General features: G+C 37.7%; 3 protein-coding genes and 1 long non-coding RNA gene across 6 annotated transcripts; 3 read left to right on the forward strand and 1 right to left on the reverse strand.

Annotated features, from left to right (window-relative positions):
* Positions 1-5681: 5681 nt before the first annotated feature.
* Positions 5682-7459, reverse strand: cldn35 (claudin 35). Its single transcript, XM_028818916.2, has one exon. The coding sequence runs from the start codon at positions 6604-6606 to the stop codon at positions 5932-5934; it is 675 nt and encodes a 224-aa protein (XP_028674749.1). The 5' UTR covers positions 6607-7459; the 3' UTR covers positions 5682-5931.
* Positions 7460-25546: 18087 nt separating this feature from the next.
* dhdds (dehydrodolichyl diphosphate synthase) lies at positions 25547-93099 on the forward strand. Of its 3 annotated transcripts, none has more exons than XM_028819058.2 (9): positions 25547-25620; positions 32280-32400; positions 40697-40813; positions 49011-49153; positions 77327-77443; positions 86303-86404; positions 89198-89312; positions 89623-89730; positions 92642-93099. In XM_028819058.2, the coding sequence occupies exons 2-9, from the start codon at positions 32338-32340 to the stop codon at positions 92891-92893; spliced, it is 1017 nt and encodes a 338-aa protein (XP_028674891.1). In that variant the 5' UTR covers positions 25547-25620; positions 32280-32337; the 3' UTR covers positions 92894-93099. The 3 variants fall into 3 exon arrangements, with proteins under 3 accessions (XP_028674891.1, XP_028674890.1, XP_051775059.1); XM_028819057.2 differs by having other exon boundaries at positions 25564-25688; XM_051919099.1 differs by lacking the exon at positions 25547-25620 and having other exon boundaries at positions 40697-40829.
* Positions 93100-95846: 2747 nt separating this feature from the next.
* On the forward strand, positions 95847-101319 carry hmgn2 (high mobility group nucleosomal binding domain 2). The gene is made up of 6 exons (XM_028819059.2): positions 95847-96033; positions 98559-98597; positions 98993-99022; positions 99203-99250; positions 99826-99903; positions 100441-101319. Exons 1-6 carry the CDS (start codon positions 96019-96021, stop codon positions 100474-100476), a joined length of 246 nt encoding a protein of 81 aa, XP_028674892.1. The 5' UTR covers positions 95847-96018; the 3' UTR covers positions 100477-101319.
* Positions 101320-112808: 11489 nt separating this feature from the next.
* LOC114664788 (uncharacterized) lies at positions 112809-119149 on the forward strand. The gene is made up of 3 exons (XR_003718302.2): positions 112809-112952; positions 114389-114533; positions 117361-119149. It is a non-coding gene; the product is annotated as an uncharacterized LOC114664788 (long non-coding RNA).
* Positions 119150-127299: the final 8150 nt, after the last annotated feature.

Raw genomic sequence — 127299 nt, forward strand, 5'->3', positions numbered from 1 at the left:
CTGGTAATGAAGCCGAAATTCCCTTTGCGCAGCAGTCACACTTACACCATTCTTACAAAGGGCTTTCACACCGAACACTCCTTGTGCACCACTTCACTGCTCCATTATAACAAATTGCAAGGAATTCTAAACAAGGTCGCATTGGTCCCAAGCAACTGACGACGCCCCAGGGTCTCCAACACCTAGTTCCAAAATTTCCCGTTTCCCTGCGTCACCTTGTAGGCCTACATATCACCTAAAAATTGATTGTATGGTTAAGAGAAAGTCTGCAATGTGAAATAATAGACAATTATTAAACATGTCATAATTAATTACATATCAAATGCAAAAATAATCATTTTAAGATGCCTCCAAATTACACGTGCAAACACTTTAAAATGTGCCTGCATATAATTAAGTAACTGCAAACATACTTATTAATGTGTAAAATTGAATATATAGTTTATGATGAATACAGTTTCTTTTTTTAAGATTTTTCATGTCCTAAGACATTCTATTAATTTGACTGAAAAACTTATTCAGTTTGGTGGGAGTAAGTCTGGCCTATTATGGTCGGGCCTTCTGCCTACACTATGAATAGTCTGTGCCTTGTACTATTTAGAGACATAATAATTTACACTTCTTACGTAACCCTGACCAGGAAATCAGATTTAAGAAAAATAATAGATAGATGGCCTGGTTTTACTGTATGTGTAAAAATTAATATTTTGTAAATATATTAGCATTATTTTAGAATTGCATACATATTTAGTGGCACTGTTGTTTTACAGCTTCAGGGACCTGAGTTAACTTCTTTAACCAGTCACTGGTTGTGTGGGGTGTAAAGTCCTCCCACTGTTTATGTGTATTTCTTCCAGGTGCTTCAGTATACTCCCACAGTTCAAAGAAGTGTGAGTGTGCATAATTTGTCCTAGATTGTGATGACATCCCATGATTTGTGGAATAACCTGGTAAGAAAGATAGAAGTTTTCAGTGATGGTATCATGTAAAAAACAGGTTGAGAAAAATGAATGAATTGACTTGATCCCTTTGGCCATATAAAAAAATCTAACCCACTGTCAGAGACTCTCCAAGCCAGCCATACTTTCTAAAACAATCTAGCACCATTGAAGAATTATATTAAATATGATACCTCAGTCATCTAAAATACTTTTAACAGTGTTATCTGTCAGTGCAGCTTTGATAGTGGGGAGCTTCTCAACCAGCAGAATAAGCTTGGCTATAGAAGTGGACCCTGCTCTACCAAATGCATCCTGCACTGCCTCCTCTGTAAAGCAAAAGTCTGCCTGGTCCAGGAGTTTTCTAAAACCTTCTTTTGATAATATTCCCAATCATGCTCAAGATGTCTCCAGTTTCCTGAGAACAGTTTGGTGGATTTATCACCTACCACATGTTATTAAATGTGGGAGGAAATTAATTTTTTCAGCTGCTCCACATTCTGTCTGGACACTCTATAACCAAATAGTTTTCGTTATGGCTAGTGTATACTAACCAATCGCAAGTTTACTTCCAGGACAGATACCAGCTACTTTCTGGCTCTCGTCTTTCCAGACACCTCCATCACTTAGATTTTAATCCACAAATAATTAACTTCAAACCATGAGTTGAGACCACCCTAAATAAAGATATCTGGTTCCAAAGCATGCAATATGGAAAGAGTTGAGCCCAGTTGAGTCTGGATAGTATTTTTCAACCTTAGGAAAGAGGTTCTGTTCCTTCCATGGTGGCAAAGTGACATTCTACCTTACATTACCAATTTTCTTCTTATTAAGCAAAATTAGTCTTTGTGCAATAAAGCACAATAAAGCACAATTGAATATAAAGGATGTCACAGCAGATTGTTTTATTGCACAATACTGTCACATCTGTTATTACTCCAAATACTGCTGTTAAATTATTTGTATTTTAGATCCAAAGCTGTTCAAGAGATATGCAAAAACTTTTGCACAAAGTGGCTTGAGTGTGGGCGGCACGGTGGCGCAGTGGGTAGCGCTGCTGCCTCGCAGTTGGGAGACCTGGGGATCTGGGTTCGCTTCCCGGGTCCTCCCTGCGTGGAGTTTGCATGTTCTCCCCGTGTCTGTGTGGGTTTCCTCCGGGCGTTCCGGTTTCCTCCTACAGTCCAAAGACATGCAGGTTAGGTGGATTGGCGATTCTAAATTGGCCCTAGTGTGTGCTTGGTGTGTGGGTGTGTTTGTGTGTGTCCTGTGGTGGGTTGGCACCCTGCCCGGGATTGCTTCCTGCCCTGTGTTGGCTGGGATTGGCTCCAGCAGACCCCCGTGACCCTGTGTTTGGATTCAGCGGGTTGGATAATGGAAGGATGGATGGGTTTGAGTGTAGAGTATTGTCAAAGCATGTGACCCGGCTATGGAGGTGCTTCAAGACACTGTTTATAGATTAGACCTTGTCTAGATACAATATGTGCAATTTTAGATGAGATATCTATAAATGATGAATAATTTGTTGTTCAATTACAGCATGCTTGACACAACTATAATGTATTTTGCAAATGGTTAAATTCCATTACTTATGTGATATGTTAATTGAAATATTCCTTTCCCATTATTCTCTGGGATAATCAAAGCATCAGTTTTTTAAACATTTTGTTGATATGCTCTGTAGATACAGTCTGCTTTTCATCTAGACCAGTCAGTATTGCCTAAGGGATAGATATAAATGAGACAGATGAAGGTAGGGCTGGTTGCATGACGGTTCAAATTTTAAAATAGGAAAAAAAAAGATTTTTACAGGAAGATTATATTTGGAGCCTAATACTTAAAGTATGTAAATGCATTATCAATATAGAGATCCGTAAATTTCATGGTGCATCTTTCTATTTTATTGTTACATTTCTAATGATTTAATTCTTTCTCATTGAAGTGTTAGTCCATCCATCCATCCATTTTCCAACCCGCTGAATCCGAACACAGGGTCACGGGGGTCTGCTGGAGCCAATCCCAGCCAACACAGGGCACAAGGCAGGAACCAATCCTGGGCAGGGTGCCAACCCACCGCAGGACGCACACAAACACACCCACACACCAAGCACACACTAGGGCCAATTTAGAATCGCCAATTCACCTAACCAGCATGTCTTTGGACTGTGGGAGGAAACCGGAGCGCCCGGAGGAAACCCACGCAGACACGGGGAGAACATGCAAACTCCACGCAGGGAGGACCCGGGAAGCGAACCCAGGTCCCCAGATCTCCCAACTGCGAGGCAGCAGCGCTACCCACTGCGCCACCGTGCCGCCTTGAAGTGTTAGTATTTCCCTTAAATAAGCAGCTTAATGAATATGTCTCAGAAAATTATTTGCAGCTTTGTTTCCTCAAACCTTAAAACACAGAAAATAATACACTTATAATATTTCTATAGTTATCTTGATTTTGGAAAAATATTGTCGCTATAGAAAACACCTGATTGATTTTTAAAAACAACAATACATATGTCCTTGTATTGGAAAAATGATGAATTTAAACGATTATAATAATAATAATCCATTGTATTAAAAAAGTTTTTCACTGTGTCCGCGTTATTCAGCCTTGACCCCTCCCCTCCACACCACTCGCCCAAGCATTACTCCTACTGCGCACATCCTCTCTCCGTACCACCTCGTGACACTCTCAGTGGTGCTAACTTGCCTTTCAGCACAGTTGGTTATAATGGCAAGGCGAAAAAGCAAATTATCTATTCAAGAATGCTGAATTTTAGATTGCGAAAGAAAAACAGCGGAAAGAGCTGATTATGAACGTTGAAAAACAGAAAATGAACAAAAAAGAGCTGCATATAATAAAAATCAAGAACAAAGAGAATCATCCAATAAATGAAAAAGAGAAAAAAATATCCTGAACAATATGTGCACAGAAATGCAAAAATGCAACGTTTATAGAATATAAGTTAGAGGATAAAGTAATTTATAATATTGTTTTTGATGAGGTGTTAATGTAATTTAATTTTTTATTTGCTTTTTATTATGTTTTACTTTTTTACTTCTACTTTTTAACTTTTCACTACATTTTTTATGCACTGGTATTTAAAACAGATAGTTGTAGTGAAATACTCAAGTAACTGATTTTTTATCTACAATAACTAAGGACCAAACCATCTTCCTCCCGCACCCCGGATACTCTTCTATATACTGTACCACCTCTTTAAATGCAATCTTTTTCTCTAATGGAGGGGCACCCTGATGCCCTTCAAGTGGCTCAGCTGTGAGATAGCAGGTGGAGCCCAATAGTTAATCTCTTAAACATTGAAATTGTAATATTTAAAAATAAAAATCAGGTTTATAGAAATAAAGAATAATGCTATTATAATTTACTAAAGCTTTAAAAAATGCATTATTTATTTTTAATTAATTTTGTACTATAATACGAACAAGCAGGCACGGAACAACACTAGATCACCCATGCCACTTTGAAACCACCCGTGAAGTTACTAATTCAAATGTATTTCTTCTTTATTCTTTAAATATTATAAACAAACTGTTAAATTTGAAATACTCATAAATAATCTCAGAGGTATTCTTCTATAATTTTTTTCTTTTAAAAATCCACCATTCCTATTTCCAACTAAAAAACGTCTTTCTCCCACAGACAGAACAGTTAAAGCTTTCTGCGACAGAGATTACTTGCCCTTCATGAGGTTCTTTCCAAATATGATTGTACATACTTTCTGTATTTAGGTTACAACAGATATTTAATCCTTATGATAGCTTGCACCCATGAGCAGGATTAAACTGGTTCAATAATGGATTGATGGATTTTGCCTCACAGGTAATATACCACACATAAATATAAAACTAATTCATTCACATTAACATTTACAGAATCACAGGACATACTGCATATGACAGGTGAATCATCATAAATGATGAGTATCTCATACACTGACAATATATAAAAAGTACTGTATTACACTAGATAAACTGATATAGATCACAGATTTTGAAATCTGTAAAAACCACACCTGTAATGTAATGAGGGTCACTTGTGACTTGAATATCAGTGACTTGTTAAACAACTGCATGTGTGTAGATCACTTCGACTCATAAAAAGAAACGGTTTTACTTTCTATTGCTCTGTCTGCAACAGGAGATGGGCAAAAGGTCATCTACATAATTGAGAAGGCAGTACCTGATGTGTCAGATTTCAGGACCATTTCTACAAGGAAACATGCTGCCTCTGATTAAGCTGTAAATCTGATTTTGAAACACATTTTTCAAGGATCTAAGCTAAGTGAGAATAGCAGACAAATATGTAATCAGTTGAGTTCAATTCAGTTAAATTCAATTTATTTTTATAAAGCATACTTCTTCTATGTCCAGTTTGCAATACACTCTTACCAATGCAACATAGGTTAGTTAAAACACAGAATTACATGCAGCAAGAACACAAAATTCATGACTGTCTTGCTATTTACCATTAAACGAGCTTAATTAAAAAAAATGTGCTCAGAAATATACATATAAATGCATATACTGTATTTATATCAATATATTTACTTTTTTTATTTAACAGTTTCTTTAAGAATGAAGTGTTAAGCTTGATATCTGCTGGTTATTACATTTTAAATTACACCCAAGCTCCTAATAAAATGGGAAATGAAACTACAAGACAACTAAAAGCATTGCAAAAATTGAGTAATATCTGCAAAATTGAGGCATGTTGTAATTACGTTTTTTTTATTTCCAGAATGTGAATAAAAATATTTATATATGAAAACCACAGAATATGTTAAATAACACTGAAATATATCAAATTAATAAGCAGAAATTCTTACTTTCAGAGATAAGAAATGTTGCATATAAAAAATCAATGTATTTTTATAAAATAACCATCTACATGTTACCTTTAAATCTCTCCCGCTTTCTATTGTTTTCTTGATTACATTTTATAGTGAGCACATCTTATTTCCCACAAGAATTCTGCCTGTTAGACATACTCTTTCAAAGGGATACCTCCCCCAGAAGGTGACTTGGGGGGTGCTGAAGCTCTGCTGTGCATTAGGTTACTAGCATAACCTCTTCTATAGTCACGAGGTGCCTGAGGACAGGTGCTACAAAGGAGGGCACCTCCCAAAATTAGCAAAACAGCTGCTGCCCAGCCTAGATAGATGGCCTGTCCAAGTTCCCTCTTTAAAGCCGGTGGTGTATTCTTATTATAAAAGTCAATGATGATGTTGTGAGCTGTCCAAGAGATTGGAATAAGGATGAGGACTCCAGTGCTAATGAAGAGCATTCCCCCAGTAAGTGCAAAACCAGCTTTTGCCTGCTTGTCATCCACAGCACAGGTTGTGCACTTCATGCCACAACAGGTGAACATGATTGAAAGAAAACCAAGAAAGATAGCTAAGCACATTAAGGCTCGGGAAGCCTGTGTGTTTGGTGGGAGGGCCAGCAAAGAATCAAAAATTTTGCACTGCATCTGGCCCGTGGTTCGGTATACACACGTCATCCATATGCCTTCCCACATAATCTCTGAAGTCAGGATGGGACCATTGATGAATGCTGTTACACTCCACTGAGGTAAAGCAGTGACCGCTATAGCCATTATCCATCCTGTCACTGCACCAGTAAAGCCAATTAGCTGAAGGCCAGTGTTTGCCATGGATGTTTTTTTGTTAGTTTTTATTTTATAAATATTTTCTTTCTTCTGCAATCCTTCCTTTTCTTGAGAAGCTGATTCTGCCAGGTCCTAGATTTCTTTCTCGTTGTTTGGAGGTATAATGTATATTCTTAGGTTTGAATGCATTCTCTTCAGCCAGCTACAGGTGCTTCTGCTTCTGTGCTGTCCTCTAATGGCTGCTCTCACTGAATTCTTCAGACACACTACACCAACCAAAGAGAATTGCAGCTTTTCATCCAAAGACAGGGTCCTGTATCCCAGCGATCAATGACAGTAAATTATTAAAGAATGAACAGCAGACTAATTTTAGCAGGTTTTAATGATGTTAGGAGAGATGTGTATCACAGAAAGAAAACTTTAGTGTTTTGTGAAAAGCCTGAAAGCTGGAATCTGCATAAACACTAAAAACAGAACACTTCAAATAACCACCCCTTCAGATAATAATTATTTGTCGACTTTAATAATACTTCAGATAATACATTGCTTGATCTAAAAAAGGGTTGTGTTACTGAAAGAGCAGTTTGCTCTAGGAAACCATGAATTTAAAACTGAACTATTTAAAAGGTTTTTATTTGTATACAAGGAAACCAAAGCAATTCAAAAAGATGAAAGAAAAGACAAAAGAATAATTTCCAAACAATAGGAAGGCCACTCTCTTAAAAATGATAAATTTCTTTAAGTGTATTTGATTAATTTCTTTAACATACTGTATCTGATCATTTCTTACTCAGGTGTGCTGCCTCTAAAGGGAAAAAAATTTGGATGCTGCAAAAAATATCACTTGATATCATATCACAAGAATCAAACCCATGAAAGCATCTTCAGCCCAGGAGATACCTTATGTATGTATTTAAGCTGTGTTCTTTTACATTCAGCACTCTTCATCATACTTTACAGTGAATTATTTGTGCAAGGCCATAAAGGGAGAAGGATTTGAGGAAAATAGATGATTACAAGTTCCAACTGCAGCTATGGATGATGAGTTTAACTGTTTGAGAGCTTCCATGTAATGAAAGACTGATTGATCCTTATCAAATTTAGAAACAATGAGGAAAGGCCAAGCAATGAAGTGAAATATTAGAGGATCAGTACAGTACAAAATACTGTTCTTTCAGTATATTCGCTAATTGTACACTGTAAATTAATAGTTTGTATAGGAGTGTTACAAAGAAACAATTGTTAGCTCCAGTAACCTAGGTTCAACACACAGCTTCACTGCCATTGATATGGAACTTAAATATTCACATAACTTTTTCCCTCACATGCCAGAGATGTGAATGGCATGTTAACTGACTACTTCAGATTGATTCAGCATGTGTGAGCTTACATCCTTACAATCATTTAAAGGCAAAAGAAGATGTAGAAAAAGGCTTTATAAGTGGACATTTTCCTAACATATTGTAGTACATATACAGACACTGTACATGATTACAAGACTGAAGTGAGTTAGGAAATATAATGTAATTTATAATTTGTGGGCCTTTTAGTAGTCCTGCTTTATACAAACTGGGGAGTTCAAGTTAAATTAAATATTTACTACACTTTATTCCTGATACAAATTACATGCTGTATTTAGAGGTAAATATTTAGTGCAGAAGTTTATGTTTAGGGATTAAAAAATACTCATTGCTTAGCTTTAACTTAACTAAACATGCTGGGCTAGACATATATGCATTTAGAGATACTGTATTTATTTACAGAACAAATGCATACTAAATATATGAAAAGAACACTCACATTACATTATATTCTCAAACCTGCTTTATCCACTTTAGTACTATGGGGGGTCATAGCCTATCATAGCTGCATTAGGAACAAGTCAGGAACTAGTGCTATATGGAGTGCTAGTTCATTGTAGGGCTCATTCACACGCTGAAGAACATGTTTTATAGAAAAAAGCACATTAGGTTGATATATGTTTGGCTTATAGGTTTAAAGTTGCCGATCCCTTAAAACTGCTCTTTATACCCTAAACATCTCAAATGACAGCCATTAAAAGCCTGCAAAGAAGAGGTCCTGTGATTTGGTATTTCATCGTAATACCTTAGGCTGGCATAGTGACATAGTGGTTAATACTGATGTGTTTCAAATCCAATATCCTGGGTTAAATTTCACACTATGTCTTTTCCGCATGGAATCTGCATGTCCTTCCTGTATTTGAATTAGTATGTTAGGTTTGTCACACATTCCCAAAGATAGGAGTGCTAAATGGGCCCCTGTGTTTGTGTGTGTGTGTGTGTGTGTGAATATGTATGTGTGTGAGAGAGAGGGGGAAACCTGCAACAGGCTGATGCTCCAAGTAAGGGCTGGCTCTTGACTTACACCCAATTCTTCTGGGATTAGATTAAATAGGCCCATGAATGTTATGATACTACATGCAGTATGTTATAATTTTTTCATCTTACCACTGATATTAACTAACCCGGCCACACAGGATGCACAAACCAGTGTGTTTCTTCGTGCCGGACCCAAGCCCGGATAAATGGGGAGGGTTACATTGGGAAGGGCATCCGGTGTAAAATTTTGCCAAATCAATATGCGGACAACAATACAAATTTCCATACCAGATCGGTCGATCCCCGGGTTAACAACGACTGCCACCAGTATTGTTAGCCAACAGGATGCTGGCGGAAATTGGAGGGGGAGACGTGTCCAGAGGCAGGAGGAGAGGAGGAAAGTAAAGAGAGTGGAACTGAGGATAGGAACTTTGAATGTTGGCAGTATGACTGGTAAGGGAAGAGAGTTAGCAGATATGATGTCGAGAAGGAAGGTTGATATATTGTGCGTGCAAGAGACTAAATGGAAGGGGAGTAAGGCCAGGTGGATTGGAGGTGGATTCAGATTGTTCTATCTTGGTGTGGATGGGAGGAGAAATGGGGTAGGAGTTATTCTGAATGAACAGTATGTCAAGAGTGTTTTGGAGGTGAAAAGAGTGTCAGGCAGAGTAATGATTATGAAGCTGGAAATTGGAGGTGTGATGATGAATGTTCTTAGTGCATATGCACCGCAAGTTGGGTGTGCAATGAGTGAGAAAGAAGATTTTTGGAGTGAGTTGGATGAAGTGATGAACAGCGGATTTCAATGGGCATGTTGGTGAAGGGAACAGTGGAGATGAGGAGGTGATGGGTAGGTATGGTGTCAAGGAGAGGAATGAAGAAGGTCAGAGAATAGTGGATTTTGCCAAAAGGATGGACATGGCTGTGGTGAATATGTATTTTAAGAAGAGGGAGGAACATAGGGTTACGTACAAGAGTGGAGGAAGATGCACACAGGTAGATTACATCCTATACAGAAGAGTTGATCTGAAGGAGATTGAAGACTGCAAAGTGGTGGCAGGGGAAAATGTAGTTAAGCAGCATAGGATGCTGGTCTGTAGGATGACGTTGGAGATCAAGAAGAGGAAGAGAGTGAGGGCAGAGCCAAGGATCAAATGGTGGAAGTTGAAAAAGGAGGACTGCAAGGTTGAGTTTAGGGAGGAGATGAGACAGGCACTGGGTGGCAGTGAAGAGTTACCAGACAGCTGGGAAACTACAGCAGATGTAGTAAGGGTGACAGCAAGAAGGGTGCTTGGCATCACATCTGGAAAGAGGAAGGAGTAAAAGGAAACCTGGTGGTGGAATGAGGAAATATAGGACAGTATACAGAGGAAGAGGATGGCAAAGAAGAAGTGGGATAGTCAGAGACATGCAGAAAGTAGACAAGAGTACAAGGCGCAAGGTGAAGAGAGAGGTGGCGAAGGCTAGAGAAAAGGCGTATGATGAATTGTATGAGAGGTTGGACACTAAGGAGAGAGAAAAGGACCTCTACCGATTGGCTAGACAGAGGGACTGAGCTGGGAAAGATGTGCAGCAGGTTAGGGTGATAAAGGATAAAGATGGAAACATACTCACAAGCTAGGAGAGTGTGTTGAGCAGATAGAAAGAGTATTTTGAGAGGCTGATGAATGAAGAGAATGAGAGGGAGAAGAGGTTGGATGATGTGGAGATAGTGAATCAGGAAATGCAACTGATTAGCAGGGAGGAAGTAAGGACAGCTATGAAGAGGATGAAAAATGGAAAGGCCGTTGGTCCAGATGACATACCTATGGAAGCATGGAGGTGTTTAGGAAAGATGGCAGTGGAGTTTTTAACCAGATTGTTTAATGGAATCTTGGAAAGTGAGAGGATGCCTGAGGAGTGGAGAAGAAGTATACTGGTGCCGATATTTAAGAATAAGGGGGATGTGCAGGACTGCAGTAACTGTGGATAGCGCTTTGAGTACTGAGAAAGGCGCTATATAATTATTATTATTATTATTATTATTATTACAGGGGAATAAAATTGATGAGCCACAGCATGAAGTTATGGGAAAGAGTAGTGGAAGCTAGGTTAAGCAGTGAGGTGATGATTAGTGAGCAGCAGTATGGTTTCATGCCAAGAAAGAGCACCACAGATGCAATGTTTGCTCTGAGGATGTTGATGGAGAAGTTTAGAGAAGGCCAGAAGGAGTTGCACTGTGTCTTTGTGGACCTGGAGAAAGCATAAGACAGGGTGCCTCGAGAGGAGCTGTGGTATTGTATGAGGAAGTCGGGAGTGGCAGAGAAGTACGTAAGAGTTGTACAGGATCGGCTCTGAGCCCTTTCTTATTTACAATGGTGATGGTCAGGTTGATAGACGAGATTAGACAGGAGTCCCCGTGGACTATGACATTTGCTGATGATATTGTGATCTGTAGCGATAGTAGGGAGCAGGTTTAAGGAGACCCTGGAAAGGTGGAGATATGCTCTAGAGAGGAGAGGAATGAAGCTCAGTAGGAACAAGACAGAATACATGTGTGTAAATGAGAGGGAGGTCAGTGGAATGGTGAGGATGCAGGGAGTAGAGTTGGCGAAGGTGGATGAGTTTAAATATTTGGGATCAAAAGTACAGAGTAATGGGGATTGTGGAAGAGAGGTGAAAAAGAGAGTGCAGGCAGGATGGAATGGGTGGAGAAGAGTGTCAGGAGTAATTTGTGACAGACTGACATCAGCAAGAGTGAAAGGGAAGGTCTACAGGACAGTAGTGAGACCAGCTATGTTATATGGGTTGGAGACGGTGACACTGACCAGAAAGCAGGAGACACAGCTGGAGGTAGCAGAGTTAAAGATGCTAAGATTTGCACTAGGTGTGACGAGGATGGATAGGATTAGAAATGAGTACATTAGAGGGTCAACTCAAGTTGGACAGTTGGGAGACAAAGTCAGAGAGGCGAGATTGCGTTGGTTTGGACATGTGCAGAGAAGAGATGCTGGGTATATTGGGAGAAGGATGCTAAGAATAGAGCTGCCAGGCAAGAGAAAAAGAGGAAGGCCTAAGCGAAAGTTTATGGATGTGGTGAGAGAGGACATGCAGGTGATGGGTGTAACAGAACAAGATGCAGAGGACAGAAAGATATGGAAGAAGATGATCTGCTGTGGCAATCCCTAACAAAAGCAGCCAAAAGAAGAAGAAGACCATTGATATTGACTATACTCTGCTACCTCATTATAAGATTTTTAGTGTGAAATATATAGAGAGCAGGACTATATAGCATGCCATCAGTACCTTGGATTTATGCACCTAAGATATACAATTTTTGTAAATCAATAATATCATTTTTTTATGTTTGCTGATATGTACTGACTGATGTGGTGGTCTTTGGAAGTCAGTTCAGAACCATAAGCCGCATAAAGATGTGGAGAGATATTTTACAGTAAAATAGTTGTAGCCCTACTATATTTAAGAGCTTGATTCTATCCATCTCTAAGAGTAATTCATTGAGTTAGTGTTTATTTTAAAAATGTGTAAATACAGTTACTTAATATGACACTCTTTCCACATACTGCACCATCACAACCTGTCTATATGTTTAGATACATTGCACTGCATTAATTATATGTAACATGTGTGATAATACAACCACACTTCAGTTGAAGCATTTTGGTTGACAGAATAAAACAATATTGGAAAGCATCTAAACAATTTAACAACAAACGTGATGAAAAAACACTTTTATTTAAATACTGTGAGATTTACATATACAGTATACTTATGTATATAGTGATACTTAGCTTTATGTTAAAAACAGCACTTATTTAAAGGAAGAATGCATACTTTGCCATTAGAGGAGCTTCAGAAGGACCTGCTATGGTTTCATGAATTAAATATAATAGGCCAGTAGAGTCTGATAGAAGTGTACTTCCTCATTTAAACTGTAGGTTGCTTAGCAACAGTCAACAAACAAAGGCAACAGATATTGTTTCAAGAAGGGAAAATCAAGTGTAATGTAGTTTTAGGTTTCACAAGACAAAACAACAGTAAACATGCATTGCTACCATTGTTTCAAATCAATCTCCTTCTCATTGATTTTTTAATACGTTAATTGCATCCGGCTAAAGCTAACATAATTGCACACTTTGTCAGAGCATTTGAATAAACGTCAAGTGCTAAACACCCCGGCTTTCTTAATTTCACCCTGTCTGTTATTCAAATAACTGAATTCACTCCAAATGTTAAATATTGGTACAGAAAGATCTAAGGTAGATTTTATGTTTTTGCTGTTAAGCTACATTTGTATTCCATATAGTGGTCTACAATAAAGAGCATTTGGACAACACCAAGAAATAAAGAACACTTGAAAAGCACAAAATCCACCCCTGACCCTACACTTTTGACTAAGACTCAAGATCAAAATGATGAAAATAACTCCGGTATGCATTCAACAGAATATGGATAAGAATAGTGAACTGGAATGTGAACACTCAAAGGCAAATATTTGCTTTCTTTTGTTTACATTCCAATTCACTATTCTTATCCATATTCTGTTGAATGAATACTGGTGTCATTTCCATGATTACTTATTTTAACTCGCTGTCCATTTACTGATAATTAACCTTCCCAACTCCATATTATCTTGAGCAAAGAAGCACATAAATGCATTTTCCATCCATTATCCAACTTATATATCCTAACTACAGGATCACGGGGGTCTGCTGGAGCCAATCCCAGCCAACACAGGGCACGAAACAAACCCCGGGCTGGGCGCCAGCCCACTGCAGGATGGGCATACACACACACTAGGGACAATTTAGAATCGCCAATGCACCTAACCTGCATGTCTTTGGACTGTGGGAGGAAACCAGAGTACCCGGAGGAAACCCACTCAGACACGGTGAGAACATGCAAACTCCATGCAGAGAGGACCCGGGAAGCGAACCTGGGTCTCCTAACTGCGAGGCAGCAGCGCTACCCACTGCACCACCGTGCCGGCCTGCATTTTCCAGTTAAGTTAATAAATGTTATATAAAGGCAGAAGGCATTTCCAAAACTAAACAATCTGTATTATATACTGAAAAAGTAAACAAACAATTTAACAATTTTCAAAACCAAATTATCTACATTGGTAAAATGTACCTTAGGTAGCTTATTCAACAGTGCGTTCTCTGTGAGCTTGGTTGCTGGTCAAAGTCTTACTGCCATATTACTCTGTTTCTGATAGACACTTGTATATAAAAAAGACTATGACTGACTTGAGCACTATTCCAACATTGTGTTTCATAAAATACAGTTATCCATGTGTTTTAGATATTAACTTTGTTTAATAATCTTGATCTAATCTTGTAATAAGTTCTGGTTTACCTGCCAATGTATCAAACCTTATCATTCTTAGTAAGGTTTTAGGCTTCTGCATAAGACTCTTTAGTGAAACAGACAGCATTAGTCCAAAAACACATAATCCTGATATCACTCTTAACACTGAAATCAACATGTAAATTATTTGTATAGTTAAATGATGACTGTTTATTGGTGTTTGGATAAATTAACTGTCTAAAGCATTTCATGTACAGTAGCATAAAAAAGTATTTGCCATTTCCTATTTTCTTCTGTTATTGCACATTTTTGATACTGAATGTTTTTGGGTCCTCAACAAAAGTCTAATATAAGACAAAGGGCATCTGAGTAAACAAATAACATATTTTTAAATTATTTAATTAGCCTAATGAACAAAGTTATCCAACACAAATTACTAGTATGTGATAAAGCAATTGCCCCCTAGTTAAATCAATAAAATTATGCAGATAATAAAGATCAGCTCTCTGAACAAAACTAGTTTAGTCTAGATTACAGCCAGACTTTCTAAATATGTACCACAGTTTCTTTACTCTTGCAATTAGAGTCAACAAGCATTTAATGTTAGAGCCAAAGGAAATTCCTGCAAATATCAAGAAAAAGGGACTCTCATCAACCCACAGTGAAAGCATAATCCTAAAATGAAAAACACTTGAATGTAGTAAATCTAGTGAATTTTGACTAGCCTTCCACAATTATTTTGTAAGTCACAAGGTATTTCAAAATAACACCCAAATAAATTTTCTTGTTTTATCAAAGGTTCATAACTCCATAATCAGAAAGACAAAAATGGGTTTCAATGGAGAGTACTAAGACAAAAGACATTACTAACCTAAAAGAACACAAATGCCTGTCTCTATTTTGCCAAGAAGCACCTAGATGATTCCCAAATCTTTTTGGAGAATGTTCTATAGACAGACGAGATAAAGGAAGAAACTTTGGCTGACATTGGTCTCATTATGTCCAGTGTAAAGCAAACATACCATTCCATAGTAACACTATAATTCTAACAGTATAATACTGTATGCAGTAGTAGTAGTAGTAGTAATGCAATGATGTGGGACAGTAAAAATGCTTTGCAGCCTCATGACCTAGACAACTTGCTATAATTGAAGGAACAATGATTCTGCTCTATGTGAGATCATTCTTAAGGAAACACTCTGGTCATTTACCCATTAGCTGAAGTTGAGGAGTATTTGAAATACTGAAAAACAGTGATACAAAACAACAACAACAAAATTCCAAGTCAGAATGGCTTTAAAAAGCGTTGGAATGGTTTGGTCAAACCTTGGACTCAAAACTAATACAGAAGCTGTGACAGAGTCTGAAATGAGCAAATGATGTTCAAAAACCTGACAAGGTTTTTGAATTAAAACAGTTGTTTAAGGAATAGTGGGCTAAAATTCCTCAAAAGCAATGTGAAATAGATACCCAATTAAAGAAGTGTTTGGCTGCAATCATTTCAGCTATAATTGTCACAGTTATTAAATGTTGTATAACTTTGTCCATTCAATAAGTGATATAAGGAAAAATATGATATCTATTTACTCCCATGTCATTTACCTAATATTACATATTGGCTGAACACCAGAAAACATTGAGTGTTACAAATTTGTAGTATTAGAGCAAAGCAGGAAGGACTAAATATTTTTTATGGCTCTGTATGTTTGTTCCCAACTGTTGAACCACTGCATAAAATACCACTAAATGCTGGGATAAAGCAAAGTTATTGTGGAGGAAGTCAAAGACGTTCCTCAAGGCCAATTACAGGAAAGGTTTCCTAGAAGAATGTTCAGTTATTGTTTTTATTCCTTTGTTGAACTATTAAATATCACAGTGTTAAAATACAGCATTACGTAAATAATATTACATATGCTATTTTCCTTTATTTCACTTAGTCCGTCTTTTGTCTTTCCTTTCTCCTCCATTTAAACAGTGTATTGAGACCAATTGCTGGGCTAGCAACATGGGTACCAAGCCCAGATAAATGGAGATCAACAGCCGGACAACAATACAGATTTCCATACCAGATTGGTTGAGGCCCGGGTTAACAACAGCCGCCACCAGTACCGTTAGCCAACAGGGTACTGGTGGAAATTGGGCTACTGTTGGCCAAAGAAGGAGAAGAAGAGGGTGAAGGCGCATCCGAAGGCAGAAGGAGAAGAGGAAGTTGAAGACAATGGAAATGAGGGTAGGAACTTTGAATGTTGGCAGTGTGACTGGTAAGGGGAGAGAGTTAGCTGTGTGACAATATAGAGGCACTGTCTGCCCCTTGAACCCTCAGACCAAATGTCAGACACCAGATAAAAGTCCAAATATAATATTTATTAGGACAATAATGTGCACAAAGCACCCTCCACTCCACTATACTTATAAACAATAACAAATTAACAATCCTTCAATCTCCCAGACGCTTAGCCACCCTGCCTCCCAACTCAGCTCATCCGTCTGGGATTTCCCACAGTCCTTTATAGTCCTCGACCCGGAAGTGCTTCTAAGCCCTCAGTCCATGTGATTAATCAGCACTTCCGGGTCAGGTAAAAACTTCTCTTTTTTTCTTCTGCCCGGAAGTATATCATTTCTTCCGTTTCCGTGACTTGGAAATACTTCCGGGCTATACGGAAAATATAAATCCCTGGGCCTCCCTGCAGTGACTCCTGGCAGCCCCCATGGTATCCAGCAGGGCTATGCATTAAAACTCCACTGTCCATGAGGCCCTGCTGGAATTCGGGGCACCTCCATGTTGCAGGGAGGGCTCCATCTGGCGGCCTGGGGGTATTGGCCGGGATGAACGGCCGGCCATATCCCACAGCTGATATGATGGAAAGAAGGAAGGTTGATATATTGTGTGTGCAAGAGACCAGATGGAATGGGAGTAAGGCCAATTGTATTGGAGGCAGGTTCAAATTGTTTTACCATGGTGTGGATGGGAAGAAAAATGGGGTAGGGGTTATCCTTCAGGAACTGTTTGTCAAGAGCATTTTGGAGGTGAAAAGGGGGTTGGACAGAGTGATAACTATGAAGCTAGAAATTGAAGGTGTGATGATAAATGTTATTAGTGCATATGCCCCGCAAGTTGGGTGTGTGATGGATGAAAAAGAAGATTTCTGGAGTGAGTTGGATGAAGTGGTAGAGAGTGTACCCCAGGGAGAGAGAGTAGTAATTGGAGCAGATTTCAATGGACATGTTGGTGAGGGGAACAGAGGGGATGAGGAGGTGATGGGTAAGTATGGTGTCAAGGCAAGGAAAGCAGAAGGTCAGATGGTAGTAGATTTTGTGAAAAGGATGGACATGGCAGTGGCGAATACATATTTTAAGAAGAGACAGGAACACAGGGTGACGTACAAGAGTGGAGGAAGATGCACACAGGTAGATTATATCCTTTTCAGGAGGACCAGTCTGAAGGAGATTGGAGACTGCAAAGTGGTGGGAGGGGAAAGCGTAGTTAGGCAGCATAGGATGGTGGATGACATAAGATATGAAGAAGAGGAGAGTGGGACGAGAGCCAAGGATTAAATGATGGAAGTCGAAAAAAGGAAGACTGTAAGGTTGAGTTCGGGGAGAATGTAAGACAGGCACTGGGTGGCAATGAAGAGTTACCAGATAGCTGGGCAACTACAGCTGAAGTAGTAAGGGTGACAGCTAGAAGGCTGCTTGGTGTGACATCTGGACAGTGGAAAAAGGATAAGGAAACCTGGTGGTGGAATGGGGAAGTACAGGAGATTATACAGAGGAAGAGGTTGTTGAAGAAGAAGTGGGATAGTCGGAGAGATGTATAACGTAGACAGGAGTACAAGGAGATAAGGCATAAGGTGAAGAGAGAGGTGGTGAAAGTTAAAGAAAGGTGTATGCATGAGTTGTATGAGAGTTTGTACACTAAGGAGGGAGAAAAGGACATGTACTGATTAGCTGGACAAAAGGACCAAACTGGGAAAGATGTGTAGCAGGTTAGAGTGACAAAGGATAAAGATGGAAACATACTCAAAGGTGAGGAGAGTGTATTGAGCAGATGGAAAGAGTACTTTGAGAGGCTGATGAATGAAGAGAGAGAGAAAGTTGGATGATGGGGAGATAGTGAATCAGGAATTGCAACAGATTAGCAAGGAGGAAGTAAGGACAGCTATGAAAAGTATGAAGAATGGAAAGGCTGTTGGTCCAGATGGCATACCTGTGGAAGCATGGAGGTGTTTAGGAAAAATGGCAGTGGAGTTTTTAACCAGATTGTTTAATGCAATCTTGGAAAGTGAGAGGATTCCTGAGGAGTGGAGAAGAAGTGTACTGGTAATGATTTTTAAGCATAAGGGAGATGTGAAGAGCTGTAGTAACTACAGAGGTACAAAAATTGATGAGCCACAGCATGAAGTTATGGGAAAGATTAGTCAAAGCTAGGTTAAGAAGGGAGGTGATGATTAGTGAGGAGCAGTATGGTTTCATGCCATGAAAGAGCACTACAAATTTTTTCTACCTTTTTCTATTTCACTGTTACCTGCATTGTTATCACTCTTTATCAGTATGCTGCTGCTGGAGTACGTGAATTTCCCCTTGGGATTAATAAAGTATCTATCTATCTATCTACAAATGTGGTGTTTGCTCTGAGGGTATTGATGGAAAAGTATAGAGAAGGACAGAAGGAGTTGCATTGTGTCTTTGTGGACTTAGAGAAAGATATGACAGGGTGCCTAGAGAGGAGTTGTGGTACCGTATGAGGAAGTCAGGATTGGCAGAGAATTATGTAAGAATAGTACAGGATATGTATGAAGGAAGTGTGACAGTGGTGAGGTCTGCGGTAGGAGTGACAGATGCATTCAAGCTAGAGGTGGGATTACATCAGTAATCAGCTCTGAGCCCTTTCTTATTTGCAATGGTGAGGGACAGGTTGATAGACAGGAGTCCCCATAGACTATGATGTTTGCAGATGACATTGTGACCTGTTGTGAGAGTAGGGAGCAGGTCGAGGAGACCCTGGAGAAGTGGAGATATGGAATGAAGGTCATTAGCGAAAAGACAGAATAAATATGTGGGAATGAGAGAAGGGTCGGAGTAATGGTGACGATGCAGGAAGTAGAGTTGGCAAAGGTGGAGGAGTTTAAATGCTTGGGTTCAACAGTACAGAGTAACAGGGATTGTGGAAGAGAGGTGAAAAAGAGAGTGCAGGCAGGGTGGAGCGGGTGAAGAAGACTGTCATGAGTGATTGTGACAGATGGGTATCACCAAGAGTGAAAGGGAAGGTCTATAAAACAGTAGTGAGACTAACTATGTTTTACATGGGTTGGAGACAGTGGTACAGTAATCCCTCGCTACTTCACGGTTCACTTTTCGCGGATTCACGACTTCACGGATTTTATATGTAAGCATATCTAAATATATAACGCGGATTTTTCGCTGCTTCGCGGGTTTCTGCGGACAATGGGTCTTTTTACTTCTGGTACTTGCTTCCTCAGTTGGTTTGCCCAGTTGATTTCATACAAGAGATGCTATTGGCGGATGGCTGAGAAGCTACCCAATCAGAGCACGCAGTTAAGTTCCTGTGTGCTGCTGATTGGCTCAGCGACGGAGTGCTGCATTAACCAGGAAGTCTCATCTCACTCATTCAGCATTAACGTGCTACTGATTCAGGGGCCGTGTCCAAGCGCCAACAGAAGATGCAAATGATTGCAGAAAAGGTAAAAGTTTTGGATATGTTGAAGGAAGGGAACAGCTACACCGCTGCAGTATACCATTACAGCATCAATGAGTCCACGATTCTTTTTATTTAAAAAGGAGGAAAAGCATATAAGATCTACGGCCGCAGTGTCCTTTAACCAGGGCGCAAAACGAGTTGCAAGTGGACGTGATAAGGCAGTAGTCTGGATGGAATCTGCTTTAGGAATCTTTGCAACAAGGTCGACAACGTCATGACCGCCTACAAGCTGCTACGTGTACTTCGCTATACAGTAAGTGTAAACTTATCTACCGATTTCATATTGCTAAGCAGTTGTCCCTGTTATTAATAGAGTAAAGGGTGGGTTGTAAACAATACAGGGAGGGTTTAAAAACGTCCAAATACACGTTAAATAATTAAATATATATGGTGTCCCTACTTCGCGGAAATTCAGTTATCGTGGTCGGCCTTGGAACCTATCTCCCGCGATAAGTGAGGGATTACTGTACTGACCAAAAAAACAGGAGACACAGCTGGAGGTGGCAGAGTTAAAGATGTTAAGATTTGTATTGGGTATGACAAGGAATGGACAGGATTAGAAATGAGTGCACTAGAGGGTCAGCTCAGGTTGGACGTTTGGGAGAGGCAAGATTGTGTTGGTTTGGATGTGTGTAGAGGAGAGATGCTGACTATATTGGGAGAAGGGTGTTAAGGATGGAGCTGCCAGGGAAGAGGAAAAGAGGAAGGCCTAAGAAAACGTTCATGGATGTGGTGAAAGAAGACATGAAGTTGATGGGTGTAATGGAGCAAGATGCAGAGGACATGAAGATATGGAAACAGATGATTTGCTGTGGAGACCCCCAATGGGAAGAAGAAGAAGAACACAGTTGACAGTTTACAGCTACTACGAGTACTGGGTAGAGTCAACAAGTGACAGTATTCCCACTATGAAATTTCAGTAGACATATGCACAACAATATATATGCTAAGGTTGAGTTACCACAGCTATGCTGATGACACACAGCTGTATTTATCAATAGCACCTGATGACCCCGATTCTCTTGATTCACTAACACAATATCTGACTTGTATTTCTGAATGGATGAATAGTAACTTTCTCAAGCTAAATAAAGAGAAAACTGAAATCTTAGTGATTGGCAATAATGAATACAATGAGGCTATTAGAAATAAACTGGATATATTAGGATTAAAAGTCAAGATGGAGGTAAAAAGCTTAGGGGTAACTGTTGACTGTAATCTGAATTTTAAATTGCATATTAATCAGATCACTAGGACAGCGTTTTTTCACTTAAGAAACATAGCAAAAGTTAGACCTCTTATATCATTGAAAGATGCTGAGAAATTAGTTCACGTGTTTGTTTTCAGTCGACTAGATTACTGTAACGCAATCCTCTCAGGAATACCCAAAAAAGACATAAATTGTTTGCAACTAGTGCAGAATGCAGCTGCTAGAATCCTGACCAGGAAAAGAAAATCCGAGCACATCTCTCCAGTTTTGATGTCACTACACTGGTTACCTGTGTCATTCAGGATTGACTTTAAAATTCTGCTTATGGTTTATAAAGCCTTAAATAATCTCGCCCCATCTTATATATCAGAATGTCTGACATCTTATATTCAAAATCATAACCTCAGATCCTCAAATGAGTGTCTCCTTAGAATTCCAAGAGCAAAACTTAAAAGAAGTGGTGAGGCGGCCTTCTGCTGTTATGCACCTAAAATCTGGAATAGCCTGCCAATAGGAATTCGCCAGGCTAATACAGTGGAGCTCTTTAAAACACTGCTGAAAACACATTATTTTAACATGGCCGTCTCATAACTTCACTGTAATTTAATCCTGATACTCTGTATATCCAATTCATTATAATAACTGTTCATGGTGGCTCTAAAATCTGTACATACCCCTACTCTCTCTTCTGTTTCCTTTTCCGGTGACCTTTTGGTGGTGGTTTGCGCCACCACCATCTACTCAAAGCACTGTGATGTTCCAACAGTGATGGATTAAAAGCCAGAAGTCTGCATGACCACCATCATCAAGTCCTTCCGTGAGAACCCTAAATACAAAGAGGACTATTTCATTTACGTTAGGTAGAATGCCCAGAGGGGACTGGGCGGTCTCGTGGCCTGGAACCCCTGCAGATTTTATTTTTTTCTCCAGCCGTCTGGAGTTTTTTTTTGTTTTTTCTGTCCCCCCCTGGCCATCGGACCTTACTCTTTTCTATGTTAACTAATATTGTCTTATTTTAATTTCTTATTTTGTCTTTTATTTTTCTTTTCTTCATTATGTAAAGCACTTTGAGCTACTTTTTTGTATGAAAATGTGCTATATAAATAAATGTTGTTGTTGTTGTAACAAAGCACACAATGTCCAACTACAATGACAGAGAGCAGGTAACATAGCAGTAAACTGAGTGAATAAACTGTAGTAATACCAGACATGTATTACCCTTCCTGTAAAGTGCTCACGCTGTAGTTTGTGTCTGGTGCCGATGACCTCCATAGATTTACCAATCACATCAGTTTGGCAACAGATATTAAAGGTGGCACATAATTTCTCAATGACCTATATGCATCTGCAATGAGAACTGGATGTTTTTACAGTCTTTGGTTTTAACCTAGAGCCACACTCCTATACATTACCTATCAGCAAAATCCATGTTAATACTTAATAACCGATTAATGACTTAAATTTGTTTGTTACTGTATATAGTCATTTTAATGTACTGTTGTTGTGAACTTTAAAGGCAATTTTATTTATTATAATCAGAGCTTTCTTGTTTTATTGAGGCAGACATGACAACTAAATTTGCTTCCCACATCTCAACTAGAGTACTGTATGTTATTACAGTAAAATAGACCTGCTTTCCATCATCTAAGTTACATGTTTATAGTCTTACATACTTGGCTCTGACAGGGAGACACTTTAAGGATAAACATAAAATAAAAAATAAATCACGTGGGGGTATTTTTTTAAAATAACAAGTAAAAACTAACTCTTCTATATTGTTATATTTTTGCATGTTTGATTTTCATAAAAATTCTTGCTTAAACAAATAACCTCAATACTCAGAAGTCTAAATTTCAACTTCATTATACTGAAGGTTGTTGATCAGACAAAGCTTTTACTATAATATACCACAACTAGGATCTTGTACTGTCTCACGTTAAGCATACTATACTCTACAGTAGAAATGATACATACATACTTTGTACAGTAGTGTTTTCTGCATTTATAAAATTGTATATACCCATAGAAGAATAGCTCTGCTTTGGTAAGATAAATCTAAAAAAAATGAAACCTCATATTAAGAAATGTGTGGAAATATAGAGATCAATGCCTGGATTGCAATTTTAAAACCTGAAGTCACAGTAGTCCATATATTTCTGATTTTTATTATTGTGCAATACAAGTTATGTAGAATTGCTAAAAAATAACAGAGTTGAATTTGTTGAACTTTAACATAACAAATAAAACATAAAATTGGTGTGCATGAACAGATATCTGATTAAATGTTTAGTAATAGAATAATGCAATTTTTGTACTTTATCGCCACTACTCTGAAGGAAGTATCATTATTTTACATTAAGTAAAATTTGGAAGTTTAACAGAAATAGAGTTAACAGAATACATGAACAGTTGACATTAGTGGAGAAGAAAATAAAAACCTATAATAAAAATGTTCCTGGAGAAACAGAATAAGAGAAATTAGAGTTATCTAGCTGGGTCACGAAAATCTTCGGATTGTTGGAGAAAATCAGAGTGAAACCAACCTCAAACAGAAAACTGAGAAATTCTGCAAATTCCTCACTGGTTGTAGTCAGGCTGCAAGCTGAAGCCATGTTATTGTAATGATAAGGCAGTAGTTTTATCCACTGAGCCATCCAACAGCAAAACTAAAACTTTTGCAATGATTAAGATTATATAGATTGATGTAACTTCAGTGCTGGCAAATAAAGTCAAGCACTATTTTGAAAACTTGACAATATAATAAATAATCTTTATTAAAACAATAAAGTGACTCTACATAATAATATATACAGACAATAAATTCAACAGGATGGGGCATCAAAGCAATAAGATTATTTGGGTCTTTAGTACAAAGTTGAATGTTGGGATTACAGTAAAACCCCAGCGAATGAACATCACAAAGGTTTACTTACTGTACCTCTTGACAGTGTAAAGTGAAAGCAGATTTACTTCCAAGAGCAATAAAAGAAAGATATACCATAAGTGAAGTAAAAGTATACATGAGCCATTCCTGCTTTGTAGACATTTAAAAAAGATATTTGAACTGAGACAAGACCTGATCATAGCTTAGAGCAATTTATATACAGTAAGACATATGAGCTGGATATTATCAGAATATTCACTTAAGTAGATTTTATTTTAAAACTAACGTAAGGTATTGAAAAACACACTTATTCAGAACAAAAGTCTCATCTCATCTCATAAACCACTTTTCCTTGCAAAGGTTGTAGCCATAAACAAAAGTGAGACCCCTCATGTCAGTAATACTAGGCCAAATATCCAACTAGGAAAAGATTTCCATGATCAGAATACAATCCCTCTTCGGTCCATTTCCTAATCCTGCTCATTCCAATTCAAGGAGCAAAGGTTTAAGCTGGCAGCACTAGGTAGAAAGTCACAACTAGAAGAAGCACCAATTCATCACAGGCAACAATATTGCCTATGCCCAAACTTATTATGTGGAGTTAAAACCTGACTATGGGTGAAAAAACTACATGCAAACCACACATATACAGTGACCATCTTGAGATTTAAACCCAGCTTGTTTGACCTTTGAGGTAATAAGGCTATCCTTCATGGCACCAAGCCACTTTGTCATCAGTTCAATACATATCATTTTATAGTTGAATATACCCTTTCCACTGCCTCACAAATCCATCATGCTACTTTTGAATCCCACATGTGATTCTCTTTTGTGTGGAAATCTGCATGTTCTCCCTGTGTATACTTGTATTTTCCTTCCATATCCTCAAAGACAAGCTAATTATGTCAGTTCATGATTCAAAACTGGCCTTGAACAAAAGTGCATGTATGTGATTGGGCCCTGTGGTGTACTGACACCCTTTCCAAGATTGTTTCCCTAGTGTGTAGTGCTCCTGGGATAGGATCTGGCTCCTTGGTGACCTTGAATTTTATTTAGCAGGCTTGAGAATATAAAGTTATGTGTTATCCTTTCCATTGACAAGCCTAACCAAATGCATACAATTGGACAGTAAAAGGAGTGGAGAGTAAACGACTAAATCCAGTTATGAGCCATTATCTCTGAACAATTTGTCATGAAACGGTGAAACACCCTGACAAAATGACATAGTTGGATTACAATGTATTTAATGCTAAAAGTTTTTTTTCTTATAAACTGAACATTTTTAAATTGATATGTATACCAACTTATAAATCTATGTTCAATAAGTGTTCTGACAAAGCTCTGTACCTCAATATGTCCTTTTGCACGGAATTTCCGTAGTGTCTATGAAAGAGTCGACAAATCGCTGAAAAACATGTTCGGCCCCTGTGCGCCCCCTGGTGACAAAAGTGAGTTGGTGTGCTAGTCCTGTCAACTCTTTGCCCTTACCATCATGTCTTCCTTCTGTTACCGAGTAGGTTTTACGACGGCGTCGGCGAAGCACTTGGTTTAGTGTATTACGCGTGACGCATGATCCGGAAGAGACGTCAGCACAGAGGTAAGCTTACGAGTTGGAATGAGCGTAACTGGGAGGTGTTATGCTGAGAATTACATACAGTTTTGAAGGTATGTTTAAGTAATTATTGTTGTGTGTTGCTAGTGAAGTAGATTAAAAAGTTGCAGGTAAATTAATTCCGCAACGAAATGACGTCGCGCAGATATTCTGAATGAATGAACTATAGATTTTTTAAAGGAAAATACCTGTTTCTGTAGTCAAAATTGTTTTAAATACTTGTTACGCAGTTACTTTTAAGTTAATTTATGCATTTTAAAAAATTTTCTTTGAAATCGAAGTAATAAAAATGGTTTACACCTTTAAGTTAAGTCACAAAACACTCCTGAATGATACCTGAAGAGACCCACCCCGATTATTACAGTATGTGTTACATTCCCGGGTGTCTCTGATCCTTCGTCTTTCCCTGGCGATGAAATTGGCTGTATCATCAAGGACTTCCAATACCAAGGCTATGTATGGTGGCATAGTCAGCCAAAGACTGATGTAATTCGCTGGTGTAAGACCCTAAGAAGACAGAAAAAAGTAAGCATATCTTTCAGGTTCAAAAACGATATCGGTAAGGCTAATGTTAAGTAGTACATTCATTTTTAATGTTTAATGTTTTGCTTATATAGTGCATTTTATAATGAGTGAAATAATCAGCCTTGACACACACAAAAAGGTTTGGGGCAGCCTTTTTATATTATCCCTGACCGTAAATAGGATATGAAAAGTCACACTGAAGTGAATTGTTTGGAGTCCACGGCCCCTCCCTCAGTCCAGACCCATATATATATATATATATATAATATACAGTGGATATAAAAACTCTACACACCCCTGCCTTGTCTTATCATCAGTCATGGAGGTTCGTCCTAATCTTGGTAGAGTCATTATTGAGCCATATTTTCTCCACTTGTTGATGACTGCCTTCACCATACTCCATGGGATGTTTAATGCTTTGGATAATTTTTTAGACTAATGTCCTGATTGATACCTTTCAGTGATGTTTTAAAAGGTCTTTGCAGACTATGTCTTTTGGAATATGTTGCAACCAAGAGGATATCAAAATAATCGTACAGGAACAGCCAAACTGTATCGGAGCTCAATCAGAGCCAGTTTACTTGATGTCTAGTGTATACTAACTACTGTTTGAGATGAGACTTGTTGTGATTGTTTGATTTTGAATGCAGCCACATTCTTAATTATTAAAAGGTGTGCACACTAGTGGAACCAGGTTTTTGTATGTTTTTTTTCCTTTTTCAAATAAACAGTTTCTGATTTTTTTCTTCTTTGTATAGATTGCAGTTTTGCAATAAAGGGAGAATATGTTGTGACAGGATTTCTCATGATTTCATTTATGTATTACACAAAATCTGTGATTTTGTCAGGGGAATGTAGACTTGTTATATCCACTGTACAGTAAAATGCAAAGTTGGCTCATTCACCCACTCCTCAACAAAACCACTATTTCCTCTTTAGTTAAAATGCTGAAACTTGGCAGGATGGTACATTTAGGCCAGTAGGTGGGTTAAAAACACCCCATAAAATAGAAAGCTAAATACCCCTACATGTCAAAAAGGCTTTGGCAAAATTAATTTAATTTTAGTGACATTGTAGAAAGTAAAATTACCACACTTTTTATTTGTCAAGATATTTATTATTTGATTATTTATTAATATTATAATACATATATGCTGTGCGTGTGTGCTGAGAACAGACATTATGTAAACAAATCATGCGGCAGAAGCAATTGACGAGCCACATGAATAGCACTGCTGGCCTACAAGGTGTACGGATAACTGAAAATGGGGTGGTGTGTTGGACAGGCAAAAAAGAGATGTGACCATGTTTTGAAATAAATACAATAAAAAAAATTTGTGAAGCTCATGGAAGATGCAAAGCTGTTTGGTTAGCAAGCACTTTTTTTTCTGTTCACTACTGGCCGTCATGGTTATCTCTGGTTATCTGATCCGTTCTGTCGACCTCTAGCCCCCTATCATGGTGCTGAAAACCAACTTCCCAGACCCTGCTCTTCGATCATGCTGCTGCACACTCCATAGGAGAAACGTTAGACTTGGATAGGGGCACTTGAATTTCTAATGAGGAAACGTTTGCTAAGGTATTTGCTAGGGTATTGGCACTTATTCATGTTCACTTCAATCACTGCTTTGCATATACATACGTATCTGCAGACTTTTAATGGGGGCAGTATACAACTGAAGAAAAAACTGAAAATAAATACTGTACTTGATTGAATGATGTAAACAAATGAAAATTGTAAACATGAAGTAATTATAATAGGTAAACCTGCACTGGTACATTGTAACTGCATTATACGATGCTATTATAGGATACAGGTCAGCAGTGTGGGACTGGTGGTGATATTTAGAGGGATGGCGGGTAAGTGTTACATTTGCAAATGTTGGCATCAAGAAACTTTGAGGGGTAGAAACTACAAAAAGGGGTAAGCAGTGTGGAGCAGGCTGTTGTGGGGAAGAAGGAAGCTGTGGAGAGTGGCCCATAAGAGGAAAATCATTGTGCAGCGAGATTCTCTGGTGGAACTTACTCCAGGAAGCAGGCATGCTCCGAAGCTGGAACATCAGAGCAGACTTAAGGAATTAATGTTATATTGCACAGGGTGCAGAGATATTTACACCATGCTCCAAGGCCGAATCATCACAGTGTCTAAGCTTCTAAGACCTTCCTCCGCCTAATGGAAGGTAACAACTTTATGTAAACAGTTCTCAGACATTACAGCTTTTCCAGTGTTTTGGTTTATAATACATGGCGTATCGGCTCAAATTCGAAAAAATCTTTACACTGTGTTCACTTGTTTTACCTAACAATGACAGTTCATTACAATATACAATCGTCCCTCTGTATCTGCAGGTTTTGGTTCCAGGACTGCCAATACTCAAGCCCCTTATATAAAGTAAAATAAACAGAGTAATATTTGCAAACAACCTACACAGGTCCACCCATGTACTTTTAAGTCATCTCCAGATTATTTCAAATACCTACTGCAATGTAAATACTATGTCAGTAGTTGTTATGACAAGAAAAAATCTATAAAATGGACAGATGCAACCATGGCCATGCCAAACTACATAGTACATGTTATCAGCAGTGTAACATTTTCTTTATTTCAATGCTTATAACTGTAAGGAAAACACATAGAATAAAACACAACTACAGTAATCCCTCCTCCATCGCGGGGGTTGCGTTCCAGAGCCACCTGCGAAATAAGAAAATCCGCGAAGTAGAAACCATTTGTTTATATGGTTATTTTTATATTGTCATGCTTGGGTCACAGATTTGCGCAGAAACACAGGAGGTTGTAGAGAGAAAGGAACGTTATTCAAACACTGCAAACAAACATTTGTCTCTTTTTCAAAAGTTTAAACTGTGCTCCATGACAAGACAGAGATGACAGTTCTGTCTCACAATTAAAAGAATGCAAACATATCTTCCTCTTCAACGGAGTGCGCGTCAGAGAGAGAAAAGCAAACAAATCAAATAGGGCTGTTTTAAGTATGCGAAGCACCGCCGGTACAAAGCTGTTGAAGGCGGCAGCTCACACCCCCTCTGTCAGGAGCAGGGAGAGAGAGAGAGCCAGAGTAAAACAAAGTCAAAAATCAATACGTGCCCTTTGAGCTTTTAAGTATGCGAAGCACCGTGCAGCATGTCCTTCAGGAAGCAGCTGCACACAGAAGGTAGCAACGTCCCTATCGTCTAGGTGTGCGAACAGCCCCCCTGCTCACACCCCCCTACGTCAGCGCAAGAGAGAGAGAGAGAGAGAAAGTAAGTTGGGTAGCTTCTCAGCCATCTGCCAATAGCGTCCCTTGTATGAAATCAACTGGGCAAACCAACGGAGGAAGCATGTACCAGAAATTAAAAGACCCATTGTCCGCAGAAACCCGCGAAGCAGCGAAAAATCCGCGATATATATTTAATTATGCTTACATATAAAATCCGCGATGGAGTGAAGCCGCGAAAGGCGAAGCGCGATATAGCGAGGGATCACTGTACATACAGAAAATGTAATTAGAAATAGATACAATATTAAATTATTCTCCTTATCTCACACATTCACTGTGTTAACTCGTCAACTGCAGACAGGGACACGTTGGTGGGTGCTTAGTAATACTATAACAACCTGGGTGAGACAGAGATACAGAGAAGTGGAATTAGGCCCTTTGCACTGATTGCTGGTGTGTGGCCCCAAAAAAGTCTGTTTGACTTCTTCAGACTTGCTTCTGCCATGTCAGTTAGATCTTCAGTGGTGCCAGATGCTCTCAGCTACTTTGTCCCTTTGTATCCTTACCATGTGAAAAATAGTACCTGGAATATGCAATAAAATGATTATTTCTAGGTCCTTTTTGTTGTCACAAACATGCATTGGAAACATGGAAGATGTGTACTTATTTCAAAACTTTTGCCGCTTCCTCTGTAAGTTTTTAGGATTTTACCTTCCGGTAATGTCCCATGACCCATACCTTCCACTGAAAAGTGCCAGAGCAGGCAAGATAATTTTTTTTAATATATAGAAAACTAGCCAACCCGCGGCATAGCATACGCCGCATAATCAGGCCGCTTTTTTAATGATTTTTAAGCACAGGGAAAAAATTAACATTTGAAGAATCCGTAATTTAATAAACCACCAAGAAAAGTAACATTGTAACAATGCACGGTACGAACCAACATAAAATTGTCCGTGACTGAAAACTGGGGGACCGCCATCATGCCTTGTCCTCCTGCTCGGGTGCAGAGGGTGGAACAGGAGGAGAGGGGAAGGACGCCCAATCCGCCCCCTCCGTCATGCTAGTCTCCTGATTTCTCATTCAGTATGCACTCCCTGCTCATGTGCCCACCCCCAACTCGTCACCTGAGTCGTTTTCGTCTTTGCACAGTCTACATGCACCTGTGAGTCACGTTGACTGTTCATTTTCCAAACAGCGCCTCATTCGCTTTTGTCTCTGGTACAGTCCAAATGCACCTCTGCGCCACGTAGACTTTTCATTGTTCTTTGCGGTTCTGGCTGCTTTTCTATATATAATCCACCAAGTCACCCGACCATGGTAGTAGCGAGGGGGGTGGGGGGGTGGGGAGGTGTACAAAGGGCAGGGACGTAATCAGTGCGAGCGCATGACCCGCACTTACTGGGAATTCCTCGTTCGTGGGGAACAAATGCAAGCCCCGGTTTCCAGCATGAATGGGGTTCAACGGCTCACCCATGCCTCTCTGCGCCGGGTAGACACACGATCCATTCAGTGTAGTGCGCGTGCAGTTACCTGATGCAGGAATCTGTATAACATTGAAAAAAGTGTTGTTTCCATGAAAAACATTTGAAGCGGTAGCCATGGAGGGCAAATGAAAAGTCAACGTGGCTCACAGCTGGATTTGGACCGCAGCACAGACCAAAGCGAGTGAGTATGTGTTTGATGAGCTGTTCGAGTTGGCGGGCAGTGCTCTGAGGTGCGTTCCCTATCATGTGGGAGGAGGGGTAGAGTTTCTGGGCGGGGCTTCGTTGTTTCTTTCCCATGGTTTTCGATGGTGGACGCGGTCGGGTGTCGTAACCGAAAAGAATAATGAAAAGTCAACGTGGCTCAGAGGTGCATGTGGACTCCTAGTACAGACGAAAGCGACTTACGGGGTGGTCGGTGAGTTGTAGTGTCCGGGCACATGAACAGGCAGTGTGAATGCCTAGAGAGCGAAGGTGGACGCGGGCCGGGGAATAAGGAGTGTTGGTGGGCGGGGAAACGTTTTCCGTGTTCCTGCAGGACCATCTAAGAAGACGCATGTTTGTCGTGGATGCGGTGGACGCGGGCCGGGGAATAAGGAGCGTTGGTGGGCGGGGAAACGTTTTCCGTGCTCCTGCAGGACCATCTAAGAAGACACATGTTTGTCGCGGATGCGAATTGCTGTATGTAGCGTGTAAAACAGTTTGCGATGGTGCACGCGGTCGTGCGTCTTAACCAAAAAGTCAAAGTGGCTCAGAGGTGCATGTGGACTGTACAACGAACATAAATGACGGCGTGTTTTCCGAGGCGTCGCGTCTGAGTTGGTGGGCGTGGCTCTGCGAGTTGTCGTCGTATCCAATGGTCTTAGAGTTGGTGGCCGTGGCTGTCTTGTGTGCTTTCCATGGGTGGCTACTTGTCGGCGGCTTAGTGAATTATATACGGTGGGCGTGGCTGTCTTGCGTGCTTTCCATGGGTGGCTACTTATTGGCGGTGCATGCTTTCCATGGGTGGCTACTTGTCGGTGGCTTAGTGAATTATATATATAGATGCTTAATTTTAGAACACGGTTTCACATAACAAATGCATACATACCATGTTTGTGAAGAAAACTTCGATTTGACAAATGCCAGAGTTACACTTTAACCACTGTGCCATCATGCTGTACTATTCTTTCATTATGTAATACTAATGTAATACCATTTTTGCAATGCATCTAACATTTACTAGATTGCTATTTTAGTTAATAGTGGCAGAAAAATAATAGATATATGGAAAATGTGTGGATTACTTTTACCTTCCTTCACTTACTTTTAAACTTATAAGTTTGCTTTTTTTTCTCCTTTGTAGAAATACATTGAGAGCTCTGCCTTATTTTCCAATTTATAATAGATGGATTTGATTTTTTCATTCCATTTACAGGATTTTATAAGTGCAAAAGCCTGTAAGCCTTTGAAATCATCTCTAACAAAAAAAGAAAATGTCTTGGATTCGGGAAAAGGAACTTAGTTTCATTGAGCGTCTCACCGCCAACATATTAAAGGTAATATTTTTTACCATGGTAGTAGACAATGGTTTTCTCATCACTATGATGACACTTTGAAAAAAATGTCTGAACATCCACTGCCATAGCTGTTTTGCGTATAAAATACTGAGATCTATTTGATACAAATAAACCTTGCGATGTTCATATTTTCTAGTGCAAAATAATTGAACCTAATAAAAGTACACCAAATATTGTGTAACTATTGTCCCAGATTGGAGAGGGATTTCTGTATTGTATCAGTGACCCTTTGCTTAGGCTGGATGCATTTTTTAGTTTTCAGCTTAAGCTTTGTAATATTATCATTGTATTCAGTTAAATAAATAGTTCAGATTTTTTTTCTCTTATGTAAAAAGTTAGTGTTAACCAGACATTGTTTTATATTCTGTAACAATGCATGAAAGTTAGTTCTTATTGTAAATAGTGTTTCTTTTAGATTTTAAGGAGTAGAATGCAGGAGATGTTGCAGGAAAACATTTGCCAGTCTTTCTTTAGTTTGGTGCACCATGCAGGAAATGTGCTATTTAAGGCATAGCGATGGAAAAATATAGGATACTGCAGATTTCCTGCTCATGCAAACCGCTGCAAAATTCACTTTAATGCAAAAATTTTTACTTTCCCTCATATCTATTGGATAATCTGATGAGAAGTGTTTTGTCCATTTGTGCCATGTAGAGTTTTAATTTGGAGATTAGTTTGTCAGTTGCTTGTTTGTGTACAGCAAAACAGCAAACTAAAACTTTTCAGTAATTTTAAAACTTAATTTCTTAATGTATTTATTTGCCTTTGATTAGCTCACTATTGTATCTGAGTAGAAAAATTACACAAAAGTAGTGATCCATAGTTAATATATGTAATCTATTGTAGCACAGCTCCACATCTATCTGAAACAATAGAATTTGATTCTGTAAGATAGTAAAGGTTGTCCTACACCAAGTTGTGCTCCAGCATACACTACAAGTTTTCAATCCAGACATCAAACTTGTAGAGCAAATAATTAAATAAATAGTAACAAATAATTCTAGTAGCTGCCATCTATTCATGTCATGTTTTCTGCTTTCATCTTTGGAAAACACCTCTTGTTTAAAAACAAACCACTAGAGTTTTGTAGGGCATGCCGGATTGTTCAAGTTTGGTTTTATTTGAGGTAAATGTATTTTGCTTTATGATTCAAAAGCATTTGATGTTGATTCATCCACCATGTGAATGTATGAAATGACTGTGTATTACTTGGTTGAAATTGAACTGTAACTTAAGAATTTTGATGTGTACTTTGTTGGACTAGGAAATAAAGAGTGGCACAGACATAAGACAGTATTTAATAAGGCCCTAGGAGAGAAATGGTAATTTGAACTGATAGAGATATCACATACAGTCATGCTAATGCAGGGCAAAGTATAGTGAATATTAAGCCCTATTACTTTACTTGATTCTGCAGACGCACCATAGACAAAATAACCGTAGAGAGTGAGATAAGTAATGACATATGTTTCTAAATGAAAGTTCAATAGAAGCCAATGGGAAAAGGAACAAATGAAATAGGAATTAGCATTAGACATTAAATATTAAAAAGGCTTACCATATGTATCTACAGTGGTGTGAAAAACTATTTGCCCCCTTCCTGATTTCTTATTCTTTTGCATGTTTGTCACACAAAATGTTTCTGATCATCAAACACATTTAACCATTAGTCAAATATAACACAAGTAAACACAAAATGCTATTTTTAAATGATGGTTTTTATTATTTAGGGAGAAAAAAAATCCAAACCTACATGGCCCTGTGTGAAAAAGTAATTGCCCCCTTGTTAAAAAATAACCTAACTGTGGTGTATCACACCTGAGTTCAATTTCCGTAGCCACCCCCAGGCCTGATTACTGCCACACCTGTTTCAATCAAGAAATCACTTAAATAGGAGCTGCCTGACACAGAGAAGTAGACCAAAAGCACCTCAAAAGCTAGACATCATGCCAAGATCCAAAGAAATTCAGGAACAAATGAGAACAGAAGTAATTGAGATCTATCAGTCTGGTAAAGGTTATAAAGCCATTTCTTAAGCTTTGGGACTCCAGCGAACCACAGTGAGAGCCATTATCCACAAATGGCAAAAACATGGAACAGTGGTGAACCTTCCCAGGAGTGGCCGGCCGACCAAAATTACCCCAAGAGCGCAGAGACGACTCTTCCGAGAGGTCACAAAAGACCCCAGGACAACGTCTAAAGAACTGCAGACCTCACTTGCCTCAATTAAGGTCAGTGTTCACGACTCCACCATAAGAGAGAGACTGGGCAAAAACGGCCTGCATGGCAGATTTCCAAGACGCAAACCACTGTTAAGCAAAAAGAACATTAGGGCTCGTCTCAATTTTGCTAAGAAACATCTCAATGATTGCCAAGACTTTTGGGAAAATACCTTGTGGACTGATGAGACAAAAGTTGAACTTTTTGGAAGGCAAATGTCCCGTTACATCTGGCGTAAAAGGAACACAGCATTTCAGAAAAAGAACATCATACCAACAGTAAAATATGGTGGTGGTAGTGTGATGGCCTGGGGTTGTTTTGCTGCTTCAGGACCTGGAAGGCTTGCTGTGATAGATGGAACCATGAATTCTACTGTCTACCAAAAAATCCTGAAGGAGAATGTCCGGCCATCTGTTCGTCAACTCAAGCTGAAGCGATCTTGGGTGCTGCAACAGGACAATGACCCAAAACACACCAGCAAATCCACCTCTGAATGGCTGAAGAAAAACAAAATGAAGACTTTGGAGTGGCCTAGTCAAAGTCCTGACCTGAATCCAATTGAGATGCTATGGCATGACCTTAAAAAGGCGGTTCATGCTAGAAAACCCTCAAATAAAGCTGAATTACAACAATTTTGCAAAGATGAGTGGGCCAAAATTCCTCCAGAGCGCTGTAAAAGACTCATTGCAAGTTATCGCAAACACTTGATTGCCGTTATTGCTGCTAAGGGTGGCCCAACCAGTTATTAGGTTCAGGGGGCAATTACTTTTTCACACAGGGCCATGTAGGTTTGGATTTTTTTTTTCTCCCTAAATAATAAAAACCACCATTTACAAACTGCATTTTGTGTTTACTTGTGTTATATTTGACTAATGGTTAAATGTGTTTGATGATCAGAAACATTTTGTGTGACAAACATGCAAAAGAATAAGAAATCAGGAAGGGGGCAAATAGTTTTTCACACCACTGTATGTATGTTTTCAACTTCAAAAATATTGATCCAGTTGAAGAAGTGTGTCCATATTTTATTGAAGAACAGCACTGTTAATTCTGAGGCCTGTAACATTTCTTTTGATGTGATACTAACTATAAAATAGATATTTTGTTTTTCTTGGTATTTATCAGACATATTTTGCAGAAAAGATTTGCACAAGTTTTCCAAAACAACTACACTTTTAGGCTTATAATATTTCAGTTTACCAAAATTTTGCGTAAAATTCTATGTTTGGTTTTGCACCTGTAAAACGTACACCATTAATGTTTTCATTCATGTATCATGAAAATTAATTGATACATGTGACTTCAGCTAGGAAGTAAATCTTAAATGTAGGAAATACAATTTTTGATTCCCTGGTTAATTGTATAATATTTCATTTATCTGTGTGAATATTATAATATGCTTCACTTATGATTTTTAAGAGTTTGAGCATATGTAGTTTTAATGACATCCAGATACTTTACACTAGTGGCTAAGGTGCAGGGTTGTAAATCACGAGTTTGCTGGATCAATTCCTGCTACTGTTTTATTGTGTGATGATGTAGAAAGATAGAAACAGCAATGCTGTACATTACAATTAATTGTTTGCTTTGGATAAATGCTTTAATTAAATAAATAACTTAAAAGTGATGTAAAGCAAGGTACTCATCTGCAGTTTCTGTGTTATAGTATATCTGTTATTCGGAAACAAGAAAGAAAATTGGAAGACGAGTGATATGTTTGCAGTTTATGGGACTTGCTCAAACAGTACTGGACACCATCCTTTTCCTCTACTTTAAATTAATTAATTGATGTTTTGTGGCTCAATTCATAAAATCTATAAATAATGTCTGTTGTGAAAATATATATCTTACTCAAACAGCATATTTGATTATTCAGTAAAATACACAGTATGACAAGCCAGAAATATGGATCTTACTTTTTTCACTCTCATCAAACACAATGGTTAATTGTAATTGGCTAGTATTTCATTAATTATATAAAATAAAATAATTAAAATTTAGAACATTTTGTCAAGGAAACAGCTTGATATCTCTGTATTATTTTATATTTACAAAGAAGGAAGTCATTGTACGTTTTGTAGAGACAGCTTATTCTGGTGCTGTGTTACAGTAACAATGAATTGGTTGGAGAATAGCACAAATGCACATGTAAAAACATACTTTACTCAGTGTGTTTACACTTTCAAACAAGAAACATTAGTGTTTTTTAAAAAGTGATGTATTTGCTGTGGGTGAGATTTACATTGTGTGCAATATCGTATACTAAACAACATAATGCACAATATTTTAAGGTTAGAATAGCTGAATATGGTATTGTTAATGTTTAATTTTTCAAGCTTTTTCAGATTACCATTGGAAAATAAAAAGGGTGTACTTCTTTCCATTGCTAAAGGCAAATTCAGGAATGTTAACAGCTTGATGCTGTATTCGATAAATTGGCTTCAAATAATGTATAACAGCATGTGTGCAGCAAAGTGAACTTAAGTAAGTTGTTCATTTTATCAAGCACTAACTTAACAAAGGTGCTTTGTATTAAGTCCTCGCTTTGCGGCTGAGCATTTGTCTATGAGTTGGACTATGCATGTAAAAATCTGACGTTTGCATTTTGCAATCATAGGACTAAGCTTAGTTTTCATTGTTTTATTTATTGTGTAAATAGTATATTTTTCAGTTGCTTTATTGATCTGAATCACCTGTTGTTTATTACACATGCAGAGAGAACAGTGTGTTGAAATCAGAATATGAATAGAAATTTGATCAGTCCCAAAAGTCATAATTAGTGTGCCTTTAGTATAAATCCTCCTTTGTATCTACTATCTCAAGCAGTGAAATGTAATCTAGTTATTCCATTTTTCTTTTTAAATATATATTGTAGCAGATGTGGCGTTGAGCCACCTCTTGAACCCTCAGGTACCACTCTGATGACCAGATGAAAGTATAATAATAATTCTTTTTATTATACAATAGTAGTGCACCAAGCACTCTCCTCCACACACTCATAAACACAATACTCTCTATAATAACACAATCCTCCAATCCCAGACACTTAGCCCACCTTCCTCCCAGCTCAGCTCAGTGTTCTGGGCTTCCCAGAGTCCTTTTATAGCTCCTGACCCGGAAGAGGTTCTAAGCACAACCCACAAGTCCATTTCCTTCCGGGTCAGGGCAAACAGTCCTCTTCTTTATCCCGGGAGCACGTCACTTCCTCCAGTCACGTGACTGATATGCACTCCCGGGTTATAGGGCATGCCAGAGCCCACTAGCTCCCCTACAGCGACTCCTGGCGGCCCCCAAGGTATCCAGCAGGGCTGTGTCACAACACTACAAAGTCCATGAGGCCCTGCTGGAACTCGGGGCACAAATATGCTGTCCGGAGGGCTCCTCCTAGCGGCCTGGGGGTGGCGACCGGAGTCCATAGCCGGTCGTCTGTCACAATATATATATATATATATATATATATATATATATATATAGGAATCGTTACATTTATTTTTGTCAGTTTTTATGCAGTATTTACATTGTCAAAATTGGTTAAAAGCTTAATTTTATTTTGATCTTAGTTGTGTCAAAACATTCTTTTCTGATGCTACTAAATAACCACTGCTACAACAGCATACAGTGTTTGTTGTGTAGACAGTAAACCAGTTTTGCCCAAATGTAAATTTCAGACTGAAGCTGATGCAAACAAAATCTATTTTTAAATGGCAAACCTGTTAAACCAGCATTGTTTATAGACTGTGTTACAGATTGTGTTTTCAAATTGAATTCTATTTAAAAATCATTGAAAAAAAATCATATAAAAATGTTATGCACAGTGTTTTAATATAGATGGCATTTTAGTGTAGTGGGTAGTGCTGCTGCCTCCCTGAAATCAGTAACTCATGCAACAGGAGGTTTTCCATGTTGTCTCCATATTTAGGCTGGTTTCATAATTAAATTTGGTCTTCACAGTGTTAAAGTGAAAGTATAGAATATCCAAGCATTGTAATACTAAAACTACAAAATAGCAGTTTTTCAGCATCAGCTGACAGGAGTGCATGAAGGATGAGTTATGCTGAATTTAGAATGCTCAAACTAATACAACCACTTGTGGATATTTCGCTCGGTCATGTCCAAACTCACTTAAGTTGATTAAATTAAGGAATGGAGGGACAGGGTGTTTGGGACAGGCCAGGTTTAGAACGTCACATAAAGGTATAGGCAGTAGTATAAAGACAAATATACAAGATAACTTTGAAAGTTCTAGTGTACTGTTTAAAAAACAAAACAAATTATGGCAAGTATCACATTCAAAATTGCTTGCCTTAATGTTAAATGTATTAAAAAAAAGATTAATGAGTTGGAATTGTATATACAGTAGCTGCACATAACTTTGACATACTAGGAATAACAGAACCTGGCTAAATAATAGAGATGGGTAGGAGTATAACATACACAAGTGCACATTATTTAGGAAGGACAAACAAAACTGAAAATGTGGGGGAGTCTGCATTTAGTAAAGTAGAATTTGAAAGCAATTTTTCAATTAGATAGATAGATACAGGAGGCCCAGTAGCATTTCTTGATGCACTTCTGCTGAATAATTTGTTGCCTGAATGTACTCAGCGCTCATGTGTCAGAGAGAGGCAGCACTGTAGCATTGTCGATAATGGCACTGTTTTCATTCTCTCCTTTGCTCCTACTTACAGGGTGTTGAGAGGGCATCCCATAACTGAGCCTGCCTTTGTAATTAGCTTGTTGATTTGGTGGGCCTCTCCTGAACTGATGTTACCTGCCCACAACGTTGAAAATTACACTGACTGTCACACAGTTGTAAAATACAGTATGTAAAGGTTGTCAGTACCCATATTAATGGAGTGCCATCACCTAAGAACAAAGAGTCTGATCTGCTTTTTTTATACAGTTTGCCTGTGTTAAGAGAACAGTCCAGCCAGTCATTGATGTAGACCCCCAAGTACGTATAACAATACCCCACCTTTACTTCCACTTCCTGAATAGTGACCAAGTATAAATCTCTTTGGTATGGTGATAGTCCTGTGGTTCAAATCACTGGCAATGTAAGTAATGAGTCGTTGATTGCAGATGATATCGTCCATCAGTGCAAGCATAATATATAGGGATATTATATTAACTAACTTGTATGAAATAAAGAGAATGAATTGTATCAAAATTAAATAACAGTACTTTTTATATGTATAGAAACTACAGAATTACTGTATTGCCATCCACATATAGAGATATGATCATATTGTAGGGTTCATGGCAATTCCCTGTAATAATTTTATATGGGCAAACAGTTTTACTGTTGTTAAAGCTGTTAGCTAAACAGTCATTTATATACGGTGGAAATGAGTGAAGTTTTCAGATTGGGAGACAGTTTAGGAAAAACAAGCAATCACAATTACCTAAGCAGTAAAGTCTTCTGGCACAGCCTTTAAAAGACAATCAAAGACTTAAAAAGACTGAATATGTAAGTTTTTGTTTTTTTTCTTGGAGTGAATGCTTATAGTCTACTTAACATGTTATTCTTCTAAATATTTTAATTCTAAGTTATTGTTTTGTTTTATTTTGTTCTTTCATATTTAAGCTTTATTTCATAGTCTTAGGTTTACAGAGTTGTCATAAATTCTGTTAAATTACTTGCTTACTCTAAAGTGAAAGAAAGATTCACATACGTAATGTCAAAGCAGAAAAGTTATGCAAGAAAATTCTTTTGATCTGGATAGAAATGTTTGTGTTTCCAAAGTGCTAAAAACTCTTTAATATTGTTAGTTAAAAAAGTTGCAACAAACTTTGCCACTTATATGAATCAATACCCATCTAAATTCATTTTTATGATTATATTGAATTTTGTTTTTGCAGCATTATCTTACCAAAACTGAGTCTGAAATGTGATTGATATAAGCGGACTTCATTAATGTTGAGTACTGTATGTTAACATATTCCTAATTTAGAAAATAAATACTATAATTTTCAAGAAAAGAATGCAAGGGTAGTAGTGCTAATTTCAGAACACTAAAAAAAATTGTCGTGTTCATATTGTCTATTTCTGCAGGCTGGCCCAATGCCCAAGCACATTGCCTTTATAATGGATGGAAACAGACGTTATGCCCGTAAACTGCATGTAGAAAGACAACAGGGACATATGCATGGGTTTGACAAGCTGGCAGAGGTATCCACAGTGTAATGTAATTCAGAACTACATTGAACTTTCTGTTAAAAAATATAAGATTACCTTAAGAAAATAATTATTACTTAGTATGTATAAACTATTGATGATTTCATTGAATTTCTTCATTTTCAGCATAAAATGTTATCAGGTTAATAGCAGTTTTATGTCAATTGAAAAACTGCTCAGCCTGATTTTAGGTCATAACCCAGTCATTTTTAGTACAGCCACCTTGCTACTTAATTTTTTTTATTCTCATTGTTATTAACCTGACTAAAGATTACATTTTTTTATTCTTATACTGCAGCTGAATATATCTGTATGCATTTATGTGGAAATGTAGTGAAATTTTTAAAATCTATTTATCCAACAATATTTTTTTCAAATCAACTTAATGCTTTTTCAGCATCACTGATGCGAGGCATGGATCAGCCCCTAAAAAGTAATCTTGCATCAGTGTAATTTTTCTTTTACTGTAAGTTTTTATATTATTGTATGAATGTTATGGTAACAGTTTAAGTTACACTATTGGCTATAGATAGATAGATAGATAGATAGATAGATAGATAGATATTTTTTAATTTAATTTTAAAAATAAACTTTATTTAGCACAATAACAAAAACATGAACACAGCAGTAAAATGCAGTTAATAAACATGTTGCATTACTCCACTACTATTGCCCCGTACACTCCTTCTACTCCACACCTAATATTACAGAATTTCCATAATACATAAGTAATTCATCATTTGTTCATTATACCACTACTCCCTGTATATGCCTCCTAATCCACACATAAATATAAATCATTGTCCCTAATAAGTACACATTTCATAATCAGTTTACTCCCCCTGTACTCGTCTCCTACTCCATACATCACACTCCATTATACACACAGTACTGTATTCCTCAGGACGTCTCCTGTTCTAGGCTTACAACCATCCAGTATTTAAATATTGTGAAGGACATTTGGAGAAGTCACCACCCAGTCACCAACTTGTCCCTCTCAACAGAACACAAAACACCCCTAAGCCCCCATAAATCACAGAAGGTCTGCATGTCTCCAATGAGGAGGTGGTATGTGAATTCCAACTTCAATCGGCGCTTCACCAGCACTTTAAACATCAGGAGCACATCGGTGGTCTTTGAGGTTTTCTCTTTGTTCCTCCTGGTTTTGAGGATTGAGAGTTTTGCTTGGCCCAGAAGATAATTGCCCAGCACACACTTGTTTCTCTGTCTCAGAGTACACTTAACACCAAAAATAAAGCAAACAGGTGACAATGACAGTCCTATTCTATCAAAGAGAATCTTGAGAAATGTAAAAAATGGTTCGAGCCTTTTGCAGTTAAAAAAAAGGTGAAAGACAGTTTCTCGCTGTTGACAAAACGGACAACAGTCTGATGTTTCCGGTGAAATAATCGATAAGAAGGAGTTGGTGGCGAGAGCCCCATGAAGAATCCTCCATTGTAGGTCGCCAATTCTTTTTTGCAGTGGGTGTTTGTAAAAAGTTCTCCACGCTGGAGTTTCATTCACTCCAACATGCAGTTCTTGTCTCCACCGTGTGTCTGGCAAGTCTCTAAGAAATCTGTAGAAAGTCACCTTAACACACACCTGGTAGAGCTCATTTTTTCCCATCATGTCATACTGCTTGTCTATTAAGTTGCCAAATCTCAGAATGGAGCCCGGTTGGTCGGTGCAGTCTGTGACGTTGGGCTTGACTTGAATGATGAGCTCCTTCACATCTGAGTTGAAGATCGTATTGTCTGAAGAGACGTTCTGGCACAGTGACCCTGCACCTAAGGTGACTAAGGCCTCCTTAAACTGGCACAGAAAATGGTGTATGAGCCGTTCAGACCTCACGCCCAGGACCGATGTGAGGTGTGCTGCAGTGTGCCATGTGCCAGTGTGGTTATTAACAAGATGGCCAATCTTCGTAAATCCACTTTTAATAAGGACTGAGGTGAAATGATATGAGCAGAGCAGAGGAGATTTCAGCACATTATTCCAAATCAGAGGTTCCTCCAAAAAACAATGAAGATTACCGAAAACAAAACAAGATCTCTTAAACTTACTATGCCAAGTAATCAACATGGACTGATAAAATTTTGGCAGAAATGATAAAGTTAGTTTAGAAACATCTAAGAGGAGTAGCTGTTTGTCAAATTTTAACTCGTTCACTTTGTGTAAAAGTACAAACGCCAAGTCTCTCCAAGGCAGGCCGTCTGGACCATAGAACAGCCTCTGCAGCGTCTGGAGCCTGAAGGCCTCGATTTTACTCCGGATGTCAATCAGGCCCTGCCCTCCTTCTGCCACTGGTAGGTGCAGCACACCTCTCTGGACCCAGTGCAGACTGTCCCAAAAAAAGTCAAGGATGATCGTCTGTACAGATTTGATCAGAGCTACTGGTGGATCAGCACACCTGAGCTTGTGCCAAAACATGGAGGCAATCAAGTTATTCAGAATTAATACCCTGCCTCTACATGAAATGTCCCTCAGAAGCCACTTCCAACGGTTCAGCCTTGCTTGGATCAGATCTGTCCACCCCACCCAATTGTCTACAGCGGTGCCATCCGTGCCTAAATACACTCCCAGGTACTTAAAGACATTCTTGTTCCATTGGAGGGTCTCAGGAAGAGCCGGAGGAGATGCGAGTCCCCAGTCACCCACCAAGAAAGCATTGCTCTTCAGCCAATTGACTTTTGCTGACGTCAGTCTTTGAAAAACATCTAAGCAGTTGACTAAAGTGTCTACGTCAGATGAAGAAGACACAAACACAGTCACATCGTCTGCGTAGGCAACGACCTTAAAACATGTAGTGGGACAAACTGGGATGCTGAGGCCAGAAAGACGACACCTGAGCTGCTGTAGGAGGGGCTCAATTGATAAAGAGTAGAGCATCCCTGAGAGGGGGCAGCCCTGGCGAATACCCCTGGTGACAGAGAAGGGGGCTTTCATGGCACCATTAATCTTCAGAACGCCAAAGACATTTGTGTAAAGCATCTCAATATATTTGGAGAAGGAGGACCCAAACCCAAAAGCTTGTAAAACTCTGAACAGATATTTGTGATCCACTCTGTCAAAAGCTTTTTCTTGATCCAAAGAGATCAGTCCTGCCTTTAAACCAAAAAGCTGTGAAGTCGTAATTAGGTCTCGCACCAGAAATATATTATCAAAGATGGAGCGGTTTGGCACACAGTAGGTCTGATCTGACCTGATGACGCTCCCCATTACCCTACGCAGGCGAGTAGCCAGAGCCCTGGACAGAATCTTGTAATCCGTACATAAAAGGCTAACAGGACGCCAGTTCTTGAGGCCAGACAGATCTCCTTTTTTTCGGAGCAGAGCGAGAACAGCCCTTCGACATGATAATGGCAGTTCATTGTTCATTATGCTCTCCCTGAAGACTGCTAATAAATCTGCACGTAATAAAGTCCAAAATGTTCTAAAAAATTCAACCGTCAGGCCGTCTATGCCAGGTGACTTTCCCGTATGTAGTCCGCTGAGGGCTGTAGTCAAGTCCTCCAAGCTGAGGGTTGTATCTAGAAGCTCTTTTTCTGTTTCGGGGATTTGTGGCAGGTTGTCTAGGAGACTCCTGGTCTCAGAAGAATCTTCTGTTGTTTCGGCACAGAACAGCTTTTTATAAAAATCCTGAGCTACAGCCCTGACGGCCTCAGGCTCCTCGATGATGCGGCCATCCTCATTTTTCACAGCGTGAATCACTTTACTTTGTGATCTTTTTTTCTCAAGTCCAAAAAAATATTGAGAAGGAGAATCCATTTCAGCCAACTCCTGAATTCCTGAGCGCACAAGAGCACCATGCACCCGTCTGTCCAGTAAGTCCATAAGATCTTGTTTCTTTGTCTTTAAATTCTCAAAGACACCATCACTGAATGAACTTTCCAAAGATGAAGAGAGTTCTAAGATGTCTTCCTCCAACTCTGCCATTGCCTTCCTCATATTCTGAGTTACATTTTGTGTGTATTGTTGACACAGCACTTTGATTTCAGTTTTTGAACAGTCCCACCACTGCCGCAGAGATGAAAAAGAAGATATTGTCAATCTCCACCTCTTCCAGAAGAATTCAAAAACTTAAATGAAGCGGACATCTTTCAGTAGACTGTTATTGAAGTGCCAGTATGACGGAAAAGAAGATTGAAATGGAAGAGAAACTTTGAGAAGGACAAGACTGTGATCAGAGAAGCCAGAAGGATGAATGGAGCAGTTCACTATAAGATTGCTGTGGTGATTCAAACAATACACCCTGTCTAGTCGTGCCATGGAGATCGAGCCCACCGAACCCTTCACCCACGTGTACTGGCGAATTCCTGGGTGTAATGCCCTCCAGACATCAAAAAGGTCGGCCTTACTGAGGACTGACTTCAAGTGAGCCGCGGAGCTGGGGTGAGGCTCCAGGCCATTTCTATCTAACATGGCATCATCGGTGCAGTTAAAATCCCCCCCCACAAAAACAAGATCTTCATCTTTGCACTGCAAAAGCAAGTCATGGAGCAATGAAAAAAACTGCAAACGCTCTCTGCCTTCATTGGGTGCATAAACATTTATAAAGACCCACGTTGTGCCCGCTAAGCTGGCTTCCACTTTCAGCAGTCTGCCTTTAACCACCTCTGTCACGCTAGTCGAGTCGGGTGAGAAAAAAGTAGAAAAGAGAATGGCGACCCCGGCACTAACACTTGACCCGTGACTCAAAAACACCTGCCCTTGCCACCCTCTGTGCCAGTCTGCTTGGTTAGCAGGGTCTGTGTGAGTTTCTTGCAAAAACACAACACCAAGCTGTTTATTAAGCAGATAATCAAACACGGCGACCCGCTTGTTGTCATGTCGACATCCATTGATGTTAAGAGTGCCAAAGTTACACAAAGGCATCAAAAAGCAAAAAAAGAAAAGCAGTCACCAAAAACAACTTTAAAAAAGACATGGAAGGACGTGTCCAGCAGCGCATCATACTGGCTTGGGATTTAAGGAGCGTTTCACTCTGCTCATAACATTTTTCAGCCGCAGCGCTTCAGTTCTTTTAAGGCCTAAAACTGTAGCCTGGCGTAGGACCCCCTTAGCTGAGCTCAAAAACAGTTGAAGATCAGGGAAATGGTGACTAACATTCACACCCCTCTTGCCCTCAATAAATTTCACGAAGCGGATTATGCTGTCGTTACTGTAGCCACCACGGAAGCTCAGCTGAGGTGACAGACTGGACTTCACTGATGTCCCTGAGCCACCGCCGTCATCCTGACTCGTTGTACCCGTGTCTGCAGGCGCCTCAGGCTCAACCTGAACATTCACAGAGTCGTCAGCTGCGGAGACTGAGCTCTCAGTTTTATTGTGCTTAACAGCAGCTCCGCTATATGCGGACACGTCTTTCCTTTTTCTTGTCACGGGCTTTACCCACTCTGTCTCATCCTCCATTTCTTGAACAGCACTCTCGCTGTTATCCGCTGGGGTGCTCATCTTATCGATCGCACCTTCAGCCCTAACATTCTCCTCAACCCCTCGTATCTGTTGTATGGATTCTGCGTCTATGATCTCAGCGCTGGGCAGAGCCCCGTTATCATGTACGGCAGCCACACTCACAGGCTGCTCAGCGCTGCCACTCGTGTGTGCAGAATTAACAGTAAAATCGATAGATAGATAGATAGATACTTTATTAATCCCAAGGGGGGAAATTCACATACTCCAGTAGCAGCAGCAGCATACCAATAAAAAACAATATTAAATTAAAGAGTGATAACAGTGCAGGTATACAGACAGACAATAACTGAATAATGTTAACGTTCCCCCACTCCCAAGGGGTGGAATTGAAGAGTTGCATAGTGTGGGGGAGGAACGATCTCCTCAGTCTGTCAGTGGAGCAGGAAAGTGACCGCAGTCTGTTGCTGAAGCTGCTCCTCTGTCTGGAGATGATACTGTTCAGTGGATGCAGTGGATTCATTATTGACAGGAGCCTGCTCAGTGCCCGTCGCTCTGCCACGGATGTCAAACTGGCCAGCTCCATGCCTACAATAGAACCTGCCTTCCTCACCAGTTTGTCCAGGCGTGAGGCGTCCTTCTTCTTTATGCTGCTTTACTTAATGTCATTTGGATTAACATTCCATCCATCCATCCATTATCCACCGCTTATCCGAGGTCGGGTCGCGGGGGCAGCAGCCTAAGCAGGGAAGCCCAGACCTCCCTCTTCCCGGCCACCTCCTCCAGCTCCTCTGGGAGGACCCCGAGGCATTCCACGGCCAGCCGGGAGATATAATCCCTCTAGCGTGTCCTGGGTCTGCCCCGTGGCCTTCTCCCAGTGGGGCATGCCTGGAACACCCCCCCAGGGAGGCGTCCAGGGGGCATCCTAACCAGATGCCCAAACCACCTCAACTGACACCTCTCAATGCGGAGGAGCAGCAACTCTACTCCGAGTCTCTCCCGGATAACTGAACTCCTCACCCTATCTCTAAGGGAAAGTCCAGCCACCCTGCGAAGAAAACTCATTTCGGCTGCTTGTATCCGCGATCTTGCTCTTTCGGTCACTACCCAAAGCTCATGGCCATAGGTGAGGGTAGGAACGTAGATCGACTGGTAAATTGACAGCCTCGCCTTTTGGCTCAGCTCTCTATTCACCATGACGGACCGTTGCAGAGCCCGCATTACTGCAGATGCCGCACCGATCCGTCTGTCAACCTCCCGCTCCATTCTTCCCTCACTCGTGAACAAGACCCCGAGATACTTGAACTCCTCCGCTTGAGGCAGTACTGTGTTCCCAACCCGGAGAGAGCATTCCACCCTTTTCCGGCTGAGAACCATGGCCTCGGGTTTAGAGGTGCTGACTCTCATCCCCGCTGCTTCGCACTCGGCTGCAAACCGCTCCAGTGAGAGCTGAAGGTCACTGTCCGATGAAGCCAACAGATGCATAATATTATCATTTAGAGTAACATAGAAACAATAGTAAGAAGCACATCAGATAAGTTGATTTGTTTTCCATTAATTAAAATAAAGATATATACTTCAATATATTTTGTTTATCATGGCCACAGGTAGTGGCAACTTGCTGCATGTTGGTTACACATGCAGGTAAGAGTTTCACGATACTTAATGTCCGTGACAGTATTAATACTACTATTACTGTAGTGGGACTTTATAAGGCCTATAATGCGAAGGAAAGAATATACAGGTAGACTTTGGGTTACAAATAATTTCTGTTCCTGCCAATATTATTAACTTAATTTTGTATTAAACTGGAATTTGCACTGAAAATTTCCATTAATGGAAATGTTGGAAAACATGCATGTTTCATTATTACTTGTTTTTTTAGAGTACTAGGGTGCTGTACCGTGTTAGCCATTATATTATCATTTAGAGTAACATAGAAACAATAGTAAGAAGCACATCAGATAAGTTGATTGTTTTTTTAGAGAAAAACATTTCAAAGTTATTAATTGGGGTGTTTCCCAATGTCCTGGCTAAATTACCCATCACAACCTTGTTCATTGTGGCAAGTAATTATCCCCTGTCCCTTATTGGCTTTCTCACCACTTCACCATAAAATAGCTAATGATTAGTGAGCATACTGGTGCAAGAACAGTTGCATCGCATTATCTAGATTGATGCTACACATTGGTGGTGGTTGAAGTGGTTATCCGCTCTCTGTGTAAAGTGCTTTGCGTAGGTTACAAAAGCACTATATAAATATAATTAATAATTATTATTATTATTATTTATTCATCTATGTCAAAACTAGTTTGGGTTGTTCATGAGCAAAAAGTGTATCTTTCTAAATGAAAATTACTTTGAAATTCACTTGAACGTTTGAGTTTTAAAGTGTTCTTTTGTATCACTTGAGACCCATTTGTACAGTACAATGATTTTAAGAGACTTAATCTTATTATTTTGCTATATCCTTAAAGTTATGAATGTAGCTTTACTTATAAAACCTGAAAGAGATCAAAAAGAAAATTGACCAAAACATTTATTTTTAAATTAAGATTATTTGGCATGTTATTTGGCAAGCTAATTAAATGTCAGAAAAATGTTAATATTACTAAGGAGCTTGAAATTCCAATACATCAACTAAAATGTGATTTACTGTCTCCTTTTTATTTTTTTCAGATGTCTTAGTGTTTAAATACTTAATACAAATATAGAAATCATCTTAAGTTACCTATAGAATTTTGTCAGCTAGCTTGTTTTAACTCCAATTGATTTCCAGACCCTACGTTGGTGCTTAAACCTTGATATCCGAGAGGTGACTGTTTATGCATTCAGCATTGAAAATTTTAAACGTGCCAAGGAAGAAGTTGATGGCCTTATGGAGCTTGCACGACAGAAATTTACCAGACTACTGGAGGAACAGTAAGTTTTACTTTAGGAGCTTTACACTTAATTATTGTAAATATGGTAATAACAACTTTTAGCCCATAAACTTCTATTTAAAAATTATAGCTGTAATGTTAATTGTGAACAGAAGCTTTTCATTGCTTCTGCAGATCAGTTTATTTAATTATCTGATGTTATACTCTAGAGCAGCTTAAAATCATATGGTAAATAATAAGACTACATATTTGTACAATTTGAGAACTGTCATGTTAACTGACATTTTCAGGCTTACATTGGCAAAAAGTTAACTTTTAGTAAGCATAACAACTGCTGTAGTATATTAGTCACCAGTTTTAGATTGTCTTAAACAATTTTCTGCAGTTTTGTAGGTGTCATAATCTTTTCCCAGAGATCAATTGCTTTGCTACAGAAATATCTGTAGAAAAAAATGGACTTCTGTCATAGACTCATGTCATCAAAACATGGTGTTAAGCATCGGATAACATAAAAATTTTGTTCAGTAACAAAGTCATAGATAATAAGACTCTTGCAAGTACCATCATGCAACTAAAATGACTTTGGTTATCCCAAAAGTGATGGGTATCATTGGCAGCTTTGTATTTTTTGTTGTTATTTTCTTTATTCATCTTGTCTGTCTTTCCTCATCCCATATCATTTATAGTATTACTAGAGGCTGTTTTGAATCCTGAAGACAACCCTAAAGTATCATCAATGAATAACTCTTGCAATTCCTGTGTATAATTCCTTACATAAACTTTGGTTGCTGTGTCAGTTCTTCTAAAACTGTGGTGAGGATGAAAGAGCCAGTGGTAATGCTATTTCCAGATAATAAAGCAACATGTTTAGCAACCATACTTGTTTCATAAGGACAAGTTTATCGTGACTTTCCTTGACCTAGAAAACGACTTGATTCGTTATCTTGGCTTTCTCAGTTGAATAGTTAGAAATACAGTATATAATTGCTTAACATTGTTTGACCTCCTTCAACTACATCTTTATATACAGACATGCAAGCACTTATTTATATCATGCATAATGCTGTGATTGCAATTATAGCTATCTGACTCCTCTCCATGGTCTATCCATATTTCGGATATTTTCCATATATATATATATATATATATATATATATATATATATATATATAGTGGAACCTCGGTTCATGACCATAATTCGTTCCAAAACTCTGGTCGTAACCCGATTTGGTCGTGAACTGAAGTAATTTCCCCATAGGATTGTATGTAAATACAATTATTTATTAATTTTTATTGTAATCATTCCATACAAATAGATCAATTTATAACCAAACAAAATTGAAGACAAATCAAACCCCACCCCTGAGAAGGAGAGCTAAGCCAAAGGAGAATTGCTTAGGGCTTTTTAATAAGGCAACAATAAATAAAAGAAAGGGAGAAATAAATATATAGGTAAATAAGAGATGGAGAAGGGAATTAAATGCGGTAATAGTTATTTCTCTTATTCTAAAATAATATTGATTAGATCCTGCCAGGTTTTGAAAATAATTTGTACAGATCCTCTAACTGAGAATTAGATTTTTTTCCAATTTCAAATAATATAAAACATCGGTTTCCCACTGACTTATCAGAGGAGAGTTAGGATTCTTCCAATTTAACAGAATAAGTCTGCGTGCCAAAAGTGTAGTGAATGCATTCACCGTTTGCTTGTCCTTCTCCACTTCCAAGTTCGTCTGGAAGAACACCAAACACAGCTGTTAATGGGTTAGGAGGAATTGTGATACCAAGGCTGTCTGAAAGGCACTTAAAAATTTTGGTCCAAAATGATGTTAGTTTGGTGCAGGCCCAGAACACGTGATCCAGTGAGGCAAGAGCTTGGTTGCAGCGTTCACAGGTTGGATCTTGCCCTTGGACAGTTTTAAGTGAGACAGATGGGCTCGATATATAATTTTTAGTTGAATAATTCTATGCTTTGCGCATATGGAGCTCGAGTGAATTCTCTGCTTTGGTACCTTCCACTCCTTTTCTGATATGTTGATTAAGAGATCTTCTTCCCAATGTCCTCTTGGATCTTTGAAAGGTAGGGCCTCTAATAGGATTTTATATAATGCGGAAATGGTGTTTAATTCCTCGAAATTGAGCAGTATTTTTTCCAGCATTGTGGAGGGTGCGAGGTGGGGGAAATCGGGCAATTTTTGTTTAACAAAATTTCTAATTTGAAGGTAGTGAAAGAAATGTGTAGCTGGGAGGTTGAATTTTGAACGTAATTGTTCAAAAGATGCAAATATGTTGTCTATATAAAGCTCTCTGAGCATTTTAATCCCAAAACGTTTCCAGGTATTAAAAACTGGATATGTTTGCGAGGGTTGAAAGAGGTGGTTCTCTTGCAGAGGTGCCACAGATAAAAGATTTTCCATCTTAAAATGCTTTCTAAGTTGGTTCCATATTCTGAGTGAGTAAAGCACAATTGGGTTATTAGTATATTTGTGATAACTTGCATTTATTGGAGAGCAGAGCAGGGAGTATAAAGAAGTACTACAGGATTTTACTTCTATTGCGGACCAAGCCTGTGTATGTTCATTTATTTGTGTCCAGGTTTTTATGGCTTGTATTTTTGCTGCCCAGTAGTAAAACTGATAATTAGGTAAAGCCATGCCAACTTCTGCCTGAGGTCTTTGTAGGGTAGCTCTTCGGATACGTGGGTGTTTTGAGTTCCAAATGAATAAGGTTATTGTTGAATCTAACTGTTTAAAAAACAATTTATTGATATATATTGGAATGTTTTGAAATAAAAAAAAGAAGTTTTGGAAGGATATTCATCTTAACAATGTTAATTCTTCCGGCTAGAGTGAGATGAAGGGTTGACCATCTATGCAAGTCTTGCTTCATTTTTTCCATATAGACGGCAAAATTTTGTTGATAAAGAGCTTTATGTTTACTTGTGATATTTACCCCCAGGTATTTAAACTGATCTGCTATGGTAAAAGGTAGGGTGTCCAATCTAATATTATATGCTTGTGAATTCACTGGAAAGAGTATACTTTTATTCAGATTAATTTTAAGACCAGATATCTTTTGAAATTCTGTTAGTGCTGTTAAAACTGCAGGGACAGTGTTTTCTGGGTCTGATATATATAAAACCATATCATCTGCATATAGAGAAATTTTCTGTTCCAGTCCTTCTCTGACAATCCCCTTTATCTGATAAGAATTTCAGCAGTGAACCGCCAGTGGTTCAGTGGCGATTGCAAACAGTAGTGGTGACAAGGGACATCCTTGTCTGGTACCACGTTCTAGCTTAAAGTAGTCTGAGCAAATGTTATTAATACAAACTGAGGCTTCTGGATTGGTATACAGTAGTTTGATCCATGCACAAATATTCGGGCCAAACCCAAATTTCTCCAATGCAGTGAAAAGGTAGTTCCATTCATTCATATCAAATGCTTTTTCTGCGTCTAATGATAGTAATATCTCTGGGGTGTTTGATTTTGCTGATGAATATATAACATTAAACAAGCGTCGGAGATTGAAAGATAGATGTCAGCCTTTAATAAATCCAGTTTGATCCTGTGATATTACCGAGGGCAGCACTTTCTCCATCCTTCTAGCTAGAATTTTTGAGAGTATCTTAACATCATTATTCAGGAGTGAAATTGGTCTGTATGATGCACATTGTAACAAGTCCTTATTTTGTTTAGGAAAGACGGTGATTAATACTTGACGAAATGTTTGAGGTAGTATTTGGTTGTCTCTAGCTTCTGTAAATGTTGCCAATAAGAGGGGAGTTAGCTGAGTGGAGAATTTCTTATAAAATTCTATGGAGTAACCATCAGGGCCTGCTGATTTCCCGCTTTGAAGTGACTTTATAGCATCTAGTAATTCTGTTAGCGTTAGAGGTTTATCCAGTTCCTCAGCACTTAAAGCATCTATTTGTGGTGTCTGTAATGTATCCAGAAATGCATTAGATTGTGTGTTGTCTTCTTTGAGCTCAGTAGATCAGGATTTATAATAATCTCTAAATGTGTGCATTATATTTTTATGGTCAATAATTTCTTCTCCATTCGTGTTGGTGATTACTGGTATTGCATTGCGAACTTCTTGTTTGTGAATTTGTTGAGCTAAAAGCTTATTAGCTTTTTCTCCGTGTTCATAGTAATGATGTCTAGACTTATAAATAAGTTGTTCAGTTTCTTAAGTTGTTAAGATGTTAAGTTCTGTATGCAGGGCCTGCCTTTTCCTGTGGAGAGCTTCACTTGGACGCCTGGCTTGTTCTTCATCTATTCTAGTAATTTCGCTTCTTAGCTCTGACACTTTCTTGGTTTCTAATTTATTTCTGTGGGAAAGAAATGAAATAATCTGTCCTCTTAAGAAGGCCTTTAGAGTTTCCCAGAGTGTTCTTGCAGAAACCTCTGTGGGCGTGTTTGTCTCTAGGAAGAAGCTGATTTGTTTGGATATAAATTCTGTGCAGTTCTCGTCTGCCAATAGAAGAGGGTTAAGGCGCCATCTGCGAGGTAAGTGTGAGGGGCTTAATGATTTTAGCTCCAAGACTAGAGGGGCATGGTCGGAGATAACAATTGTGTCGTATTTGCATGATTTAATTGAAGGCAGGAAATTATTATCTATAAAAAAATAATCAATTCTTGAGTAGCTATAATGCACTGGTGAGTAGAACAAATATGTTCTTGAGTTTGGGTTAAGAAACCTCCAGGGGTCTGATAAGTTGTGATCATTTAAAAACTGTGTAATTGTCTTTGCAGTATTAGATGTCGTCCCTCCTGTCACAGGAGTCCTATCTAAAAGTGGATTTAAAACACAATTAAAGTCCCCAGCCCTTATAATTTTATGAGTGTTCACATTGGGAATGGATGCAAATAGATTTTACATGAATTCCTTATCATCGACATTGGGTGCATAAACATTTATCAAAATCATTTTACTGTTATATAAGTTGCCCATGACCATCACATATCTCCCTTCAAGGTCCGATACTACATCTGATGCTACAAATGGAACTGTTCTGTGCATGAGAATTCCCACCCCTCTAGTTTTCTTTATAAAGCTAGAATGGAACATTTGGCCAGTCCAGTCTTTTTGTAGTCTGAACTGATCCTTGCTTAGTAAGTGGGTCTCCTGTAAAAATACTAGTTTAGCGTTTAAGCCTGTTAGATGAGAGCATACTTTCTTTCTCTTTAATTCGTGATTCAGGCCTTTAACATTCCAGCTCACAAAGTTAACTGTCCCATCATGGAGACCTTGATTCTGAGTTTTTAATGTAATTTTATAGTCTTAACTGGTAATGAGGCAGTTTTAATCTTAGTTTCAAGATTCCCCATGAGTTATTGCATTTTAGCCTATTGTTGCATTGATACTTATAGTTATAGGGATTAGAAGAATAGATTAGATATAGCCTGCTCTCCTTCTCTCCCCCCTTTATCCCCCCCCCATTTTGCCTCCCCACATGAGGCTTGATCCCACTTCGCGATGTCCCAGTCCTCTGACATACGAAGAGACAGAGCACGTCCAAAACAAAACAAACCCCACCCCGCAGCGGCATTAGAGAATTAAAACAAAGAGATATGTATTGCAGCTGAATTCTAAATACTATCTGCCGAAAATATAATCATTAACAGTCTTTAAGCTTAAAATAATCTTCAGCAATTTTAAGATATTAAGATAAAAAAAAGAATGAACCCTGGGAATGATTTTAAAAAGTAGTCTAGGATAAACATGGTAATTCCTAGTGTAATAGTATAATGTAATAGTATAAATGCAATAATAATGTAATAGTAGAAATAGCAATAAACCCAGAGTATGATGTTAAACAGTCTACTTTAAGGTAATTAAAAAAAAAAAAAAAAAATCCTACTTTAATTACTTCCACACTCACGTCTATAACTCTAATTAAGACATAAACATATAATGTCCAGATAAAGAAAAGGATGTATAATTATAATACCAGTCTCTTTAAAAGTGGATCCAAGAGCAGATGATAGGTCCTTCCCATGCCTTGATAGAATAAGGCTCCTTATTAACTTTCAAAAGAGTGTCGGAAAAAGCTTCTTTAATTCCTTTTCAGCTTCTTCCTTGCTTGAAAAAATATAATATTGATCTTGAACTTCCACTTTCAGTTTGGCGGGATACAAGAGGCTGTATTTGATATCGGCTTTCTGTAGCAACTTTTTAATGTCAAAGTAGGCTGCACATTTTATAGCTGTTAATGGTGAGAAGTCGGGGAAAATATGAATAAGATCATTTTCAAATATAATGTCTTGCTTGTGTCTGAGAAGTGCCATCACATCAAGCTTACATCGTAGTCGCTCGAAGCAGACAATAAAAGACCTAGGTTTAAAGGTACTTGACCTGTGTGTGCGATAAGCAGCTGCTATCTCAATGTCGAGTTTAAAATCATCTCCAATTATTTTAGACAGTAATTCTACTGCAAATTTTACTGGGCTTGAGCTAAATACAATTAATCCGTTCCAGACCATACGAACTGTATGTAAATATATATTTTTTTTAAGTTTTTAAGCACAAATATAGTTAATTAAACCATAGAATGCACAGCGTAATAGTAAACTAAATGTAAAAACATTGAATAACACTGAGAAAACCTTGAACAACAGTGAAAACTAACACTGCAATAGTTCGCGCTATAGCGCTACCAACCGCTGGCTAAAAACACTTTTTTTTAATGAGTTTTAAGCACAGGAAAAAAAATGAACATTTGAAAAAATCCGTAATTTAATAAACCACCAAGAAAAGTAACATTGCAACAATGCACGCTACGAATTGATCGCTGTAAACAGAAGTGAAAACAAAGTCAAGCCCAGTGCATTCTTTAACTGCCTTCTCTACCTTATGCATCCAGCTCTCTCTCTCTCGCGCTGCCTGTGTGTGTGTGTCTTTCTCTCTCTCGCGCTGCCTGTGTGTGTGTGTCTCTCTCTTTCTCTCTCGCGCTGCCTGTGTGTGTGTGTGTGTCTCTCTCTCACGCACGCCTGCGTGTGTGTGTGTGTGTGTGTGTGTGTGTGTGTCTCGCTCTCTCTCTCTTGCTCACTGCACAGGAAATGCACAGGGAGAGACTGAACACGTACAAGCCGAAAGGGAAACTGGCTTGTTCGTATACTGTTGTTCAAGTGTGTGGTCATGAACAGATGCAAATGTTTGGTGAACTTTTTGGTTGTAAACCGATTTGTACGTGTTCCGAGACGTTCGTGAACCGAGGTTCCACTGTATGTATGTAATATATAGGGTAGGATTCAAAAGTAATGAGCCTCATTTTGTTCTGACGCGAACGTACCTCGCCGCGCGCCCCACTTGCCAGCGACGGCGACAGTGGGTGTTGGCTTCACAACGCAACGGAGCTCCTACCGCTCCGAGCTTTCGGAGCGGTAGGATCTGCCTTGACGGGAACCCCTGTGCGGTAGTGCGTTACACGGTGGAATGGAAAGTTCGTTAGAGCAACGGTATGCGTTGAAGACGAAGACCATGCTCATTGCCTTCTTCGGAGTGAAGGGGATCATCCACTACGAGTTTGTCCCGCAAGGACAGACCGTGAATGCTGCTTACTACTTGGAAGTCCTGAAAAGGCTAAAAAGAAGCATCGCGCGCAAGCGAAGGGACATCAAGGACAGCTGGAAGCTTCACCACGATAATGCGCCCAGCCACACCGCCTTCATCGTGAGCACCTACCTGGCCCAGGTGAACGTTCCGGTGGTCCCCCAGCCTCCCTACAGTCCGGACGTGTTGCCTTCTGACTTCTTCTTGTTTCCGTGCTTAAAATCAGCGCTGAAAGGAAAACGCTTCGACTCGATCGAGGACATCCAAGCAAATGTCAAGGCAGCCCTTGCAGCCATCCCGGAACAGGCCTACGTGGACGCCTTTGAGTCATGGAAAAGCCGCCTACAAAAGTGTATTGATGCAGGAGGTGCCTATTTTGAAGACTATTAATTAGTTGTACCGATTTGCTCAATAAATTTGTCTTTTTGAACAAAGGCTCATTACTTTTGAATCCTACCCTGTATATGTATATGTATATATATATATATATATATATATATATATATATATTAACGGCATTCGAAGTCTGTGTCACAATCTGATTGTATGGGTGGTTACCTACCAGGTAACGCTTGTGGTTGGCCAGCAATCTGCTAACATCCGCCACGGTGCCCTCAGTTTGTGAAGAGCAGATCATAGAATGGTTGAAATAGTTTACTGTCAAATAAATGCAAAGAGTACGCGACACGTGTTTCGCCCTCATTCTGGGCTCATCAGGCGTACACACTCCACTGCACTCCCTCTCAGGAATCGAACCTCGGACGTCAGCACCAGAGGCGATGCCCCTAACGTTGCGCCACGGCGTGTGGTTCGTTTATTTGACAGCATGTAGATCGGGGTAATTACATTCACGGCATTCGAAGTCTGTGTCACAATCTGATTGTATGGGTGGTTACCTACCAGGTAACGCTTGTGGTTGGCCAGCAATCTGCTAACATCCACCACGGTGCCCTCAGTTTGTGAAGAGCAGATCATAGAATGGTTGAAATAGTTTACTGTCAAATAAATGCAAAGAGTACGCGACACGTGTTTCGCCCTCATTCTGGGCTCATCAGGCGTACACACTCCACTGCACAGTGTTAGGGGCATCGCCTCTGGCGCTGACGTCCGAGGTTCGATTCCCGAGAGGGAGTGCAGTGGAGTGTGTACGCCTGATGAGCCCAGAATGAGGGCGAAACACGTGTCGCGTACTCTTTGCATTTATTTGACAGTAAACTATTTCAACCATATATATATCTATATATATATATATATATATATATATATAATTTTTTTTTTTTAAACTATTCAGGTGATATGCTTGCAGGGATTAAGTTAGAGCATTGAAAGATTATGCCAGTTGTATTTGATACTGGCCTTGACAAACTTATTTTAGCATAAGGTTTCTGAAAATGTATGTAGTTACTGATACCCTTCATTTCCAGTTTTTTCAAACACATCTCACACAGTGGTTTGCTACTTATGTTAGTGTAAGCCACTTCCAAAAAATGTTATATTACAGTAAATCTGCATTTACATCATTGTAGGTAATCAGTTAAACACAGTGAGGTAAATAACCAAGAAATTTGTCAATTTTTCAGTTAATTTTGTACATATTGCTGTTATCTGACCCAGAACACTTTATTAAACTTACGAGTATAAAAAACAAATTTACAAATTGCATAATGTACAAACAAAACATACACATTATTTTAACCACATAGTAAAGCAAAGCAATTTCAATCAGATTAATGTAAAAGGGTCAGAACAATATATATGAGAGCAGATAAAAGGAAACCAAAACACTAGCCAGCTGCATCCTGGAAAACCTATGGCTGTGCCTGCGGTCAGTTATAACATTAAGTTATAACAAATGTTAGACATAGTTGTAGTTTTGAAGATCTAGGCCATCTAGCCCACAACCCATCCTGAGCATTCTGTAGTATTATGTAAGTGTGTGCTGGACAGTCTAATAAAAATTAAAAAATCATCCTTTCGATTACAGTGCTCCCAGTATCTCTTGTGCCTTGGCAGGAGTTAAGAGTCATGGCATCAAGTGCCCCAGCAAGATGCAGAGAAGAGAAAATGAATAAAGAAATTTTGGTAATACAGTGATACCTTGACTTACCAGTGTCCCAACTAACGAGTTTTTTGAGATACAAGCAGTCTCTTGGCCGATTTTTTGCTTTGAGTTGAGAGCTAAAATTTGGGTTACGAGCCAGCTTCAGACACCCCAGCCCACCGCTAGCACATGCAGCTCGCCACAGTGAACGCCCCAACATCCCGTGACTCACTCGTTCACTTTAAGCAGTTAGCTCACAGTGGAAACTTCAGTGTTGTGCTCGCAGTTATTTTGCAAAGCTTTGTTTTTCCAACTATGGGTCCGAAGAAAGTGAGTGCGAAGGACAGTCCAGAGAAGAAGAAGCGGATGATGTCCATTGAATTAAAGAAAGAAATTATTGAAAAACATGAGCAAGGTGTGCGTGTAGTCGATTTGGCGAAGCAGTACGAGTGTAGCACTTCTACAGTCTGCACCATACTGAAGCAGAAGGACTCGATAAAGGCTATAACGCCAGCCAAGGGCGTTAAAATCATTTCTAAGCTGTGGACATCTATCCATGAAAATATGGAGAAGCTGCTGATTGTGTGGTTGATGGAGAAGCAGCTCGCAGGAGATACCGTGACAGAGGCTATAATCTGTGAGAAGGCACGAGCGATTTACACTGATTTACAGCAGCAGACCCCAGGCACTTCAACAGATGAGGCATCGGGCGAACTGTTTAAAGACAGTCAGGGCTGGTTCAAGAATTTTAAAAAGAGGACCGGCATTCACTCCGTTGTCAGGCATGGTGAGGCAGTGAGCGCGGATATAAAGGCAGTTGAGGATTACCTCAAAACTTTTGCAGGAGTTAAAGCGGCCGAAGGATACATCCCCCTGCAAGTCTTCAATTGTGATGAGACAGGACTCTTCTGGAAGAAGATGCCAAGGAGGACTTATATAACAGCAGAGGAGAAGAGGATACCTGGCCACAAACCCATGAAGGACAGGCTAACCCTTGCACTGTGCTCCATTGCGAGCGACGACTGCAAGATTAAGCCACTGCTCATTTATCATTCAGAAAACCCCAGAGCCTTTAAGTCACAAAAGATTATGAAAGAAAGACTGCAGGTTATGTGGAGGGCAAACCTAAGGGTGTGGGTCACCAGGCAGTTCTTTGTGGAGTGGGTGAATTTGGTGTTTGTCTCAACGTTAAAAAATATCTCCAGGAAAATAACCTACCTCTGCAAGCCCTTCTCGTCCTGGACAATACACCTGCTCACCCACCTAACCTTGAAGATGACATCTTCGAAGAGTTCAGGTTTATAAAGGTTCTCTACCTTCCACCCAACACCACCCCTATCCTGCAGCCCATGGACCAGCAGGTGATTTCTAATTTTAAAAAGCTCTTCACCAAGCATCTGTTCCGCCGCTGCTTTGAGGTGACGGAGAGCACAAACCTCACCCTTTGAGAGTTCTGGAAAGACCACTATAACATTGTGATGTGCCTCAGAATTATCGATTTGGCCTGGCAGGGTGTTACAAAGAGGACATTGACCTCTGCGTGGAAGAAGCTGTGGCCTGAGGTTGTGTCTGAAACGGAATTTGAAAGACCTGAATCCGAAGCGGCAGTGGTGGAGGAGATTGTATCCCTCAGCAAGACCATGGGCATGGACATGGATGAAGATGACATCAATGAGCTCATCGAGGAGCACTCTGAAGAACTGACAATGGAGGAGCTAAAGAAGCTACAGACGCAGCAGCACACGGAGGTTTTGCAAGAAATAAGTGACGCGGAGGAAGTTATCTCTACAAGTGAGATAAAGGAAATGTTGGGAATGTGGGAGAAACTTTCAGACTTTATTCAAAAGAAACACCCAGAAAAAGTTTCAACTGGGCGCGCAACTGCGCTATTTAATGACTCTTGCATGACTCATTTTAGAAACATTCTGAAAGGGAGGACGAAACAGATCTCATTGGACAAGTATTTTTCGAAAACCCCTGCAGATGAAAGTGAGGAAGGTGCGGCGAAAAGGGCAAAAATCAGTGAATAACATTCAGTTCAGCCTTTCTCCACCACCTCCGTCAACATCTTCAACTCGTCTGATCTCCAAGGTAAATGCTGTACATTATACATTGTACTGTACTTAATAAAACCAGTTTATTGCAGTACATTCTATTGTATTGTGTTTTTATACAATATTCGTTATTTATAAGTATATTTTTCTTATTTAAAAACATGTAACAAAAAAATTGTAGTGTTTATTGGGGATCTGGAACGGATTAATGACTTTCAATTCATTCAATGGGGAAAATTGTTTTGAGATAAGAGTATTTTGACTTATAAGCTCGGTCACGGAACGAATTAAACTCGTATCTCAAGGTATCACTGTACTTCATAATTATAGCAGTACTTAGAGTTTTGTATAACTGACTAAACACTAGAATCCCTGAAGCCTACGAAAATATTTGTAATGCCGGGCCACCTTAAATTCCCTTGTACCTCGTCATCAGTGTCTTTGTTTTACAACTATGTCAATCAGCACAGGCAGAAGGCAGCCTACTATCCCATCCTCCACTGAGGCAGCTGAAGTCAAGTCAGATGCAAAATTCTCAGAACTGAAGTCTGAAGGTGTCTGGAATTGTATAGGGTAAATAATATATTGTTTTTTGAAATACATCCATTTCATGTGTGTTCCATGACTACAACCATCTGTGTAAATGTAGAATGACAGGGAATGTGAGGCAAGAAATGTTGAACACATAACTAAAACAAACTTTTTTTTATAATATAGTAATAATTACAAATTCTGACGTGAAGTGTATAATGTGTGAAGACTGAAGTCCAAATATCAAATAAACACTTTCACAAAAGTTGTAACAAAACAAGTGTGCTTTTATTCAGGAATATAACCGGAGAAAAATAAATTATTCAACTTACATGTTGCTGTCAACGTGTTAAAAACCGAAGCCCAAACATCAATCAACACAACCTAAACATATCAGCTTATCTGGTGCAGAGGTAAGAACTGCTGCCTTATAATTAAAAGGTTGCAGGTTCAAGCCTGGATCTTCCTCACATTTACCGTTTCCAGTAGTGAGCTGCTATTATTATTACCATTATATCATAAAAACATACATTTGATTTGAGTCTGTAACAGCCAGTGTAAGTTTTTGCTACTTGTAAAAGATATCACTGAACGGATATAAGAAGACACACAAACGCTGGTGTATCATGTCTTCTTGGTATCTTGTTGACATTTGAATTATTTTTATTCAGTTTTATTCTTGAATAAAAGCACACTTGTTTTGTTATACAGTGCATCCGGAAAGTATTCACAGCGCATCACTTTTTCCACATTTTGTTATGTTACAGCCTTATTCCAAAATAGATTAAATCATTTTTTCCCCTCAGAATTCTACACAAAACACCCCATAATGACAACGTGAAAAAAGTTTACTTGAGATTTTTGCAAATTTATTAAAAATAAAAAAATTGAGAAAGCACATGTACATAAGTATTCACAGCCTTTGCCATGAAGCTCAAAATTGAGCTCAGGTGCATCCTGTTTCCCCTGATCATCCTTGAGATGTTTCTGCAGCTTACTTGGAGTCCACCTGTGGTAAATTCAGTTGATTGGACATGATTTGGAAAGGCACACACCTGTCTATATAAGGTCCCACAGTTGACAGTTCATGTCAGAGCACAAACCAAGCATGAAGTCAAAGAAATTGTTTGTAGACCTCTGAGACAGGATTGTCTCGAGGCACAAATCTGGGGATTGTTACAGAAAAATGTCTGCTGCTTTGAAGGTCCCAATGAGCACAGTGGCCTCCATCATCCGTAAGTGGAAGAAGTTCGAAACCACCAGGACTCTTCCTAGAGCTGGCCGGCCATCTAAACTGAGCGATCGGGGGAGAAGGGCCTTAGTCAGGGAGGTGACCAAGAACCCGATGGTCACTCTGTCAGAGCTCCAGAGGTCCTCTGTGGAGAGAGGAGAACCTTCCAGAAGGACAACCATCTCTGCAGCAATCCACCAATCAGGCCTGTATGGTAGAGTGGCCAGACGGAAGCCACTCCTTAGTAAAAGGCACATGGCAGCCCGCCTGGAGTTTGCCAAAAAACACCTGAAGGACTCTCAGACCATGAGAAAGAAAATTATTTGGTCTGATGAGACAAAGATTGAACTCTTTGGTGTGAATGCCAGGCGTCACGTTTGGAGGAAACCAGGCACCACTCATCACCAGGCCAATACCATCCCTACAGTGAAGCATGGTGGTGGCAGCATCATGCTGTGGGGATGTTTTTCAGTGGCAGGGACTGGGAGACTAGTCAGGATAAAGGGAAAGATGACTGCAACAATGTACAGAGACATCCTGGATGAAAACCTGCTCCAGAGCGCTCTTGACCTCAGACTGGGGCGACGGTTCATCTTTCAGCAGGACAACGACCCTAAGCACACAGCCTAGATATCAAAGGAGTGGCTTCAGGACAACTCAGTGAATGTCCTTGAGTGGCCCAGCCAGAGCCCAGACTTGAATCCGATTGAAAATCTCTAGAGAGATCTTAAAATTGCTGTGCACCGACGCTTCCCATCCAACCTGATGGAGCTTGAGAGGTGCTGCAAAGAGGAATGGGCGAAACTGGCCAAGGATAGGTGTGCCAAGCTTGTGGCATCATATTCAAAAAGACTTGAGGCTGTAATTGCTGCCAAAGGTGCATCGACAAAGTATTGAGCAAAGGCTGTGAATACATATGTACATGGGATTTCTCAGTTGTTTTATTTTTAATAAATTTGCAAAAACCTTAAGTAAACTTTTTTCACGTTGTCATTATGGGGTGTTGTGTGTAGAATTCTGAGTAAAAAAATGAATTTAATCCATTTTGAAATAAGGCTGTAGCAAAATGTGGAAAAAGTGATGCAATGTGAATACTTTCCGGATGCACTGTACCTTTGTGAAAGTGTTTATATTCCAGTAACCACTTGAATGATATCATATCTGTCTCCGCCTCTCTTGTGCATACACACACATTCATCCATCCATCCATCCATCCATTTTCCAACCCGCTGAATCTTAACACAGGGTCACAGGGGTCTGCTGGAGCCAATCCCAGCCAACACAGGGCACAAGGCAGGAACCAATCCCAGGCAGGGTGCCAACCCACCGCAGGACACACACACACCAAGCACACACTAGGGCCAATTTAGAATCGCCAATCCCCCTAACCGGCATGTCTTTTTTTTCTTGATCTTGCCCAATCTTCATGTTATGGTGCATGGTACTGAGAATGCAGACAGACTTGTTTTTTAGCTGCATACAACATCAGCATGGTACTACCAGATCTAAACACTAGCGTGGAGAATTGTTTGCATACTGAAGTGACTTTAGCTGCAGGTGGAAGTTCCTATACCAGTTTATATATGATGCCAAGCAGGGTTCTGTTGTGGTGCAACCATCTATTAGCCAGCGAAGAAGTTGGCTGTTGTTACAGATCCGCCTTTGTACAGAAACGGCTCCATAAGCCTGACCATAAGCAAGTGGCATTGCACATGTACTTTGTCTCCAAATCTGCCACAATCCAAACCTTTAGGCCAAATTTGTCAGGGTATTTGCGATATATTGCAAGAAAGGTCAATAGACCTCTGGTTGGAAACAGTTGCTGTTCAACACTAATATGTTGTGCTCATCAATGGTAATATGTTGTCCTGGATTGTAACTCAAAACGCAGTTCTCAACAAAGTGTTGCTAGATGTCCAATATCACAGCAAATCTGCAGTTTTTCTGCACGGGTGTCTTTGTTATCAAAGTGAAAATACTGCATGATAGTCTGGTAGCAGTCACGGGGCATCGTATCATTGATTGCCTATACAATAAATAGTTCTGACCAGGCATTGACCACAGCACTAACTGTAGTCATAGATGCTCTTGTGAAAAGAATGGAGATAAACACCATCAACTCAGAGAGGGACAGGCAAGTTCGTTGTACCACATGAACATGACTGGGAGAATTAAAAAAAAAAAACTTTTACAAGTAGCAAAAATTTTCATTGAGTGTTAGATTCAAATCAAATATATGTTTTTATTATATAATAGTAATAATAATAGCAACTCAATACCAGCTGAAAACAGTAAATGTGGGGGGGACTTTGAATCGAACACACAACCTCTTGATTATGAGACGTCAGTTCTTACCTCTGCACCACCCAAACAGACACATCTACTTTTTGTCAATTGATATTTGGGTTTCAGTTTTTACACATTGACAGCAACATGTAAATTGAATAATTTCCTTTTCTTTGGTTATATTCTTGAATAAAAGCACACTTGTTTTATTATACCTTTTTTGAAAGTGTTTATTTGATATTTGGACTTCAGTCTTTATACATTATGCACTTCACTTAAACTTACTATAATATGAAAAACTTCCTGTTTTAGTTGTTGTAGTTATGTGTTCTTGCCTCACATTTCCTGTCATCCTACATTTAAGGGGAATTTAAGGTAGCCCATCATTACAAATATTTTTGTAGACTTCAGGGATTATAGTGTTAACAAACCTAGGATGCAGTAAGAACATGTAGTAGCTCTAAGGGTCCTAAGGAATTGGTCTTCTGCCTAGAGTCCAAGGGTTCTAAGTAATGGGTCTTCTGCCTGGAAAGCTGAGACTGGAATGACATCTCCTGTACAAACAGGCAGATCATTACACATCTTTGGGACCCTGTAGCTAAATGCTTAATCTGCTATTGTTGTTTTATGAATCTATGGATTCTTTAGTATATGTGCATCTTAAGATATTAAAGTATGCTTTGGTTTGTATCTAATGATAATTTAAAGATGGGTAAGTAGGACCTATACCATTTAAAAAAAAATCTACATATGACAAGGTAGACTTAACTGGAAGCCTGTGTAATGAGTTGCAAACAGTTATGGTCATACTTTTTTAGTTGTAGTAATGATACGTGAGGCAATAACATATTAACAAAGCCTGTGAATAACATATTACACTAGCCAATCTTACTAGAAATAAATGTATACATTTACGATGTATAATTTTTCAGTATCCTCCATATTTAGATATTGTCTTCATTTTCAATATTTTCAGAATGAGGGGGAAAAAATAGGTTTTAGATATCGTAATGTGTGTTTTAAAAGATGGGCTGCTGTCAAAGATAGAGTAACACCTAAGCTGCATGCCAGTGTCAGTGTTTATTAGACCTAGGGAGTATGGAGATAATAACAAAGTACTGTCAACAAATTTATACCAATTTTTTTAAATTTATTTAATATGAACTAATCCATGCAGGGCCAGTGCCAGCCCAATGTAGCTCTATTTTTTTCAACAGTGATCTGATAACAGACACTTTTAGTGCATTAGCAACCATGGCAGTCAATCTAATATTGACCTATAAATAATATAAGTTTCATTTTACACATTAAAGGATATGCTTTGTAGCTTTGACGTTATTTGTTCACAATCATGGTATATATTAATTTGCCAAATGAAATTGCATTCTAAAGTGAAGCATATTTTATAGATTTTAAAAAACAACTAGCCTGCTCCTGGGTTTTATAACAGATATAATGTGTACTTGTGTAGCTGGGTCCCAGCGTAAACAAAAACCTTAAAATTACTGAATGTGGCCACTTTGAACTACCAAAGGTTTTGATGTATGAAAACATGCCTTTTTCATTTCCGAGGCACGCTTGTGACAACAAAAGTAAACTGGAAATAAAACATTTTACACACAGATTTTTTGATACTATTTTCTTGAGGTACAGTAATCCCTCGCTATATCACGCTTCGACTTTCGCGGCTTCACTCTATCGCGGATTTTATATGTAAGCATATCTAAATATATAACGCGGATTTTTCGCTGCTTCACGGGTTTCTGCGGACAATGGGTCTTTTTACTTCTGGTACATGCTTCCTCAGTTGGTTTGCCCAGTTGATTTCATACAAGGGACGCTATTGGCAGATGACTGAGAAGCTACCTAATCAGAGCACACAGTTAAGTTCCTGTGTGCTGATTGGCTCAGCGATGGAGTGCTGCATTAACCAGGAAGTCTCATCTCACTCATTCAGCATTAACGTGCTACTGCTACTGCTTCAGGGGCCGTGTCCAAGTGCCAACAGAAGATGCAAATGATTGCAGAAAAGGTAAAAGTTTTGAATATGTTGAAGGAAGGGAACAGCTACACTGCTGCAGGACACCATTACGGCATCAATGAGTCCATGATTCTTTTTATTTAAAAAGGAGGAAAGCATATAAGATCTACGGCCGCAGTGTCCTTTAAGCAGGGCGCAAAACAAGTTGCAAGTGGACGTAATAAGGCAGTAGTCTGGATGGAATCTGCTTTAGGGATTTGGATTGAAGACTGCCGGAAGGAGAACAACGGCGGTGCTACACAGTCGCCTGAAGAGGATCCTTTAGAAGAGCTGTAACGCTCTCCTTTGCTGTGCAGTAAAATTAAACTCATCGTTATCGGACAAGTCGTCGTGTCATTGTTGGTGAGTAACCATAATTAATTATCTATGTACAGTACTTATTACATGTACATAGTTTAGTGTCACTGTACACACATTTTACTGTGTACAATTTTTCTTGCATTGTACGTATTTATTGCTGGTGGCCTGTCTGTCGTAATGGCTGTAACATATGTGATATCGGAGACGCTCGATATCTTTAAAATAATATTTAGGTTTTACTGTATATAAACTGTGTTTACATACATAATTACAACGAATCTTACCTAATATCTAAGAGAATACAAAGGGTTTATGCTGTATAATTGTGCGGGAAATGTTTATAATAGTGTGGGAGAGTTTATAAGGGCTTAAAATATATAAAAAGAACCATATGAACATATGGTTTGTACTTCGCGGATTTTCACCTTTCGCGGGGGGGTTCTGGAATGCAACCCCCACGATGGAGGAGGGATTACTGTATTGTTACATTTCTTGCTTGCTTGTGTATTGGCAGCAGGCATCGTCTATGGAGTTAAGACAGAAATCTCTTTGCCAAGCTATATTCTGCTTAATATCCTACTTTCATTTTTGCAATTGTTTCTTCAGTGGTTATGTTCTATCATGGCTTGTAACAAAAGGTGCACGCTGAAATCATATGATTCTTCTTTCCTAGTGTATGTCCTGCGCTAACACAGGGTCCACTGCTTTCGATGCATTCCTTCACTTCTTCCGATCTAGGGCGTCTTCTGGGTATACGTCAGTCTGTCGCATGTCCTCCTTGATTCTGTCGAGCCATCGCTTTTTGGGTCTTCCACGTGGTCGCTTGCCATCTGGGCTGAGCTGAAGGGCAATCTTGGCCACTGTTTCCTTTGCTATGCAGGACATGTCCATACCACTTCAGTCGAGCCTCTCATATCTTCTTGGTGATCTGCGCCACTCTCATTTTTTTTCCTAATGCCCATGTTCATGGCATGATTCCATCTCATGAGTCCGAGAGACCATTGGAGCATCTTCATCTCCATCGTATGGAGTGCCTGTTCTTGTTGTGTGGTGGCTGGGCAACATTTAATACCATAGAGGTCGAACAACAGTCTTGTACACTTTTGCCTTGATGAAATTCCGAATCTGTCGATTGCACAGGACGCCCAGGAGGGTGCTACCTTCGGTGTTTACTGCACACAGGAACAGAGGCATTTGAACTCGGTGGTCTTGTTCAGGTCATGGCCATCCACTTGTATTGTTCCCTCTGGCTACAGGCCGTTTTCATCTAGCCGATCTTTCCACCACTGCGTCTGCCACTCTAGGGCGGGTCTTGTTTCCTACATGATCATGATGTCATCCACATACAGCAATATTCATAGTATTGGTGTATGGATATCTGCCGTAACTGTGTCCATACTTAGGATGAAGAGCAGCGGTGATATTGCTGAGCCTTGGTGGATGCCTGCTCGGATTGGGAAGGGCAGTGAGGCTCTGACGGAACATGACATTGCGCTCATCACCATTTGCATAAAGTTGCTGGATCCATCGCACATAAGCTTTGGGTATGCCATGTTCACGGAGGGCTCTCCAGATCAGGGCATGTGCTTCCCTGTGAAAGACCTTCTCTATGTCCTGGAGTGCGATACAGATGGTTTTATTTTTATCTCCCGATGTCGTTCTATGAGCAGGCGGACGGCATAGATGGCGTCAATTGTTCCACAACCTTTCACGAAGCCACACTGGTTGGGGCTGATGATAACAAGATTTCAAAGGCGATATTCGAGGATGCACTCGAAGATCTTCATGGCGTGCCATAGGAGACATGTGGGACGGTAAGTTTTGCCGTCGTTGATGTTGCCCTTTCCTTTCCAAATCAGTACTGTAGTGCTGGTCGTCCAGGCTTCGGGCATCATCTCTTCATCAAAGGTCCTTTTGACTAGTGTCGTTAGTAATTCTACACCTTTACACCCAAATTTAATCACTGCCTCTGTCTTTGCGGTGGTGATTGGGTGAACAGGGTCAAAGACTGTGTTGCCAGGTGGAATAGGTGGGTTGGAGAACTCTTTGTTACTGATCTTCGTGAAGTATTCGTTCCATCTGCGCAGAATTTCTGGTGGTTCTCACAGGAGTTGATGGTTCCCATTCTTGATACTCTGAACTTGTCCAATATCCGGGGTCGATCAGTGGCGGGCTTTGGCGATGCAATAGATCTTATTTACGCCTCATTGTATTGCTTAGCTTTCTCTTTGGCCACTGCCTGTTTTGCTGAGGTCTTCAGTTCCCTGTATCGGTGGTTGTCTTGGCTGAGGTGTGTTTGCTGCCAGGTTTTATATGCCGCTTTCTTCTCTTTTAGGATTGCTTGGACTTCATTGTTCCACCAACATGTCTACTTGTCAATAAATTTTTTTACCAGCCTGCGTTTTCCCGAGTTTTGCGAGTGATGTTGTGTATTTCCTGGACCAAACCTTGCCACATAGAATCTGGTGGTAGCTTCGGATCAACAGTGAGCGACTGGAGAGCATCTGCGAATTGGTTCTTATGTTCTAGTAGCTTCCTCCACCATTTGATGCCAGCTGCATCCGGTTTGGGCCTCCACTTGGTCTGTAGTTTCATGTCCAAGATGAGAATGCGGTGTTGTGGCGCAATGCAGACCGACAGGATTATCTTTGCATCCACAGTCAGCTTCATGTCTCGTGTTTGGATTAGCCAATGATCTGCGTGTACTGACTAACACTAGCTTAGGTGGTGAGGTGACTCGCTCGTTTCTTGTAAAAGGTGTTGACTATGACGAGGTCATGAATTTCAGCATGATCAAGATGCGACAGCTGTTGTCATTCCGTTCTCCATACCCTTGCCCTCCATGCTGTTGGTCATAGTTGTCACGTGTCATGCCGACAAGCCCATTTAAGTCGCTGCCAATGAAGATGTGTTCTTCTATGCTGACCTTGTGAATGGTTGTCGATGGAATCCCAGAAAGTTTGTTTTCCTCCTCTTGGCATCTGGTCTGCAGCACATATGCTGAGAATATTGGCAAGGTTGTTGATCCGGATTTGATCTTGATTGCCTGTCTCATATTCGGCCAACTTCAACGACATCGTCTCTCAGATGTTCATTGACAACTATAGCTTCTCCATTTCGACATGCTATTTGGCCTTTGTAGTAAAGCTTGTAGCCTTCACCAATTTCTTTTGCTTTTGCTCTGTATCATTTTGTTTCTTGGATGCAGGCAATCTCCACTCACCTGAGTTTGAGGACGTCAGCCAGTTTGCATGTATGACCAGTGAGCATGCCATTGTTGTTGATAGTGGCTGAACGTAGGTGTTGGACTAGCTTCTTTGGGCCAATTTGTCCACCAGTGGGTAGTCCTCGTGACTTCTTCACGCTGCTCAGGCGAGGGTGATGTGCATCACTTAAGGGGGATGCCCTAGAGTTCCTGAATAAGTTTTGTGATGACATTAAAGCCATGAAATGTGACTAGAAAATACCAACCGATGCATCACTTTACCTGACGTTGGACCTCCTCGTTAGCCAAGGTCGGATTGCATGATCAGCACCACTGGGAGGTGATAGTAGGATTTTCCTGACCACTCAAATCATATGATTGTTTTTTCCTAAATAGAGCCTACTTTTCACCAATTACATTGTATTGTTATGATTGTCATGATGAATTGCAGTGTGGTGGTTTCATAATACTTCTTACAAATAACAATCTGAAATTAACTAATTATACTGCATTGTTTTTTTTTTCACATTGGGACCACAGTAACCATTAGCTTCATTATAAAACCACAGGGTCAGGCTATGTGTTTTGTAGAGTTTATGAAGTATGGTTCACTTTAGAATGCAATTTCATGTGTCAAATTAAAATACACAATGATTTTTTTTTTGTTCTTTATTTCGCCTTATACAATTTCTTGTATTAGGAATTTGTTAGTTTTTGCATACCCCTTGGGGTCAGAGCACAGGGTCAGCCATTGTACAGCGCCCCTGGAGCAATTACAGGTTAAGGGTCTTGCTCAAGGGCCCAGCAGAGTAGGATCTCTTTTTGGCAGTGATGGGGATTCGAACCGGCAACCTTCGGTATACCAGCGCAGATCCTTAGCCTCAGAGCCACCACTCCGCCCTTAGATTTTCAAGAAATAATTTCAGAAATATAAAATTTATCATTTAAAGTTATAATTTTCTCTTCTGGTATCAGGTTAAAATTACTATAGTGGTGTGTGCAAGGAGAGACAAGGTTTGATACCATAATATTTAGTTTGCGATATACTGCAATGTGGGATCTTATTTTATTTTTATTATAATGAACTTTTTAAAAATCTGTACAGCTAATACTTGTAGGTATTTTGTAAGGCAGTTCAGAATTATCAAGTGTCAGATTGGCAGATGTTCTAAACAGAAGACAAGGATTATCTGGTATCACTTTAGATTATATACGGTATGCTGTACTTACCATGTAATTATCTGTATAATTACAGATTAACATGGTTTATGGACAAAACTGGAAATGTGCGTATGCAAAAAAAAAAAATCCAGATGCCTAAAACAGTGTGTATGCCAAGTTCCACGCACTTCCCCTTTATAAAACCCAATGATCATGAAGTTTAACAAATGTTATAGTTGTGCACCTGATTGGCCAGCAAGTTCCCTTTGAAAAGCTCCGGTGGCTGAAAACCGAGAGTGGACAGAACTTGCAAAGGAGCAGGTAGAGCACAATTCCTCAAAGTCTGTCTTTGTAAAGCCAGCACCAGTTCAGCACATAGCTCCAAGAGGATAGCTCATGGAAATTTAAATCGACTTAGAAACCAGTCATCATCATCATCTATAAATATGTGTTGTCTTCTAATTCATCCATTTGCAATGTCTTCTAACAACTGTAAAGCAGCTCCATTATATTGTTACAGAATGATTACAATCAAGTGAATTAACGATATGATGATAATGATAAGTAAACGATATGCAATTCATTTCGATGTATTTGATAAATCATTGATGCAAATGTAAAAAAAGAAAGGGATACCACACAGAAGCAGTAGCCCTGCTTTGATGCTGGGTGCTGCCCGTTTGCAAAACCAGAAAACTGCATATGCACGGTGTGAGGCTACTATGAAAATGTTAGTGGCTTTACACCATTTTGAATTGTGCATGGAAAAGTGTGTATGAAACATTTCTGTGCAGAAATTATAGCAGTTTTTATGAATGGTCTCCCCCTTTCAGGGCATCATAGTGTTTGGGTCATAGTAATGGTAGGTATATTAAAGCAGTCATATTTAGTATTTTGTTGCATATCCATTGCTTGCAATGACTACTTGTAGTCATTAACATCACAAAGTGTTGAGGATCTTCTCTGGTGATGCTCTGCCAAGACTCTAATGTAGCCATCTTCAGCCTCTTCTTGTTTTTAGGGCTTGCCCCTTTAAGTTTTCTCTTCAGCATATAGAAGGCATGCTCAATTAGAATTAAATCGGGTAAAGGTTTCCATTTTTTAGCTTTGAAAAACTCTTGTATAGCTTTAACAGTATGTTTGGGATCATTATCTTGTTGTAGGATGAGTTTGGAGGCATTCATTGGAACTTAAGCAGAATTCATTGTGCGACTACTGTCAACATTTACATTATCAGTGAAGATAAATGTGCCAGTACATGGGGCAGCCATAGATTCTCAAGATGTAACAACCCCATCACCAGGTGGTTTGCTTTGAATCTTGGGCAGTTTCTGTCATCTCCACAATTTGCCCATGCCTTGACTCTTGATACAGGGTAATCTTTGTCTTATCTGTCAACAACACTTTTTTTCTTTGCAGATTTTTTAAGTATTTTTTTGCAAACTGTAATCTCCCCATCCTGTTTTGTGGCTTGCTAGTGGTTTGCATCTTGCAGTTGGGACCATTGTATTTTTGTTCATGAAATCTTCTGCGAATAGACATCTCTGACACATCCGTATTTGCCTCCTGAAGACTGTTTCTGATCTGTTGGACAGGCGTTTGGAACTTTTTCTTTACCATAGTGAGGACTCTTCTGTCACCAGCAGTGGAAGTCTTTCTTGGCCCACTAGTCCCTTTGTGATTACTGAGGTCACCATTGCATTCTTCTTAATGATATTCCAGACAGTTGATTTAGATAATCTTAAGGTTTTACTGATGTTTGTAAGGTTTTTATTCTTGTTTTTCAGCCTTATAATAGCTTCTTTGACTTTAATTGGCACAGCTGTTGTCCTCATGTTGAACAATGACAACTACAGACTCTAAAGGTAGTCTGTAGGTAGAAGCAAGCCTAGGTACTGTATCTTATACCTGCACTATTGAAGCAATGAAACACTCCTGAAAAAATCACAAACACCTGTCATGGAAATTGTCCTAAACATTATGGTTACCTAAAGTGAAGGGACCAAGATGTATAAAAAGTGTTGTAATTTCTACATGGTGTGACTGAAATGTGTGCAAGTACCCTTAAATTAAAGTCTGCGATGTGCACTTTAATCACATCTGAATTGTTTGATTTGTAATTTTAAATAGTGGTATAGAAGGGTAAATAAAGGAATAAAACATTTTTGTCCTAATCTTTATGGATGGCATTGTATATGAGCTTGTTGGACATGCCATTCCAAAACCATGTCCATTAATATGGAGTTGCCCCAACCTCCTCTTAGCAGCTATAACAGCCTCCACTTATCTGTGAAGGGTTTCCACAAGATTTTGAAGTGTGTCCTGAGAATATGTTCAGCCAAAAGAACATTTGTGAGGTTAGGTACTGATATTGGACAAGAAAGCTTGGCTCACAAACTGTGTTCAGTTCATTCCAAAGGTATTCAAAATGGTTGAGGTCAGGAATCTGTGTATATGCATTGTACTTCTGGATAAAAATGTATTGGTTTTCAGCTCTCTTGCACACTGAGCCCATCCCTATCTATCTATCTATCTATCTATCTATCTATCTATCTATCTATCTATCTATCTATCTATCTATCTATCTATCTATCTATCTATCTATCTATCTATCTATCTATCTATCTATCTATCTATCTATCTATCTATCTATCTATCTATCTATCTATCTATCTATCTATCTATCTATCTATCTATCTATCTATCTATCTATCTATCTATCTATCTATCTATCTATCTATCTATCTATCTATCTATCTATCTATCTATCTATCTATCTATCTATCTATCTATCTATCTATCTATCTATCTATCTATCTATCTATCTATCTATCTATCTATCTATCTATCTATCTATCTATCTATCTATCTATCTATCTATCTATCTATCTATCTATCTATCTATCTATCTATCTATCTATCTATCTATCTATCTATCTATCTATCTATCTATCTATCTATCTATCTATCTATCTATCTATCTATCTATCTATCTATGACTAAAGACAAAATCATAGTGAGTCATTGGGTATGTCAGACTAAACGATTGACCTTCATGTTAGCATGCCAGTGGCTGCCTCCAACTCAGTAAGATTATTAAAATACAATACAGTTTACAATACAGTTTATTTTTGTATAGCCCAAAATCACACAGGAAGTGCCGCAATGGGCTTTAACAGGCCCTGCCTCTTGACAGCCCCCCAGCCTTGACTCTCTAAGAACACAACGAAAAACTCCCAAAAAAACCTAGTAGGGAAAAATGGAAGAAACCTTGGGAAAGGCAGTTCAGAGAGAGACCCCTTTCCAGGTAGATTGGGCGTGCAGTGGGTGTCAAAAGAAGGGGGTCAATACAATACAGTACAGTACACAGAACAATTTCTCAATATAGTAAAAAAAAAAAAAAAAAAAAAAAAAAAAATATATAAATTTGAGAAGTACAGAGCAGAATGAAGGCTATGACTGAAAATCACTAGAAAAGTTGTGTAATATGTCATGAGCTTTATTTGTAGCATTAAGGAGTAGTGTTAATCAAGGCACCCCATAAAAAGCATTGTTTTCATCATTTCTATATTCCATATACTCCTGACGCTTGACCAGTGAGAATGACTGCATTGATCTCGGGCACTGAAACAGCACATGTGCAGACATTTTGTTAAAATATGTTTGTTGTGGTATTCTGGTAGTACAATGTCAGCTATACCTGTTAGAGTATTGCATTTGAGACAGATTAGATATGCAGTACAGTCCTCCACAGAGCCTGGAACATGCATATGCTAAGCGTCATAGGAATTTACAACCCGGAAGGAGTGGTTGCTAGGTTACAGCAAGGTGTGGGCCTGCCATGTTACGTATGAGCTGTGATAAGTGGTCCATTAAGTTGTAACATTTTAAATAAATAATCAAGTCCCAAGAGCATGCAGGCTCAGAACAGATGCAGGTGTGCACCTGACAGTGCTGCTCTGGGGTTGATTGCAGTGTTTTGCTGATTGCGCACTCACATGCAAATGCAGGTGGATCAGTTAGGTGCTGCATTCTCACCTCAGAGTGGGTGGAGGATCACATCTGCACCCAATCAAGCTAATATAAGAGGAACTTGCATGGCAGAGGGGACAAGGAATGACAGAGAAACAGAAAGAGAGACGGAGGTTAAAGACGGGAGAGAGACGGTGTGGGAGAATGGAGGAAGGCAGCTGGGAGGAGATTCCCCTAGGAGGTGCATAGGGCTGACACTTGGGGGCTGAAGTGGGTCACTCCAGCCGAGCATTTCTAGGAGTAGTTGGATTGACCTGATGCTCGTTGAGGCTCCCAAATAAGGCCAAGGAGTGGCAGCGGCAGCATGAGACGAAGGAGCAAGGCCTTGGTGCGGTGCACTGCTGTATTTATCTACCAGCTGTATTTATTTACCAAGCCCAAGTCTACCTTCCACCCATCATCCTTTCTGTCTGTCTTTCTGAAATAAAAACTTGGTTCTCTTCTAATTTTCTCAAACTTTATGGTAAAACTAAGGTTCTCATCATTGGCACTAAATCTACTCTCGCCAAACTTGACAGTTTTTTCTTGACAATTGATGGTTCTATAGTTTTTCCTTCCCCTCAGGTTAAGAGCTTGGGTGACATCCTGTTGAGTTTCTCAAAGTTCATATTAACAATACTACCCAGTCCACATATTTTCACCTTCGCAATATAAATCGTCTCCATCTATTCCTCTCAGCTAATAGTACTGCTATTCTTGTACATGCTCTGGTAACATCACATATTGATTACTGTCTGTAATTGTGTACTGGCTGGCCTCCTTCTCAATCTTTTGCATAGGCTTCAGGTGGTCCAGAATTCTGCTGCTCAAGTTATTACTGGAACCACTTCCACAGAACACATTAACCTGGTCCTTTGTGAACTTCACTGGCTCCCTGTTAAATACCATATTAATTTCAAGATTTTGCAATTAACATTCAAAGTTCTTCATAGCCTGGCACCTTCATATCTTTCAGATCTACTTCATATTTATGCACCTTCTCATTCTCTTGGATGTTCTTATTTAAATCTCTTGGCTACACCCTCTGCTCGTTTATCTGTCATAGGGTCTAGAACCTTTAGCTTAGTTGCTTCTCGTCTTTGGAACTCCCTTGCTTAAGATATCCATAGCATTGATTCACTTCCCATCTTCAAATCCAGACTTATAACATCTTTTTAAACCTGCCTACTCCCCTTGATTTTTTCCATTGACTGTACAGTTTAGTACTTTTTAAATCATATATACAGTACATAATGTTATTTTAATTATATATTATTATTTGTTGTTGTTTTCTTTTTATTAATTTATTTATTTTAGTATTTCTTTGACTTTTTTGTAAGGTGTCCTTGAGTGTCTTGAAAGGCACCTTTAAATAAAATGAATTAATATTTGTTATTGCTGCCTGGAGCCCCCGGTGCCAGCAGCAACCCAAGCCAAAGAGGAAAAGTTGGCTGTGCCTGACAGAAGGACGTCTCCTCTGACTGCAGGATCCCATCTTCTGGTAACCAGAGGAGACATTGGTCATTAGACAGGATGCACCGGGAAAGCTTATAAATATTAAGACCTTTTAATGTCGTTTGTCTGTATTGAATTTGAATTTTCAAGTTGTAAAAATCATCCTCTCCTTTAAGACAGTTAAGCAACATGTGTTAAAAAATAATAAGTTACTTGTCAAGCTTTTTGGGCAAATCCCAGATATGCCAGTTACGAGATATTTCTTTGAGAACTTTAAAATAATCATTTGTACTTTTTAAGGCAGTCATGTATCTGTCTATGTTCATACTTCTGTGTGCAGAGACAACTTGCAGAAACATGGAGTATGCATAAGAGTGCTGGGAGATTTGGACATGCTTCCACTAGACATTCAGAAGCTCATTGCACAAGCAGTATTATCAACCAGAACTCACAACAAGTAAGTTATAAAATATTTAACACAAAAAGTTATCATGTAAGGCCTTAACTAAAGCAGTATAATTGCATTTTGCATTACATATCAGATGATCCTTTCAAAGAGTTAGCTTTGACTATAAGAGAAATAGTCTACTGTTTTCATTTGTCCTGTAATAGTTCAACTTTTACAACTTGAAATTTTTATTTGGGTTTGCCTCCGGTTCTACAAGTTATAAAAATTGTTGAAATATAAAGTATCATCCTTTTGAGAAACTCCATTATTTAATGTTTTCATGATGGTGGGGTAAAATGCTGTTTCAAATGTTGATCCAGACTCTCCCCTAGTTGACTGGTGGGGTTGAGATATGGTAATTGGGATTGCCATGGTATATGGTGTGAGGTACAGTACTGTCCTGCCAGTAGTGGAATCTAGATAGTATACTAGCATAGTGGTTAGCCCAGCTATCACAGAGTCCCAGAATGCCATTTGTTAATTCTAATCAGACACTGCTTATATGGAGCTTTGCATATTATATTATGCATTCTCATATGATGATTATATGATGTAAGAAATTTTTTAGGGTTTAAGGAATTAATAAATGAATGCACATGTATATACCTTAAGAGATGTGTGTGTTAATGAAATTAAATTGAAATATATTTATCTGCATATAATATGTAGCATTTAATGAACATTATCATTGTCATATAATCAGGGATGTGCTTGCCATAGCCTTGTCCAGCTTTATTTATTTTACCTTTCTTTAACTTTTAAATGCTTTGCCAGTTTGAATTGCAGATATTACAGTTGCAAAAGAGTACCTGTGTATTAGTCTCCTGGAAAGTTTAAATATGCATTATCTCCAAGATTTCCACTTGTCATGAGGCTGACACTAACCACTCACATTACCAGATTCTGAAAACAGATGCAAATGATTAGAAAGGATAATAAGTTAAGATAGTATGCTGGATATGAAAAAGAGTGGCCATCACAAAAGAAGTAGCATTTCAATCCATTTTAATAAATCAAAAACAACATAAGGGCCCAAATCATATGTTTTATTGATGTTTAAAACCTCTGCTTATTCTGAATAAAAACCTATTTGAGAACCAGCAGATCCAGCTTTTGCTCATGAGCTGTGAGGCAAATGAATTGATTCACGGAAAAATGTTGGAATTTCCATTAAAAGCCTAAGCTTTCTTTTTTACTTCTGAGGTTGTCTGCATGTGTGAACTTTATTAACTGCAACAGGTTCAGCCAGGGAAATCATATAACTTGTTAGACAGCTTTTATCACAGGTTATACAGGGCCAGTAAGGAGCACTTAATACGAAAAAAAATAATAATAATAATAAGACATTTATTTTTCATTGCAGCTCTTACATCTTTTCTTTGTAAACATGTGCAACATATGAAGATTTCTTTGATGCGCATGAAAATAAGGATGTCTATTTAACAAATCCAAAGCTCTTTTAGCAACAAAAGAATTTCAGTTACTTATTTGGGGAAATGACTACCAGTTTGAAAATATGCTATTTATTTGATGACAAAAACTGGTTTACATACATTTATTGAGAAATTATCTTATCATGCAATCTGCAATTTAAGGAGACAAGTTATATAAAACTTGATCCATTAAACCAGTGATCTATACTACTTGTTGATATTAATTTATAAGGCTTAAAATCTCAGCAGACTTGATAAGTAAACTGATTAGCATCTTTAACGGTATTTAGATTTTAAAAAAGGCACAATTTAGAAGAAAAACGTACACGGCACAACACATTAGAAACTTGGATGTTTTGTTCTTTCTGTCAGGTTGTGTTTGCAGATTTCTAAGATATTTAGAAGTCAACATGAAGATTTAGTTTGCTTTTTTAATAACTTAAAGAACATAGTATAATATGTAAAAGATAAATCAGTGCAATATATGCAAAAGGGTCAAAAGATGGAATGTGTGTATGTGGTTTTCCATAGCATGCAAAACATTTGTTTAAATAGGATACTTATTGAAAATGAAAAAGGTTGATATGGTCATAGAGAACGAATCAGGTAAATAGTACAAGTTTACAAATGTTTGTGGATAGTAAACTCTTCAGAGGTAATTCTGCTGATATTGTAATGTACAATAGGTCCTTTTTATGCTATAACCTTTCTTTGTTTGAAATTTTATTAAAGCAGTATTACACAGGAAAAACAATACCAGTTTTACAATCTCAATTATTTTTTCAACTTAAAATATTAATATTCCTGCTTGGTAGTGATTTGTGATACTGAAGGTTTTTAAGTGATCCTTTTGAGGAATGCAGAGTTGGCAAACATTACATTTAGATTTAACATTCTAGCAGCAACATTTCCAAATTTGTTGAAAAATATTGTGAAAAACTGAAATTTATTGTCGTGTATATTGTTCAAGCAAGTACACTGACAAAAAATTAAGAGAACACTTAAATCACACATCAGATCTTGATGAATGAATTGTTCAAGTGGAAAATCTTTACTGAGTAATATTATGTAGTTTGTTGAGAACCCAAATCACCAACCCACTGATGGCTGGATTCAACATCACACCGAAAATCAAAGTCAAAAATTGAAATCACAAGACTGTGGGGACAGTCAGTGACATCAATGCCTTCATCACCCAGGAATTGCCTACACACTCTGGCCACATGAGACCAGGCATTGTCTTGCACCAGAAGCAACCCAGGGCCCACTGGACAAGCGTAAGGTTTGGCAATGGCTCTGAGGATTTTCATCCCAGTAACTATCAGCAGGTCAGGGTACCATTGCCTTGCACGTGGAAGTCTGTGCGATCCTTCAAGGATATGCCTCACCAGACCATCACTAACCCACCAAACCGGTCATCCTGGATTGTGTTGCAGGCTGCACAATGTTCACCATGGCGTCTCCAGACTCTTTCACGTTTGTCACATGTGCTCAGTGTGAGGCAATTCTCATTTGTGAAGAGAACAGGGCACCATTGGTGGAGCTGCCAATTGTGGCATTATCTGGGGAATGCCAATCGTGCTGCATGATGAGGACATTGGACCCTCATGCTACCCTCATGGAATCTGTTTCTGACAGTTTAGTCAGAAACACTCACAACTGGAGGTCATTTTGTGGGGCTCTGGCAGTGCTCCCCCAGTTTCTTCTCACGTAAAGGAGCAGATACCTGGCCTTCTGCTGGGTTGATGCCCTTCTATGACCCTGTCCAGTTCTCCTCGTGTAATAGCCTGTCTCTTGGTATCTCCTCCATGCTCTTGAGACTATGCTGGGAGACATAGCAATCCTTTTCGTGACGGCATGTATGGATATGCCATCCAGGAGTAGCTGAACTACCTGGAGGAACTGAGGTGGTACCTGAATCATCTGCCTCATCCTACCAGTAGGGACAAGGACAGTACCAAAACGCAAAACTATCCACACGTTTCTACATTCTGCATCAGCCAGCTTTTTCACTTCTGACGCTGATATCAAAATATACTAGCTATGGTGTTTTTCAGCCAGTCACTTTAAGATGTGCCCAGACTTACAGTAACGACGCAAGTTGCATTATTCAAACATTTTGCCAAACATCAGGAGCTAAAAAGGAGACGGACTTCAAACTATATGTTTTAAGCTTACATCCATAATTATGAAGGTAAGATCTGGACAAATTAAAAACTTGTGTCTGCTATGAACCTACATGGGACAGATATTTGATTACATTAGGCTTCTTTAAAAATACAGAATTTCTGTAATTTGTAATATAATTTAATATACAGTGCCCTCCACTCTTACTGGCACCCCTTGTAAAAATTAATAAGAAGGGTTAAAAAAAAATAAAGTTTTCTGAAGAACCGTCATCTTGCACTGAAAAAATGAGAAACCTCTAACTTTTAATTGAAACAAGTTCATTCAAAGAAAACAAAGCACTCATCAAGAAATAAATATTTTTAACAAAAACACATGTGCCACATTTGTTGGCACCCCTGCATTTAATACTTTGTACAAGTCTTCTCTTGTAAACCTTTTATAAGGTTGGAGAATACAGAGTATAACATTTGAGACCATTCTTCTTTACATAATCTCTCCAGATCATACAGGGTCCTAGGCCCTCTCCTATGTACTCTCCTCTTCAGCTCACTCCACAGATTTTCAGTAGGGTTCAGGTCAGGGGACAGAGATGGCAATGGCAAAACATTGAGTTTGTGGACAGTTCACCATTGCAGGGTTGATTTGGATATGTGTTTTGGATCATTATCTTGCTGGAAGATCAAATGACGACCCAGTTTTAGTTTCCTGGCAGAGGCAGCCAGATTTTGATTTAAAATCTCCTGATATTTCATGGAAATCCATAATGCCATGTACCCTAACAATGTTTCCAGGGCCTTTGGAGGAAAAACAGCCCCACAACATCACAGGACCTCCACCATATTTCACAGTTGGGACAAGGTTCTTTTCATTATAGCCATCCTTCTTTTTACACCAAACCCACTTGCATGTTTATTGCCAAAAAGTCCAATTTTTGTTTCTTCAGGCCATAGAACACGGTTCCAGTCAAACTCCAGGCGCTTACGTTTGTGGATAACTGACAGAAAAGGCTTCTTTCTGGCATACCTTCCAAATAACCTGTTGGCATGGAGATGCTGTCTGATGGTGGTTCTGGAGATTTAATAACCCCAGGATTTTACTTTTTCTTGCAATTTCCCAACAGTGATCCTTAGAGATAGCATTGCCCCTCTTACCAGCCTTCTCACTGTACGTGGGAATAAAATAAACTTGGGTCCTCTTCCAGGCAAGTTTGTCATAGTTCCAGTTGATGACCACTTTTTTATTATTGCCCTAACTGTAGAATTGGGCATTTTCAGGCGAGTAGCTGTTTTTTTTATAACCATTCCCTGAGTTATGATGGGGAACACAGCTTTTCCCTCATTAGAATTGAGTATTCTCTCTTTTTTGCCATGATGATGGTTGGCTAAGGAAAGTTGGTCCTGTGACTCCTCACATTTGTATCTCAGGTAAGCAGGGAGTCATTGATTTCAGCTGAAAAGTTCCTATACACTCCAATCAACTTAAGAATGTCCAATTGAAATGGGAAACATGCTTCAGTTACATTGTTTCACATTAATTTTCAAGGGTGCCAACAATTGTGGCACATGTGTTTTTGTTAAAAATCTTCATTTTTTTGATGTGGGCGTTGTTTTTCTTTGAATGAACTTGTTTCATTTAAAAGTCAGATGTTTCTCATTTTTTCAGTGTAAGATCAGATGGTTCTTCATCCAACCGTGATTTTTTTCTAACCCTTCTTACTAATTTTTACAAGGGGTGCCAATATTAGTGGAGTGCACTGTAATAATTTATATGTACACACTTTATAACTAAGCATGTTTTCAGAAATGAGAAATGCCAACTTAGTGATACAGAGGCTTATTTGTTCTGGCTTAACAGTTTCAGGAGATTGGGTTGTACTAGGGTGTTGTACCATGTTAGCCATTATGAATGTAGAGAAAAGCCAAGCAAAATGACACCTTTTATTGGCTAACTAAAAAGATTACAATATGCAAGCTTTCGAGGCAACTCAGGCCCCTTCTTCAGGCAAGATGTAATCAGGAGATTGGGTTCAAATTCTGTCCCAGTCAGTGTCTGTGTGAAGTTTGCAGCTTCCCTATTTTCATGTGTGTTTTTCCCTGGCATTTCAATTTTCCTGGCACAATCCAAAGATGTACAAGTTAGGTTATTTGGCTAACTTTCTTAATGAGGGATTGAGTGTATTTAAGGCTAGGCATGCCACAGTTATTGCTTGTTCATGATTATTTGAGCTAACTGTGATTGTTTTACATAATCGTTAGTATTGTTTCCATATAAAAATAGCTGGATGAAACAGAAATGTGATATTTTTATCACTATTTACATATTGTTTTACAATGTGTGATGTTTGATTGGCTCTCGTTTAATGATGCACAGTGCTGGGGAATGTTACTTTTAAAAGTACCTGTATATTACTTGTTACTTACCAAAAATAACTATATATGTTACCTAGTTAGTTATTATAAAATGTAATGCATTACAAATGGTGCATTACTTTTGTGTTACTCTTCCGTTTTATGAAAAACTGCATATTTCACTGACCAGCATTTGTTATTAAATCCTTAACCCAAGAGCCAAAATATTGTAGCTAACCTAGAGCGACATGCTCCACAGGTGGCTGAAAGCTGTCTGAGGGGACAGAATACCTGGAGAATCCAGCTATTAAAAGCAGCCCTTTGAGCAGCGTAGGGGGCACACACACAGCACTAGAAAGCCCTGCGATCCTCCCAGCCAGCTTCTTAAACATATCAGATTTTTGCCTTACATCCAGTGCTGCTACAATGATCACTGGCTCCCTGTGAACCTAAACTGAGCTGACTAAATTTACACCTCGGCACATCCACAATAAACATAACTTTTGCTTGTTTAATACTTTTTGACTTGACTTGCCTGCACTGGTCGTGAGAGCTGCATTGGAAAAATGCATGCATGAGCTGGGTTTTCCAAAGTGATGAATTTCAGAGAGAGGCTGGTTACGTAGGTGTCAGAATGATGAACGAAGGGCTGAGTATAATACATCAGGTTATCAAATCACGAGATAGGCAAAAATATTTGAAGTGCATATCTTAATCACGTAGGTCACCCACTCAAAAGAATATTATACTAATCCTTCCATTATCTCTTGTTTTCTCAATTTAACTCCTTTAATAGAACAGTTGACTTATTGATATTGGCACAAACTATTTACTAACATTTGTAGTGGGTTCAAGGATTTCATGCAGTTAGAAGAAGAATGCAATTATATAGAAGCAACAAAAACAAATTTGCTTATGTGTATTAAGGTATAAATGTTTGTGAACTCTTATCAGCATGGAATCATAAACAGCTCTATGCAAAAGTTTGGGTACCCTTGGCTAACGTGCATACTTTGTTGACATTTGGAAAAAAAAAAGTAAATTTAATTGTGACAATAAGCAAACTGAAACAGTGGTGTTTTATGAAAAAGTTAATGTACAGTTAACGATTTGATAACTGAAAAAATATATATATAAAAAAAGAAAAGTTTGGGCACTCTTTCAGTTGTAAGGTCTCAGAACTCATTAGTCCGGTGTATGGCTTAGCTCATTAGGTGCTAGTCTGGTCAAGAGTTGTCATTAAGAATTCTAAGTTGATGACAATTCGAGAGACTATTAAATTCTTGACTCTTCAAACATTGCATCCTACTTGACAACCATGGCCTCTTCAAAGCAACTAAGAGGATCTGAAAATTAAACTATTTGATTTGTACAAAGAAGGGGAAGGCTATAAAAAGACATCAGAGTGCTTCCAGCTAAACATTGCTATAGTCCCAACATGTCATTAAGAAACAAAAGATCTGGAAAACCAAGAAAACTAACAGAAAAAAACAGCCTATATACCGTGCAGGAAGGCAAAGCAAAGACTGCAAGAGATTTGCAGACGTTTTTAGCTGAGAAGGAGTGGTGGTGCAGCGTACTATGTGACAGCATCATAAAAAACAATTAATCATGCAAAACAACATATGCGTAACACAGTCATTTTGGAACCAAGTGTTGTGGACAGATGAAGTTAAACATCAAACCCTTTCGCCACAACCAGAAAAAAAACTTGCTTGGAGAAAAAAGGAGCAGTGTTTGAAGGTGGATCTATTATGCTGTTGGTTTTTAGTGACAGGTAGTGTACAGGAAACACTGTGTGAGTTAAAGGAAGAATGGATTCTGCTAAATATCAACAAATACTTGAGAATGTCAGACAGTTAGGCAGGAAACTGAAGCAGAAAAAAATGTCTTTCACAATAAAGCAACAATCCAAAGCACACTTTAAAATCCACTATGAAGTGCTTCAAGAAACACAAGGTGAAGGTTTCGGATTGACCCTCGCAGTCCCCAGACCAAAATATCAATGGAAATATGTGAGTAAATCTTAAAACATGTTGTGCACACAAGACATAGCAAGAATACATCACAGCAGGAAGTGATCTACAATAAAATTTTCCAGAAGAATTTAAAGACTCGTATTTGGCTACAAAAACATTTACACGTTGTGATTTTTGACATGAAGGTGTTGCTAAGTACTGACTTAACAGGGTGCACAAACATTTGCAAATACCTTGTTTTACTCTTTTACTTTTTTCAGTTCATCAGTTAAATTATAGTTGTACATTAACATTTTCATAAAATACCATTTCTTTAGTTGGTTTGCTGTTAAAGTTGTATATACTGTTTTCTACTTCAAATATTAACAAAATGTGTCATTTGGCCAGGGGTGCCCATGACTGTGTGCATAATGACATACAACACCTCTGTGAAATTAGTTACATCACTTCCTAAAACTTAAAATAATTTTTAGCCCCTACATTACTGCTACATGGCATACTGGTTTAAAACAAAAAACAATTTTCAGTTTTTAAAAGTCTTTAATGCCCTTGTTTCTTATATTTTTCTGAAAGTTTCTATAGCTTCATTACCCATAAAATATTAATTTTAAAGTAAAACACTTTTGTTTTACAAAAAACACCATCCCAGCTACTGTTGTTAAATGTAGTAAATATTATTATTGCGTAATTGTGTGTAATTGTTAGTATATTCAATGGCTCCATATATAATACAGACACATTTCTGGAAGTCACATTTTGCAATTTAGTGATTGTAAATAAATATGTATTTTCATTGAAGTTTTTTTTTTTTTTTTTTTTACACATGCTTGTCATTTTATTAATTTTTTCATATTTTCTCATGTTATACAGTTCTTAATAAATAACTTTGAAGCTATGACATGAAATACCCAAATGAAATGTAAATCACAACTTTGTAAAGTGATTATTTTGTAAATTGTTTCTTTTCCATTTTTATAGGTGCTTTCTGAATGTATGCTTTGCCTATACCTCCAGACATGAGATCAGTAATGCAGTGAAAGAAATGGCTTGGGGAGTGGAGAAAGGTTTAATAAAACCAAGGTAGGGATTAGTTATTCCTCATTTTAATGTTGAAATTATACATGTAATAAATACATTATGCAAGCAGGAAGCATTTAAGCAAAACTCCCAACTACTGTCTGCATTTTTTGGGTCTGATTTTTATTGGTGGTCATTATATAGGTCACTGTTTCTTAAACTATGGGTTGCGGATAATGATTATAAAGGCTAGTAAAATTGGCCAAGTTCATCCAAGTGCTAATTCTGTGGTGAGTGATACACTGCCCTTCATTTACTATTTTATTTATTGTGGTAGTATGTGAAACTACGTCATTGATGCATCACAGATTGCTTTTATTTGTATGGTATGAAAGTGTAGACAATATTTGTTATGACACTACTTACCTTCTCACACCCAGTGAAACAGTCAAACACAGAGGACTGACAAGCAAAGGACATGTATAATAAAGGGTGCTAGATGAGGAAATGATATTGTCAGTCTTGTGAGATGATGGAACCATGGTGCTACTTTGAAATGTAACAATAAAAATCGCAGATGCAGCACATGAATATGGTGATTTTTGGGGTGTTATGAAGGGTAAGTGAATAGAGCTGGGGTGTATATGTTGTGTACTACAAGCAGTTTCATTGTCCACGGGCAATCACCAAAACTTTATTTCTCTTAGTACAGTTATCACTGAAGGTGTAAATGCATAGTTTATACTTCAGGAATCTATTCCCTGTTTTGAATGATAATTACTGTTTTATTAACAATATGTTAGCATTCCATTTTTTTTTAGTAATATTTATGTAAGAAGTGTGCTTGAATGAAAACAAAAACATTTACTGCTTTTTATTATATGCCACTGTTATTTGTCTGTTTATGGCTCTGCTGTGATTATGGTAATAATCCTGTCTTTGGGTGGCAAAAACACCAATTTCCTTTTTTTGGAGCCTCATATTAAAAAGTTTAAGAAATCCCTGGTATAGAGTACTAATAAAATAATGATAAAAGAGAACAAATTAAAAAAACAGTACAGGTGGCTTATTCATTATGGCAGTCTTGGGTTACAGCAATTCTGTAGTTATGAACAAGTATAAAAGTAAAAACAAGAAAATTCTTTTTCAATTAGTATCCCCTTGTTTTTTTGTTAACTTACGGAAGAAGAAAAACAGTTTTGTCACCAATGAATATGTAGCAGCTGTCACTATACGTGGGCAATAATTAGTACTATGCACTATGGACTTTTCAGTTATTTTATCCTTTCACACACATGTTGCCGAATGTAACTGGAAACATGCACAGTAAGTTGTTCAGTCACAGTTAGTGGTGACTTTCAATGCCTTTATTTTGCCTGTAAGACATGTATGCATACGCTCAACATGCTGTACATACCTATGGTTCGTTTTAATTTTAATGATTTGCTTTTTGTAATGTGAAATACATTAGTGCTTTAAAATAAGAAATAATGAATTATAGATTTTTGCCAATATTTACATTGATAGATATTTTCATTACAAGTTCCAGCTTTAATTCAGGTTGCAAATGATAGCAGGAATGAAATGCGTTTGTAACCCGGGGGCCATGTGTAAATTAAAGAAATACCTTCAGTAAATAAAAACAATACCTATACTAATACTGAACTCTGTCTCACTTAATAAATTATGATGTTTCGCTATGAAAATCTGTTCGTGTCTCTGTCTGACTTTTTACATTACTTGTTTTTCAGAGTGATTTTTTGGGCACTGTGTTTGAGTATATAAAAGTGAGTCTGGGTGGGGGAAAAACACACCAATGTTTATTGCTTATTTCTTTTGTTTGGTGTGCAAAGTAAATTTGCAGTTTTAAGGTAAGAAAAACCTGCTGCACATCTTGTGAGCATAACCTCATTATTAAGGAATTTATGTTAATTTTCTTAGAATATTTAAATTAACTTTTCAAGGTTTATTTAATCTGTCCTCAACATAAATCTGACTCATGTGGATTCTAATCATCAGACTGACATTGTCAACAGATGGGATCCTGAAGCACAGCATGCCATGATCATAAACGATTTCTTAAAACTTCTGTTGTGGATATCTGTCATTCTAGATTAAGGCACAACTGAAATACTCCAAGGCATATTGTCAAACGGTTGAATATTTGGGACAGTAGTCAATGTTCTTAGGTATGACTGCAGTGGTCAAATAGCCTCTATGTCAGTGCATACTTCAGGGTGATGCTTGGTCATCCATTCATAAGGACAGTTGAATCATGCAGCAACAAAATGATGTGAAACTCACTTGTATGTCTAAACTAGAAATGTTTATGAAAAATAAATGTAGACCTTTGCAATGACCTAGGCAGAATACAAAGCAAACACTTTTAAGATCTTTTCAAGAAACTGAAACAAGCAGTAAACTAGGATGAATATAACTATGTTGAAATAGCAAGAATTATTGGGACAGTATTCATCCACAGCACTGTAATAGACTGAGTAATACCTATGGAAAACATCCAGTTTAGCATTAATGGAACTAAAGAACATAATTGGATATTTAGGACATGTGATCAATTACTTTTTAATGGATTGTACTACAAATCGAATACATTTCTTAAATAAAGCATTCAAATTTTACATTATTTGACTATTCACTTTCTCTTCTATCAGGTTTTGCTTAAAGATCTGAAAATGATAATTGTGAAAAAAAATATATTATATAGAAAATAATAGGTGCAGATACTTTTTTATAACAATTATGCTCAAATGTAAAAATAAGTTTGTCAAAATGAACAAGTAAAGCTTGTACATTAATAAAAAAAACCAGCTCCATTTAATGTGTCCTTTATTTTAGTGACATTTCTGAGTTCTTACTGGAGAAGTGCCTCTATACAAGTAATTCACCTGATCCCGAATTGCTAATCAGGACATCTGGTGAAGTTAGACTCAGTGATTTTCTTCTCTGGCAGGTACAAAGAAAATAATTACTCATATTAACCTAGCTCATTGTTTTTTTTTTGTTTTGTTTTTTTTTTTTTTGTAGATTTACAGTTGGACCTATCTATGTATGTATGTACTGTATCTGTGTGTGTGTGTGTGTGTGTGTGTGTGTATATATATATATATATATATAGGTTGGGTCTTTGAATCTATATATAGTCTATTCTAAATTGAGCATTGTTTCATTTTGCTTTGTAGTTTCTTTTTTTTATTTAAATCAATGCATTTAAGCGGTTATTTACTTAAGCTTTTCTTTATTATATATGTTGTTCCTTTTAGACTTCCTATTCCTGCTTGGTATTTCAGTCAGTCCTTTGGCCAGAATATTCATTTTGGAACCTCTGCGAAGCAATACTGCAATATCAACTTAATCACTACACCCTACAGGTATTTTTGCTATGGTTCAATTCGTGATTTTGGAAATTTCCAAATCTTGACAAAATTATCTTAAGTTAAATATTTATGCAAGTCTTTAAACATAATAACAACATCAGTTAAATTGAAATATGGAGTTTTAAATATTTGTTTTTCTTTAAAAAAAATATTTATTTTAGCAAAAATTATCACTAGACCATGTATATTGTCTTAAAAGGCAGCAGCATCATATGAATGCTTTTAGGGTAAGTCTTCCAGATTATGAAAAATCCAATTCAGTTTATTACATTATAATGAAACTATTTACTACTACTCCCTAAAACATGCACCCACTATACAATACATTTTACAGTGATACAACAAACACCTATAACTAAGTAAATAACGCAATCTCTAATAGTATCAAATAAATAAATCAGCCTAAATAAACAAACATGCAACATGTATTAGACAGACCAATTAACAGTCAGACACCAAGTAACAAACATTAGAACATTGGAAAAAACAATCGAGTAACTGAGTTTTGGGGTGGTCTGTAAAGGAATCATAATCACTGGCCAAGCAGGTGATAGTACCCAAGTTGACTGTTTAATGGCTCCAAGAAGTTAAAGCTCAAAATGCTATGATTTGTGTGGATCGCAGCCTAGAAAACTGCTTGCTGCTTGAGTACATGAAGTCAAAAACAAGAGCGAATGCTTTGTTTAGGTATCTTATCAAATAAATGTTTTCAGTGTATGGGAACCTAGCTCCAGCTAAACTCTAGACCACTTAAACCACCCATCAAAATATCTTTTGATCTACTACAGTACAGTTATGCTGTGTATCTTCAGAATTAAGTAAGCATAACAGATTGACATTCCACCGACTTCTCGAGCACTTTTGAGGCACCTTCACAATATTCAGTTGTGTTCAGAATAATAGTAGTGTGTTTAAAAAAAGTGAATAAAGCTCAAAATCCTTATAGTAGCTTTTATTTCCATACATGCAAATGTATTGGGAACACTGAACATTCTGTTCAAAATCAAAACGTAATGAAAAATTTATCAAATTTGTGTTATTCCTTTACAGAAAGTGAAGAAAAGGGAATATTAGGCTGTTAAAAAAATATCAGTGTCTGCATTCTTCTTTACAAACTCATATGTTCACTATATAAACTGAAGAATGTTTTAAGATTGTGCTTTCCTTTGAATCACTGAACTAATATTTAGTTGTATAACCACTGTTTCTGAGAATTGCTGCACATCTGTGTTGCATGGAGTCAACCAACTTCAGGCCCCAGTGAACAGGTATTCCAGCCCAGGATGATTGAACTACATTCCACAATTCTTCTGCATTTCTTGGTTTTGCCTCAGAAACAGCATTTTTGATGTCACCCCACATGTTTTCTATTGGATTAAGGTCTGGGGATTGGGTTGGCCACTCCATAACGTCAATCTTGTTGGTATGGAACCAAGATGTTGCTCGTTTAATGGAGTGTTTGGGGGTCGTTGTCTTATTGAAACACCCACTTCAAGGGCATTTCCTCTTCAGCATAAGGCAATATGACCTCTTTAAGTGTTTTGAGGTATTCAAAATGATCCATGATCCCTGGTATGTGATAAATAGGCCTGACACCATAGCATGAGAAACATCCCCATATTGTGATGCTTGCTCCACCATGCTTCACTGTGGCTTGAATTCAGTGTTTGGGGGTCAGTGGCCTCCTAGACCAACAAAAAACAATCTTGCTTTCATCATTCCATAAAATGTTCTGCATTTCTCTTTAGGCCAGTCAATGTGTTCCTTGGCAAATTGTAACCTCTTCAGCATGTCTTTTTTTCAACAATTCACAAATAACTTTAGACCTCCTTTGATCTTCCTGGAGCTAATTTTTGGCCGAGTCTTTGCCATTTTGGCTATTCTTCGATCCATGGTAGTTTTCCATTTTCTTCCACATCTTTCAGGTTTTGGTTGCCATTTTAAGCATTTGTGATCATTTTAGCTGAGCAGCCTATTATTTTCTGCACTTCTTTATATGTTTACCCCTCTCCAATCAACATTTTAATCAAAGTATGCTGTTGTTCTGAACAATGTCTGGAACAACCCATTTTACTTAGATTTTCAGGGAGAAATGCACTATAACCAGCATGTACAACATTTGCTACCTTCCTTCCTTAAATAAGGGCCTCACTAACTGAACCCAACACTGCTATTATTTTGAATTTGCCCTTTTCAAATAATGATTCAGTTGCATAGAATCAGCAGCATTCATGTCATTACTGTTGGGTCTGTTGGTTTTCTATTACTCTACTCCATCTACTAGTAAATTATTGCCATGTAGAAATAGAATATCTACCAAAAACAGTGATTGGTAAGGTTAGTGATGTTGGACAGCTCTTATTTTGAGCACAACACTGTAAGTGATATCCAGAGACCATAAGAGAGGATGGCAGACCCTTTGGAACATAAAACTACCCACTTTTACCACAGTAAGATTATTAATGTCAATAGGAACATGACTCTCTTCATCGGTTCTTAATTTTGTAAGCAAATGTTTTGCTGCACCATTCATTGAGAAAGTTAATTTCCTGTAGAGGGCCTTGACATTTTTGGTAATCAGATCCACTGTCATTGTGTCATCATCAGATTTGAGAAGTTTGTATAATGTTTGGCAACACAGTTGTATGTGTACCTATTTTCACCTTTTGATTATTAGAAACCTTAATGTTTACAGTCATTTACTTCCATAATCATCTTCTACTACATCTGTGGATAAGACAGGAACCATACTTTATTCAATTATATCAACTGTATGTGGCCGTTTTATTTCAGATGCTTTTATTGTCAATGCTGAATTGAAACAGTTAATACTGACAACTTTCAAGATTTGAGAAATGTGTGCCATGAGTTCTGTCTTGACAAAACAATACTGTTTTCTTTACAGAGAGCTAGAGAGGTCCATAGAGAAGAACAGGTACTGGAGCAGTTGGAAGCAGATCGTTCTTGTGTAGCTGACTTGCTGCAGCAAGATGGAACAGGAAATCTATTGGATTCACAGTCCAAAAAGGATTTACTACAGAAATATACTGCTGAGCGAGAGAAGAGAATCCATTGTTTTCTAAACATTTTGCAAGAAAAAAGAAACAACTTTTTTGTAGAATTAAACAAGAATTCCTTGGCTTCTGCCAAGGCATAATTGCTGTATATCCAAAAAAAAAATACAGTGAACCACTTCAGTAGTGAAGTGTCTTTATAAAAAAATGTATTAATGTAAAATAAAATTGTTACCCCTATGGGGAAAGAAAATAAGTAGACTAAACCATTCATTAAAATAATCCTGAGGCATTGAAGGATACAGAAAGTTAATGGCTATGGTATACAAAAATAAATTTATATTCAGGATTTACATGTTCAGAACAACTTCGTTCTTCACATACTGTTTCACACCAGTAAACGGTACATGCCATAACAGTAAATTCTTTGGTATTGAAAGATAAAAAGATGATTACAATTAGTTTTGTGTTTGCTTCTAGTAGAAATTGGGTTATATTTTACCATCCCTTTAACTCATGCGGTGATCATTTTTTTTATATTTTTTAATGAAAAATAGACAACTTTATTATTATGAGATAAAACATTTTGGAGCAAAGATGAGTTTCTGCCTTAGTGTTTTAACACAGGAAACTCCTCAACGGTAGTGTTTGTTTTGTAGATTTTCAGCTAAAATGTTCAATTCATCCCTTTGTGAAAACATGCTCATTAGGATAACCAGTTTAGTTATGTGAAGAATTTATTTTAAGCTAATTATTAAGGTATGTAGTAATGTAGACGGGTGTCTTTTAAACAGTATTTATGCAGTTACTCTGTACTGAACACTGTCATCTAGTAATCAAACTACATGAATGAAATACTGCATGTGTGACTTTATACTCTTAATTTTGAAGCTGATGGAGCCTTACAAGTAAAAAGGAGGATTTTGTGATTCATTACAGCAAAACTGAAGATGAGTAGAAGACATTGCACAGTAATTTCATTTCAATGGGTGGTATCAGAACAGTAGCTCTTTTTTTCAGACCCTCGCACAGTATCTGAACAGCATGAATTATACTGAAAATAGCAGGTAAATGTATTAATCTTTCAGGGTAATTTGATTTTCAGTATGTGTAGCTTTAGCTGCAGCATTTTACTTACACTACAGTCTGGTGTTAAAAAAAATATCACCATTCAGTCTTTGAATATTTGCTGTAAATCAGTTGTCCAAGTAATTGATGCATTTGATTCATACAGTAAGTATGCATTGACTGTTAAATATAGATGTATTTTAACACTCAAGAGAAATAGCTGCATAAGTGTCAGTACAAATAAACCTTGCAGTAAAATAATTGGAATACTTTTTAGTTTGGATTCCCGTATTCCTCCTAATATATACAGTTATGGTGTAACCCTAATTAGTACAACGTATGTTTTAGGATTATATTTGATGTGTGGAAGACCACACAGATTAGATGTTACCTATTGCATAAATTAAAAAAACACTTTATGGAAACATTTTTTTAAAGAACAGTTTACAATGTTTATTATTTATTTGTATATTAACATTGTAATATGGTAGAAAGAAATGCAGCCAATATATTGTAAGATGTAAAGACTATTTTAAAAAGCATAAGAGAATAATCAATGTTCAGTAATTATCCACCTCTATTATACTGTATACATTTACTGAACCAATATAATCGAATTCAGGAGTACAGATCTGAAAGAAACCAGGCAGTAAATACAAACTTTCTAATCCAAAAACATTTTTTAACTAAATGAAAAATACGTACATTAAAAAACTACCATAAGCATTAGAAGTATAATTCCTCCAGATCATTGTAGAAAACGTTTTTAAATTAACTTTACGTTTTACTACAGATTTAAACTATACTACATAAATTAGGTAACTCTTTCAAAAGTATGTAAAAAATACGTTTCGTACTCGCGGGTATCCAAGTTAAATATTTCGTCTTTATCATCATTTTGATAATATTGTAAATTTTAACGCAAAAAGCCTACCAATCTCTTTTTGATGCATTTCAGAGAATTTCCAAAGCTTATGTTTAGTACCTTTTACATCCATAATGGAAGGTAAAACGTTGTGTATAATCATGCCCTTTTTTGAACTCGATTATTCTAAAGCAAGTGCACAGGGGGTCCGAGGCTATACCAGCAGTAAAGGACACAAAAATATCAAATAACAAATTGAGTGGGAGATTACAAAGCAAAAGAACCTTTATTTTGGGATACCGATTTTAAGCATGTTGCTACTGAGAGAAAATGTTAAACTTCCATACTATTTCTATTGAGTACAATGACGTATGAACAAGCTTGAAAACAGTAAACCTCATCGCACATAAACGGGTGATGCACATCTTAACATACGAAGGCGAGGATACAATCGTAAACGAGTACTGCGGCACAATGGTCGTATTAAATCAAAAGGTTAAATGGGGGCTGGCAAAAATTGGCATTAAACAGTTGAACGATCAAAAAAAAACTTAAAACCACTGCAGTTTAACAGTACTTCATTCCTTCTGTTCTTATGGCTCACGGGTGGGGTTTTTGTTTGCATAGTTTGTCTCATTGTAAAGTATCCTGCACTACTGATACAACTGTCATAGGTACCTTTAATTTTTGGTTCTCTGTTTAAGGCATATGGCGCCTTACATCACCATTACATTCACGCAGAATTTATTGTGTATGCATTTTATTCTATAAAAGTAGGAACTGTAAAGGAAATGCAGTTAGCAGGTTGAATCTTTCACCATTTGTTGCCGACATAACGTTTCGGCTTCCGCCTTCTTTGCCAATCTTACTCGGCGGGATGGTAAACTGATGCTATTATCTCTAAACTGTATGAACTTGAGGCCCGTTTTTGTATTGTCTTGCTCTGAGAATACATGAATTATCTCAAAGGAAGGAGACAGACGGTGCATGACCTGATAGCTTTTCTTTGTACGTATCAAGCACCGACGAGCCGGACATCAGTTTCCCCATTTCTAAAACCCCACTATACATACATCCGCAAGCGCTGCCTTAAACGAGGCTCCTGTCTCTTTAAGAAAACTGCTACACCCACTAGCATGTGATGTGATTTGTATCCAATGTCTGTTTGCGGGATGTAAAAATCTGGTTGGAACCGGTTTTTCCATCTTATATTTCTATATAAAAACTTTATAAAAAAAGATACGGCCATTATTTTACATTTAAGAGAAACCATCGTCTATATCGGCTTGTTCTGTCCTTCCGATTATTTCGCGTCTCCTGTAGAAGCCGCGCACAATGCCTAAAAGAAAGGTGAGTATAGACCCTAAGGTGGGTTCGTAAAACTATAAAATGCATTTAGTCGTATCGCGCAAAAAATATGAATTATCAGTATGAGCAAATTCTCGATTTTCTGTGTTTGCAAGTCTTTGTCAAATTCGCTTTGCATAAAAATGCATGCACCTTTAGCCCATCGCTTATTCAAAACTAAACTTCAGTGCGCATATTTGTGTGCTTAAGTTGGAATTTGTAAACAATGCTTTCGTGTTTTAAATTACTATTAACGTTACCAGACACTGTACGCGTGTCCGGTGCATGTGCTAATTGTGTGTAAATGTTAAGGTTTGTTCCGTTATGTATTTATCATTATTTAAGTGAAAAATGCTGCCAAGGGCACTTGTCGCTTGACGAAAAATAGTTGCATACAGAAAGAGTAGGGTATTTTGAACTAAAACTAGCACGAGAGGTCGATATAGTCAAGTGTGCAAATGATCAGGTTTGCAGGTCCGTTAAGCTCCCGACTGTGACTGCACAGTTGCGCACTGGTTTTCCCACAAATCAGGCGAACAACGGGACAGGCTTAGAGCACGGTGACTTTGGGACGGGGCGCTTGTACTGTCGCCAAATAAAGTCAAAACGCCTCGTCGGTGCATTTATTAAACGGTTAAACAAATAAGCGAGCTTGAAAGGGCCATATTGTTGATTTATTAGATACCGGTTAATCAGTCCACCACACATCGCGTCTTGTGTTGGTTATACAGATGTGACACTGGGACGGTGACGGCTGTGGGGAAGCTTTCACGTTCGCCGAGAAGGATCTGGGAGGCCCGGAGGAACAAAACGAGAGAAGCCGAGGATAGTTTAAAAGGCAGTCGCAGCGACTTCTGCGACGCTCTCCACCATCCACATAAACGTAAATGACCGGGTAACACCTCGGACCATAGGCCGACCAATCGAAGGGGTGGGACTCCATTCACAAGTGACCATTAACACGTCTGACTTTGACCGCTATACATTGTCTACTCTGTTTGGGATAATTCTGTGCTAATTATGTGTTGTATCAAAGGCCCAGAGTTCGTTCGTTCGTACCCGAAACTGAGAATTATAGCTCGAACCGGAGTCTCTTAACATCCCTTCCACGCCTCCCTGGCTTTTCCAAACAGTCTCATTTCCAGCTGCCATCTTTGTTATTGTTGTCTAGTCTTTAGACTAGCGAAGTGGATCGGTGTCATTTTATAGCAACAGTGGATATTGCATTGCCAGATTATTACATCTAACTTAACGGTTAAATAATTAAATTGTAATATGCCAACAATGTCCGTATTGAAATAAATTGTAAATTTGACATAACCGTTTAAGAAACCGTGGGCGTCTTCGGTGACATTTCCTTTAATGTCAGTGATTCCGTGAAATAGTTATTTTTTACAATTTTTACAGTTTAGTTAATGTTAAACGCATCGACAATATTTTTCTCATGAAAACGTATGTTTTTAGTGCCCCATGTTCTGCTTTGACCATGCTTCTGTCTTCTATGTGCCCTGCCCCCTCCCCTTTCCTCCTCTTCTGCTGTGAAGCGCGTGCGCTGGTCAATGGGGGTGGTACTTCATTGCGCCTTGGCACGTTTAAATTTAAATACAGGCGGGAAAATTGTAACCGTCAAAAATCCGCCGCTATTGTGTTTCAGAGTATAAGCATGCGCCATATTTAAATTAAGTATGTAATATCGAAGCACATATTTACTTGATTTTGCCAACATTCGGTTTACAGAAGCATCGGGCTTGAGGGGGCGTGTGGCGCGTTGTGCGCATGGGCGCAAAAATTTGAATTCAAATATAGGCGGGAGAAATTTGACCGCCAAGAAATTCGCCGCCAACGTATTCCGGAAGTGACGCAAGTGGGTGTAACTCCGGAGTTGCTCCATCTAAATAAGGCAAATAAACCGCAATATGAAATAGCTATTTGCTACCTGTTCTTATGGTTTACATACATAGCACTCAATAATTGCCTGCAAAGTATTTTTCCTTTATTTCAGAACTGTTACACTGATACGTTAAATGGCACGTTTGGCTTATAATTGAGCAAATGAATAAAACTGACAAAGCCCAATTACTATACGGTCAATAACAATTTTTTCCTTTATACCATTTTAAACCGTGCAAAGACGTAAGAACACTATTACATGCAGAACTGACAAATGTTAACTGAATTAGTTTTGAAAGTAATCTAGTTTGACACACATTTTAAACATTAAGTGCAAGTCGTTTTTTTAAGTGTTCACTGTTATGCAATTGGGTATGTGTGAAATATATAGCTACCCTGAAATAAATGGGATAGTTAGTGGGAATAAGTTTACACTAAATCACTGAGAATTGATTTTTTAGATCAAATGTATTCTGTCCTTAGATGTTTGTTCTTTTACTCTGTAGATGTCACTGAAGCACTTGTGTACCTGACATTTATTTCAGAAACGAAGCAAGCATTACGTTTTGCATGCAAGTGAAATGTTTTTTGTCTTTTTGAGGAGTTTGTATTAAAATCAGCTGTATTCTCGATTTTAGGCTGAAGGTGATGCCAAAGTTTCCAAGGCTAAGCAGGAGGTATGTATTACTGATTTATTAAAAAAAAAAAAAGAATAAATTGTCTACTGTAAATGAAAGTATTAGTCCACAGCATTTTGTTGAACCAGCTAATTACAACTGTTATATGACTTCTGTTTTTTATCAGTTAAAAACATATTGTTCTTGTTAATTAGTATGCAACAGTTAATAAGCATGTACATCTGCAAAGATGATGTTTTATAGTCCTCAATTTACCTACCACTGATTAGATTAGATTAACTTTATTAATTGTAAAGGGAAATTTAGATCCTTACTGAAGTATTCAGTATTCTACAAAATTCTTTCAGGAATGCCATATTTATATTATGCAATTCTGCAAAGTAATCTCATGTTTTTTTGTACAAAAGTAATTTTATTTTATTTTTCTTCTTCAGCCTGCAAGGCGGTCCGTAAGGTTGTCAGCTGTGAGTATAATTGAAGTTTAAATTATCCTTAAAATTTATTTAATGTTTTGTTTTTGCTTCTTCCTTTTCTCATGTTTATTTGAGTTATATATATAGTATTGGCTTTTTTTTTGCAGGTCTGTGCTATGCCTTGTTTTGTTTTTTGCAAAGTAAATAATATTGATACATTTCTTGTTGCAGAAACCACCTCCTCCCAAACCAGAGCCAAAAAAGAAGGCAGCACCTAAGGTAAGACTATCTATTTCTAAGAACTTGACAGGCTGTGATCTTATATTTAGTGTTTAATGTTTAGTATAATTAAGTTATTTCCTACACAAAGTAAATATTTAACACACCTGTTTCTTGTATGATATTGTAGTTGATTTAACCACAATTGCCATTAATATTATTTATATAATAATGGTTTGCTTTTTTGCCATGACAGGCAATTACTGGATACACTCACTGACAAGTTTTAAATTCACCATGACACTAGATAGATAGATACTTTATTAATCCCAATGTGAAATTCACATTCTTCAGCAGCAGCATACTGATACAATAAATGATATTAAATTAAAGAATGATAATAATGCAGTGAAAAAAACAGACACTCAATCTGTATGTGCTTTGAGATGTCAATGGAAAACTAGAGGAAATTGGAAGGCTCCATTCAGACATAAGAATATGCAAACATCACCTAGTGACTATTCCATGATTCATACAGTGTGGTTCTGTGGTTGGAGTTGCAAATCTATGGAGTACAGTGTGCTTTTAGGTAATCTGAGTTTGCTATTTGTTAAAATTTTCTGTACACTTAACAGAAGGCTGTTAAAGGAAAGAAGGGCAAGGCTGATGCTGGAAACAATCCTGCTGAAAATGGAGATGCCAAGTCAGACCAGGTGAATAATTATGTATTTACATGTAACAAGTGTCTTTGTTTAGCAAACTGTAAATACAGTGCAGTGAACATGAGAATTGGGGGAAGAAACAATGTCAAATTCCTGTTTTTTAAAGTATAGCAAGGATGGTGAAAAATTAGAAAGGAGACTTTATTTGGAGGGTCTAATAGAGACTATGTTTTTGTATACAGTGATTTGTAAGTTGCCACACTTGTAAGATTTTCAGAAATGCATGTTAACTGAATAGTCTAAATGCAATGACACTATTAACCTAAATGTAAGGGTACTACACTTAGCAACAGACAGATATTACCTACTGAGAGTATATTGTCTTTTGAAACTAAGATATAAAATTTTAAGTTTTGCTTGCTGAATTATTGTAAGTCTTGCTGGACTACTGAAATAGGTTTTAAACTGGAAAAGCAAAGTATGTTATTATAAATAGACAAGCTAGAGTGAGAATTGGTCCCAGTCCTTCTTTAATACATCATATCATGTAAGAAAATTCCATTAACATTTTGATGGCTTCTTTTTCAGGCACAGAAGACTGAAAGCACTGGAGATGCCAAGTAAACTGCGTGTGATCTTTTGATAATTCTGTGTACTCTTGGTGACTGTACAGTTTGAAATAACTATTTTTTATCCAGTTTTATATAAAAAAAAGGTTGTTAGATTTCCATTGTTAGTTTCCTACATTTTGTTGTACTGAACCATTGTGTTGCATAAGGGTTTTCTTTTTTATTTCATTTTTCAATGCCATTGTGTTGTTTTTGGGTTTTGTTTTGTTTATTTTGGACATTCTGTAAACTCCGTCCATGACATGCTACATTAGGTCTCCCCCTTTTTTTTTATTAAACATTAATCTTTAGAAGTTCAGTAGTGTTTTTTTTTCTTTTGTTTTTTTTTTAACTCCTTAATCTAATTGTAAGGCAGCTAATGTGGTATTCTTTGGGTTATTCTTTTAGGGTAACGCCAAATCCTCCCCTTTTTGTGTAATTCTAGTACATAATGATTTAAAGCTGTGCTAGTATTTGAATAGAACATGAGTTTAAAGTGTGAATTTTCTCTCCCCGTTTTAAATGAATATGTAATACTCTGATTGCTTCTGTATTGCTTATAATTTTATTTTGGTTGAAACTCAAGTGGTGGTTGTCTTTATATATTAAAAATCAATCTTAAAGGCTTGCATTAATAAAAAAAAAAAGTAATGTTTGACTTAATTATCTGGAGTTTTCTCCAAACCTGTACTGTATATGAAGGACCTTATTTCCTTATGGGCTAAACTAATGTAGGGGTCACAAAATTCTGGGCTACAATTAAAGTCCGGAAGTGTGGTATGAGATGGTGCTTTTAGCATTTATGGACTTGTGTTATCACAAGTTTTCAAATAAACTATATGTTTTCATAGTACAACAAGCTTATATTTTGCTTTTCTGGATCTCTGCTTTGGTCCTAGTTGATTTTAAAGTTAGGCAGCAAGCTTTACTGTATGGCAAGTTTTGCTAAAAATACATTTAAAATGTATACATTTATTAACCTGCATGTAATCACTTTGCTACGGGAGTCTATTTTATATGGGAAACAATTTACTTTTCAGTTATGCTTTTTTAATATTTTAAATTGACATATCAAGAGATTTTTAAAAGAAATAATCCATTTTATGAATATCAGCAAAATAATTGTCTGTTTCTTACATTATGCACTTTTTCTGTCTTAAAATGACGTGTGTGCATTTTCCTATTACAACCTAATACTGGAAAATGTACAAGTATACTCCCAAATAGAAAATATGCAGTGTAATAATAATTATCTTACATATTGCTTATAATTTTGGCTTCCAGACAGAATTCTGAGTTTCTTAAAAGAGTAGGATATTCAAAGGATAATATTTTTGAGGAGCAGTAGTGAAATGAGAGTAACCAGCAAATATGGTGCCTGGTATTTTTGCTGCATATGTACCAAGACTACACAACCCGTTTGCTAAGTATTTGAGTTGACTAATACTACGGAAAGTGAAGCAAAATAATTTTTTCCAGTTTTTAGTACTATAATAGATTAAGATATACTTACTGCTACTACAGTTAAGTGCATGCTTTCATTAACCTTAAAGAGGTATCTTCATTGTCTTAGAAGTAAAGCACACTACTGTTAAGAAGATAATGATTATTTACTTTGCAAGTTATATGCTGAATGCCTGAACTCAGTACCTCTTACTGTACCTTAAAGAAGTGCTTCTTTTTAACTGCCAAAAACAGCTGTTTACAAATGCTAACTGTTTCCAACCCACCCACCCCATGCAAGGGCCCAAAACACATTTCAGTGCATCACAGTGTCTATGGGAAAATTATAAATGTGTATATATAATATATTACAATGCATGTTATTTATGGTTGTTAACTGGAGCAATCAGGAGAAGCAAAAACTACTAATGTGCAATCCTTGCATAATAAAGAAGTACTAAATGGATGGGTGAATGGATATTTGTTAAGTCTCCAACCAGGCCTCCAGAAATGAAAACTGTCAGATTCTGCATCAAAGTATAAAAGTAAATGAAAGCAACAATTGTTGGTCAGTAGGTCTGCACAGAGATTAGTTTTACTGTCTCAGATCCACTATCCTGTTTGATACCAGTACCTTAATCTTATTTTAGGATTTTATGTGTTCTACCAGTGTGTGGGTAGGTATTTACTCCATATCCCAAAAAGGTGTGTAGGTCAAGTTCATTAATTCTGAATTGACTGTAAGGTTGCATGTGTGTATGAGTTACGCATCTTATGGACTAGAATTTTGTATAGGGCTGCTTCTACCTTGGGCCCTGTGTTGCTAGAATAAGGCTGCAAACCCCCACAACAATAAATTGAGTTAAGCGGGTTTGAGAATGCCGTTTTGAAAGTTCAAAGTTGCAATATAAATTTAACAGCTTTTTAAAAAACTCAGTATTGCATCAACATATTCTGTTTTAGGTCCTGTAATTAACAATTTTCTCACTAGAGGGTACTATAACGGCATAGTAAAGGTGCAACTTTGATGCTATTCTCTTTGCTAGCTGCATAAGAATCAGGATCAGGACAGCCAAGTTTAATGAAAATGCTATGCACATTGTTTCTTCTTATGCTTATTTCCAAAATGTAAAGAATAGCTTTTTTTTGTCAATAGCATTAATATTGAATTAGAGGCTTAATTTTCTAGTTTGTTACTGTATTCTTTTGACTAAGCATTTGTTATACGGAAAAAAATACATTCCCACGCCTGTTTAATCAAATTCAGGGGTGTCAGAACCCATCTTGGCAGCACAGGGTACATGTTTGGAAACAAGCCTGCACAAAGTGACAGTACACCAGAGAGCACTTACACTCACATTAGGAGCAATTTAAAGTCACAAGTTAACCTGACCTGTGGAAGAAATAATGGAGTACCCTATGCAGAGAGACCTGGTATAAAATTCAAACTTGGGAAATTTCATCTTTGATACAGTAGTACTATCCATTTTGTCACTGTGCTGCACTGTTGAAACAAAATGGACTCTATTCTTCTTAATTGATATTTTATCTGTGGAGTTTGCTCCTTTTAATTGTATCCAAATACTGTACTGACAATTGGTGATAAAATACAAGTGTAAAAAGTGTACTAATTAGCACATAAATGAATGTGAACCTGAAGTAGTTGCTCCCCTTTAGCATTAAATGTCATTTGCACCTCTGTCTACACTGCTTATCACTAACTGTCAGCATATAAATGTATTTAAGGGAGCACTGTCTGATTATTTAAAGCTATAATAAAAGTGAAATTTTCTTCTGAAGGTAATTATACTAGAGCTCTTTTCTGTTTGCAAAATAAGAAGGAAAAAAGGGCTAAATACTTAACGCAATTTGTTAGACATAAGAGTGGCTCATTGATTTGTGAAACAGAATAAAAACCTGTAGCAACAGTGGTACCTCAGGACTGAATGTGAAAACCACTGAACTTGACAGAATACATTGTTTTGCTTCTAAAGCTGTTGCATCAATGCAGAACTACAAGTATAAATTAACTTTCCTTTTCAAGGATTTAGGGAAAATAGCTTTGATTATATTCATAACAATTAACTTAATTCCCTGAAGTGCAATAAGACTGCTCTTTTATTTAATTTGGAAAGGGTAGCATTGTGGTACATTGGCTAGTGCAGCTACTTCATAGCTCTAGGGGCAGGGATTTGATTCCCTACATGGTCAATATCAATGAGGTATATACACAATTGTGTGACTGCATTGGACTGGCTACTGAACTTTGTTAGGTATGCATGTGTTTTAACAAGAGAAAAGTAGACTTTAAAAAGGCCAGACTCCAAAAATAGATGGTTTTCTTTTAAACTTGTTTAATATTAAAAGCACCATTTGATAAGCACTGAGATAAGTGGGAATGTCTGGTGACTTTTAAGTCACTGGATTCTAGCTGCAGTGTCACTTAAACCTGACTTTACTTCAGTTGTAGAAAAAAATAAATTATGACTACATTTGTTTGTGAAGTGTAATGAGATAATACTCATCATAGAAGCGTCACGTATTAAAACGACAGGCAGTTTATTTAGCAACATTTTAGAAATCACTGTCATTTATGCTGGTACCAGTTGCATTTTATCACTGATAAAAACAAGTGGGATAGCAAAATAAAGTTTCTAAACATAAGGGTTGTCTGTCTGTCACGCAAAAACTCACAAACCACTGGGCCTTGAACTTTGATCTTGATCTTAATTGAGAGCTTCTGCAATAAAATGTGCAACACCAACCCAAGTACTAAAGGTGTGGGCTATCTTGGCCATGAAATTGGGCATTGAGTCAGTTTCACCTGTGGCTGACCGGAAAATAACAGAAAAACAACTGCAGTGACATCTGCTGACAATAAAGAACGTTACATAGGTCTACTGATTGTTTTCATGACAGACGCAAATAATACAATCAAGCATAGTCATATACAGTGTTAGGGCATGAAAATGGTGGCATCCCTGGCACAGTGACCCAGGGTACTGTATTTTGTAAGAAGCAAATGAACCACCTTCCTTTGAAGACTGGATGTTTGAATGTTTCCTAGTTCTTAATAAAAAAAAAGAAAATGAGTCATGTATACTTAATAAGCTATTACAACAACACACTATATGATTAATTTTGTATATCCGTTAATCCTAGCAGTAGAACAATAACTTGCCTTATTAATTTCTTGTCCAACTAGGCCTACTTCTCACTGTACAAGCGGGAAGTCAAAACAATACATTTAATTTAAAAAAAAAGTGTCAAAAACAGGAATTTGATTTAAATCTATTGGAGCAAAACCCTGCAACCATAGCTGGTACTTCAGAACAAACTGAGAATTACTCTTGAACTATAATATATTATTTCAGACACTGATTGTTAAACTTCTAAATTGCTTTAAATTTGTTTAAGAGGAAAATTGGCTGTTTGATTGGTAAGAATCATGCTGAACCCTACAAGGGGCCTGACATTTGTCTGTGGTGAAATAGGCACTCTTATTGCTCACCCTAACAAATATCACGATAGAACTTCAAGTTTTGTCCAATTCAATTTAACTGAAGAAATTTATAATGAGGTTGTAATTATTACAATAGTTTTCCAACTGTTGTGGTGTAGTATCCACCAGTCATTTCAGTTGTAACTGTTGTGAATGCAAATTTAATTGCAAGCCTGTATCTACAAAGGACAGTCTCGTTTTGTTTGTTCTTTATGCAGTTTTTTTTTTTTCAAGCACAGTCTTGAAATCTGGCACACAACTACTTTTTACCAAAAATCAGATTTTGGCATATAACTTTTATCCTTGCTCACCCTGGGTGTGGTAGGGTAGGCAGATCCTAAGAAACACTATAATGTAATTTTCTAACCCACTTATTTACTGAACAGTTATGGGTCTGGGAGACTATCCCAACTAACATACGGTGCAAAGCAGGAACAGACTCTGGATAGAGAGGCAGTCCTTTTCAGGACAAACACACGTACACATACACACACTCATCCCCAACCACACCAGAGGGCCAATTTAGTATCACCAATTCACATAACCTGCATGTCTTTGGACCGTGGGAGGAAATCCAAACAAACACGGGGAGAACATGCAAACTCCATGGGACCCAAACTCTGGTCTCCTTACTGCAAGGCAGCAGCATTACCACTGCACCACCACCGTGCTGTGAACACTGTAATGTGATCTATCAATATAGTAACAATGCTAAACAGGTTGTGATGGTGGTGGAATGATTAGCATACGTGCTGTCCAACCAAGAAGTCTCAGTTAATTTTCCACCTGTTACATCTAACATTTTCTTTAACAACATTATGTCAGTATATTTAAGGGTAATTTGGTTGGTATTATATAATTTGATTTTTTTTTCTTTTCCACATTTCCACTTTATGACTAGTAATCAGTTACATACTGCATAACCTTATGTATTGTTCCAAAAATACAGTCAGGAATTTAACAATTTAAAACAGTTTGTTCGTTTAAGTCCATATGATAGCACTATTTTAATCAAATAGAAAATTGTTTCAGCAAAACCTACATGTTCCTCTTGCCGCATTTAATAAAATAACTGCCCCCAGTACTTAACAGCAGATACCATAATGCATGTGTTGCATACAAGGCAAGGATAAAATGATTAACGGTCAAAATTGTATAATAAATTTTGTAAGTCGCCTTGGGTAAAGGCGTCAGCCAAATAAGTAAATGTAACATTAAATGCACTATAAAAAGTGGGACTATTGAGACTGGGTAAAAAAATCCTTTTGAAACAAAGTATGCTATGATGCGGCTGTGTGTCAAGTTTGCAGATTTCTGCTCTGGTAGGGCCTTACTTTTATCTTTGATACCTTGCATGTACACTAAAGTGAATAGTGAAATTCAAGGAAATACATACAGGGGGGCGGCACGGTGGCGCAGTGGGTAGCGCTGCTGCCTCGCAGTTGGGAGACCTGAGGACCTGGGTTCGCTTCCCGGGTCCTCCCTGCGTGGAGTTTGCATGTTCTCCCCGTGTCTGCGTGGGTTTCCTCCGGGCGCTCCGGTTTCCTCCCATAGTCCAAAGACATGCAGGTTAGGTGGATTGGTAATTCTAAATTGGCCCTAGTGTGTGCTTGGTGTGTGTGGGTGTGTTTGTGTGTGTCCTGCAGTGGGTTGGCACCCTGCCCGGGATTGGTTCCTGCCTTGTGCCCTGTGTTGGCTGGGATTGGCTCCAGCAGACCCCCGTGACCCTGTGTTTGGATTCAGCGGGTTGGAAAATGGATGGATGGATACATACAGGGGAAAAGATGTAGATTTGATAACATTTAAAACAGACTGAGGACATTGATGAATTACGTGTCTGTCTGTTTGCAATATTCACACACCTATGAAAAAGATTTAACTATAATAATATTTTATATAACTGACTATCACATTTATCCCTAGATATAAAAAATGTCGAGTATTATGATGTACAGTATAAATTATTTGCTTACCTTGCAGAAGTGTTCAAGTCGCCTCAAGATCGCTGTAACTATTATTATTATTACCTTATTATTTGGCTAACGCTCATGGCCACACAGTGTCAACAGCGGCATATCGAACCCACAACCTAATAAAACAATGAAAATATGCCTATTAGTGAATCTGCACTTTGATTTTCCAGTATACGTGTGGCATGAATATGCTTTCACATTAAAACAGTAATCTTTAACATTTTAAGCGAATTTTTACATCGAGGTAAGACCTTTTAAGGCTGTAATCATTAAAAAAAATGTTTTACACATTTTTCCAAACACACTCGAACTAATAAATCACTGTGTTTTAATGGACACAGTATGCCAAGATAATTTGCGTAAAATGAAAATCTGTCTTTATATTAGACACAAAATCACAAAAAAGTGACAAGTTGGATTTATGTGTTACAAGGTAAGGGGAAAAAGGGACTGGACAGGCTCTGCACGTTAAATATTGAACAGCTTAGTCGGGACCCTCCTTTGAAAAAAGTTACGCCTGTTGAGTGCCTTCGTTTTGCAGGCTTACATTCTTTTCCATTGTTTACGTGACATTTCATCAAGAAGTTTTTTTTTTTTTTTTTAATCTATCGTAACTGTAACACCAAAGCAAAAGGCGGTTTAAGAGTAGCTGGGGTAAGTGTGACTAATTGACCCAAAGTTACGAGATTTAATGTAATGTCAGCTGTATTATACATTTTGCTCAGTATCGAACTTTTTTTAAAAAACTTAATTCCTTACTAGTCTGGGAATTATGCAAGTGTATTATAAAGATCGTAAACTAATGTGTGTGTATACAGTTATTTGAAAGTTCACTCAATTAGTGTTTCTCTTCAAGTCACCGCGACTTTATATTTGAAAAAACAGTGCAATACGTTCTATTTTCTTTCTTTAAGATGTACAAATACCAATATTAGTAGAGTAGAAGTGTATGTTTACGGCTTTTACACTTTTTGTACCAACGGCCACCACTGTTGTTATTCTTTTTTTAATAACAATGAATTGAGCGTACCGGAGTGTTAATAATAAGTGTATTTAAATTAATTACCTTGGATATACAACTTTAACATATTTAAGTAGCAATTTAAAGTTATCCTTAGTATTCATGGCAAAATATAGCAATGTTCTCTGTTTTTGTTTGCCTTATATATGAAAAACAGTAAGCTTTACAATTTAGATTTTTTTTTTAGTTTGCTTTTTGCATCGGAGTTTAGAGTGCTGCGTGTCACTTCACGTGTGCGTGTCCGCTCGTTCCCCGCTTGGCCAATCACGTCCGTCGCTTCTGAAAACTCTTTACGTAGCTGACACCGTTACCAATCTCGTGTCTACCACTGGGGAGCCAGCCAATGACGCGACTCCTAAACGACCGCCCTTCTTATAGTGCCCTTTGCCACAATTTTGAAGGAGCCAAGCGTGTTGCGTAAAATGCCCTGGGAAAAATGTGTCTTAGGAAATGGGTGAAGGTAAATGCTCCCTTGGGTGTGAAGTCTATTTTTTCTGTGACTTTTACAAGGGTCGAAGTGCACTTGTGCATAATGATGCTCAAAAGTTTAACCTTTTAGAATGAGTGAAAATAACCTCGACTATATTGGTTGGTAAGGTTCATGCGAAACTTCAAGAAAATGATAAAAGGATTTTTATCCGATTGGAACGTTGTCTCTAGTTCAGCCTTCTTGTTATCTTCATGGTCACCTGCCCCGTGCTAAAAACAATTACCTTAGAAGTTGGATTACGGACTCCTATTGCTAAATTGCCGATATAACCTCCATTGTTTTAACCCACTTAATCCTGTTTCAGATTTTGAGCATGTTTTAGCCGGTTAATCATTATTAATTAAGCGTACATCAGTCAGAATGTTGATGTAGTGTTTCAGTGCCCAGAGGACCTAGTCCATGTGAAAGCAAGTGACTTGTGTCTGAGTATTGTCATGTATTCTCTGAAATGCTTAAATAGAATTAGATTATTGGAGACTCTAATAAAACTGTAAGAGGAGTGTGTGTAAGGATGGATGAACATCATGTGTAAAGTCTATTCTAACATAGTTTCATCTTCATTTAAAACTGAATTTTCCTATATTCCAATTAGGGAAAAAACAAACATGATGATTGAATGTAGTTTACCCACTGACATTTTTTGTGATTTAGTTTTGTCATCAGCACTAATGTAAATGTCAGATGATAAATTTACTTTTGAGTGCATAAAATAATAGTGTATGCACGACTGAAAAAAATAATTTACATTTTATAGTTCATTTGGGCCTTTGCAATGGAAATAAATCAGTCTTCACTATAGTATATAGTGCTTTTCACAAAGTACACCATCATATGGTACTATTTAAATAATATTGGGTAAACGGTAAATTTTTAAAAGTAATCACCTTGCATTGTATAGTTTATCAACATTTAGTGAGTCCAAATTGTGCACAGTAATTTTAACACGCAGCTGTATATGATTTCTTTGAAATGCTTGTTAGATTACATCTATTCTTGTTTAATTAGGTACAGTCTGTTGTGATCAGTGAATGCATTTCATGGCTGATATGGGAATACCTTAAAATCTCTCTGGAAGGGATGAAATTAGATCTACCATGCTTGGTTTCCATTAGTTGACCTAAGCAAGGGCCCAGCACGATAAATAGTAGGATCAGTCTTGAAGATGCAGTACATTTTGATAACTCTCTCATTATAAACAAGAAGGTGAGGTCAGCATGCATATGGGAAAAAAGGTCAAGCTTAATTCCACACTGAAAAATAAACTGGATGTTTTTGGCTGCTGAGCTTTTCTCAAATCTACTGAGCCTTGGTTGGGCTTAACAGCTGAAGCATTGTATTTTTAACTTTCTGGTTTTAATAAGTTGAATTTAATTTTAAAGTGTAATTTTATGTAATGATGTCTGATAGAGACATTGCTTAATTCTGCAGCAACGGACATTTTACAGTTATCACAACTTTCTGAGTTTTTAAAAACAGTTTATAAAAATGCATGTTCAACTGTTGTTACTAATGGTGTGTGTTTTGAGAATTGCATGCCATACAGGATGAGTTCCTGTAAAATGTGCATTGCTGCGGAGTGAACGTTCAAATTTTATGAACCAAAGTAGCTTTTATATTAAAACTACAGATGTGGTGGTGAAACACTGTTTCTCAGCCTTGGTTATAATTCCGACTAGTGTGAAAACAACTACCTAAATTTGTAGATCATGCTACTAATTTGGTTCAACACATGCTAGTGATACAAGAAGCACAAGTTGGTGTGCATGCACAGAAACTGATTAGCAAGTTTGTTGCAGTGAAAAACTGCTGCCACTGTTTACCTTCAGGACCATGACTGAAGTGGCTATCAAATATTAAGATATTTATTTAAATTTGGTTTAAATTTTCTTTCTGTGTTTAATATGTTTGTTTTTCTAACCTATCATATAAAAATCTCCAGAAAAATTGTTTTAAATTAAAATTTAATTTTACAAAAATGAAGAAAAAAAATGAGAAAATGTTTGTTTTATTGGATTTGTTTTTATAACACTCATGTTAATTGTTATAAATTTCTTATTTTTAATCTTTAAAAATAAATCCATTTCAAATTATTAAATTGTATAGCATGCAGTTACACTGTTTGAGCCCCTTGAATATGTTACACATTTGCATTTATTGTTTGTGTATTTCTTGTTAAACTGTTGACTTACAAATACAAACTTAAGACAACTGTTAATAAGAAAACTGATCAAGGATAACATTTCTGTAGAATGAGAATCAACTTGAATTTAGTAAAATATAAATGATGCTTGTTGAGTGTATTTTGGAAACTGAAGAAGTCTGAAAAGGAATAAACTGCCTTATTAAATAAAGGCAGAAACTGATTAAATGTTTATGTCCTGGCTGTATGAATATTGCTGTCAGAACAAGTACCAATTTCCAAAGACTGTGCTAAGGACAAGTAGGTTTTGAAAGTGGAGGAAAAAAAAGTGTTTTGGTGCCCACGTTTTTCTCTTGGCTCAGTCACTGACTCTGTGGAGTCTGCATGCTGTCTCTGTGTTTTCAAAGATGTGTGCGTGTTTTAGGTTAATTGAAATCTCGACATTGGATTGTTACGAGTTACTGTGCCCTATTTGGACTGGCACCTCTTTATTATTGGTTACTATCCTGTGCCTAATGCTAGGTAATTCTCCCGGTCTTTGTGACAATGTATTGAATAAAACTGTTTCAAAATATGGATGAATGGATATTGCAGAAATCCTCTTATTTGTGGTGATATTTATTATTTTTAATTATTTTATCCAGATTTTATTTCTTGTGGTTTTAGGTAAATCTTACATTTACTCCTGCTGGAAACATTTAAATGATGTCTCAGGAATTAGAAATAGAAGCATGCAAAACAGCAGTGTTTATGGCAGTAAGAACTTGTGCACTATATATTTTATTTATTTATTTAATTCTATTCTGAAGGTGACAGCAGGCACATTGTCTCAGCACATTGTATTTTTGCTTAAGTGTCATGTGATGGTACAAAATGTCAAAGGTGCTACATATAATAAATCCTGACATATTTAATGCCTTGAAGTATGAGTTTGCTTAGCTAATTCCTTATTAAATGAACATAACTACAGTAAGCAATGTGGTAGAAAACATTAGACTATACAGTAGGGACTGTCCATCCATTATCAAACTCACTTAACTGTATTTTGGGTCACATGCCTGCAATTACCATTTGAGTAAGGTATACACCTAAAGATAACAAGTGGAAAATTTTTTAGTAAGTGTTACAGGGTCAGTTGTTGTAAAGCTGAGATAATGTTAAACCTTTTTATTATAATAGTGGGAAAGTTAATTTCTCTAAGAAGAATCAGATATTAGAAATCTCTGATGTGACAGTTATCTAAAAAACAAAAAAAAAATGCATTAGATAATGCAAATCAAGAGAAACAAAAAAGTAATATGCAATAGTGATATGTAATCGTATGTCAGCAGACTCGGAGGAATAAACTACAGTACTATGTGAAATAAGCAGTAGAGACCTAGATGATGATTATTATTATTATTATTTTCTGCTGAATGGAGAGTGCAAAACAGAAATTGTTATATAAGCTAAACAATAATGAAAGTAGACAAAATTACCAGTCCAATTAAGGTTGATTAAAAATTTTTGGCTACGTGTATTTCCGCTATGAATATTGCAAATAGGTCATGTTTTTAATTATTTTACTCTATTACATAAGTGTCAGCTGATTCAAAGAATCCCGAAGATATTTGGAGCAGAACTTATTTTTTTTTTCTTCCTGTGCACTTAGTGTATGTTGTACCATAAATTGTTTGTGACAAGTTGTTAAAGCGTCTTGTGGCCATGGAAGTTGGACACAGAAGATGATGTGTGTCGACAGCTGCTTTGCAATACAGTGATACAATCCCATCATTCTGGTTGGGTTAGCCTGTGTGGTATAAAAGGCTGCCTTGCGAATGAGATTCTCTCAGTCATTGGTCTCCTCAGCCAGGAGTGACTCTGCACTCACCAAGAGCTCGTCAGTTAAACAAAATAGTATCAGCAGAGTTGGGAAAAGGAAAGGTGAGGTTTTATTTGTTTTTCTTACATATTTTTGATTTTTTGCAAGCTGGTTTTAAGTGTTATTCTACCAGACAGATGCTGACCTCACAGATATTCATGATATTTATTGGGACATTTCAGAAATGGAAATATATTATGTGCTTAACTGCGTAAAATGCAGAGGATTAAGCAGTCCTAGCAACATATTCTTTCATAAACGTTTTTCTTTTAAAAAAATAAGCAATTGTCTTACATAACTTCACTTTTAAGGCAGTATTACACTGATTCATCATCACATATTCTGGATGAAAATTCATAGTAGTTATGAAAATAACTACATTTGCTTATACTCTGTAAGAGTGATGTCAGTTTTATTCCATAATTCTTTATATAAGCATTTTGTCAGATTCCAAATCAGACCAAGATAGTTTTCTAATTTCATAGTATGGTACAGTACATATAGGAAATGTGTATAAGTAAATAAGGAAAGGTAACCAGTACATATAAAATACACAATAGAATATATTTATATGGAGTGCAGAAACACTGCATGTATTTCAGTTAGTAGCAGTACACTAATATCATTTGAAATTCTATGTGGTTGATATGTATATCAAAATATATTTATATGTAAACATGTAGCTTAAAAAACAAAAAATGCAAGTAGTACATCAAATGCATCTACCAGTGACATATTAATTTGTTTTTTATATATAAACGTAGACAATTTTGATCCATGTTCATATTATATTGCTATAAAAGGTATAAAAAACATTTTTATAAGGTGCTTTTTTAGATTCCTACATCACAAGAAATAAGTATATTTGTGTATTTATATAATATGTATATTTTAGCAATTAGAGAATGTGCTAATTGTTATAAACTTTATAAGATGAATTTAATATATATAATTTGGTATTGGAGGAATTTGTAATATAGGTATTCATGAAAATCTGCTCAGTAATGAAATGGATATTTTCTTAAATCAGACATGTTCATTATATATAGAAACCTCAATATGTAAAAAGGTTTAATAAAAATATACTTACTAATTCACAATGAGTATGCACATTTTTCTCATTTTTCAAAATTGCATGAACTTTGCAATGAAAATTTTAGACTTTTCAACAAAAAAATAGTACATTTCATAATTTCCATAGTAAGCTTAACTTGTGTATCAGGCAGGGTTTGCAATAGATAGAGCATGCAAAGCAGCATTTATTTACTGTGTTGGGAACATATCTCAAAATAGAAGACCCCTTTAATATAGTTATTTGGAATCTAAACTGTGAGATTAATGCTGTACTAAATAAATCACTTGAACAGAGTTGTACAAATCAGCAGTATGTAGCATATGCATCCAAATGGCTTAACGGATAAAGCAGACTGGAAGTCCCAGGTCCAATTTTAATGTTTAATGTCTAACAGACTCTTTCTTTGGTGGAAATTGTTACTAGGTTGATGAAGTTAAAAGTGACAAGCTGGTGATCACAACTGATGGTAACTCTGAGTGATGTTCTGTAACTGCTAGAAAAACCAGACTGAACAGACATGATCATTCGATTGGGTAGACTGACTCCTGGATACTTTCGGCTTCTGCAGGTTGGCTTTAATTTTCCACTTTTTACCAAAAGATTTGAAATTTGAATTCATTTTTATAGAATTATTTAGGTTAACAATTTATTATGTTTGGTAAAGTTTTTTGATTTTAAAATGTATTACTATACTTCTGACATCTTATTTTGTGAAGTGTAATGCATTTTAGGGCTAACAGCAAGGATAATGGTATACAATAACAAAACTAAAGATTAATAATATATGCATGTTCCTCATTTAAATTATTGTTTTTTTTTAATAAATATTTTATATTTATGCCAATGTCTAAATGTCATCTAAGCACATTATTAGATTGGTAATGGCTTTCTGTATTTTGATTATACCATGTAGAAACAAACAATTATTTCACAAACAAGCATGAACTGATACAGATAAAAAAATAAAAACTATAAATGGGGAATGCTGAATTGCAGCTACCTACTTACTATATACATATTTATTTTTTGCAATATGTAGTTGTGAATACATGCTAATAAGGATAAAATTATTATGATGATTGAATAATTTCAATTACTTACTACTCATTGTTAGTAATGTCTGTGAGGCCATTTTGAGTTTGGCTGCCTTTTAATGTTAAAATGTGCAGCTCACTTGCTTTTTCAACGGGGCTTTCTCTTAAAGAGTAGAAAGTGTTTTTTAATTTTTTTATATCTACTGTATTTTGTTTATTCTAATTTTCTGTTTCAAATGCATTAAAATAGAATTATACATTTCATGCAACATGTCTTCTTAATGGATTTACCCTCTTGATTCACAAAGCCACAGGGAAATGCATATGTATCATTTAATTACAGATGAACCATGGTGAAGCGGCTTATGTAAGAACCTCACTGTGAATTAGAGCACTCATTCAACACACTCTAGAGCCTAGAGGTTGTTATGGCGGTCAACCAAAAATAAAGAAAGGAAACTGGAAGGCCAAAATGGATAGTCCTTTCATTAATAAAAATCAATTATAAATATACTCCGATGTTTGTAAATATAAACATTTTAGTATACTGTCCAGCTATTGAAATTCTATTTGAATCCAAGTCTATTCATTATTAGTGTGGACTTTGTGTGTATGTGTGTGATTTGTTTTTTTGTTTATTGTTTTCTTTCCCTAGGCAGTCCAACTTCCTCCCATATCTGAAAGATATGTGTGTTAATAGTTGACTCAAAATTGTCCTGGTGTAAGTGTTCCCTGAAACACATTTAACTTCCAAACAGTGCCTTTATGTTGAAGTAGGGTTTAATTTAAAAAAAAAATTGTGAATAATATAATAAGGTAATTTTGTTAACAAGGAATAAATAATACACTTCTTGTTATTGTAATGTTTTCATCAGTGAGCCTCTTTATAAAATTGCTTTAACCAAACAGTTTGACCTTGTAGCTTGTGAAATTGTTTGTTGCACTAGCATTGCCTTTTTAGAGACAGGAGATAAACAATCTGTTGGTTGTTAAAACCTAATGGAAAATAAAGAATATATATATTTCTTGGGAGATTTAGGTATATATTTTACTAATTTTTCAATTATTAAATGTAATATTTAACACTTAGTACTGTAGTTAGTTCTAATAATTTACACCAGTTTGTCAAGAAAGAAAACATGAATTATTCACAGGAAATATCTCTCATTCTGAAAACCATATATTAGTTTTTGTATCTTTCTTTATTTTAAATTTCATTATTAATATTTAATTCTGTTGTGAACCTGCTCACCATCTGAGAATAATTATAAATGACAGGAAATCACTGAATCAGAAGAGTAAAAGCCAAAAACCTTTTAATGTTTTTGTAATTTTTTTTTGTGGTACATATGCTTTGAAGAGGGGGAATCAGGGTGCCTGAGTAAATAAGACTTTATGAAGTTTCCTGAATAGTTCCTGCTGTTGTTATAGCACCTCAGAAGCAATCTTTGAAATGTTTATTTAAAGTGTTTTTTTTTATTATTTATAGTTCTATAGCCAGTTTTTTGGGGCATTATTTAAGTGCACAAATATCTAAGTAAGGAGAAGTAGGAAAGATGTAAGAAAATGACTTTTAGAGATCCAAATGACTGAAAATGAATAAGTGCATAGATTATAAGATTTGCTGGATGTTTTATGCTTTATATTAAAATGAAATTCTATTTTAATCATCTAGTAAATAACAATGTATAATTTGATACTTTTGGTATTATATGATAATTAAGATGGTTGTGAATGGTACTGGGTGCAAGCCTAAATGTGCCTTTGTAAGGGTTCCAGTATTGACACCACCTGGTCATTGTCTGCATGGACTTGGCAGATTCTATTCCTGCCGTTTTTTTGTTTTGTTTTGGTTTTTTTTCCCCAGCTACCCTGTCTTCTTCCTACATCTCAAAAATGTGCATGTTAGGTTTATTTGCAGCTCTAGTTTGGCCTGGCAAAAAAAAAAAAACAACTGTACTATATCTGAATTTTTATATACAGTACTGTATTATAAAACATTCAACTGTTAATACTACAAACAGACTTTTCTATTATAACGTGAACTAGTCTTGTAATCTGCATTTCATTTTACAAATTTATAAAATATTAAAGTCCTACAAATATGTGCTACATTTATATAGAAATTAAGTGTTATTTTTGCATTAGATTTTCAACAAAGTTCATTATGCAACAGCCAATGAAATAATGATGATTAATTATAATTTTACTATTTTACATTCATGAAATAATTACTGTTTTTTTCTGTTTTGTTCATTTTGGATAATGTGATTTTGTTTAACCTGACATTCAGTAAATGTAGAAAAGAAGAAAGAAATGCAGAAAGAAATCACATTCACATTCCTATTTGCTTATTTTCAGAGACAAATTGCAGGAGAGGTTGAAACACAGCAAAAAGACAGAATGGTTAACCACATTGCTATGTTGTTAGCAATTGTTGGACTTGGTCTGTCATACTACAGTTCCCGAAGAATGGCCAGACAAGCTAATGGAAACCAAATTCCTTAAATCGCCTAAGTTGAATACTGAAGGGAGAATGGTACAGAAGTGTTGGAAGACTGTAAAAATAGGAAACAGTAACTAGTCAGATTCTTGCAAACACCATAATAGGTAAGGCTGATCACTGAAAGCAAGAAGATTCAAGAATGAGCAAGGACCAATTATAATAACTTTTGATCTCTACTTTTACCATGTGTAGCCAAAAAAACTTCATTGTAAACTTCATTTACTAAACAAGAGTACATAAAGTGGCAATTCTGTCAGTGAAACATGAAGTAATGAAATATGGTGGGAAGAGGTGCCAAATTTTCACAAAATCTGATAATGAAACTATTCTTAGAGATGGAGTCTTATTTGTAGCTACTCATTAACTAAAAGAGATAATGGCCTGTCATGCCTATGACCACACCAGGACATGAACCCAGCAGGGCAGCAGCAACAATAACTATTTTCCTACCATGCTATCCTCAGGCTATGTGTCCTTGATCCTGGAAAATGTTTGTTAACAATTTCGAAATGAAACACATTGCACATAGGTGGGCATTTAAATTAAAATACACATGAACATATAGTAGATATGTTTTGGATTTTTTTTCTATTGATTACTTAATTGTTACTATAGTTAAGAATTCTTACAAAATACCAATATAAAATTACGTAAGTGGTTAGAGATGTATGTTTCTTAATTCATATTTTATCATGTTTTAGCAGACAATGTTGTATTCTCATTTGTCTCTCCCACAGCCCTTTCAAAAGATCGCCCTTCTCAAGTAAAGGAAGTTTTTTTAATATTTCGTACTTCCTTTGTCATGCATTTATACAGAACTTTTCATGAAAATCCACATTGCAGGGCATCTGTACAATATATCATGATGAACATTGTTACATTTGAAACATTGGCAGCTTAACTGACATGCGTAGATTCACACAATACACCAGCAGTGGCTTTAAAAACCTGCAACCATATGAATTATGTTTTACGTCTAGAACCTGTAAGTCTCACATCAGTGCTTATGTATTCCATATATTTTACTGGGAGCAACTCATTGTTAAGTTTAAGAAATTCATTTTGACAAACTGCATGCATTTATTGAAGCTAGGCTTCAAACCCAGGTGGTTTCTGAAACACTGGATCTCACAACATTTGGGATTCTCTAATACATTAGTAAAATACAAAGTAATTCCTTTTGAATAGCAGTCGTAAGTGTTGTATTTTTCTAATGAGATGGATTTATTTAGATATTTTAATATATATAATCCTACAACTTAATGTAATTTAAACATTTATTTAATTTTATGCTTAGGGTATATGTCCTTGCAGGTAAAATATGTTTTGTTTTAAGCTTTGGTAAGGAATGAGCAGATGACCAAGTTAAGAGTTTAGCTGAATATATGAGAAATTTAAACAAATGAAAGGAATAATATAAAAAAGAGCTACATTGCAGTAGAATAAAAAAATATTTTAAAGGTCTGAATCAGAGGTTGCTTCATTTGTAACCATCATTCTTAATGTTCATTTCCTTGTCTGATATGTAACATGGTTTTTATTTTTGGCAAAATGTTATTTATAAGTTGGGGATGACTTCTGTTAACAAAAAGAAAGGGTGCAATAATAAAAGTCTATCTAAACAAAGGAGTTGGAAAAGCAGAACATGGTGACTGTGCTGATTTTTGTTGTCTGTGCTTTTCTATGACTGTCAGGAAGCTCTGTCTGAGATTTGAATCTTGTTTTTCCATCTCAGGGAGCACATGCCTTTGTAGCAGATGTGATATGCTGTGACAGGCTGAATCCACGTTTTTCGGCACATGCAGCCACCGTCATACTGTCTGTGCTTTGAGACAGTCCATTCTGCTGATCGGTGGTGGAGGGGGGATGGGATTGACTTTAAAACCCTTTCAGGCACAAGTGTGACATGGAAATTTTCATCAAAGCCAAAAGCCTGAACTTTGTAGGATCCAAGTTATATAACACTATATGAAGGATAAAAAAAGACTGAAAAGAAACACAAAAGGGCCACAATTGATCTGCATGTTTCTGACATTCAAAGAACAATGGTTTAGTAAGACTGTCTCAGCCAATAGGATGGTAAATGACAAATGTTAAGGTCTACACTGGCCTGTGCACTTCTTCATGCAACATAGACAGAAGGCGGCATTTGCACAAGGTTGAAATCAACCTTAGGTGGATCACCAATCCAACACAAGGTATGAATAAATCACTTTAAATAAAAAAAGTAAAATTTGTACACATTAACAATAGCCATGCCTTTTGTATTTACTGTTTATTATATACAGTAAATTATAAATTAGGGTTTCATACATTGTATGACCCCCATTGAATTTGTGACTTGTAGTGAATCAACCACTATGAGACTTTATTTGAGCCATAGTTGCTAACTGCAAATAACCCGTATTGTGTGAGCGTGCCCTGAAATTGACAGCGTAGAAGACATGCTGCATAAACCTGCATCACATTATCTTAAGTAACATACAGACATGAAAAGCGTGTTTTCTTGCATTCGATATCATTAGGCTAAGATGGTGCTGCAAAGTGCTATGTCCAAATTATGAATCACAGAGTAAGAGACAGCTTTTTATTCATCAAACTCCTTATAGATTCAGAAGTAATATAAAGTGCACATATTTAGTATAAAATAAATGCATTTATATTAAAAGAAAAAGTATCTAATAAGCACTCCGTGGCCACTGTATTAGGTACACCAATCAACTACAAGGCATGACCTACTTTTGCCTCCATTTGCCATAAACTGAATTCGCCAAGTCGAATTCGGTGTGATGCTGGGAACATTCTGTAGGGATTCTGATGGTACAGGGTAATGGACACATCTGAGGCTCACCTGCAGAGGAAGGGTGCAGATTACATTTTCATTATTATAGACTATATTTATAATTATAGACTTTATTTATGACTAAAAGACACCTAATACAGAAGAAACATAGCAATGCCTGATATGAAGATGTTCTTTAGAAAAACATGTTAATAATAAAACCAAACAAAATGGAGAAAAAATAATGAAAAAACAATATCCAGAAGGGCATGTTCATGATGGATTTATTTAGGTCACTCATTTAATATTTAGCAAGCAGCAACGTCCTAAAAATCTAGAACAGATGGATTCCTGTCCGTTTGAAGCTTACAGTAAAAACCTTAAAACTGATGACTAACAACTCCATTTTTTGTTAATTTCCGGCTTTAGCTGTTCAACCTTGTGCCACATGTTTAATGGCCAAAGGGATTGAGTGACTCCTGTTAGAGATAAGATGACTAAATATTTTAAAAGAACACCACAAACATTTCTCTCCTAGTAGCTGAAAAGGAAAGATGGACCAGGCCATTTTGAGCTTATCTCCTCTTGTGTGCTTGTCTCTCTCCCACTAATCTCTGCCTTCTACAGTTTTTCTCTTGCTCGCTGATTCATTTGGAGTTGTTAAAGCAGCTTATCGTCTTCCTATTTATGGTTTTCTACTAGGCTTTAATTTGCAAGTTAGTTTTTTTGTCTACATTGACCCATATTCACAAACATTCAAAGGCCACAGCTGAAAATATGTTAATATGAAAATCAAATAAATAATCTTTCTTTTATATACAGTACTCCTTTAGAGAGCAAAATAAAAAAAAATTCAATTGGAAGCAACAGGGTATAAAGCAGGGTCATCCATCCTCTTTTTAACCTGCTTGACCCAGCTCTGGAATGCTGGGAGTACAGCACCATGCATATGACAGGAACCCACCCTGGGTGTCGGCTCAATGCAGGGCATACTGACTCCAGTGGCCTTACTAAAATACCATCCTACACTCTTAAAAATGACAGTTCTTTTGTGGCACTTAACTGTGTTGTTTGGTTCTTTGCTGGATGTTTGATCAACAAATAACCTTCATTTTTGGCTTGGTTCTTTGCATATGAAATTGGTTCTTTGGGCTTTGAAATGGTTTTTCATATGTGGATAAAGCATATGCCTTTAAAATTTAAATTTATAGCAGGCTACCTAGCAGGATTTGGACATATCAAGAAAGCCAGTGTTGTGGTATGCAGCAAGAATCCTTTTAAAATCATGAGCCCTTTGGTATTTCACAGCTTCGTTACCATCTCTTTATGATTATTTATGAAGCCTGTTATGTATCTGCATAAATGTAGGTTCTTTCTGGAAGCTTCATTTGAAAACCAAAAATAATTCCCCTATGGCATCTCTCTGAAGAACTGCTCTATCACCTTTATTTTTAAGAGTGTAGTGTGGTCATTTGGATATGTAGAGATTGCCACTAAAGTCCAAAACTTTTACTTGTATAGATTTTTCACTCACACACTTTGTACCTATCTATTTTATTGCCAAGCTTTTCCCTGCTCTGACACAATGTAGCACTGAAGTTTTAGTCAATGCCTTAGTTACTTCTCGCATCAGCTACTATAATGGCATTCGTTATGGCATCTCAAACAAACCTCTTCACAGATTACAGCTTATTCAAAACGCTGCCACCAGGATCAACACACATGCCAGGCTAGTAGAACATATTACAGTTCACCTTGTTCAACTCTATTGGCCCAGTATGGCATTTTGGATCAACTTCAAAATTCTTCTCTACACATTTAAAGCTTTACATAACCTGGCCCCCAGCTATATCACCAACCTCCTCCAACCTTATACTCCTGTTAGTATACCTGCAGTTTTGGACTGCAAGAAACAAACTGTCCAAACTATTAACCTCAGTGCTATGGGTGCTAGGGCCTTTCCTGTTGTTGCACCCAAACTCTGGAACACTTGACCCCTCCATATCTGAAACCTGGACTCCATTACAAACTTTAAATCTACTTGAAAAACTCACTTATTCTGACAGGATTTTTCGCTGTGAGTCCATTGTTCTATATGATATTTACTGTTTAGTTCAATTTACTTTTTTTAATGTTTACTGTTGTTTTACTATTGTGGATTTTACTCTATGAGGTGGCCTTAAGTGCCATGAAATGTAACTTAAATGCAATTATTATTATGACTATTACACATTGATTATCCCCCCGAGTCACACATCCACTCTTGCTTATACAAGGCTCATTTAGAGTTGTCAGTTTACCTAAGACACCCATTTCTGGAATGTACCTGGACAAAAACAAAAGTATGCCAACTCATAGTATTTGAACCTGATCTCCTGAAACATTCACAGTATCACTCAAAATATAGATAATTCCTAAAAAAGCCCTCTTTGAAGAGTCTATCCAAACAAAAGTAAACTAATAGCACATGGGATACATAAAGGAAAGCTGTGTGTTCTTTGACCATTTGCTTAGCTGATCAAGACAATGGATGAACCAACCCAACCTTGCATACTTCTATAAAAAAAATTAAATGTCTGCTGGACAATAAAAGGGCATCTTTCTAAATTTAAATTCCAGTCTGTTTTGAAAGAACAAGAAGAGAAAAAAAATATATAGAATGAAAACAAAATATCTGTAGCAAATACTTGATTTTGGGTTGTTTCTAATTCAATGTTAAGAATAGAAAGACTGCCATTTTTCAACTTAAAATACACTTCAAATAATATTCTGAGCATGAAAAATATTTACGCCTTAAAACAAATGTAACTTATTTTTTAAAAATCAGTTATTATCAAAGCATTTTCACTAAATCCAATACCATGCAGAAACAGTTTGTAGTAGAGAAATTCCAATTTCTAAATCTGTAAAAAGTATGCCGACTTCTTTCTCTGGGAGGATTCCGGTCTGTAGTACAGGGTTGGCGCAGTGATTAGCCCTGCTGTTTCATGGATCCAATGTCCAGGGTTTGAATCCTGCACCAAGTGGCTGTATGTGCGCTGTTTACAGAGTCTGCAGTGCCGAAACTGTTCACCCCTTGAAAGTTGTCGCATTTTATTGTTAATGTAACATTGAATTGCAGTGGATTTCATTTGGATTTTTTGAAACTGATCCACAGACAAAGACTTTTTAATGTCAAAGGGAAAACAAATCTCAACGATTAATTATACATACAAAACAAAAATATTGATTGCACAAGTGTTCGAGTCAGTATTTAGTAGATGTGCCTTTGACAGCCATGTCTGCCATTCACTCTGTGTGCACAGGTCTCTTTCTCTATCACACATCTGGACACTGCACTTTTCCCTGTTCTTCTGTGCAAAACTGCTCAAACTCTGTCAGGCTGAGTGTACAGCCTTACTTAAGTCCAGCCATGAATTCTCAATTGGACTCTGGACCTGGACTCTGACTCGGCCACTCCAGAACATCAATATTGTTGTTTAAAAGCCATTCCTGTGTAGCTTTGATGTCATGCTTGCGGTTGGTGCTTGCTGGAAAACAAATCTTGACTCAGGCGCCGCCGCAAGTGGCAGCCTTTCCAGATGTGAATTTCCCCTTGGAATTAATAAAGTATCTATCTATCTATCTATCTATCTATCTATCTATCTATCTATCTATCTATCTATCTATCTATCTATCTATCTATCTATCTATCTATCTATCTATCTATCTATCTTGCTGACTGCATCAGGTTTCCTTCAGGACATCCTCATATTTTGCTGCTGTCATTTTACCCTCACAATCCTCGCAGGGCCTGCTGCAGAGAAGTATCCCCACAACATGAAGCTGCCACCGACATGCTTCACGGTGGGGATGATGTGTTTTTGACAATATGCAGTGTAACAAGACATCTAGTCTGATGGCCTCAAAACTCCAGTTTAGTCTCATCAGAACGTAGAATCTTCTTCCAGCTGACTTCAGAGCCTCCCATGTGCCTTCTGGCAAACCCCTACCGAGGTGTCAAGTGCGTTTCTTTTTAACAGTGGCTTTCTCTTTGCTACTCTCCGATACAGCTGAGACTAGTGAAGCACATGGGTAAAGTTGCTGTCAACACAGTCTCTCTGATCTGAGCTCCTGTAGCTTGTAACTCCTTCAGAGTCACTCAGTTCTTGGATGGCCCTGCTCTATCCAGATTTACAGTTCTGTCATATTCTTTTCATTCCTTAATGACTGATTTAGCTAAGCTTCAAGGGATATCCAATGACTTGAATATTTTCCTGTCTCCATCCCCTGACTTGTGCTTTCCAACGAGTTGCTTGGAGTGTTCTCTTGTCTTCATTGTGTACAGCCATGGCCAAACGTTTTGAGAATGACACAAGTATTGGTTTTCACAAAGTTTGCTGGTTCAGTGTTTTTAGATCTTTTTGTCAGATGTTTCCATGGTATATTGAAGTATAATTATGAGCATTTCATAGGTTTCAAAGGCTTTTATTGACAATTACGTGAAGTTTATGCAAAGAGTCAATATTTGCAGTGTTGGTCCATCTTTTTCAAGATGTCTCCAATTCACGCTGGCATGCTCTCAATCAACTTCTGGGACAAATCCTGACTGATGGCAGCCCATTCTTGCATAATCAATGCTTGGAGTTTGTCAGAATTTGTGGTTTTTAGTTTGTCCACCTGCCTCTTGAGGATTGACCACAAGTTCTCAATGGCCATAGACCCAGAATTTCGATGTTTTTGTTAGTTTTCACTTTTGCCTTATGGCCCAGTGCTCCACCATGCTGGAAAAGGCATTTCCCGTCACCTAACTGTTCTTGGGTGGTTGGGAGAAGTTGTTCTCGGAGGAAGTTTTGGTCCCATTCTTTATTTATGGCTGTGTACTTAGGCAAAATTGTGAGTGAGCCTACTGCCTTGGCTGAGGAGCAACCACACATGAATGGCCTCAGGATGCGTTATTGTTGGCATGACACAGGACGGATGGTAGTGCTCACCTTTTCTTTTTTCCAGATGCCCGAAACAATTACAAAGGGGATTCACCAGAGAAAATGACTTTACCTGAGCAGTTCTCAGCAGTCCAATCCCTGTACTTTTTGAAAAATATCAGTTTGTCCCGGATGTTTTTCTTGGCTTCTTTGCTGCCCTTCTTGACACCAAGCCATCCTCCAAAAGTCTTCGCCTCACTGTGCATGCAAATGCAGTCACACCTGCTTGCTGCTATTCCTGAGCAAGCTCTGCACTGGTTGGTGGTGCCCCCCGATCCCAAACCATGAATCAACTTTAGGAGACGGTCCTGACACTTGCTGGACTTTCTTGGGCACCCTGAAGTCTTCTTCACAACAGCACTGGAAATGGTTTTTTTTTGGGATTAAGTTCATTTTCAAGGCAAAGAGGGATTTTGCAATTAATTGCAATTCATCTGATCACTCTTGCTATCATAACTTTGTGAAAATTAATATTTGTGTCATTCTCAAAACTTTTGGCCACGACTGTAGGTTAGACCACCATACTGACTCACCATAAGTTGGATTTTCTACATACAAGAGCATTTAGACCACGATCAACTAGAACCCCAGACTGGTGACCTCTGCCGAACTAATTCTGTGTCTTCTAAAACTAGTTTACCTGCACCAGTGATGATTTAGGGATGCCGAATTATAGGAGGTGAATATTTGTGCCATTAATTATTTTGTGGGGTTTTATGTTTTTAAATCATTTAGACCACTTTGCATAGATCTGTTTTCACTTTAATATTAAAGAGTCTTTTTCTGTTCATTGGTGTCAAAAAAGGCAAAAGAATTCCACTGAGATTAAGTGTTCAGTATAACAACAGAACTTGAAAACGTCCACATGCTCAGTACTTTTTATAAAGCACTGTACACGGGTTTCCCTCCCGCATCTCAGAGGCATGCATCCTACAAAGGACTGTGCATGAGTGGCACTTTTGGTGGACTGCCACAATCTGCAGGGTTGATTCCTGCCATAAGCTCAGTGCTGAAATGAAAGGCTTTGAATCTCCACAGCCCTGAATGTGGCTTAAACAGGTTACTGAATGTTGTGTTATGCTATTTAAAGGTAGAGCTGATTAATAGCAGGATAGAGACAAAGGACAAATATGAACCTGATCGAAAGCCGCATGCAAATCTCAACTGAAAGAAGCGTCACATCTCAGTTCCTGTTTATTTGCCCTGAAGGGACTGAAGCTATCAGTGCAGATGCAGGCAGCAGAACGATGCAGGAGTCCAATTTTTCCCAAAAGTGTGATTCGCTCAGGAGTAGCACCCTACTACACTAAATAAGGAAAAGGCTTCTTACTTTATAATTGTTAGTAGCAGAGCATAACCACTATAAGCGGTTACTTGGCAGCCCTGCTAAACCACACAAAGAGGTATGGGACCTTCCAAAACAGGTGTATCACTTGGGGTTCCAAAAACGGCTAGAAACAGCTGTGGTCAGCACAAAGTCAAGGTTGTGTACTTTGTAGAGTCCAGTAGAGAGGCAGAGAGCGGCAGCTGACAGACATCTGTTGCCTTCAGGCACAGGCAGTGCGTGTGGAGGTCTGGCTTAGCCAGGCCAAGTATGAAAATTCCATTTTCAGCAGACATGCAAAGGTCTCCAATTTATATCGTGTAACGCTTTGGTTATCTTGTGACATTGAAAGCAAATTAATATATAATTATGATGAAAAGACGTCTGAGCTAGACCAATGGGTGACTGCCATTCCATCCAGAGGTTGCCCCCAGCATGTAACTGACGCTGCCAGTTTAGGCTCCAGCCTCCTACAAATCTCAAGTGGACTGAGTGAGTTTTGTAAGTGGGTGGCGTCACTCATGTGCAACTGGGGGGAGTCAATGTAATGCTACTCCGGGACAAGTATCTTCTCTTACACCCACTAAGGTCATCTAAGCACAGCTGTGATGCCCCGAGTTGGCCCTGCCCCTTCTAGTTGGGATGTCATTAAACTAGAAGACCCAGTTGCTTCATAATCAGGACTCGAGAGTGTGAAACTATACAGAGAAACGCATTCGGAACT

This window comes from Erpetoichthys calabaricus, chromosome 14 (assembly GCF_900747795.2).
Source record: "Erpetoichthys calabaricus chromosome 14, fErpCal1.3, whole genome shotgun sequence".
NCBI classification, from domain to species: domain Eukaryota; kingdom Metazoa; phylum Chordata; class Cladistia; order Polypteriformes; family Polypteridae; genus Erpetoichthys; species Erpetoichthys calabaricus.

Coding starts and splice junctions, on each gene's coding strand:
- dhdds (XM_028819058.2), top strand. CDS start 32,338: ATGTCTTGGATTCGGGAAAAGGAACTTAGTTTCATTGAGCGTCTCACC. Junction 32,401..40,696: donor TCACCGCCAACATATTAAAG/GTAATATTTTTT, acceptor CTATTTCTGCAG/GCTGGCCCAATGCCCAAGCA. Junction 86,405..89,197: donor AAAGGTTTAATAAAACCAAG/GTAGGGATTAGT, acceptor CCTTTATTTTAG/TGACATTTCTGAGTTCTTAC.
- hmgn2 (XM_028819059.2), top strand. Junction 99,023..99,202: donor GGTCCGTAAGGTTGTCAGCT/GTGAGTATAATT, acceptor TTCTTGTTGCAG/AAACCACCTCCTCCCAAACC. Junction 99,904..100,440: donor GAGATGCCAAGTCAGACCAG/GTGAATAATTAT, acceptor CTTCTTTTTCAG/GCACAGAAGACTGAAAGCAC.
- cldn35 (XM_028818916.2), bottom strand. CDS start 6,606: ATGGCAAACACTGGCCTTCAGCTAATTGGCTTTACTGGTGCAGTGACA.